The 144,179-nt window shown below is 45.1% G+C and overlaps 2 protein-coding genes across 2 annotated transcripts; both read right to left on the bottom strand.

The window, feature by feature from the left end:
- Positions 1-4,379: 4,379 nt before the first annotated feature.
- LOC138663339 (zinc finger protein 585A-like) lies at positions 4,380-87,674 on the bottom strand. The gene is made up of 9 exons (XM_069749516.1): positions 87,472-87,674; positions 85,823-85,972; positions 85,514-85,693; positions 85,307-85,430; positions 85,130-85,227; positions 75,911-76,001; positions 45,877-47,352; positions 22,922-22,926; positions 4,380-5,554 (listed from the first exon to the last, which is right to left on the bottom strand). The coding sequence occupies exons 2-9, from the start codon at positions 85,898-85,900 to the stop codon at positions 4,505-4,507; spliced, it is 3,102 nt and encodes a 1,033-aa protein (XP_069605617.1). The 5' UTR covers positions 85,901-85,972; positions 87,472-87,674; the 3' UTR covers positions 4,380-4,504.
- Positions 87,675-117,137: 29,463 nt separating this feature from the next.
- On the bottom strand, positions 117,138-129,100 carry LOC138663338 (oocyte zinc finger protein XlCOF22-like; the record flags this gene model as incomplete). The annotated part of the gene is made up of 2 exons (XM_069749515.1): positions 117,138-117,663; positions 128,606-129,100. Coding segments are annotated over 2 exons (1,017 nt in total), but the record flags the coding sequence as incomplete, so codon positions are not given.
- Between the last annotated feature and the right edge of the window lie 15,079 nt (positions 129,101-144,179).

Here is a 144,179-nt window from a genome sequence, read left to right on the forward strand (position 1 = left end):
CTGCCAAGGCTGTCACGCTGGAGAGGATGGAGCGGCCGCCATGAAAATCCGCGGCGCTAGAGCAGTGCGCCACAGGGAGAAGCGGCGCGGCAGCCTGACAGGGCTGTCGCGCTGGAGAAGGAAGTGCGGCCCCCTTAAAACCGCGGCGCCGGAGCAGCGCACCGCAGGAGGCACGACAACCTGTCAGGGCTGTCTCACTGGAGAGTAGTGCGGCGTAGGAAGCGGCGCGGCAGCCTGTAAAGGCCCCGCGCCGGAATAGAAGGCAGAGGGGCCGCAGATGCCGCATGGGAACAGTAATCCCAGGCCGTGCTGCGCAATCTGGGTGCAAGCAACAACCAGGTAATCTGGGAGCCCCTAGCAAGACCCCCCTTGAAAGATTTGGGATGGGCTGGGATGGGAAATGCTCACCTCAACTTCCCACGCCGATACTAACCTGAAGAGGAATGAGACGTCCGAGCTGATGGACGTCCTCGTCTCCTCCAACCGACAGACTCTGGTGGGCAAGTGGGTGGGGGACGGAGCCAGAACCGGACTGGAAGCAACGAAGAGTGGTGGTGGTGGGAGACTCACTACTGAGAGGCACCGAAGCAGCCATCTGCAGACCGGACATAACTGCAAGAGAAGTATGCTGCCTTCCAGGTGCGATGATCAAGGATGTGACCGATAGGATACCAAAGCTCTTCAGCTCCAAGGACGTCCACCCATTTCTTCTGATACATGTTGGCACCAATGACACGGCAAGGAAGGACCTACCGACAATCTGCAAGGACTTTGAAGAGTTGGGGAAGAAAGTAAAGGAACTGGATGCACAGGTAGTTTTTTCTTCTATCCTTCCAGTAGACGGGCATGGCACCAGGAGATGGAACAGGATCCTTGATGCAAACAACTGGCTAAGACGATGGTGCAGACAACAAGGATTTGGATTCCTGGACCACGGTGTGAATTATTGGTATGATGGACTCCTCGCCAGAGACGGACTACACCTCAACAAACCTGGGAAACACACATTCGCCAGAAGACTCGCTACACTCATCAGGAGGGCGTTAAACTAGAAGAAGAGGGGACGGGAAGAAAAACATTAGACTCGAACAAAGACGACCCAGGAAAACATACTCAGAAGGGAGGTAAGAACATTTCTAAAACAATCCACAGTGAGGAGATTGGAACAAAACAAAATCCTCTAAACTGCATGCTCGCAAACGCCAGAAGCCTGACAAACAAGATGGAAGAACTAGAAGCAGAAATATCTAGAGGTAACTTTGACATAGTGGGAATAACCGAGACATGGTTAGATGAAAGCTATGACTGGGCAGTTAACTTACAGGGTTACAGTCTGTTTAGAAAGGATCGTAAAAATCGGAGAGGAGGAGGGGTTTGTCTCTATGTAAAGTCTTGTCTAAAGTCCACTTTAAGGGAGGATATTAGCGAAGGGAATGAGGATGTCGAGTCCATATGGGTTGAAATTCATGGAGGGAAAAATGGTAACAAAATTCTCATTGGGGTCTGTTACAAACCCCCAAATATAACAGAAAGCATGGAAAGTCTACTTCTAAAGCAGATAGATGAAGCTGCAACCCATAATGAGGTCCTGGTTATGGGGGACTTTAACTACCCGGATATTAACTGGGAAACAGAAACCTGTGAAACGCATAAAGGCAACAGGTTTCTGCTAATAACCAAGAAAAATTATCTTTCACAATTGGTGCAGAATCCAACCAGAGGAGCAGCACTTTTAGACCTAATACTATCTAATAGACCTGACAGAATAACAAATCTGCAGGTGGTCGGGCATTTAGGAAATAGCGACCACAATATTGTGCAGTTTCACCTGTCTTTCACTAGGGGGACTTGTCAGGGAGTCACCAAAAACATTGAACTTTAGGAAGGCAAAGTTTGAACAGCTTAGAGATGCCCTTAATCTGGTAGACTGGGACAATATCCTCAGAAATGAGAATACAGATAATAAATGGGAAATGTTTAAGAACATCCTAAATAGGCAGTGTAAGCGGTTTATACCTTGTGGGAATAAAAGGACTAGAAATAGGAAAAACCCAATGTGGCTAAACAAAGAAGACAGGCAATTAACAGTAAAAAGAAAGCATTTGCACTACTAAAGCAGGATGGCACTATTGAAGCTCTAAAAAACTATAGGGAGAAAAATACTTTATCTAAAAAACTAATTAAAGCTGCCAAAAAGGAAACAGAGAAGCACATTGCTAAGGAGAGTAAAACTAATCCCAAACTGTTCTTCAACTATATCAATAGTAAAAGAATAAAAACTGAAAATGTAGGCCCCTTAAAAAATAGTGAGGAAAGAATGGTTGTAGATGACGAGGAAAAAGCTAACATATTAAACACCTTCTTCTCCACGGTATTCACGGTGGAAAATGAAATGCTAGGTGAAATCCCAAGAAACAATGAAAACCCCATATTAAGGGTCACCAATCTAACCCAAGAAGAGGTGCGAAACCGGCTAAATAAGATTAAAATAGATAAATCTCCGGGTCCGGATGGCATACACCCACGAGTACTAAGAGAACTAAGTAATGTAATAGATAAACCATTATTTCTTATTTTTAGTGACTCTATAGCGACAGGGTCTGTTCCGCAGGACTGGCGCATAGCAAATGTGGTGCCAATATTCAAAAAGGGCTCTAAAAGTGAACCTGGAAATTATAGGCCAGTAAGTCTAACCTCTATTGTTGGTAAAATATTTGAAGGGTTTCTGAGGGATGTTATTCTGGATTATCTCAATGAGAATAACTGTTTAACTCCATATCAGCATGGGTTTATGAGAAATCGCTCCTGTCAAACCAATCTAATCAGTTTTTATGAAGAGGTAAGCTATAGACTGGACCACGGTGAGTCATTGGACGTGGTATATCTCGATTTTTCCAAAGCGTTTGATACCGTGCCGCACAAGAGGTTGGTACACAAAATGAGAATGCTTGGTCTGGGGGAAAATGTGTGTAAATGGGTTAGTAACTGGCTTAGTGATAGAAAGCAGAGGGTGGTTATAAATGGTATAGTCTCTAACTGGGTCGCTGTGACCAGTGGGGTACCGCAGGGGTCAGTATTGGGACCTGTTCTCTTCAACATATTCATTAATGATCTGGTAGAAGGTTTACACAGTAAAATATCGATATTTGCAGATGATACAAAACTATGTAAAGCAGTTAATACAAGAGAAGATAGTATTCTGCTACAGATGGATCTGGATAAGTTGGAAACTTGGGCTGAAAGGTGGCAGATGAGGTTTAACAATGATAAATGTAAGGTTATACACATGGGAAGAGGGAATCAATATCACCATTACACACTGAACGGGAAACCACTGGGTAAATCTGACAGGGAGAAGGACTTGGGGATCCTAGTTAATGATAAACTTACCTGGAGCAGCCAGTGCCAGGCAGCAGCTGCCAAGGCAAACAGGATCATGGGGTGCATTAAAAGAGGTCTGGATACACATGATGAGAGCATTATACTGCCTCTGTACAAATCCCTAGTTAGACCGCACATGGAGTACTGTGTCCAGTTTTGGGCACCGGTGCTCAGGAAGGATATAATGGAACTAGAGAGAGTACAAAGGAGGGCAACAAAATTAATAAAGGGGATGGGAGAACTACAATACCCAGATAGATTAGCGAAATTAGGATTATTTAGTCTAGAAAAAAGACGACTGAGGGGCGATCTAATAACCATGTATAAGTATATAAGGGGACAATACAAATATCTCGCTGAGGATCTGTTTATACCAAGGAAGGTGACGGGCACAAGGGGGCATTCTTTGCGTCTGGAGGAGAGAAGGTTTTTCCACCAACATAGAAGAGGATTCTTTACTGTTAGGGCAGTGAGAATCTGGAATTGCTTGCCTGAGGAGGTGGTGATGGCGAACTCAGTCGAGGGGTTCAAGAGAGGCCTGGATGTCTTCCTGGAGCAGAACAATATTGTATCATACAATTATTAGGTTCTGTAGAAGGACGTAGATCTGGGTATTTATTATGATGGAATATAGGCTGAACTGGATGGACAAATGTCTTTTTTCGGCCTTACTAACTATGTTACTATGTATGTTACTTCTGAGTACGCTTGTGTGCTAGGATAATGGTCCTGCTGAGGGATTTATGAGGATACGGGGTGGCAGTACACGCCATACTCATAGTCCGTATTGTGGGACTACAGGTGTGACTGTTCACCCTGTATCCCTCCGGAAACCTGAAAAGAAACGACGCACATTGAGGTAGATAAGGGTCTAATGAAAGACCCGTGTCCACCTCCTACTGACACCAAGCTAAACTGAATATCCTACTTCCTGTCGGTGGGGTGTACACTGCAGAGGAGGAGCTAACTTTTTTATTTGCATAGTGTCAGCCTCCTAGTGGCAGCAGCATACACCCAAGGTTCCTGTGTCCCCCAATGAGAGGCGATAGAGAAAAGGCTTCTACCCTGCTCGACTTCTCTGATGTTTTTCAAGAGTTGAATTCCATTTAAAACATTTCCCACATTAACGACCTGAAAAAGCCTTCTCTGGGTGAGTTCTCTGGTGGTGATCAAGATGCGCTTTTTTGGTAAAACATTTCCCACATTCTGAACAGGAAAAAGGCTTCTCTCCAGTGTGAGTTCTCTGGTGCTTAACCAAATTTGATTTCTGGTTAAAATATTTCCCACATTCTGAACATGAAAAATGCTTGTCCCCTGTGTGAGTTCTTTGATGTGTGATAAGATTTGATTTATTTGTAAAACATTTCCCACATTCTGAACAGGAAAAAGGCTTCTCTCCTGTGTGAATTCTCTGGTGCTTAACCAAATCTGATTTCTGGTTAAAATATTTCCCACATTCTGAACATGAAAAAGGCTTGTCCCCTGTGTGATTTCTCTGATGTGTGATAAGATTTGATTTATTTGAAAAACATTTCCCACATTCTGAACAGGAAAAAGGCTTCTCTCCTGTGTGACTTCTCTGGTGCTTAACCAATTCGAATTTCTGGTTAAAACATTTCCCACATTCTGAACAGGAAAAAGGTTTCTCCCCTGTGTGGGTTCTCTGGTGCCTAACCAAATCTGATTTCTGGATAAAACATTTTCCACATTCTGAACAGGAAAACGGCTTCTCCCCTGAGTGGGTTCTCTGGTGCGTAACCAAATCTGATTTCTGGATAAAACATTTTCCACATTCTGAACAGGAAAATGGCTTCTCTCCTGTGTGAGTTCTTTTGTGTGTAACAAGATTCTCTTTTTGGTTAAAACATTTCCCACATTCGGAACAGGAAAAAGGCTTCTCCTCTGTGTGCGTTTTCTGGTGCCTAACCAAATCTGATTTCTGGTTGAAACATTTCCCACATTCTGAACAGGAAAAAGGCTTATCCCCTGTGTGAGTTCTCTGGTGCCTAACCAAATCTGATTTCTGTGTAAAATATTTCCCACATTCTGAACATGAAAATGGCTTCTCCCCTGTGTGAATTCTCTGGTGCCTAACCAAATCTGATTTCAGGTTGAAACATTTCCCACATTCTGAACAGGAAAAAGGCTTCTCCCCTGTGTGAGTTCTCTGGTGCTTAACAAAAACTGATATCCAGTTAAAACATTTCCCACACTTGGAACAAGAAAATCTATTCTCTGCTGTGTGAATTTTTTTATGTTTAAGAAAAGTCTTTTCGAGGGGAAAACTATTTCCGTATTCTGAACATGATAATGGATTCTTTGATTTATAAGTAATTTGTTTTTTAATGTTTATTTTGCGACTAGGATTTGCTTTAGTAGTTGGTAATGAATCCGAAGACAAGACCTGTTTCAAAGGATCAGATGACAGATCTTTGCTTTGAAGGAATGATGGTATATCTGGAAGAATGGCATTCACTCTAATTGTATCCTGTTGGATCTCAAGATCATCTGTTTTAAAAATTGAAGATGTCCGCTGTCCCTCTGATTTCTTGGTACAGTCATCTATCAAGAAAAAAACAATTATCTTAGAATAAGATATCCTCAAATTTTATATTTTTTTAATATTTCTACTTAAACTGTCAGGAAAAATGGCAAGTTCTGTAAAAAATGTTGAATTATTCACCAAGACAATGACAGTTCACAGTCTAATAGAAAACAGCATGAACAAAAGAAGCATGGTGTTCAACTGTTTGTTCATTCTGACTCACAAATATGGAATACACAATAAACGAAGAAAATAATGGATGGCACGCTGTTATGACCTGGTGGTCAGGACAATAATGGACCTGGTGGTTAAGAGCACACGGGATGACCTGATAGTTACTAATAATAAAGGACGAGGAAACTCTGCTGACCGCAATCCCTAATCCTATCAAACACACTAGAAATAGCCGTGGATTGCGCCTAACGCTCCCTATGCAACTCGGCACAGCCTAAGAAACTAGCTAGCCCTGAAGATAGAAAAATAAAGCCTACCTTGCCTCAGAGAAATTCCCCAAAGGAAAAGGCAGCCCCCCACATATAATGACTGTGAGTAAAGATGAAAATACAAACACAGAGATGAAATAGATTTAGCAAAGTGAGGCCCGACTTACTGAACAGACCGAGGATAGGAAAGGTTACTTTGCGGTCAGCACAAAAACCTACAAAAAGACCACGCAGAGGGCGCAAAAAGACCCTCCGCACCGACTCACGGTGCGGAGGCGCTCCCTCTGCGTCCCAGAACTTCCAGCAAGCAAGACAACAATAGAAATAGCAAGCTGGACAGAAAAATAGCAAACCAAAGAAATACAAGCTGGAACTTAGCTTCTGCTGGGAAGACAGGTCACAAGAACGATCCAGGAGTGAACTAGACCAATACTGGAACATTGACAGGTGGCATGGAGCAAAGATCTAGGTGGAGTTAAATAGAGAAGCCAGCTAACGAATTAACCTCGTCAGCTGTGGAAGGAAACTCAGAAACACCCACCAGAGGAAGTCCATGGACAGAACCAGCCGAAGTACCGTTCATGAGCACAGGAGGGAGCCCGACAACAGAATTCACAACAGTACCCCCCCCTTGAGGAGGGGTCACCGAACCCTCACCAGAGCCCCCAGGCCGACCAGGATGAGCCAAATGAAAGGCACGAACCAGATCGGCAGCATGAACATCAGAGGCAAAAACCCAGGAATTATCTTCCTGACCATAACCCTTCCACTTGGCCAGGTACTGGAGTTTCCGTCTCGAACCACGAGAATCCAAAATCTTGTCCACCACATACTCCAACTCCCCCTCAACCAACACCGGGGCAGGAGGATCAACGGATGGAACCACAGGCGCCACGTATCTCCGCAATAACGACCTATGGAACACATTATGGATGGCAAAAGAAGCAGGAAGGGCCAAACGAAATGACACAGGATTGATAACCTCAGAAATCTTATACGGACCAATGAAACGAGGCTTAAACTCAGGAGAGGAAATCTTCATAGGAACATAACGAGATGACAACCAAACCAAATCCCCAACACGAAGTCGGGGACCCACACAGCGTCGGCGGTTAGCGAAACGTTGAGCCTTCTCCTGGGACAATGTCAAATTGTCCACCACATGAGTCCAAATCTGCTGCAACCTATCCACCACAGTATCTACACCAGGACAGTCCGAAGACTCAACCTGCCCTGAAGAGAAACGAGGATGGAAACCAGAATTGCAGAAAAACGGCGAAACCAAAGTAGCCGAGCTGGCCCGATTATTAAGGGCGAACTCAGCCAACGGCAAAAAGGACACCCAATCATCCTGATCAGCAGAAACAAAGCATCTCAGATATGTTTCCAAAGTTTGATTAGTTCGTTCGGTTTGGCCATTTGTCTGAGGATGGAAAGCCGAGGAAAAAGACAAATCAATGCCCATCCTAGCACAAAAGGATCGCCAAAACCTCGAAACAAACTGGGAACCTCTGTCCGAAACGATGTTCTCCGGAATGCCATGTAAACGAACCACATGCTGGAAAAATAATGGCACCAAATCAGAGGAGGAAGGCAATTTAGACAAAGGTACCAAATGGACCATCTTAGAAAAGCGATCACAAACCACCCAAATGACCGACATCATTTGAGAGACAGGGAGATCCGAAATAAAATCCATAGAAATATGCGTCCAGGGCCTCTTCGGGACCGGCAAGGGCAAAAGCAACCCACTGGCACGAGAACAGCAGGGCTTAGCCCGAGCACAAGTCCCACAGGACTGCACAAAGGAACGCACATCCCGTGACAAAGACGGCCACCAAAAGGATCTAACCACCAAATCTCTGGTACCAAAGATTCCAGGATGCCCAGCTAACACTGAACAATGAATCTCAGAGATAACTCTACTAGTCCATCTATCAGGGACAAACAGTTTCTCCGCTGGGCAACGGTCAGGTCTATCAGCCTGAAATTTTTGCAGCACCCGCCGCAAATCAGGGGAGATGGCAGACAAAATTACCCCCTCTTTGAGAATACCCGCCGGCTCAGGAACACCCGGAGAGTCAGGCACAAAACTCCTTGACAGGGCATCAGCCTTCACATTCTTAGAGCCCGGAAGGTACGAAACCACAAAATCAAAACGGGAGAAAAATAATGACCATCGAGCCTGTCTCGGTTTCAACCGTTTGGCAGACTCAAGATAAGTCAAATTCTTGTGATCTGTCAAGACCACTACACGATGCTTGGCTCCTTCAAGCCAATGACGCCACTCCTCGAATGCCCACTTCATGGCCAACAACTCACGATTACCAACATCATAATTACGCTCAGCAGGCGAAAACTTTCTAGAAAAGAAAGCACATGACTTCATCACCGAGCCATCAGAACTTCTTTGCGACAAAACAGCCCCTGCTCCAATCTCAGAAGCATCAACCTCAACCTGAAACGGGAGCGAAACATCTGGCTGGCACAACACAGGGGCAGAAGAAAAACGACGCTTCAACTCCTGAAAAGCCTCTACAGCTGCAGAAGACCAATTGACCACATCAGCACCCTTCTTGGTCAAATCAGTCAACGGTTTAGCAACAGTAGAAAAATTAGCGATGAAGCGCCGATAAAAATTAGCAAAGCCCAGGAACTTTTGCAGGCTCTTCACAGATGTCGGCTGAGTCCAATCGTAAATGGCCTGGACTTTAACAGGGTCCATCTCGATAGTAGAAGGGGAAAAAAATGAACCCCAAAAATGAAACCTTCTGAACTCCAAAGAGACACTTTGACCCCTTCACAAACAAGGAATTCGCACGAAGGACCTGGAACACCATTCTGACCTGCTTCACATGAGACTCCCAATCATCCGAAAAGACCAAAATATCATCCAAATACACAATCAGGAATTTATCCAGGTACTCTCCGAAGATTTAAAGGACTGAAATACTGATGGAGCATTAGAAAGGCCGAATGGCATAACCAGGTACTCAAAATGGCCCTTGGGCGTATTAAATGCTGTTTTCCATTCATCGCCTTGTTTAATATGCACAAGATTATACGCACCACGAAGATCTATCTTGGTGAACCAACTAGCCCCTTTAATACGAGCAAACAAATCAGGAAGGAACGGCAAAGGATACTGAAATGTGACTGTAATTTTATTAAGAAGGCGGTAATCAATACAAGGTCTCAAAGAACCATCCTTCTTGGCCACAAAAAAGAACCCTGCTCCTAACGGTGATGACGACGGGCGAATATGGCCTTTCTCCAAGGATTCCTTTATATAACTCCGCATAGCGGCGTGTTCTGACACAGATAAATTGAACAATCGGCCCTTAGGAAACTTACTACCAGGAATCAAATTAATTGCACAATCACAATCCCTATGAGGAGGTAGTGCACTGGCTTTGGGCTCATCAAATACATCCCGGTAATTCGACAAAAACTCTGGAACTTCAGAAGGAGTGGAAGACGAAATAGACAAAAATGGAACATCACCATGTACCCCCTGGCAACCCCAGCTGGACACAGACATAGATTTCCAGTCCAATACTGGATTATGAACCTGTAGCCATGGCAACCCCAAAACGACCACATCATGCAGATTATGCAACACCAGAAAGCGGATATCCTCCTGATGTGCAGGAGCCATGCACATGGTCAATTGGGTCCAGTACTGAGGCTTATTCTTGGCCAAAGGCGTAGCATCAATTCCTCTCAATGGAAAAGGATACTGCAAGGGTTCCGAGAAAAAACCACAGCGCCTAGCATACTCCAAGTCCATCAAATTCAGGGCAGCGCCTGAATCCACAAATGCCATAACAGAATAGGATGACAAAGAGCAAATCAGAGTAACGGACAATAGAAATTTAGACTGTACCGTACCAATGGTGGCAGACCTAGCGAACCGCTTAGTGTGCTTAGGACAATCGGAGATAGCATGAGTGGAATCACCACAGTAAAAACATAGCCCATTCCGACGTCTGTGTTCTTGCCGTTCAGCTCTGGTCAAAGTCCTATCACATTGCATAGGCTCAGGCCCATGGTCAGATAGTACCGCCAAATGGTGCACAGCTTTACGCTCACGCAAGCGTCGATCAATCTGAATGGCCAAGGACATAGACTCATTCAGACCAGCAGGCATGGGAAATCCCACCATAACATCCTTAAGGGCTTCAGAGAGACCCTTTCTGAAGATTGCTGCCAGGGCACACTCATTCCACTGAGTGAGCACAGACCACTTTCTAAACTTCTGACAATATATCTCCGCTTCATCCTGACCCTGACAGAGCCAGCAAGATTTTCTCTGACTGATCCACTGAATTAGGTTCGTCATAAAGCAATCCAAGCGCCAGGAAAAACGCATCAACATCACGCAATGCCGGATCTCCTGGCACAAGGGAAAATGCCCAGTCTTGAGGGTCACCACGTAACAAAGAAATAATGATCTTTACTTGTTGAACAGGGTCACCTGAGGAGCAAGGTTTCAAGGCAAGAAACAATTTACAATTATTTTTGAAATTCAAGAACTTAGATCTATCACCAAAAAACAAATCAGGAATTGGAATCCTAGGCTCTGACATCGGATTCTGAACCACAAAATCTTGAATGTTTTGTACCCTTGTAGTGAGATTATCCATCCAAGAGGACAGACCTTGAATGTCCATGTTTACACCTGTGTCCTGAACCACCCAGAGGTAAAGGGGAAAAGAGAGACAAAAAACACTGCAAAGAAAAAAAAATGGTCTCAGAACTTCTCTTATCCCTCTATTGAGATGCATTAGTACTTTGGGCCACCTGTACTGTTATGACCTGGTGGTCAGGACAATAATGGACCTGGTGGTTAAGAGCACACGGGATGACCTGATAGTTACTGATAATAAAGGATGAGCTCTGGGATGTGGAAACTCTGCTGACCGCAATCCCTAATCCTATCAAACACACTAGAAATAGCCGTGGATTGCGCCTAACGCTCCCTATGCAACTCGGCACAGCCTAAGAAACTACCTAGCCCTAAAGATAGAAAAATAAAGCCTACCTTGCCTCAGAGAAATTCCCCAAAGGAAAAGGCAGCCCCCCACATATAATGACTGTGAGTAAAGATGAAAATACAAACACAGAGATGAAATAGATTTAGCAAAGTGAGGCCCGACTTACTGAACAGACTGAGGATAGGAAAGGTAGCTTTGCGGTCAGCACAAAAACCTACAAAAAGACCACGCAGAGGGCGCAAAAAGACCCTCCGCACCGACTCACGGTGCGGAGGCGCTCCCTCTGCGTCCCAGAACTTCCAGCAAGCAAGACAACAATAGAAATAGCAAGCTGGACAGAAAAATAGCAAACCAAAGAAATACAAGCTGGAACTTAGCTTTTGCTGGGAAGACAGGTCACAAGAACGATCCAGGAGTGAACTAGACCAATACTGGAACATTGACAGGTGGCATGGTGCAAAGATCTAAGTGGAGTTAAATAGAGAAGCCAGCTAACGAATTAACCTCGTCAGCTGTGGAAGGAAACTCAGAAACACCCACCAGAGGAAGTCCATGGACAGAACCAGCCGAAGTACCATTCATGACCACAGGAGGGAGCCCGACAACAGAATTCACAACAGCACGCACCAAGTAGTCCGTACCTTGCACATGTCTCCCGTGCGTCAACCGCCCAGCATCTAATACAGCAAGAAATAACCGCATTGGTGAATGCAATCTATTATTTTCTTTGTTTATTGTGGATTCCCTGCATGCTTTTTTTCCCATATGGATTGAGCACCTACAGCAGTGTTTTTGGAGGCTATCTGGCGTTCATGATTTAGTGTAGGTAACCTCACTTCATCTCTTTGAGGTAAGGTGACGCAGTGGTGCCAAACACTTTCCTGCTGTTGTCAAATATGGAATAAAAAGCCACCAAAATGTTATGTAGGTGAAAAACGTACCAAAATAAGTTCCACTCATCTTACAAAAAACAAGTCCCCACTCAGGTCCATCACTTATCAATGAAAAAAAAAAAAAGATTTCCACATTATTTAGTGGCTCAAAGGCTCTTGAAAAGCAACATTGCTTCTATAAACCAATCCAGCAATATCCGCTCTCCCAAGGGCAAATTTCCCCCTCACTTCTGAGCCTTGCAGTGGACACAAACCATATTTAGCATCTATGTATTTGGTATTGCTGCAGTGACAAGAACCCACTTAATTTATGGTGTGTGTCCTGAAGCACAATCTGGGCACTACGTGCTGAGTAATAAAATTGCATATTTGCAATTTTTACTCTCCAACATCCATTGAGTGCTAATCACCTGGAATGGTCTGTGGACCCAAAATAGTTACTACTCCTATAGACCAAATCATTGAGGGTTACACTGTCCAAAATGTAGTCACTTTTGGAGGATTTTTACTACTCTGGCTTTCTGACATTTTGTCATTTTAGAGCAAATAGTGTGTCCTATCTCCTCTGGAACCTGCTATTAAGATGTCTGTTTCTGTCAACAGGCACTGCCTTATTCATTCTGCAGGCGGCGCTGGTAATGGAGGAGATATCAGAACCAGAAGTTATGAGTGCCACCGGTTCTGTCCAGCCACTAAGGTTAGGGTACCTGGGACATGTAGTACCATCCGTTCTGGCACTATGAGTGTGTTTTATTCAGCTGAAGTAATCTTTTCCCTGCTTCACCCAATTGGAAAGTACCAAACTAACTACTAAAGCCCGAAACATATTGCTGGAAACTGCCAGATACAGCCTTGTTCTCCTCTGGTTCAGTCCTCTGTGTTCAGCTTCTGACTTGTTTACACCGTGTTCCAAATTGTTATGCAAATTGGATTTAAGTGTCATAAAGATTTCATTGTTTTATTTTTCATGGATTGTATTATGTCTCAGGGCTCAATGGATCACTGAAATTAATCTTAAACACATGTGATAATTAGTTTTCCAGGTGTAATGTGAATATAAAAATGGCTATTTTGAGTCCATTTTAGGCTACGTTCACATTTGCGTTGTGCGGGGCTGCGTCGGCGACGCACCGCACAAAGCAAACAAAAACGCAACAAAACGCATGCTAAAACGCTGCGTTTGGCGACGCATGCGTCCTTTTTTGCCAAAATTGGGACGCAAAAAAAAAGCAACTTGCTGCGTTTTCTGCGCCCCACGCTTGCGGCCAAAAAAACGCATGCGTCGCAAAATGCAGCACAACGCATGTCCATGCGCCCCCCACGTTAAATATAGGGGCGCATGACGCATGCGTCGCCGCAGCGTTTCCCGACGCTGCATCGGGAAACGCTAATGTGAACGTAGCCTTAAAATATACTGAATGCATTCAGACCATTACAGAGCAGCATTTCTTGTCATACATTTACAGACAGACAATGCTCATTGTGACACAATCTTGAGAGCTGCTTATTTATTGTCTGAAGACCTTTCAGCTTACAAACAGTTCTATTTTTCTGTTTGTTATTGTAAAACAAGGTTTATTTAACCTCTGTCTGTGGTGGGTTTATCTAACCCTTGTGGGCTTTTATGTATATGGGTTTATGGCCCATTGTCTGATGTATGACTGATATCTTGGTCTCATCCTATCTTGAAAGCTGGCCACTTGAAGGGCAGGGTGAAACCAAATGAAACATGGTGCAAATCACTATATAAGGCCAGAGAAACATGACTAAGACAGAAGCATAAACTGGTGTACCTGTACTTACAGTGTTGTGATACCTGCATAAGTGGGGACGCCCGTGCAGCGTTGGGAATTTTCCAGGGGTTCTCTGTCTTGGTGTTGCCTCTCTGATTTTCCAGACAGATGTTTAAAAGCTCCTTGGTGACGGATGATGTGAGTATATGTTCTTAATCATTATATGAATTTAATCCTTATACTGTATGTACTTTGTATCTTAAAATATACAAAGGTGTACACAATCATTAATTTTGTACTTTGAAATAAAATTGCGTTATATCGCAAGTAGTAGCCTTCTTTAAAGCCGTATCCGAACCTTAGTGATAAAAACTTGGCAATACACCAGGTGACTAATTAAAGGAAAACTACTTAAAAATGATGACATTATTAAGCAGGCCACAGTTTTCAAATAACATGGGAAAGAAAAAGGATCTCTCTGCTGCCGAAAAGCATCAAATAGTGCAATGCCTTGGACAAGGTATGAAAACATTAGATATTTCACGAAAACTTAAGAGTGATCATCATACTGTGAAGAGATTTGTGACTGAAACAGAGCACACAGTTCATGCAGATAAAGGTATAATGAGGAAGGTTTCTGCCAGACAAATTCATTGGATTAAAGGTACCTTCACACATAACGATATCGTTAACGATATCGTTGCTTTTTGTGACGTAGCAACGATATCGTTAACTAAATCGTTATGTGTGACAGCGACCAACTATCAGGCCCCTGCTGGGAGATCGTTGGTCGCTGGGGAAAGTCCAGCACTTTATTTTGTCGCTGGATCTCCCGCTGACATCGCTGAATTGGCGTGTGTGACGCCGATTCAGCGATGTCGTCACTGGTAACCAGGGTAAACATCGGGTTACTAAGCGCAGGGCCGTGCTTAGTAACCCGATGTTTACCCTGGTTACCGTTGTAAATGTAAAAAAACAAACACTACATACTTACATTCCCGGTGTCTGGTCATGTCCCTCGCCTTCAGCTTCCCGCACTGACTGGTGAGCGCCGGCCAGCCGTAAAGCAGAGCACAGCGGTGACGTCACCGCTGTACTTTACGGCCGGTGCTCAGTCAGTGCTGGAAGCTGAAGGCGAGGGATATGACCAGACACCGGGAATGTAAGTATGTAGTGTTTGTTTTTTTACATTTACAACGGTAACCAGGGTAAACATCGGGTTACTAAGCGCGATGTTTACCCTGGTTACCGGCATCGTTGGTCACTGGAGAGCTGTCTGTGTGATAGCTCTCCAGCGACGCTGCAGCGATCGACATCGTTGTCGGTATCGCTGCAGCGTCTTTTAGTGTGACGGTACCTTAAGAGAGCAGCTGCCAAAATACCATTACAAAGCAGCAAACAGATATTTGAAGCTGCTGGTGCTTCTGGAGTCCCTCAAACCTCAAGGTGTAGGATCCTTCAAAGGCTTGCTGTGGTGCATAAACCTACGATTCGGCCACCCCTAGTGTTCACAAGCAGAAACGGTTGCAGTGGGCCCAGACATACATGAAGACTAATTTTCAAACAGTCTTGTTTACTGATGAGTGTCGAGCAATCCTGGATGGTCCAGATGGATGGAGTAGTGGATGGTTGGTGGATGGCTACCATGTCCCAACAAGGCTGTGACGTCAGCAAAGAAGTGGAGGAGTCATGTTTTGGGCCGGAATCATGGGGATACAGCTGGTAGGGCCCTTTAAGGTTCCTGAAGGTGTGAAAATGACCTCTGCAAAGTATATAAAGTTTCTGACTGACAACTTTCTTCCATGGTATAAGACGCAGAAACGTGCCTTCAGGAGCAAAATCATCTTCATGTATGACAATGCACCATCTCATGCTGCAAAGAATACCTCTGAGTCATTGGCTGCTATGGGCATAAAAGGAGATAAACTTATGGTGCGGCCAACATCTTCCCCTGACCTCAGCCCTATAGAGAACCTTTGGAGTATCATCAAGCAAAAGATCTATGAAGGTGGGAGGCAGTTCAAATCAAAACAGCAGCTCTGGGAGGCTATTCTGACTTCATGCAAAGAAATACAAACAGAAACTCTCCAAAAACTCACAAGTTCAATGGATGCAAGAATTGTGAAGGTCATGTCAAAGAAGGGGTCCTATGTTAACATGTAACTTGACCTGTTAGGATGTTATGGAGTTAAATAGCTTTTTTGTTCAGTGAATGTGACCTCCTAATGCTGCAAATTCCACAAATGAGAATTTTCAGTTCTTTAAAACATATCAAATGCTTAGAAATTCTACTGTGCCTAATAATTTGGAACAGTGCATTTTGAGTTTTTATTCATTTTGGAGATTTTACTGTTATCATTGGGAGGTTTCTTCAATAAAATTTGATGTATAATCACAAGAGTGATGACTTTTCTTAGACAGACTGTCATTTGCACCGACCATTTAGGAAAATCCGAGAAAAATATAATTTGCGTAATAATTTGGTACACGGTGTATTTGTTTCCTGTTATGATCCCGGCCCTTTTACTGACTATTCTTGTGTCTTTTGATTTTTTGTATTTTCTCTGACTTCATGGTCGTGACCTGACTACCATACTATTCTTCTTACTATCTTACACTACAGAAAAGCAAGTAACAGCATGGTGCAACCAATAGGTCTCTGTGCAAGTCCAGATGTAGAGGGGTTAAAGTAGTTAAAGAGTGATGGGCAAAACTTTTACTATAGACAATAACACATCTACTGAAATAATCAAGCTGAATAGCCTTCTTAGGTATAAAAAAAATTGAGTAACTAATGGTGAAACCTAATTTGGTAATTAGAGTCTGAGGTTCTGTGGCTCTTGGCAATCTAAACTATCGTAAGGGACAATATTTTATATCACAGGATAACTATTTACTAGGGTATGTGCACACGATGCAGATTTGTAGCGTTTCGGAAGCGTTTTTTTCCGTGCTGAAATGCTCCAAAAACTAAATGGATTACTTAAGCAATGTTAATCAATTACATTCCTGAAGTGTTGTGCACATGATCCAGAAATTTCCATCCTTATTTGCAGCCTTTTATTTTCCGCAGCATGTCAATTTTTTTTGCGGATCTGCAGCTTTTCTGCACCCATTGACTTCCATTGAGTCAGTCAAATCGGCAGCAAAAACGCAGGTGTAAAAAGGTTTGTGGATTTGCTGCGGATTTTCTGTGAAAAATGCTGCGAATTGTCAATGGGAAATGATAGTAAGTGATAGATAGTCTTAGTGATAGAAAGCAGAGAGTGGTTATAAATGGTATATTCTCTAACTGGGTCGCTGTGACCAGTGGGGTACCGCATGGGTTGATGTTGGGACCTATTCTCTTCAACATATTTATTAACGATCTGGTAGAAGGTTTACACAGTAAAATATCATTATTTGTGGATGATACAAAACTATGTAAAGCAGTCAATACAAAAGATAGTATTCTGCTACAGATGGATCTGGATAAGTTGGAAACTTGGGCCGAGAGGTGGCAGATGCGGTTTAACAATGATAAATGTAAGGTTATACACATGGGAAGAAGGAATCAATATCACCATTACACACTGAACGGGAAACCACTAGGTAAATCTGACATGGAGAGGGACTTGGGGATCCTAGTTAATGATAAAATTACCTGGAGCAGCCAGTGCCAGGCAGCGGCTGCCAAGACAAACAGGATCATGGGGTGTATTAAAAGACGTCTGATACACATGATGAGAGCATTATACTGCCTCTGTACAAATCCCTGGTTAGACATGAGTACTGTGTCCAGTTTTGGGCACCGATGGTCAGGAAGGATATAATGGAACTAGAGCGAGTACAAAGGAGATTATCAAAATTAGGATTACTTAGTCTAGAAAAAAGAAAGACTGAGGGGAGATCTAATAGCCATGTATAAGGATATACAGTGGGTACGGAAAGTATTCAGAATCCTTTAAATTTTTCACTCTTTGTTTCATTACAGCCATCTGGTAAATTAAAAAAAAAAGTAGTTTTTTTCTCATTAATGTACACTCTGCATGCATGTTGGCTGAAAAAAAAAAACAGAAATGCAGAAATTTTTGAAAATGTATTAAAAAGAAAAACTGAAATATCACATGGTCATAAGTATTCAGAACCTTTGCTCAGTATTGAGTAGAAGCACCTTTTTGAGCTAGTGCAGCCATGAGTCTTCTTGGGAATGATGCAACAAGTTTTTCACACCTGAATTTGGGGATCCTCTGCCATTCTTCCTTGCAGATCCTTCCAGTTCCGTCAGGTTGGATGGTGAGCATTGGTGGACAGCTATTTTCAGGTCTCTCCAGAGATGCTCAATTGGGGTTTAGGTCAGGGCTTTGGCTGGGCCAGTCAAGAATGGTCAAAGAGTTGTTCTGAAGCCACTCCTTTGTTATTTTAGCTGTGTGCTTAGGGTCATTGTCTTGTTGGAAGGTGGACCTTCAGCCACGTCTGAGGTCCAGAGAACCCTGGAAGAGGTTTTCATCCAAGATATCTCTATACTTTGCCGCATTCATGTTTCTTTCAATGGCAGTCATCCTGTCCCTGCAACTGAAAAACACCCCCATAGCATGACGCTCCGCTGTTGGGATTGTATTGGGCAGATGATGAGCAGTGCCTGGTTTTCTCTACAGATACCGCTTAGAATTATCACCAAAAAGGTCTATCTTCATCTCATCAGACCAGAGAATCTTATTTCTCATAGTCTGGGAGTCCTTCATGTGTTTTTTAGCAAACTTTATGCAGGCTTTCATATGTCTTGAACTGAGGAGAGTCTTCCGTCGGGCCACTCTGCCATAAAGGCCCGATTGGTGGAGGGCTGCAGTGATAGTTGACTTTGTGTAACTTTCTCCCATCTCCCTTCTGCATCTCTGAAGCTCAGCCACAGTGATCTTGGGGTTGCTCTTTACCTCTCTCACCAAGGCTCTTCTCCCACAATTGCTCAGTTTGGCTGGACGGCTAGGTCGGGGAAGACTTCTGGTGGTCCCAAACTTTTTCCATTTAAGGACTATGGAAGCCACTGTGCTCTTAGGGACCTTGAGTACTGCAGAAATTCATTTGTAACGTTGGCCAGATCTGTGCCTTGCCACAATTCTGTCTCTGAGCTCCTTGGCCAGTTCCTTTGACCTCATGATTCTCATTTGGTCTGACATGCACTGTGAGCTGTGGGGTCTTACATAGACAGGTGTGTGCCTTTCCAAATCAAGTCCTATCAGCTTAACTAAACGCAGCTGGACTCCAATGAAGGAGTAGAACCATCTCAAGGAGGATCACAAGAAATGGACTGCATCTGACTTAAAGGGAACCTGTCACCTGAATTGGGCGGGACAGGTTTGCGGTCATATGGGCGCGGTTTTTGGGTGTTTGATTCACCCTTCCCTTACCCCCTGGCTGCATGCTGGCTGCAATATTGGGTTGAAGTTCATGCTGTGTCCTCCGAAGTACACGCCTGCGCAAGGCAAGATTGCCTTAATCCCCTAATCCCGACAACCGCGTCTCGTGCAATCAAAAATAATAAACCAACAAATACTCCCTGTCCGCCGTAGTCCATTTAATACCGAGTGTCCCACGGCGATCTCATGTGTAGGACGGTCACATCGGGAGATGTGACCGCTCTATCCGGCCTCCAGCGATATACTGACAGAAGATAATCGCTCCCGCAGTGTATCACTGAGCCCCTGTGAGAGTTCCCTGGAGTTCATCAGCTGATCAGCTCCGGTGCACTATCTTACGGCACCACTACATGGGAAAGTTCTCATACAGCGATAGTACTCAATCTGTACATGCTCTGCCCCCGGCGGCCATTTTCCCACAGGCCTCCACATCGCATTAATGGATGTACGGGGGGGGGGGGAGGGGCGGGCTTCCACAAAATGCCAGCGGAGCCCCCCGCACCAGAGAGCACTGCAGTCATTTTTACCCGCAGTGGCGCACATCGGAAATCTCCCTCACCCCAGCCTGCAGCAACACTCCGCTCTTGCCTCCTCCAGCAGCGATCCTGCTCCACCAGGCCAGTAGGGTAACTAGTGTGTCTTATTATCCGAAAAATATAGTATTCACTTAAATTTGTTTTGTGTTCATAGGAACATTCTAAATTTGAAAATGGTATGTAATGATATTATGGTCTTCAATGGAGAATGAAAAAGAAGAGGTTGAGCAAGGAAATGACATCACTTTGTTTTTAATTTTGTCTTTATATAGCTTACGAAATGCATATAAATCCACATAGAAAACGCGTGGATTATACACAGCGTTTATCTGCCAAGGGATGCAGAAACCTTGCATAAATTTCTGCAAGCAAATCCGCAACGTGCGCACATAACCTTATAGTACAGAGCTGAGGTGCTGTAAAATTAGATCTTGGCATTGGGAAGATGCAATGGAGACCTTTTTAACCTCTTTCTGACATTAGATGTACTATCCCGTTGAGGTGGGCCCGTATGCCCACCGACGGAATAATACGTCACAGCAATCGGCCGCGCTCCCGGCCAGGTGTCAGCTGACTATCGCAGCTGACATCCAGCACTATGTGCCAGGAGCGGTCACGGACCGCCCCGGCACATTAACCCCCGGCACACAGCGATCAAACATGATCGCAGTGTTCCGGCGGTATAGGGAAGCATCGCGCTGGGAAGGGGCTCCCTGCGGGCTTACCTGAGACCCTCGGAGCAACGCGATGTGATCGCGTTGCTCCGAGGGTCTCCTACCTTCTTCTCCCTGCAGGCCCTGAATCCAAAATGGCCGCGGGGCTGCATCCGATCCCTGCAGGGAGGTGGCTTACCAGCGCCTGCTCAGAGAAGGTGTCGGGAAGCCTCCAGGAGTGCACGTCAGATCGCTGATCTGACACAGTGCACAGCAAAGCGATGTTATAGTGTAAGAAAAAAAGAAATATTCAAATGTGTAAAAAATATATATATATATATATATATATATATATATATATATATATATATATATATATATATATATATATATATATATATATATATATATATATTGTTCCCCTAAATACATTTCTTCATTTAAATAAAAATAAAACAATGAAAATACACATATTTAGTATCGCTGCATCCGTAACGACCCGACCTCTAAAACTGTCCCACTAGTTAACCCCTTCAGTGAACATCGTAAAAAAAAGGCAAACAAACAACGCTTTATTATCATACCACCGAACAATAAGTGGAATAAAAAGCGATCAAAATATCTCACGTGCCCGAAAACGTTGCCAATAAAAACGTCAACTCGTCCCGCAAAAAACAAGACCTCACATGACTCTGTGGACCAAAATATGGAAAAATTATAGCTCTCAAAATGTGGTAACGCAAAAATTTTTTTGCAATAAAAAGCGTCTTTTAGTGTGTGACGGCTGCCAATCATAAAAATCTGCTAGAAAACCCGCTATAAAAATAAATCAAACCCCCCTTCATCACCCCCTTAGTTAGGGAAAAAATTGTAAACAATGTATTTATTTCCATTTTCCCATTAGGGTTAGGGCTAGGGTTAGGGTTGGGGCTATGGTTAGGGCTAGGCATAGAGTTGGGGCTAGGGTTTGGATTACATTTACGGTTGGGATTAGGGTTAGGGGTGTGTCAGGGTTAGGGGTGTGGATAGGGTTATGGTTGGGATTAGGGTTAGGGGTGTGGTTAGGGGTGTGGTTGGGATTAGGGTTAGGGGTGTGTTTGGGTTAGGGTTTCAGTTAGAATTGGGGGTTTCCACTGTTTAGGCACATCAGGGGCTCTCCAAACGCAACATGGCGTCCCATCTCAATTCCAGTCAATTTTGCATTGAAAAAGTCAAATGGCGCTCCTTCCCTTCCGAGCTCTGCCATGCGCCCAAACAGTGGTTTACCCCTACATATGGGGCATCGGCGTACTCAGGACAAATTGTACAACAACTTTTGGGGTCTAATTTCTCCTATTACCCTTGATAAAACTAATTGGAGCTGAAGTAAATTTTTTGTGAAATAAAGTTAAATGTTCATTTTTTTTAAAAACTCCATTTTTGGAGGACAAAAATGCGTAGACAGTATTAAAGGAAATTGAAAAGTCAGGATAAAGGGAATCTCTGATGTTATTGTTCAGAAATTCACACTTGGCCCTCACTGCACATTCAATGCTGTCAATCATAAAAGTGAAGTTTGGCCAGAAAGACTGGTCCTGGTCTTGTAGGGATCATATGAGCACATTCAGCAGCACAGAAGGGGGAGAAGGTAGATTCATCCAATAAGATATCAGGGTTCTAGGAAGCCAACAGCATCATTACCCTCAGCTTTCTCTTAGAGGACCATCATAATATTTTTCTTTTAGTGATTTTCTAACTTGTCAGTTCATTCTACATACACTGTCATTTGGCTTTGTAGTTTACCGTGGCAGGAAAGGGTTAGTGTCATCTAATCCCAGGGGGTTGGTGGATCCTCCAGGTTGTAAGTTCTATGGAAAAGGGCTTTCAATGTCCAAAGCCATTTGAACAGTTTTGGGTGGAGGAGAATGTTGTGGTCTACAGGTAAAATGGTGATCACACGATTGCAATACGGCCGGACTACAAGATCGATAAAGCAGCTGTGGCACCCCAGGAGTTCAGGTACCACAGTGGTGCTGCCTTCCTCTCGGGGAGGGTAGTGCCATGCCTGGAGACAAGTGGGATCCCTTTGGCAGGTAAATCTTACACACAACACATTCTAACTCCAGGCCAGATGGTGGAGCTCAAAACCCTGTTTGAGGGGAACTTCCCTGAATTCCATCCTGGTCTGAAGGAGTTAGTCAGTCTGTGCAAGACAAGAGACAGGAAAGGAGCTCAGAGAAGTGATTAGGAGCTCAAAGAAGGCGGCGATTGGGCCTTCTGTGAGCCAGAGCGCAGAAAACGGGCAGCGGGAGCCTGAGAGTGTGGATAACTGCAAGGTTCACAGTAGAACCGGAGGGCATAGGACTATACGTAAATTACCCATACTAAACCTGAGGTACAGCTGCAGTTAGAGCCTGGAGTTACCGTGTCAGAGACCCCAAGGGAACAGCTTAAGTTGCCTACCGTGCAGGTACTGTCCCAGGACAGGAGAGAGAAAGGGGTATCTTGCCAGCAAGCTACAGGTAGCAAAAGACCAGAAAACCAAAGCATAGTGGAAGGCTCCCAACCTGACCTGCCAAGGGGATTTCTACTTGTTTTCAGGCTGCCTGGACTCCTTCTGCACCTGTTGCCGGTAACCTGGACTGAGGCTGAATACTACTTTAGTAAACCACGTAAAGACGGCAATCCTGTGTCCTCAGTTATTTACCGGCAACCCACCATCCTTGCCATACACCTTGGGAGCCCTGGGGACCCCGCTTCACCTGTGGGAAGCGCCACCATCTTTCTGCAACATCACCCCAGAGGACCCCTTTAAGCAACGTCGGTCCCCTCTGACCGAGAACAACAGCTGGCGTCACGAATATACTTAATTCCAAAATACCCCTTAAAGACCTTTCCCCTTTAATTGAGTGCCAAGTGTTGTGAATTCTGTGGCTGAATTCACTCCTGTGGTCACAAGTGGTACTGCAGCTTCTGAGCGTCCTCCCTCAGGTGTTCTGGTGAGCTCGTTGGCTGCTTTGTTATTTAACTCCGCCTGATTCTGTCTTCCTTGCTCCTTGTCAATGTTCCAGTGTTGGATCTGAGCTTCTGGATCTTTCCTGTGGCCTGCTGCTCTGCTTAGATAAGTGCCTCTTTGCTTTTGTTGCTACTTTTTCTGTCCAGCTTGTCAATTCGTTTTGCTGGAAGCTCTGAGACGCAAAGGGTGTACCGCCGTGCCGTTAGTTCGGCACGGTGGGTCTTTTTGCCCCCTTTGCGTGGTTTTTTGCTTTAGGGTTTTTTGTAGACTGCAAAGTTCTCTTTGCTATCCTCGCTCTATCTAGAATATCGGGCCTCACTTTGCTGAATCTATTTCATCCCTACGTTTTGTCTTTTCATCTTGCTAACAGTCATTATATGTGGGGGGCTGCCTTTTCCTTTGGGGTATTTCTCTGAGGCAAGTCAGGCTTGTATTTCTATCTTCAGGCTAGTCAGTTCCTCAGGCTGTGCCGAGTTGCATAGGTAGTGTCAGGCGCAATCCACAGCTGCCTTTAGTTGTGTTTAGGATAGGTTCAGGTATTGCGGTCTACAGAGATTCCACGTCTCAGAGCTCGTTCTATTGTTTTTGGGTTATTGTCAGATCACTGTATGTGCTCTGATTGCTGGCACACTGTGTCACTGGATTGCCTACATAACAGTACAAGGAGCCAAACTAATGATTCTCAATAGAGGGAAAAAAGAAGTTCTGACATTTTTTTTTCTCAGTTCTGTGTTCAGTCTTTTTTTTTCCCCTAGACATTTGGGTGTTTCAGGACACAGGTGTGGACATGGATATTCAGGGTCTGTGCTCTTCAATGGATAATCTCGTTACAAATGTACAAAGGATTCAAGATACTATTGATCAGAAATCTATGTTAGAACCAAGAATTCCTATTCCTGATTTGTTTTTTGGTGATAGAACTAAGTTTCTTAATTTCAAAAATAATTGTAAGCTATTTCTGGCCTTGAAACCTCATTCTTCTGGTAATCCTATTCAACAGGTTTTGATTATTATTTCTTTTTTGCGCGGCGACCCTCAGGACTGGGCATTTTCTCTTGCGCCAGGAGACCCTGCATTGAGTAATGTCAATGCGTTTTTCCTGGCGCTCGGATTACTTTACGATGAGCCTAATTCAGTGGATCAGGCTGAGAAAAATTTGCTGGCTTTGTGCCAGGGTCAGGATGATATAGAAGTATATTGTCAGAAATTTAGGAAGTGGTCAGTACTCACTCTGTGGAATGAATCTGCGCTGGCAGCTTTGTTCAGAAAGGGTCTCTCTGAGGCTCTTAAGGATGTCATGGTGGGTTTTCCTATGCCTGCTGGTTTGAATGAGTCTATGTCTTTGGCCATTCAGATCGGTCGACGCTTGCGCGAGCGTAAATCTGTGCACCATTTGGCGGTATTGTCTAAGATTAAACCTGAGCCTATGCAGTGCGATAGGACTATGACCAGAGTTGAACGGCAAGAACACAGACGTCTGAATGGTCTGTGTTTCTACTGTGGTGATTCCACTCATGCTATTTCTGATTGTCCTAAGCGCACTAAGCGGTTCGATAGGTCTGCCGTCATTGGTACTGTACAATCCAAATTCCTTCTGTCCATTACCTTGATATGCTCTTTGTCATCGTATTCTGTCATGGCGTTTGTGGATTCAGGCGCTGCCCTGAATCTGATGGATTTGGATTATGCTAAACGTTGTGGGTTTTTCTTGGAGCCTTTGCGGTGTCCTATTCCGTTGAGAGGAATTGATGCTACACCTTTGGCCAAGAATAAACCTCAGTACTGGACCCAGCTGACCATGTGCATGGCTCCTGCACATCAGGAAGTTATTCGCTTTCTGGTGCTACATAATCTGCATGATGTGGTCGTGTTGGGGTTGCCATGGCTGCAAACTCATAATCCAGTATTGGATTGGAACTCTATGTCGGTATCCAGCTGGGGTTGTCAGGGGGTACATGGTGATGTTCCATTTTTGTCTATTTCGTCATCCACTCCTTCTGAGGTCCCAGAGTTCTTGTCTGATTATCAGGATGTATTTGAAGAGCCCAAGTCCGATGCCCTACCTCCGCATAGGGATTGTGATTGTGCTATCAATTTGATTCCTGGTAGTAAATTCCCTAAAGGTCGATTATTTAATTTATCCGTGCCTGAACACGCCGCTATGCGCAGTTATGTGAAGGAATCCCTGGAGAAGGGACATATTCGCCCATCGTCATCACCACTGGGAGCAGGGTTCTTTTTTGTAGCCAAGAAGGATGGTTCGCTGAGACCGTGTATTGATTACCGCCTTCTTAATAAGATCACTGTTAAATTTCAGTATCCCTTGCCATTGTTATCTGACTTGTTTGCTCGGATTAAGGGGGCTAGTTGGTTCACTAAGATAGATCTTCGTGGTGCGTATAATCTGGTGAGAATCAGGCAAGGAGATGAATGGAAAACTGCATTTAATACGCCCGAGGGTCATTTTGAGTATCTAGTGATGCCGTTCGGACTTGCCAATGCTCCATCTGTGTTTCAGTCTTTTATGCATGACATCTCCCGTGAGTATCTGGATAAATTCCTGATTGTTTACTTGGATGACATTTTGATCTTCTCAGATGATTGGGACTCTCATGTGAAGCAGGTCAGAATGGTTTTCCAGGTCCTGCGTGCTAATTCTTTGTTTGTGAAGGGATCAAAATGTCTCTTCGGTGTGCAGAAAGTTTCATTTTTGGGGTTCATCTTTTCCGCTTCTACTATCGAAATGGATCCGGTTAAGGTCCAAGCCATCCAGGATTGGACTCAGCCGACATCTCTGAAAAGTCTGCAAAACTTCCTGGGCTTTGCTAATTTTTATCGTCGCTTCATCTGTAATTTTTCTAGCATTGCCAAACCATTGACCGATTTGACCAAGAAGGGTGCTGATTTGGTTAATTGGTCTTCTGCTGCTGTGGAAGCTTTTCAGGAGTTGAAGCATCGTTTTTGTTCTGCCCCTGTGTTGTGTCAACCAGATGTTTCTCTTCCGTTCCAGGTCGAGGTTGATGCTTCTGAGATTGGAGCAGGGGCGGTTTTGTCACAGAGAGGTTCTGGTTGCTCAGTGTTGAAACCATGTGCTTTCTTTTCCAGGAAGTTTTCGGCTGCTGAGCGTAATTATGATGTGGGCAACCGAGAGTTGCTGGCCATGAAGTGGGCATTCGAGGAATGGCGTCATTGGCTTGAAGGAGCTAAGCATCGCGTGGTGGTATTGACTGATCATAAGAACCTTACTTATCTCGAGTCTGCCAAGCGCTTGAATCCTAGACAGGCCCGTTGGTCGTTATTTTTTGCCCGCTTCGATTTTGTGATTTTGTACCTTCCGGGCTCTAAAAATGTGAAGGCGGATGCTCTGTCTAGGAGTTTTGTGCCCGACTCTCCGGGTTCATCTGAGCCGGCGAGTATCCTCAAGGAAGGAGTCATTGTATCTGCCATCTCCCCTGATTTGCGGCGAGTGTTGCAAAAATTTCAGGCGAATAAACCTGATCGTTGTCCGGCGGAGAAACTGTTCGTCCCTGATAGGTGGACTAATAAACTTATCTCTGAACTTCATTGTTCGGTGTTGGCTGGTCATCCTGGAATCTTTGGTACCAGAGAGTTAGTGGCTAGATCCTTCTGGTGGCCATCTCTGTCACGGGATGTACGTACTTTTGTGCAGTCCTGTGGGATTTGTGCTAGGGCTAAGCCCTGCTGTTCACGTGCCAGTGGGTTGCTTTTGCCCTTGCCGGTCCCAAAGAGGCCTTGGACACATATTTCGATGGATTTCATTTCTGACCTTCCCGTTTCTCAAAAGATGTCAGTCATTTGGGTGGTCTGTGATCGCTTTTCTAAAATGGTCCATCTGGTGCCCTTGGTTAAATTGCCTTCCTCCTCTGATTTGGTGCCTTTGTTCTTCCAGCATGTGGTTCGTTTGCATGGCATTCCTGAGAATATTGTTTCTGACAGAGGTTCCCAGTTTGTTTCAAGATTTTGGCGAGCCTTTTGTGGGAGGATGGGCATTGACCTATCTTTTTCCTCGGCTTTCCATCCTCAGACTAATGGCCAGACCGAACGAACCAATCAGACCTTGGAAACATATCTGAGATGTTTTGTTTCTGCAGACCAGGATGATTGGGTGTCCTTTTTGCCGTTGGCTGAGTTCGCCCTTAATAATCGGGCCAGCTCGGCTACCTTGGTCTCTCCATTTTTCTGCAATTCTGGGTTCCATCCTCGTTTCTCTTCAGGACAGGTTGAGTCTTCGGACTGTCCTGGTGTGGATACGGTGGTGGACAGGTTGCAGCAGATCTGGACTCAGGTAGTGGACAATTTGACCTTGTCCCAGGAGAAGGCTCAACTTTTCGCTAATCGCAGACGCAGTGTGGGTCCCCGACTTCGTGTTGGGGATCTGGTTTGGTTATCTTCTCGTCATATTCCTATGAAGGTTTCCTCTCCTAAATTTAAACCTCGTTTTATTGGTCCGTATAGGATTTCTGAGATTCTCAATCCTGTGTCTTTTCGTCTGACCCTCCCAGACTCCTTTTCCATACATAATGTATTCCATAGGTCGTTATTGCGGAGATACGTGGCACCTATGGTTCCATCTGTTGAGCCTCCTGCCCCGGTTTTGGTGGAGGGGGAATTGGAGTATATTGTGGAGAAAATTTTGGATTCTCGTGTTTCTAAACGGAAACTCCAGTATCTGGTTAAATGGAAGGGTTATGCTCAGGAAGATAATTCCTGGGTTTTTGCCTCTGATGTCCATGCTCCAGATCTTGTTCGTGCCTTTCATGTGGCTCATCCTGGTCGGCCTGGGGGCTCTGGTGAGGGTTCGGTGACCCCTCCTCAAGGGGGGGGTACTGTTGTGAATTCTGTGGCTGAATTCACTCCTGTGGTCACAAGTGGTACTGCAGCTTCTGAGCGTCCTCCCTCAGGTGTTCTGGTGAGCTCGTTGGCTGCTTTGTTATTTAACTCCACCTGATTCTGTCTTCCTTGCTCCTTGTCAATGTTCCAGTGTTGGATCTGAGCTTCTGGATCTTTCCTGTGGCCTGCTGCTCTGCTTAGATAAGTGCCTCTTTGCTTTTGTTGCTACTTTTTCTGTCCAGCTTGTCAATTCGTTTTGCTGGAAGCTCTGAGACGCAAAGGGTGTACCGCCGTGCCGTTAGTTCGGCACGGTGGGTCTTTTTGCCCCCTTTGCGTGGTTTTTTGCTTTAGGGTTTTTTGTAGACTGCAAAGTTCTCTTTGCTATCCTCGCTCTATCTAGAATATCGGGCCTCACTTTGCTGAATCTATTTCATCCCTACGTTTTGTCTTTTCATCTTGCTAACAGTCATTATATGTGGGGGGCTGCCTTTTCCTTTGGGGTATTTCTCTGAGGCAAGTCAGGCTTGTATTTCTATCTTCAGGCTAGTCAGTTCCTCAGGCTGTGCAGAGTTGCATAGGTAGTGTCAGGCGCAATCCACAGCTGCCTTTAGTTGTGTTTAGGATAGGTTCAGGTATTGCGGTCTACAGAGATTCCACGTCTCAGAGCTCGTTCTATTGTTTTTGGGTTATTGTCAGATCACTGTATGTGCTCTGATTGCTGGCACACTGTGTCACTGGATTGCCTACATAACAGCCAAGGGCCACGGACCGGGTCACAGCCACTGTGACATCACATTTAAGTGCGACAGTACCCGGTACCGAGTACTCCAGGCCCTGGCGTGCGACTCACAGCCACAGCCGGTGACTGAGAAGAATCTGTGACTTCTCTGCATTTAGTGGTTACTACTCACCTGGGTAGTCACATGTAGGAATCTTCTCTTTACACCACTCATCACCCCTAACATTTGTCTCTGTAGTATTAATATGGGTCAGATCTTCACCCTGAAACAAATATTGTAAAAGTCACAGAGATGGAAAATTCACATCTATGATCAGCTCTAATCCTGCCATTTCCACCGTTCTCATTACACAAGTATAAAACATATAATACTGGGGGATAAAACAAAACTGAGCAGGGTAATTCCATGTCAAGTGACCCCAATCTGAATATTATTTTTACCTCATGTCTTTAGATTTTTATTTTATTTAATTTTTTTAAGTGCCATTTTAGTGAATAACAAAAAAAAAGTTTTACATTTTTATCTCCATTAAATTTTATAGATTTCTAAAGTTTTAAGAAAGTCTGAATTTTGGGCTTCTATGATGTTACATTTTTCATCATATCTTGTATTAGAAATAAGATAAAGATATTGGAGAGGACATTTTGTTTAGAACGGTACAGGATTTAATTTGATATATCATAAGATTAGCCAAATTCAAAATTTTGATGTGCAATTTTGAAAAAAAATAAAATAAAATGATGTGTGGCCCGCAATGGTCTCCCAGCTTGGTGCATTAGCACCAGGTCCAGCAATCAGCTATGAAGAGTGGGTCTCCACATGGAGACTTTTGTGAGTAGCCCCTCATAGTAGTGCAGATCGGAGCGGGGGTAAGGTAGGAACCCCTGCATCTTGTTATACTGCCCCAGTGTGATTTGTGTGGGCAAGCAATGGGGGCTCTGGGTGTCTCTACTGTGAGTGTTGCGAGTGCTGGATGTGGCTCGCAAGCCTTCCCGTTAATGGGGATTGGGGAGATGTGACTGGATTGGTGGAGAGCAGTTTGAGCGGGAAGATTTGCGTGTTTATAAAGCTCATCTCACGGTGCAGTCAGCTGTTCGTCGTGTGAAGGATCAGTAGAACTATCCCTTCTAATGTCTAAAAAACATGAGTTTTATTTGGAAAACCTAGACCCTACACTATTAGATCCCGGGCCAAACAGATCTGAATTCAAGATTTTTGAATGGACGCTGTTCATATAAGGATATTCTTTTTTTTTTTCCTTTATTTAAGTATGGTCCCATTGAGAGCCCAACTTGAATTTTGGTCCAGATGTGGCCAGGAGCATAGGAGGCACATGTGGGTTTTCTGCTCATTTTATTTCATATTGATTATTTGAAAATGTGTTTTGAAAGTTTGCGTTTGATTCCGCAAGCGTAAAATATTAACAAAGATACTCATGACATATCTGTTGGAATCCTCTACTGTTCTAAGTTGAAGGGTGTTTTTCCCAGAAATTCACATTTTTTCCACAACTTTAAAAATTAATTAAAAAAAACTACAATTTATAGATTTTTTTCTTCCTCACATTTTGCATCCCCTAACACAGTATTACCAAAGAACAAATTCTCAAAAGAATTAAAAATCTAGTGGTAATATTCATTGGTTCGTTTGACTTGGAATAATCCAGAACCAGACTTTCACCGCCATCTACACGTCATAGGAGAGATCTCCAGACACCTTCTCTCCATCTACCTGATGATCCTGAGGAGCACTGGGATCTTCTTGCTTACAGTCCTGTGGAAGAAGAGGATGGGGACATCTCTCTGGTGTTGTCCTCTTACTGGATAGATCTGGACGAAACACATACAGGGACTGAATAAATTCTTTACATACAGATAATTATAGGCCGTGTGTATTTAGTGCTGTCTATTACCTGGTGATGTGAGGGACTGGGGAACCTCCATCATGACGTCCTTGTACAGATCTTTGTGTCCTTCTAAATACTCCCACTCCTCCATGGAGAAATAGACAGCGACATCCTGACACCTTATAGGAACCTGACACATACAATGATACCGTCATCCCCCGATCCCTTCATAGCGTTACTGTATAATGTCCCAGCATTCCCAGCAGTGTCACCTCTCCAGTCAGCAGCTCAATCATCTTGTAGGTAAGTTCTAGGATCTTCTGGTCATTGACGCCCTCATGTATCAGGGGGTGAGGTGGAGGCCCCGTGATTGGGCTGAGGGGTCTTCTCCATTCCTCAGACACAGGGTCCTGACAGCGCTCACTAGAGGTCTTCTTCACTACTTTGTAATCCTGGTTATGGAGAGACACATTAATAAATCTCACTACAGACATTTCCAGAGTCCTCACCTCTCCAGTTCTGTCCATCTGTTATTCCCATAGATAAGAATGATGTAATGTGACGTCATCAGAATTTCTCACCTCTCCAGTAAGCCGGAAGAGGATCTCTAGGGTGAGGTGTAATATCCTCTCCACCATCTTGTCTCTACCCATATCCATCTTTGATGGGTAAATAAGGAAAATTCTCTTATATAGAAGATCTTCACTGAGAGGATCCGATATTGTAGAAACCTGAATGAGAAGATGAGCCGATGTAACATCATAAAAATTCTGTGTAATAATACAATTACTGGAGATACTAAGGGAAACAAATGAGATTTATTATTTTACAGTATTTAGTTTTCCTCTTTACATCTACTAATAAAACCTATATATTTAGGCCACAGACAACAAGCAGTTTCTTCCTCGGAGTCGGCAGCTGAATACGTTTCTCATAGACTCATCTTCCATAACGCTAATTCTCGTCTCATTTACCGACACTGGAATCGGCATTAGCAATACTGCAGGAGATATTCATTACACGTGACAGGAGAAATAACTACTTCATGATGAGGACGACATCTTCATCTTCTACTACGGCTCTAGAAACAGATTTGGCCAGAGTTAGTCACTGACTCCATCACCACCGGCCGTCTATATGAAGGTTTCCCGTCTTCCCCGCACTGTAATCTTCTATCACGTTAGATCTCAGGTCTGATTCACACACAGAAGTTTGAGGCTTTTATAAGAGACTAGATGGTGGCCCGATTCTAACGCATCGGGTATTCTAGAATATATATGTAGTTTATTTATGAAGTTTTCAGAATAATGCAATTTATACAAAGGATTTGGCTGGCCACGACCTATTAGCGAAGCATGGTTCAAACTCAGCGTCAATTCGTGGGCGGACTGCGCCTGTCGCTGATTGTTCGCGGCCTGGCGTGAACAATCAGTAAAGCCAGGGCCGGCTCCAGGTTTTTGAGGGCCCCGGGAGAAATAGTCTCAGTGGGCCCCCCTCTTTAACACATACCACGATACATGATGCACAGATACAGCAGAAAAATATAGCACAGCCAAGTAGCGTATAACACAGCCCACGTAGTATATAGCACAGCCACGCATTATATAGCACAGCCCACATAGTATATAACAGCCACGTAGTATATTGCCCAGCCATGTAGTATATAGAACCACATAGTATCTTGCCCAGCCACGTAGTATATTGTCCAGCCACGTAGTATATTGTCCAGCCACGTAGTATATTGCACAGCCCACGTAGTATATTGCACAGCCACGTAGTATATTGCCCAGCCACATAGTATATTGCCCAGCCACGTAGTATATTGTCCAGCCACGTAGTATATTGTCCAGCCACGTAGTATATTGCCCAGCCACGTACTATATAGCACAGCCCACGGAGTATATAGCAAAGCCACGTAGTATATAGCACAGCCCACGCAGTATATAACACAGCCACGTAGTATATTGCCCAGCCATGTAGTATATAGCACAGCCCACGAAGTAAATAGCACAGACACGTAGTATATAGCCCAGCCACGTAGTATATAGAACCACATAGTATCTTGCCCAGCCACGTAGTATATTGTCCAGCCACGTAGTATATTGTCCAGCCACGTAGTATATTGCACAGCCCACGTAGTATATTGCACAGCCCACGTAGTATATTGCACAGCCACGTAGTATATTGCCCAGCCACATAGTATATTGCCCAGCCACATAGTATATTGTCCAGCCACGTAGTATATTGTCCAGCCACGTAGTATATTGCCCAGCCACGTACTATATAGCACAGCCCACGGAGTATATAGCAAAGCCACGTAGTATATAGCACAGCCCACGCAGTATATAACACAGCCACGTAGTATATAACACAGCCCACTGAGTATAAAGCACAGCCCACGGAATAGCACAGGCCACGGATTATATAGCACAGCCACGTAGTATATAGCACAGCCCACGGAGTGCATAACAGCCCACATAGCATATAACACAGCCACGTAGTATATAACAGCCCACGCACGCTGTATATAATACAGGCCACGTAGTGTAATAATGGAGACAACTTTACAGAACAGTTCTTCCACCATGGTGCCACCGTCCCCTCCTACATGTACATGTCCCGCCGGCTCCCGGGCTGGGGTCTCGCACAGACAAGCACCTGTCAGCAGCAGCAGTCAGGCCGTACAGCGCCGGCAGCACTGGGCACCCTGCTCGACGTGGGGACTGAGGCACCTCACCTTGGCCGCTCTGCTCCTCCTCCTCCCACGTTACCTTCCCCTTTCCCAGGCTCACAGCCTCGGCTCCTGTGGGGATTCGCGCTACCTTCCCGCCGCCCTCTTGTTTTTACTTGTCTGACTCTCGCGAGATGATGACATCGCGGTCTCGCGAGACCGCTACGTCATCATCTCACGAGATCGCAATGCATGGAGCGGTCACTGGGGCGTCGTGAGGAACGGGAAAGGCAGGCGGCAGGCGCGAGCGCATCGTCGGACGAAGGAGGGTGAGTAGAATAGCAGGTTTTTTAATTATTTTTCACATTAGATCTTTTTACTATTGATGCCGCATAGGCAGCATCAATAGTAAAAAGTTGGGGACACACAGGGTTAATAGCAGCGGTTACGGAGTGCGTTATCCATGGCATAACGCAGTCCGTTAAAGCCGGCATTAACCCTGTGTGAGTGGTGACTGGAGGGGAGTATGCGGGCGCCGGGCACTGACTGCGGGGAGTAAGGAGCGGCCATTTTCTTCCGAACTGTGCCCGTCGCTGATTGGTCGTGGCTGTTTTGCCGCGACCAATCAGCGACTTGGATTTCCATGACAGACAGAGGCCACGACCAATGAATATCCGTGGCAGAAAGACAGACAGAAAGACGGAAGTGACCCTTAGACAATTATATAGTAGACTAGATAGTGGCCCGATTCTAACGCATCGGGTATTCTAGAGTATGCAGGTCCACGTAGTATATTGCACAGTCCACGTAGTATATTGCACAGCCACGTAGTATATTGCCCAGTGACGTAGCATATTGCCCAGCGACGTAGCATATTGCCCAGCCACGTAGTATATTGCCCAGTCACGTAGTATATTGCCCAGTCACGTAGTATATTGCCCAGTCACGTAGTATATTGCCCAGTCACGTAGTATATTGCCCAGCCACGTAGTATATTGCCCAGCCACGTAGTATATTGCCCAGCCACGTAGTATATTGCCCAGCCACGTATATTGGCCAGTGACGTAGTATATTGCCCAGCCACGTAGTATATTGCGCAGTGACGTAGTATATTGCCCAGTGAAGTAGCATACAGCACAGAGCCACGTAGTATATTGCCCAGCAACATAGTATATTGCCTAGCCACCTAAGGTCACAGGTTAAAAAATAAACATAGTCACCTTCCGATCCGAGGGCCCCTTGTAGTTCTAACATACTCACCATACTTGTAGTTCTGTGGCCTGTGCGAGGTACAGGCGGCAGCCTCCGGCCCCAGCCCGCTCGCGCAGGCGCGCAGGGCCTGTGATGACGTCGACATCGCGGTCACATGTTTTTTATTTTTTTTATTATTTTTAACATGAGATGTTTTTATTATTGGCGCTGCATAGGCCACGTCAATAGTAAAAAAACTTGGTCACACAGGGTTAATAGCAGCGGTAACAGAGGGCATTAACCCTGTGTGAGCGGTGAGCGGGCACTCAGTGCGTGGAGTAATGAGCGGCCATTTTTTCCAGACTGTGGCCGTCGCTGATTGGTAGCGGCAGCCATGACAGGCAGCTGCCGAGACCAATCAGCGAACGAATAACCGGGACAGAAGGACAGACAGACGGAAGTGACCCATAGACAATTATGTATATAGATTGTTGGTAAGAACAAGACAGGAGATATTAGATACCAACGTCTCCATGTAGTTTCTTTTTCTCAGGATATTATGGTTTTCTTTGGTACTTTCCTCCCCCATTAGAAGGGACACCTGTGGATATTGGGGTCTTTACCTGCTACAGTCCTGGTGGGATTTACTCGGTAAAGTTGACTTTGGACAAATATCACCATCAATTACCATCAGACTGAAGGAACATCGCTCCTCTATTCGGATCTATGGATCCAGGATGAAATCCACTGCGGCCCCTGCAAGAAAAGGAGGAGAAAGAGCAGAAGTTGGGGGAGACCATGAGGCCTGAGATTTCTACGGCTGCTCTGTGCACACAGGACCTGTGATGAGGTCACAGGAGGGGAGGAGTCAGGGGTCACATGATCAGGAGCCTCACAGTATGCAGGACTCTGCTGTGCTGGTTGTTATGGTGCTGGATGAGGGGAAGTTTATGTGTGGGGTCAGGAGGGGTTTACGGTGTGGATGTAGCAGAGCTGTGTGTGTACGAGGTGTACAGAGCAGAGCCTTGTGTACGAGGTGTACAGAGCAGAGCCGAGCCGTGTGTACGAGGTGTACGGAGCGGAACCGTGTGTACGAGGTGTACGGAGCGGAACCGTGTGTACGAGGTGTAAGGAGCAGAGCCGTGTGTGTACGAGGTGTACAGAGCGGAGCCACGTGTGTACGAGGTGTACGGAGCAGAGCAGTGTGTACGAGGTGTAAGGGGCAGAGCCGTGTGTGTACGAGGTGTAAGGAGCAGAGCCGTGTGTGTACGAGGTGTACGAAGCAGAGCCGTGTGTACGAGGTGTACGGAGCAGAGCCGTGTGTGTACGAGGTGTAAGGAGCAGAGCCGTGTGTGTACGAGGTGTACGAAGCAGAGCCGTGTGTACGAGGTGTACGGAGCAGAGCCGTGTGTGTACGAGGTGTAAGGAGCAGAGCCGTGTGTGTACGAGGTGTACAGAGCGGAGCCACGTGTGTACGAGGTGTACGGAGCAGAGCAGTGTGTACGAGGTGTAAGGAGCAGAGCCGTGTGTGTACGAGGTGTAAGGAGCAGAGCCGTGTGTGTACGAGGTGTACGAAGCAGAGCCGTGTGTACGAGGTGTACGGAGCAGAGCCGTGTGTACGAGGTGTACGGAGCAGAGCCGTGTGTACGAGGTGTAAGGAGCAGAGCCATGTGTGTACGAGGTGTACGGAGCGGAGCCATATGTGTACGAGGTGTAAGGAGCAGAGCCGTGTGTGTACGGAACGGAGCCGTGTGTGTATGAGGTGTACGGAGCGGAGCCGTGTGTACGAGGTGTAAGGAGCAGAGCCGTGTGTGTACAAGGTGTACAGAGCGGAGCCGTGTGTGTACGAGCTGTACGGAGCAGAGCCTTGTGTACGAGGTGTAAGCAGCAGAGCCGTGTGTGTACGAGGTGTACAGAGCGGAGCCGTGTGTGTACCAGGTGTACAGAGCGGAGCCGTGTGTACGAGGTGTACGGAGCAGACCCGTGTGTACGAGGTGTAAGGAGCAGAGCCGTGTGTGTACGAGGTGTACAGAGCGGAGCCGTGTGTGTACGAGCTGTACGGAGCAGAGCCTTGTGTACGAGGTGTAAGGAGCGGAGCCGTGTGTGTACGAGGTGTACGGAGTGGAGCCGTGTGTGTACAAGGTGTACAGAGCGGAGCTGTGTGTACGAGGTGTACGGAGCAGACCCGTGTGTACGAGGTGTAAGGAGCAGAGCCGTGTGTGTACGAGGTGTACGGAGCAGAGCCGTGTGTACGAGGTGTACGGAGCAGGGCCGTGTGTACGAAGTATACGGAGCAGAGCCATGTGTGTACGAGGTGTACGGAGCGGAGCCATGTGTGTACGAGGTGTACGGAGCGGAGCCATGTGTGTACGAGGTGTACGGAGCAGAGCCTTGTGTACGAGGTGTAAGGAGCAGAGCCGTGTGTGTACGGGGTGTATGGAGCAGAGCCGTGTGTGTACGAGGTGTACGGAGCAGAGCCGTGTGTACGAGGTGTACGGAGCAGAGCCGTGTGTACGAGGTGTAAGGAGCAGAGCCATGTGTGTACGAGGTGTACGAAGCGGAGCCATGTGTGTACGAGGTGTACGGAGCAGACCCACGTGTGTACGAGGTGTACGGAGCAGACCCGTGTGTACGAGGTGTAAGGAGCAGAGCCGTGTGTGTACGAGGTGTACGGAGCAGAGCCGTGTGTACGAGGTGTACGGAGCAGAGCCGTGTGTACGAGGTGTAAGGAGCAGAGCCATGTGTGTACGAGGTGTACGGAGCGGAGCCATGTGTGTACGAGGTGTACGGAGCAGAGCCTTGTGTACGAGGTGTAAGGAGCAGAGCCGTGTGTGTACGGGGTGTACGGAGCGGAGCCGTGTGTACGAGGTGTACGGAGCAGAGCCGCGTGTCTACGAGGTGTACGGAGCAGAGCCGCGTGTCTACGAGGTGTACAGAGCAGAGCCGTATGTACAAGGTGTACGGAGCAGAGCCGTGTGTACGAGGTGTATGGAGCGGAGCAGTGTGTGTACGAGGTGTACGGAGCGGACCCACGTGTGTATGAGGTGTATAGAGCGGAGCCGTGCGTGTACGTGGTGTATGGCGCGGAGCCATGTTTGTACGAGGTGTATGCAGCAGAGCCGTGTGTGTACGAGGTGTATGGAGCAGATCCGTGCGTGTACGAGGTGTATGGAGTAAAGCCGTGTGTGTACGAGGTGTATGGAGCAGAGCCGTGTGTACGAGGTGTATGGAGTAGAGCCGTGTGTGTACGAGGTGTACGGAGCAGAGCCGTGCGTTTGTGCGTAGTGGCTACGGCATTACTGTGTATGGCAGGCAGTCCCGGCATGGTTACTGGCTGTCTAACAGCTGTGAAAGATGCGGGGTGAGGACTCTATTGGGATGTAGACGTTGTTGTGGTATCGGGATCTGTGACGATGCTGTTGAGTTTTCTGTATATGTGTGATAAAGTGATGTTATATTTTATCCCTATGGCCGGCATTTTATGTTCGGTTCTCCTACAGGCTATGCCTATGGCCGTCCCTGGGGATACGGGAGGTCCATCCACTAGGGGACCCATACACCATACAGTAGATGGGGACACAGTTTGCACTACACTGGGTATTATATAGTTAATACTGTTGGGATTAGCCCATTGTTTGGGAGTGGGAGGGGTTAGAAGAGGTTTTATAGAGAATGTTTTCTGTCAGTCAGAGTGTAGCAAGTTAGGCTACTTTCACACTAGCCCGTCGGTACGGGCCGTCGCAAACCATCGTACTGACGGACAGTGTGATTGATTAGCACAACGTGGGCAGCGGATGCAGTTTTACAATGCATCTGCTGCCCATTGTGAGTCCCGAGGAGGAGGGGGCGGAGTTTCAGCCGCGCATGTGTGGTCGAAAATGGTGGACCCGACGCACACAAAAAAGTTACATTGAACGTTTTTTGTGCGTCACGGCCGCCAGAAACACGACGCATCCGTCGCACGACGTGTGGCAATGCGTCGCTAATGCAAGTCTATGGAGAAAAAACGCATCTTGCGGGCAACTTTGCAGGATGCGTTTTTTCTCCAAAACAACGCATTGCGACGTCACATGAAGCTAGTGTGAAAGTAGCCTTATCCAGTAGATCTATGGCAATTTTCAGGATGAAATAACCTTCAGGTCCTGGATAAATAGCTGGACGCTCGGCCGCAACTCCTCCGTCTGCTTGTTCTCACATGCCATCACGGTGGTTGCCGTCTTACTCGGTCTCCAGGCTGGACAGACTACTGCTGCTTTCTGTGTGAGTGGGATAGTTGTGTGCTAGGAGGGTATAAATAATAAGGGACTGCTGGTGCGAACATACAAGCCTTAATATATACATTTATTAGAAAAAATATTTACAACAAACACCTAAAGAAAACCTTAGTTCACAAATTAAGTGATGGACTAACCGATAACTATGGCTGGTCCAAACAACGAAAGCAATTGTTACCCTCCACCTCTCGTGTCTCCCTTTTTCCTCATAGAATGTAAGCTTGCGATCAGGGCCCTCACTCCTCTTGGTATCTGTTGAGCAGGGCCCTCACTCCTCTTGTAACTGGTGAGCAGGGTCCTCACTCCTCTTGTATCTTGTGATCAGGGCCCTCACTCCTCTTGTATCTGGTGAGCAGGGCCCTCACTCCCCTTGTATCTTGCAAGCAGGGTCCTCACTCCTCTTGTATCTGGTGAGCAGGGCCCTCACTCCTCTTGTATCTTGTGAGCAGGGTCCTCACTCCTCTTGTATCTGGTGAGCAGGGCCCTCACTCCTCTTGGTATCTGGCGAGCAGGGACCTCACTCGTCTTGTATCTTGTGAGCAGGGTCCTCACTCCTCTTGTATCTGGCGAGCAGGGCCCTCAATCCTCTTGTATCTGGCGAGCAGGGCCCTCACTCCTTGTATCTGGCGAGCAGGGCCCTCAATCCTCTTGTATCTGGCGAGCAGGGCCTTCACTCCTCTTGTATCTTGTGAGCAGGGCCCTCACTCCTCTTGTATCTGGTGATATAGAAGGGTTAATAGTTTGCCTTTAAGTGCCTTTTGCCTTTAATTGTTAGAATTTCTAGAATCTGTTGTTGTAGTAGTCTGATAGTCTCCTTTCCAAGGAGACTATACTTCTTATCATGTATGTTCTCAATAGTCAGCCACAACATGCTCTGGGTGCGTGGTAAATAAAGTATGACCCTGGGTGATGGTGGGGGCTACATGAATTACATTGAGAGTTACATTTGTTTTAAATGGTATGAAATATTGCCTCTTGCTGCATTACATCAGATAAAAGTGAATTTCACACAGAACGTGTACGATTCTTTTGTCTCCAAGCTCGTCAATTAAGGGCGTAATTTCACGATTTGGCCTCACTGGTGATCTGGCTATCTGACGCTGAGTCAGAGCGAAAACAGCTACAAGCCCTCACTCCCCTTGTATCCGGCGAGCAGGGCCCTCACTCCTCTTGTATCTGGCGAGCAGGGCCCTCACTCCTCTTGTATCTGTTGAGCAGGGCCCGCACTCCTCTTGTATCTGGCGAGCAGGGCCCCACTCCTCTTGGTATCTGGCGAGCAGGGTCCTCACTCCTCTTGTATCTGGCGAGCAGGACCCTCATTTCCCTTGTATCTGGCGAGCAGGGCCCTCACTCCTCTTGTATCTTGCGAGCAGGGCCCTCATTCCCCTTGTATCTGGCGAGCAGGGCCCTCACTCCTCTTGTATCTGGCGAGCAGGGCCCTCACTCCTCTTGTATCTGGCAAGCAGGGCCCTCATTTCCCTTGTATCTGGCGAGCAGGGCCCTCACTCCTCTTGTATCTGGCGAGCAGGGCCCTCATTTCCCTTGTATCTGGCGAGCAGGTCCCTCATTCCCCTTGTATCTGGCGAGCAGGGCCCTCACTCCTCTTGTATCTGGCGAGCAGGGCCCTCACTCCTCTTGTATCTGGCGAGCAGGGCCCTCACTCCTCTTGGATCTGGCGAGCAGGGCCCTCACTCCCCTTGTATCTGGCGAGCAGGGCGCTCACTCCTCCTGTATCTTGTGAGCAGGGCCTTCTCTTGTATCTTGTAAGCAGAGCCGTCACTCCCCTTGTATTTTGCGAGCAGGGTCCTCACTCCTCTTGTATCTGGTGAGCAGGGCCCTCACTCATCTTGGTATCTGGCGGGCAGGGCTCTCACTCCTCTTGTATCTAGCGAGCAGGGCCCTCACTCCTCTTGCATCTGGCAAGATCAACCAGACAAGGCAAGTCTTCATTGTTCAACCAGCACAACCCCTTTGTATACCAGACCAATGCCCAAACCCCATAACCTCCCTATCCAACATCACTGAAGGGGGCTTAATTGTCTCCTCTCCAAATCGCACCTCATCACCTGTGCGCTCGACCCCATCCCATCCCACCTCCTCCACAACCTCACCACCTCACTTATCCCATCCCTAACCCACCTCTTCAACCTATCACTATCTTCTGGCACCTTCCCTTCTGCTTTCAAACATGCCACAATCACGCCTATCCTTAAAAAGCCAACCCTCGATCCAACTGCTATGTCCAGCTATCGCCCAATATCACTGCTCCCATTCGCTTCCAAACTCCTGGAGCAGCACGTCCTCTCTGAACTTTCCTCCCACCTCTCATCTAACTTGCTCTTTGACAATCTACAATCTGGTTTCTGCCCCCATCACTCAACTGAGACCGCCCTGACCAAAATCACTAACGACCTACTTACCGCCAAAGCTAATGGACAATACTCTGTACTCCTCCTTCTAGACCTTTCCTCTGCTTTCAACAGTTGACCACTGCTTCCTATTACAGATCCTCTCCTTCTTTGGCATCAAAGACCTCGCCCTATCCTGGATCTCCTCATACCTTTCCAACCGCACATTCAGCGTCTCCCACTCCCACACTACCTCCTTATCCCACCCTCTCTCTTTTGGAGTCCCCCAAGGCTCTGTTCTAGGAGCCCTACTCTTCTCAATCTATACACTTGGCTTGGAACAACTCATAAAGTCCCATGGATTCCAGTACCACCTCTATGCTGATGACACTCAGATCTACCTCTCTGGCCCAGACGTCACTGCTCTGCTGTCCAGAATCCCAGAGTGCCTATCAGCCATATCCTCCTTCTCTCGCTTCCTCAAACTCAATGTGGACAAATCTGAACTCATCATCTTTCCTCCATCCCATAGATCTTCCTTACCTGACCTATCTATAGCAATCAATGACATCATGCTTTCCCCCATACCGGAAGTCCGCTGCCTTGGAGTAACCTTCGACTCTGCCCTGTCCTTCAAACCGCACATCCAAGCTCTCTCCACCTCCTGTCGCCTCCAGCTCAAAAATATCTCCAGAATCTGTCCTTTCCTCAACCGTCAATCTACTAAAATGCTTGTGCATGCCCTCATCTCCTGCCTTGACTACTGCAACATCCTTTTCTGCGGTCTCCCTGCTAACACCCTTGCACCTCTCCAGTCCATCCTTAACTTTGCTGCCCGACTAATTCATCTCTCTCCTCGCTACTCCTCTGCTTCCTCACTCTGCAAATCTCTTCACTGGCTCCCATTCCCTCAGCTTATCCAGTTCAAATTACTAATACTGACCTACAAAGCCATCCATCACCTGTCTCCTCCATATAACTCTGAACTAATCTCACGATATCTTCCCTCACGTAATCTCCGGTCCTCGCAAGACCACCTTCTCTCCTCCACACTTATTCGCTCCTCACTCAAACGCCTCCAAGACTTCTCCCGAATATCCCCCATCCTCTGGAATTCTTTGCCCCAACACGTCCGACTATCAACCACATTCGGATCCTTCAGATGGAACCTGAAAACCCATCTCTTCAGGAAAGCCTACATCCTGCACTGACCCCGCTGCCTCATCACTACCAAAGCTACCGCGTCACCAGCACTGGAACTCCTGCAACTCTCAACCTACTGTCTCCTTCCCCATAATCCTGTAGAATGTAAGCCCGCAAGGGCAGGGTCCTTGCCCCTCTGCATCAGTCTGTCATTGTTAGTTTGTTTACTGTATGTGATATCTGTAACTTGTATGTAACCCTTCTCATGTACAGCACCATGGAATCAATGGTGCTATATAAATAAATAATAATAATTGCATGCTCTTCAATGTTCAGTAGTAAATACTGCATGTACAGTGGGGCAAAAAAGTATTTAGTCAGTCAGCAATAGTGCAAGTTCCACCACTTAAAAAGATGAGAGGCGTCTGTAATTTACATCATAGGTAGACCTCAACTATGGGAGACAAACTGAGAAAAAAAAATCCAGAAAATCACATTGTCTGTTTTTTTATCATTTTTTTTGCATATTATGGTGGAAAATAAGTATTTGGTCAGAAACAAACAATCAAGATTTCTGGCTCTCACAGACCTGTAACTTCTTCTTTAAGAGTCTCCTCTTTCCTCCACTCATTACCTGTAGTAATGGCACCTGTTTAAACTTGTTATCAGTATAAAAAGACACCTATGCACACCCTCAAACAGTCTGACTCCAAACTCCACTATGGTGGAGACCAAAGAGCTGTCAAAGGACACCAGAAACAAAATTGTAGCCCTGCACCAGGCTGGGAAGACTGAATCTGCAATAGCCAACCAGCTTGGAGTGAAGAAATCAACAGTGGGAGCAATAATTAGAAAATGGAAGACATACAAGACCACTGATAATCTCCCTCGATCTGGGGCTCCACGCAAAATCCCACCCCGTGGGGTCAGAATGATCACAAGAACGGTGAGCAAAAATCCCAGAACCACGTGGGGGGACCGAGTGAATGAACTGCAGAGAGCTGGGACCAATGTAACAAGGCCTACCATAAGTAACACACTACGCCACCATGGACTCAGATCATGCAGTGCCAGACGTGTCCCACTGCTTAAGCCAGTACATGTCCGGGCCCGTCTGAAGTTTGCTAGAGAGCATTTGGATGATCCAGAGGAGTTTTGGGAGAATGTCCTATGGTCTGATGAAACCAAACTGGAACTGTTTGGTAGAAACACAACTTGTCGTGTTTGGAGGAAAAAGAATACTGAGTTGCATCCATCAAACACCATACCTACTGTAAAGCATGGTGGTGGAAACATCATGCTTTGGGGCTGTTTCTCTGCAAAGGGGCCAGGACGACTGATCCGGGTACATGAAAGAATGAATGGGGCCATGTATCGTGAAATTTTGAGTGCAAACCTCCTTCCATCAGCAAGGGCATTGAAGATGAAACGTGGCTGGGTCTTCAACATGACAATGATCCAAAGCACACCGCCAGGGCAACGAAGGAGTGGCTTCGTAAGAAGCATTTCAAGGTCCTGGAGTGGCCTAGCCAGTCTCCAGATCTCAACCCTATAGAAAACCTTTGGAGGGAGTTGAAAGTCCGTGTTGCCAAGCGAAAAGCCAAAAACATCACTGCTCTAGAGGAGATCTGCATGGAGGAATGGGCCAACATACCAACAACAGTGTGTGGCAACCTTGTGAAGACTTACAGAAAACGTTTGACCTCTGTCATTGCCAACAAAGGATATATTACAAAGTATTGAGATGAAATTTTGTTTCTGACCAAATACTTATTTTCCACCATAATATGCAAATAAAATGTTAAAAAATCAGACAATGTGATTTTCTGGATTTTTTTTTTCTCAGTTTGTCTCCCATAGTTGAGGTCTACCTATGATGTAAATTACAGACGCCTCTCATCTTTTTAAGTGGTGGAACTTGCACTATTGCTGACTGACTAAATACTTTTTTGCCCCACTGTATATCTGACTCCGTTTTGCTCTGCGGCATCGGTTATACGGAAGAAATATTTACTAGTCTCTCGCAGATACACCTTGTTCATACAGTATATAGAACACTGAGCTTTCTTTTTAGAATTGGAGTATGTTCAAATGTAGATTGTCCAAGAGGTGGAACTGGAGATGCGCACTTGTTACACATGTTCTGGAGCGCAGGAGATTATCCTACAGGAAAAACACATTAGCTTAAATAAAAAGGTTATTTAGCATGCAAATCTAAGCAAACTCCAAAATATGCACATTGGGATAATTGGGAGAATCCATAGATCTCAAATCCATCCCCGATGACTGTAGGTCTTTTGCAAACATTATATCAAGCTCGCAAACTCATCTAGAGTACTCCTGAGAGATAACATATGGCAATTTCTGGCTTCAGGAACACTTGTGGTATGATCATTACAGGTTAAATGATATAAGTAAGGCCAGTACACATGCAAACTAATATAACTATTGGAGATCTCGGGATCTCCACCGCATAGGAAAGCATGTAATTGCGGGGGCTCCAGGCTTTCACAAAATGTCAGCAGAGCCCCCTGCAGCGCCGATCACCCGCAGCGATGCACCGCACATCTGAACACCCCCTCATCCCAGCCTGCAGCAATACTAAACTCTTGCCTCCTCCAGCAGCGACCCATGGACCCTGCTCCACCATGGCCGGTAAGGTACGTCCGCATTATAAAACACACCCCCATTTCCCCCAGAAATTTTGGGGAAAAAAAGTGCGTCTTATAATCTGAAAAATACGGTAGCTATGTCATATGAACCCTGCGTCCAATTAGCACAGGCGTCACTGTTCTCACCTTTGGACAAATTGAACAACAAGACTTAATCAAAGAGAAGTAGCAGCCCAGGCTTCCTCTTGATGTTCCAACACGTCCGAATGCGGAGAAAGTAAAGCCGGAGCTGATTGGATGCAGGGCTTGTGTAATGCAACAACCTCATGAGCTCGGGGAACGCGAGTGCCGACACCGCTGGAACAGCATCGGCACGGAAGGAGAGTATGAATTTTTTTTATTTTAACAAAGCCATACATGATGAATGACAAAGGATTGCCATAGTAGGGCACAACCCCTTTAAGAAAATACAATCTTCAGTTAAAACATTTCCAACCTTCTGAACATGAAAAAGGCTTCTCCCCTGCTAGACTTCTCTGATGTTTTTTAAGAGTTAAATTCCGTTTAAAACATTTCCCATATTAAGGACCTGAAAAAGCCTTCTCTGGGTGCGTTCTCTGGTGGTGATCAAGATGCCCTTTTCGGGTAAAACATTTCCCACATTCTGAACAGGAAAAAGGCTTCTCTCCTGTGTGAGTTCTTTGGTGCTTAACCAAATCTGATTTCTGGTTAAAATATTTCCCACATTCTGAACATGAAAAAGGCTTCTCCCCTGTGTGAGTTCTTTGGTGCTTAACCAAATCTGATTTCTGGTTAAAATATTTCCCACATTCTGAACATGAAAAAGGCTTGTCCCCTGTGTGAGTTCTTTGATGTGTGATAAGATTTGATTTATTTGTAAAACATTTCCCACATTCTGAACAGGAAAAAGGCTTCTCTCCTGTGTGACTTCTCTGGTGCTTAACCAAATCTGATTTCTGGTTAAAATATTTCCCACATTCTAAACATGAAAAAGGCTTCTCCCCTGTGTGAGTTCTTTGATGTGTGATAAGATTTGATTTATTTGAAAAACATTTCCCACATTCTGAACAGGAAAAAGGCTTCTCTCCTGTGTGACTTCTCTGGTGCTTAACCAATTCGGATTTTTGGTTAAAACATTTCCCACATTCTGAACATGAAAAAGGCTTCTCCCCTGTGTGAGTTCTCTGGTGCTTAACCAAATATGATTTCTGGATAAAATATTTCCCACATTCTAAACAGGAAAAAGATTTCTCCCCTGTGTGGGTTCTCTTGTGCCTAACCAAATCTGATTTCTGGATAAAACATTTTCCACATTCTGAACAGGAAAACGGCTTCTCCCCTGTGTGGGTTCTCTGGTGCGTAACCAAACTTAATTTACAATTAAAACATTTCCCACATTCTGAACAGGGAAATGGCTTCTCTCCTGTGTGAGTTCTCTGGTGTGCAACAAGATTCTCTTTTTGGTTAAAACATTTCCCACATTCGGAACAGGAAAAAGGCTTCTCCCCTGTGTGCGTTCTCTGGTGACAAACAAGTTTTGATTTCTGTGTAAAATATTTCCCACATTCTGAACATGAAAATGGCTTCTCCCCTGTGTGAGTTCTCTGGTGCCTAACCAAATCTGATTTCTGGTTGAAACATTTCCCACATTCTGAACAGGAAAAAGGCTTCTCCCCTGTGTGAGTTCTCTGGTGCTTAACAAAAACTGATATCCAGTTAAAACATTTCCCACACTTGGAACAAGAAAATCTATTCTCTGCTGTGTGAATTTTTTTATGTTTAAGAAAAGTCTTTTCGAGGGGAAAACTATTTCCGTATTCTGAACATGATAATGGATTCTTTGATTTATAAGTAGTTTGTTTCTTAATGTTTATTTTGTGACTATGATTTGCTTTAGTAGCTGGTAATGAATCAGAAGACAAGACCCGTTTCAAAGGATCAGATGACAGATCTTTGCAGTGAAGGGATGATGGTTTATCTGGAAGAATGGCATTCACTCTAATTGTATCCTGTTGGATCTCAAGATCATCTGATTTAAAAATTGAAGATGTCAGCTGTCCCTCTGATTTCTTGATACAGTCATCTACCAAGAAAAAAACAATTATTATTTTAGAATAAAATAACCTCAAATTTTATATTTTTTAACATTTCTACTTAAACTGTCAGGAAAAATGGCAAGTTCTGGAAAAAAGTTTGAATTATTCACCAAGACAATGACAGTTCACATACTAATAGAAAACAGCATGAACAAAAGAAGCATGGTGTTCAACTGTTTCTTCATTCTGACTCACAAATATGGAATACACAATAAACGAAGAAAATAATGGATGGCACGCACCAATGCAGTTATTTCTTGCTTTATTAGACACTGTGTGGCTCAGGCACGGGAGACATGTGCAAGGTACGGACTAGAGAGCAAAACAGCTGTAGTCCGTACCTTGCACATGTCTCCCGTGCCTCAGCCGCCCAGCATCTAATAAAGCAAGCAATAACCGCATTGGTGAGTGCCATCCATTATTTTCTTTGCTTATTGTGGATTCCCTGCATGCTTTTTTCCCCATATGGATTGAGCACCTACAGCGACCTTTTTTGAGACTATCTGGCGTTCATGATTTAGTGTAACCTCATTTCATCTCTTTGAGTTAAAGGTGACGCAGTGGTGCCAAACTCTTTCCTGCTGTTGACAAATATGGAATAAAAAGCCACCAAAATGTTATGTAGGTGAAAAAAGTACCAAAATAAGTTCCACTCATCTTACAAAAAACAAGTCCCCACTCAGGTCCATCACTTATCAATGGAAAAAAAGAGGTTTCCACATTATTTAGTGGCTCAAAGGCTCTTGAAAAGCAACATTGCTTCCATAAACCAATCCAGCAATATCCGCTCTCCCAAAGTCAGATTTCCCCCTCACTCTGAGCCTTGCAGTGGACACAAACCATATTTAGCATCTATGCATTTGGCATTGCTGCAGTGACAAGAACCCACTTAATTTACGGTGTGTGTCCTGAAGCACAATCTGGGCACTACGTGCTGAGTAATAAAATTGCATATTTGCAATTTTTACTCTCTAACATCCATTGAGTGCTAATCACCTGGAAGTGCCTGTGGACTCAAAATAGTTACTACTCCTATAGACCAATTCATTGAGGGTTACACTGTCCAAAATGTAGTCACATTTGGAGGATTTTTACTACTCTGGCTTTCTGACATTTTGTCATTTTAGAGCAAATGGTGTGTCCTATCTCCTCTGGAACCTGCTATTAAGATGTCTATTTCTGTCAACAATACGTACCGTAAGTGAAAACACCGTGTGCACAGTCACTATATGGTGCATAGACTAGGTTCCCAGACCATCAATACAAATAAAAAAGACGTCTAGCACTCATCTTCAGCAAACGTGGAATAGATTTATTTGTAGCACTTGAAACGTTTCAGTCCAAAGGGACTTTCATCAGTTACCTGCTAATGATAGCCAGTAGGGCTGTGTTCATGGGAAAAGAAACAGTACCCAATCAATGTACAAAGACGCCGCCACTCTATGGGGCACAAAGGATAGGAGTAATATAACTTAGGCAGAGTGCTAATATGGTGGATCAGACTTGCGGTGGATTCCGTATCTGGAGGTCGTGCCTCTTTTTCTCCTGTTACCATCATCCTCAGACTGCAGGTGTTTTACTTTATAGGTGGTCATCGCCCCACCATATTAGCACTCTGCCTAAGTTATATTACTCCTATCCTTTGTGCCCTATAGAGTGGCGGCGTCTTTGTACATTGATTGGGTACGGTTTCTTTTCCCATGAACACAGCCCTACTGGCCATCATTAGCACGTGACTGATGAAAGTCCCTTTGGACTGAAACGTTTCAAGTGCTACAAATAAATCTATTCCACGTTTGCTGAAGATGAGTGCTAGACGTCTTTTTTATTTATTTCTGTCAACAGGCGCTGCCTTATTCATTCTGCAGGCGGCGCTGGTAATGGAGGAGATATCAGAACCAGAAGCTATGAGCGGCACCGATTCTGTCCAGCCACTAAGGTTAGGGTACCTGGGACATGTAGTACCATCCGTTCTGGCACTATGAGTGTGTGTGTTATTCAGCTGAAGTAATCTCTTCCCTGCTTCACCCAATTGGAAAGTACCAAACTAACTACTAAAGCCCAGAACATATTGCCGGAAACTGCCAGATACAGCCTTGTTCTCCTCTGGTTCAGTCCTCTGTGTTCAGCTCCTGACTTGTTTACACCGTGTTCCAAATTATTATGCAAATTGGATTTAAGTGTCAAAGATTTAATTGTTTTGTTTTTCATGGATTGTATTATGTCTCAGGGCTCAATGGATCACTGAAATCAATCTTAACCCCTTTCTGACCTCGGACGGGATAGTACGTCCGAGGTCAGATCCCCTGCTTTGATGCAGGGCTCCGCGGTGAGCCCGCATCAAAGCCGGGACATGTCAGCTGTTTTGAACAGCTGACATGTACCCGTAATAGGCACGGGCAGAATCGCGATCTGCCCGCACCTATTAACTAGTTAAATGCCGCTGTCAAACGCAGACATCGCATCGCTGACCCCCGTCACATGATCGGAGGTCGGTGATGCTTCAGAATAGTAACCATAGAGGTCCTTTAGACCTCTATGGTTACTGATCCCCGCCAGCTGTGAGTGCCACCTTGTGGTCGGCGCTCACAGCACACCTGATTTTCAGCTACATAGCAGCGATCAGCAGATCGCTGCTATGTAGCAGATCCGATCGTGCTGTGCCTGCTTCTAGCCTCCCATGGAGGCTATTGAAGCATGGCAAAAGTAAAAAAAAAAAGTTAAAAAAAATGTGAAAAAAATAAAAAAAATATAAGTTATTTCGCCCCAATCAAAATAAATCAATAAAAAAAAAAAATCAAATCTACACATATTTGGTATCGCCGCGCTCAGAATCGCCCGATCAATTAAAAAAAAGCATTAACCTGATCGCAAAACGGCGTAGCGAGAAAAAAATGCGAAACGCCAGAATCACGTTTTTTTGGTCGCCGCGACATTGCATTAAAATACAATAACGGGTGATCAAAAGAACGTATCTGCACCAAAATGCTATCATTAAAAACGTCATTTCGACACGCAAAAAATAAGCCCTCAAACGACCCCAGATCATGAAAAATGGAGACGCTACAAGTATCCGAAAATGGTGCAATTTTTTTTTTTTAGCAAAGTTTAGAATTTTTTTTCACCACTTAGGTAAAAAATAACCTAGTCATGTTAGGTGTCTATGAACTCGTACTGACCTGGAGAATCATCATGGCAGGTCAGTTTTAGCATTTAGTGAACCTAGCAAAAAAGCCAAACAAAAAACAAGTGTGGGATTGCACTTTTTTTGCAATTTCACCGCACTTGGAATTTTTTCCCGTTTTCTAGTACATGAAATGCTAAAACTAATGATGTCGTTCAAAAGAACAACTCGTCCCGCAAAAAATAATCCCTCACATGGCCAAATTGACAGAAAAATAAAAAAGTTATGGCTCTGGGAAGGAGGGGAGTGAAAAACGAATACGGAAAAACGAAAAATCCCAAGGTCATGAAGGAATTAAACACATGTGATAATTAGTTTTCCAGGTGACTCTAATTAAAGGAAAACTACTTAAAAATGATGACATTATTAAGTAGGCCACAGTTTTCAAGTAACATGGAAAAGGATCTCTCTGCTTCCGAAAAGCATCAAATAGTGCAATGCCTTGGACAAGGTATGAAAACAGATATTTCACGAAAACTTAAGAGTGATCATCATACTGTGAAGAGATTTGTGACTGAAACATTGCACACAGTTCATGCAGATAAAGGTATAATGAGGAAGGTTTCTGCCAGACAAATTCATTGGATTAAGAGAGCAGCTGCCAAAATACCATTACAAAGCAGCAAACAGATATTTGAAGCTGCTGGTGCCTCTGGAGTCCCTCAAACCACAAGGTGTAGGATCCTTCAAAGGCTTGCTGTGGTGCATAAACCTACGATTCGGCCACCCCTAGTGTTCACAAGCAGAAACGGTTGCAGTGGGCCCAGACATACATGAAGACTAATTTTCAAACAGTCTTGTTTACTGATGAGTGTCGAGCAATCCTGGATGGTCCAGATGGATGGAGTAGTGGATGGTTGGTGGATGGCTACCATGTCCCAACAAGGCTGTGACGTCAGCAAAGAAGTGGAGGAGTCATGTTTTGGGCCGGAATCATGGGGATACAGCTGGTAGGGCCCTTTAAGGTTCCTGAAGGTGTGAAAATGACCTCTGCAAAGTATATAAAGTTTCTGACTGACAACTTTCTTCCATGGTATAAGACGCAGAAACGTGCCTTCAGGAGCAAAATCATCTTCATGTATGACAATGCACCATCTCATGCTGCAAAGAATACCTCTGAGTCATTGGCTGCTATGGGCATAAAAGGAGTTAAACTTATGGTGCGGCCAACATCTTCCTCTGACCTCAACCCTATAGAGAACCTTTGGAGTATCATCAAGCAAAAGATCTATGAAGGTGGGAGGCAGTTCAAATCAAAACAGCAACTCTGGGAGGCTATTCTAACTTCATGCAAAGAAATACAAGCAGAAACTCTCCAAAAACTCACAAGTTCAATGGATGCAAGAATTGTGAAGGTGATGTCAAACAAGGGGTCCTATGTTAACATGTAACTTGACCTGTTAGGATGTTTTGGAGTTAAATAGCTTTTTTGTTCAGTGAAAGTGACCTCCTAATGCTGAAAATTCCACAAATGAGAATTTTCAGTTCTTTAAAACATATCAAATGCTTAGAAATTCTACTGTGCCTAATAATTTGGAACAGTGCATTTTGAGTTTTTATTCAATTTGGAGATTTTACTGTTATCATTGGGAGGTTTCTTCAATAAAATTCAATGTATAATCTAAAGAGTGATGACTTTTCTTAGACGGACTGTCATTGCACCGACCATTTAAGAAAATCCGAGAAAAATATAATTTGTGTAATAATTTGGTACACGGTGTATTTGTTTCCTGTTATGACACGGCCTGTTTACTGACAATTCTTGTGTCTTTTGATTTTGTATTTTCTCTGACTTCATGGTATGACTACCATGGTATGGTATGGTATGACTACCATACTATTCTTCTTACTATCTTACACTACAGAAAAGCAAGTAACAGCGTGGTGCAACCAAGAGGTCTCTGTGCAAGTCCAGATGTAGAGGGGTTAAAGTAGTTAACCCCTTTACCCCCAAGGGTGGTTTGCACGTTAATGACCAGGCCAATTTTTACAATTCTGACCACTGTCCCTTTATGAGGTTATAACTCCGAAACGCTTCAACGGATCCTGGTGATTCTGACATTGTTTTCTCGTGACATATTGTACTTCATGATAGTGGTAAAATTTCTTTGATAGTACCTGCGTTTATTTGTGAAAAAAACGGAAATTTGGCGAAAATTTTGAAAATTTCGCAATTTTCAAACTTTGAATTTTTATGCAATTAAATCACAGAGATATGTCACACAAAATACTTAATAAGTAACATTTCCCACATGTCTCCTTTACATCAGCATAATTTTGGAACCAATTTTTTTTTTTGTTAGGGAGTTATAAGGGTTAAAAGTTGACCAGCAATTTCTCATTTTTACAACACCATTTTTTTTTAGGGACCACGTCTCATTTGAAGTCATTTTGAGGGGTCTATATGATAGAAAATGCCCAAGTGTGACACCATTCTAAAAACTGCACCCCTCAAGGTGCTCAAAACCACATTCAAGAAGTTTATTAACCCTTCAGGTGTTTAATAGGAATTTTTGGAATGTTTAAATAAAAATGAACATTTAACTTTTTTACACAAAAAATTTACTTCAGCTCCAATTTGTTTTATTTTACCAAGGGTAACAGGAGAAATTGGACCCAAAAAGTTGTTGTCCAATTTGTCCTGAGTACGCTGATACCCCATATGTGGCAGTAAACCACTGTTTGGGCGCATGGGAGAGCTCGGAAGGGAAGGAGCGCTATTTGACTTTTCAATGCAAAATTGACAGGAATTGAGATGGGACGCCATGTTGCGTTTGGAGAGCCACTGATGTGCCTAAACATTGAAACCCCCCACAAGTGACACCATTTTGGAAAGTAGACCCCCTAAGGAACTTATCTGGATGTGTGGTGAGCACTTTGACCCACCAAGTGCTTCACAGAAGTTTATAATGCAGAACCGTAAAAATAAAAAATCATATTTTTTCACAAAAATTATATTTTTGCCCCCAATTTTTTATTTTTCCAAGGGTAAGAGAAGAAATTGGACCTCAAAAGTTGTTGTCCAATTTGTCCTGAGTACGCTGATACCCCATATGTGGCAGTAAACCACTGTTTGGGCGCATGGGAGGGTTCGGAAGGGAAGGAGCGCCATTTGGAATGCAGACTTAGATGGAATGGTCTGCAGGCGTCACATTGCGTTTGCAGAGCCCCTAATGTACCTAAACAGTAGAAACCCCCCACAAGTGACACCATTTTGGAAAGTAGACCCCCTAAGGAACTCATCTTGATGTGTTGTGAGAGCTTTGAACCCCCAAGTATTTCACTACAGTTTATAACGCAGAGCCATGCAAATAATATTTTTTTTTCCACAAAAATTATATTTTAGCCCCCAGTTTTGTATTTTTCCAAGGTTAGCAGGAGAAATTGGACCCTAAATGTTGTTGTCCAATTTGTCCTGAGTACGCTGATACTCGATATGTGGGGGGGAACCACCGTTTGGGCGCATGGGAGGGCTCGGAAGGGAAGGAGCATCATTTGGAATGCAGACTTAGATGGATTGGTCTGCAGGCGTCACATTGCGTTTGCAGAGCCCCTAATGTACCTAAACAGTAGAAACCCCCCACAAGTGACCCCATATTGGAAACTAGACCCCTCAATGAACTTATCTAGATGTGTTGTGAGAACTTTGAACCCCCAAGTGTTTCACTACAGTTTATAACGCAGAGCCGTGAAAATAAAAAATCTTTTTGTTTTCCCACAAAAATTATTTTTTAGCCCCCAGTTTTGTATTTTCCCAAGGGTAACAGGAGAAATTGGTCCACAAAAGTTGTTGTCCAATTTGTCCTGAGTACGCTGATACCCCATATGTTGGGGTAAACCCCTGTTTGGGCACACAGGAGAGCTCGGAAGGGAAGGAGCACTGTTTTACTTTTTCAACGCAGAATTGGCTGGAATTGAGATCGGACGCCATGTCGTGTTTGGAGAGCCCCTGATGTGCCGAAACAGTGGAAACCCCCCAATTATAACTGAAACCCTAATCTAAACACACCCCTAACCCTAATTCCAACAGGAACCCTAACCACACCTCTAACCCTGACACACCCCTAACCCTAATCCCAACCCTATTCCCAACTGTAAATGTAATCTAAACCCTAACCCTAACTTTAGCCCCAACCCTAACTGTAGCCCCAACCCTAACCCTAACCCTAATCCTAGCCCTAACCCTAGCCCTAACCCTAACCCTAGCCCTAACCCTAGCCCTAACCCTAGCCCTAACCCTAGCCCTAGCCCTAACCCTAGCCCTAACCCTAGCCCTAACCCTAGCCCTAGCCCTAGCCCTAACCCTAGCCCTAACCCTAGCCCTAGCCCTAACGGGAAAATGGAAATAAATACATTTTTTTTTATTTTTCCCTAACTAAGGGGGTGATGAAGGGGGGTTTGATTTACTTTTATAGCGAGTTTTTTAGCGGATTTTTATGATTGGCAGCCGTCACACACTGAAAGACCCTTTTTATTGCAAAAAATATTTTTTGCAATACCACATTTTGAGAGCTATAATTTTTCCATATTTTGGTCCACAGAGTCATGTGAGGTCTTGTTTTTTGCGGGACGAGTTGACGTTTTTATTGAAAACATTTTTGGGCACGTGACATTTTTTTATCGCTTTTTATTCCGATTTTTGTGAGGCAGAATGACCAAAAACCAGCTATTCATGAATTTCTATTAGGGGAGGCGTTTATACCGTTCCGCGTTTGGTAAAATTGATAAATCAGTTTTATTCTTCGGGTCAGTACGATTACAGCGATACCTCATTTATATCATTTTTTTATGGTTTGGTGCTTTTATACGATAAAAACTATTTTACAGAAAAAAATTATTTTTGCATCGCTTTATTCTCAGGACTATAACTTTTTTATTTTTTTGCTGATGATGCTGTATGGCGGCTCTTTTTTTGCGGGACAATATGACGCTTTCAGCGGTACCATGGTTATTTATATCTCTCCTTTTGATCGCGTGTTATTCCACTTTTTGTTCGGCGGTATGATAATAAAGCGTTGTTTTTTGCCTCGGTTTTTTTTTTTTTTTCTTACGGTGTTTACTGAAGGGGTTAACTAGTGGGCCAGTTTTATAGGTCGGGCCGTTACGGACGCGGCGATACTAAATATGTGTACTTTTATTGGTTTTTTTTTTTTATTTAGATGAAGAAATGTATTTATGGGAATAATATTTTTTTTTTTTTTTCATTATTTTGGAATATTTTTTTTTATTTTTTTTACACATTTGGAAAATTTTTTTTTTACTTTTTTACTTTGTCCCAGGGGGGGACATCACAGATCAGTGATCTGACAGTTTGCACAGCACTCTGTCAGATCACTGATCTGATAGGAGTGCAGGCTGCTTCACAGTGCCTGCTCTGAGCAGGCTCTGTGAAGCCACCTCCCTCCCTGCAGGACCCGGATCCGCGGCCATCTTGGATCCGGGGATCGAGCAGGGAGGGAGGTGAGGAGACCCTCGCAGCAACGCGATCACATCGCGTTGCTGCGGGGGGCTCAGGGAAGCCCGCAGGGAGCCCCCTCCCTGCGCGGTGCTTCCCTGCACCGCCGGCACATCGCGATCATCTTTGATCGCGGTGTGCCAGGGGTTAATGTGCCGGGGGCGGTCCGTGACCGCTCCTGGCACATAGTGCCGGATGTCAGCTGCGATAAGCAGCTGACACCCGGCCGCGATCGGCCGCGCTCCCCCCGTGAGCGCGGCCGATCGGCTATGACGTACTATCCCGTCCAGGGTCAGATAAGCCCAGGGCACCTCGACGGGATAGTACGTCTAAGGTCACAGAGGGGTTAAAGAGTGATGGGCAAAACTGACTATAGACAATAACACATCTACTGAAATAATCAAGCTGAATAGCCTTCTTAGGTATAAAAAAAATTGAGTAACTAATGGTGAAACCTAATTAGGTAATTAGAGTCTGAGGTTCTGTGGCTCTTGGCAATCTAAACTATCGTAAGGGACTATATTTTATATCACATAATAACTATTTATTAGGCTACGTGCACACGATGCAGATTTGTAGCGTTTCTGCAGCGCTTTTTCCGCGCTGAAATGCTCCAAAAACTAAATGGATTACTTAAGCAATGTTAATCAATTACCGTATATACTCGAGTATAAGCCGACCCGAGTATAAGCAGACCCCCCTAATTTTGCCACAAAAAACTGGGAAAACTTATTGACTCGAGTATAAGCCTAGGGTGGAAATGCAGCATTTACCGGTGAATTTCAAAAATAAAAATAGATCATTATTTCCCCATAGCTGTGCCATATAGTGCTCTGCACCGTTCATTTTGTCCCATAGCTGTGCCCCATATAGTGCTCTGCACCGTTCATTTTGTCCCATAGCTGTGCCCCATACTGTGCTCGGCACCGTTCATTATTGCCCCATATCTGTGCCCCATATACAATGCTCTGCACCGTTCATTTTGTCCCATAGCTGTGCCCCATACTGTGCTCGGCACCGTTCATTATTGTCCCATATCTGTGCCCCATATATGCTCTGCACCGTTCATTTTGTCCCATAGCTCTGCCCCATACAGTGCTCTGCACCGCACCGTTCATTTTGTCCCATAGCTGTGCCCCATATAGTGCTCTGCACTGTTCATTTTGTCCCATAGCTGTGCCCCATATAGTGCTCTGCACCGTTCATTTTGTCCCATAGATGCTCCACATAAATCTGTGCCGCCGCTGCTGGTGCAATAAAAAAAAAAAAAAACACATACTCACCTCTCTTGCTTGCAGCTCCCGGCGTCCGGTCCCGGCGTCTCTCTCTGCTCTGACTGATCAGGCAGAGGGCGCCGGGCACTCTATATGCGTCATCGCGCCCTCTGACCTGGACAGTCAGACGCCGGGAAGATGGAGGCGCCGGGAAGATGGAGCGGCGCCCGGAACGCGGACAGGTGAATATTACATACTTACCTAGTCCCAGCGATCCTGACGCTCACTCTGCCTGTCACAGCTGGTCTTCGGTGCCGCAGCTTCTTTCTCTATCAGCGATCACCGGCACCGCTGATTAGAGAAATGAATACGCGGCTCCACCCCTATGGGAGGTAGAGCCGCCTATTAATTTTTCTAATGAGCGGTCCCACGTGACCGCTGAAGAGGGGAAGAACTGCAGCACCGAAGACCGTGGGACGGCAGGGACAGCGCCAGGATCGCTGGGACTAGGTAAGTATGCCTCAGCGCCCTCACCCGCCGACCCTGCCACCCACCTTGATTCGAGTATAAGCCGAGAGGTGCACTTTCAGCCCAAAAATTTGGGCTCAAAATCTCGGCTTATACTCGAGTATATACGGTACATTCCTGAAGTGTTGTGCACATGATCCAGAAATTTCCATCCTTATTTGCAGCCTTTTATTTTCCGCAGCATGTCAATTCTTTTTGCGGATCTGCAGCTTTTCCGCACCCATTGACTTCCATTGAGTCAGTCAAATAGGCAGGAAAAACGCAGGTGTAAAAAGGTTTGCGGATTTGCTGCGGATTTTCTGTGAAAAATGCTGCGAATTGTCAATGGGAAGTGATAGAAGTGATAGATAGTCTTAGTGATAGAAAGCAGAGAGTGGTTATAAATGGTATATTCTCTAACTGGGTCGATGTGACCAGTGGGGTACCGCATGGGTTGATGTTGGGACCTATTCTCTTCAACATATTTATTAACGATCTGGTAGAAGGTTTACACAGTAAAATATCAATATTTGTGGATGATACAAAACTATGTAAAGCAGTCAATACAAAAGATAGTATTTTGCTACAGATGGATCTGGATAAGTTGGAAACTTGGGCCGAGAGGTGGCAGATGCGGTTTAACAATGATAAATGTAAGGTTATACACATGGGAAGAAGGAATCAATATCACCATTACACACTGAATGGGAAACCACTAGGTAAATCTGACATGGAGAGGGACTTGGGGATCCTAGTTAATGATAAAATTACCTGGAGCAGCCAGTGCCAGGCAGCGGCTGTCAAGGCAAACAGGATCATGGGGTGCATTAAAAGAGGTCTGGATACACATGATGAGAGCATTATACTGCCTCTGTACAAATCCCTAGTTAGACCGCACATGAGTACTGTGTATAGTTTTGGGCACCGATGGTCAGGAAGGATATAATGGAACTAGAGCGAGTACAAAGGAGGGCAACAAAATTAATAAAGAGGATGGGGGAACTACAATACCCAGAGAGATTATCAAAATTAGGATTACTTAGTCTAGAAAAAAGAAAGACTGAGGGGAGATCTAATAGCCAAGGATATACAGTGGGTACGGAAAGTATTCAGACTCCTTTAAATTTTTCACTCTTTGTTTCATTACAGCCATCTGGTAAATTTAAAAAAAAGTTGTTTTTTTTCTCATTACTGTACACTCTGCACCCTATGTTGGCTGGAAAAAAAAGCAAATGTAGAAATTTTTGAAAATTAAAAAGAAAAACTGAAATATCACATGGTCATAAGTATTCAGAACCTTTGCTCAGTATTGAGTAGAAGCACCTTTTGAGCTAGTGCAGCCATGAGTCTTCTTGGGAATGATGCAACGAGTTTTTCACACCTGAATTTGGGGATCCTCTGCCATTCTTCCTTGCAGATCCTTCCAGTTCCGTCAGGTTGGATGGTGAGCATTGGTGGACAGCTATTTTCAGGTCTCTCCAGAGATGCTCAATTGGGGTTTAGGTCAGGGCTCTGGCTGGGCCAGTCAAGAATGGTCACAGAGTTGTTCTACAGCCACTCCTTTGTTATTTTAGCTGTGTGCTTAGGGTCATTGTCTTGTTGGAAGGTGGACCTTCAGCCACGTCTGAGGTCCAGAGATCCCTGGAAGAGGTTTTCATCCAAGATATCTCTATACTTTGCCGCATTCATGTTTCCTTCAATGGCAGTCATCCTGTCCCTGCAACTGAAAAACACCCCCATAGCATGATGCTCCGCTGTTGGGATTGTATTGGGCAGATGATGAGCAGTGCCTGGTTTTCTCCACACATAAACGCTTAGAATTATCACCAAAAAGGTCTATCTTCATCTTATCAGACCAGAGAATCTTATTTCTCAAAGTCTGGGAGTCCTTCATGTGTTTTTTTAGCAAACTCTATGCAGGCTTTCATATGTCTTGAACTAAGGAGAGGCTTCCGTCGGGCCACTCTGCCATAAAGGCCCGATTGGTGGAGGGCTGCAGTGATAGTTGACTTTGTGTAACTTTCTCCCATCTCCCTTCTGCATCTCTGAAGCTCAGCCACATTGATCTTGGGGTTGCTCTTTACCTCTCTCACCAAGGCTCTTCTCCCACGATTGCTCAGTTTGGCTGGACGGCTAAGGTCGGGGAAGACTTCTGGTGGTCCCAAACTTCTTCCATTTAAGGACTATGGAAGCCACAGTGCTCTTAGGAACCTTGAGTACTGCAGAAATTCTTTTGTAACGTTGGCCAGATCTATGCCTTGCCACAATTCTGTCTCTGAGCTCCTTGGCCAGTTCATTTGACCTCATGATTCTCATTTGGTCTGACATGCACTGTGAGCTGTGAGGTCTTAGATAGACTGGTATGCGCCTTTCCAAATCAAGTCCTATCAGTTTAAACTAAACGCAGCTGGACTCCAATGAAGGAGTAGAACCATCTCAAGGAGGATCACAAGAAATGGACTGCATCTGACTTAAAGGGAACCTGTCACCTGAATTTGGCGGGACAGGTTTGCGGTCATATGGGCGGGGTATTTGGGTGTTTGATTCATCCTTTCGCATGCAGCCAGCGGGTAAGGAAAGGGTGAATCAAACACCCGAAAACCCCGCCCATATGACCGCAAACCAGTCCCACCAAATTCAGGTGACAGGTTCCCTTTAAATATGAGTGTCTGAGCAAAGGATTTGAATGTTTATGGCCATGAGATATTTCAGTTTTTCTTGTTTAATATATATGCAAAAATTTCCACATTTCTGTTTTTTTTTCAGTCAAGATGGGGTGCAGAGTGTACATTAATGAGAAAAAAATTAACTTTTTGGAATTTACCAAATGGCTTCTATGAAACAAAGAGTGAAAAATTTAAGGGGGTCTGAATACTTTCCATACCCACTGTAAGGGGACAATACAAATATCTCTCCGAGGATCAGTTTATACCAAGGAGGTGACGGTCACAAGGGGGCATTCTCTGCGTCTGGAGAAGAGAAGGTTTTTCCACCAACATAGAAGAGGATTCTTTACTGTTAGGGCAGTGAGAATCTGGAATTCCTTGCCTGAGGAGGTGGTGATGGCGAACTCAGTCGAGGGGTTCAAGAGAGGCCTGGATGTCTTCCTTGAGTGTAACAATATTGCATCTTACAATTATTAGGTTCTTTAGAAGAACGCAGATCTGGGGATTTATTCTGAAGGAATATAGGCTGAACTGGATGGACAAATGTCTTTTTTCGGCCTTGCTAACTATGTTACTATGTCAGAAGGAGAAAGAGTGTGTGGACGGAGCTTGTGTGCGTGTCTCTGTGTGTGGGTGGAGAATATGTGTGTGTCTGTGTGTGTGTGAACCCAGGCGTCATCTGATGGGACTACTACTCTCATCCGGCTACATCTTTTGTCACATATAACAGAGGCAGCATGAGCCGATGATGGAAGAATAGTCTCATCATCCGACGCCTGTAGATCAAATTGTAGATCAAAACATTTACATATTCACATCCAAAATACATACACCAAACCCCTAATCCCGACACCCGCGTCTCCTGCAATCAAAAATAATAAACCAACAAATACTCCCTGTCCGCCGTAGTCCATTTAATACAGAGTGTCCCACGGCGATCTCATGTGTAGAACAGTCACATCGGGAGATGTGACCGTTCTATCCGGCCTCCAGCGATATACTGACAGAAGATAATCACTCCTGCAGTGTATCACTGAGCCCCCGTGAGAGTTCCCTGGAGTTCATCAGCTGATCAGCTCCGGTGCTCTATCTTACGGCACCGCTGCATGGGAAAGTTCTCACACAGCGGTAGTGCTCAATCTGTGCATGCTCTGCCCCCGACGGCCATTTTTCCACAGGCCACCACATCGCATTAATGGATGTACGGGGGGGCTGGGCTTTCACAAAATGCCAGCGGAGCCCCCGCACCACAGAGCACCGCAGTCATTTTTACCCGCAGCGGCGCACATCGGAAATCTCCCTCATCCCAGCCTGCAGCAATGCTCCACTCTTGCCTCCTCCAGCAGCGATCCTGCTCCACCGGGCCAGTGGGGTATATAGTGTATCTTATATAGTATTCACTTATATTTGTTTTGTGTCTGTGAACATTATAAATTTGAACATGGTATGTAATGATATTATGGTTTTCAATGGAGAATGAAAAAGAAGAGGTTGAACAAGGAAATTACATCACTTTTTTTTTAATGATATATCTTTATATAGCTTACAAAATGCATATAAATCCACATAGAAAATGCGTGGATTTTACACAGCGTTTTTCTGCCAAGAGATGCAGAAACCTTGCATGAATTTCTGCAAGCAAATCCGCAACGTGCTCACCTAACCTTTATAGTAGAGAGCTGAGATGCTGTAAAATTAGATCTTGGCATTTGGAAGATGCAATGGACACCTTGTTTAACCCCTTTCTGACATTAGATGTACTATCACGTCGAGGTGGGGTGGCCCGTATGCCCACCGACGGGATAGTACGTCACAGCTCCCCCCGTGAGCGCGGCCGATCGCGGCCAGGTGTCAGCTGACTATCGCAGCTGACATCCGGCACTATGAGACAGGAGCGGTCATGGACCGCCCCGGCACATTAACCCCCAGCACACAGCGATCAAACATGATCGCAGTGTTCCGGCAGTATAGGGAAGCATCGCGCTGAGAGGGGGCTCCCTGCGGGCTTCCCTGAGACCCTCGGAGCAACGCGATCTCATCTCCTACCTTCTTCTCCCTGCAGGCCCTGGATCCAAAATGGCCGCAGGGCTGCATCCGATCCCTGCTCAGAGAAGGTCCTGGGAAGCCTCCAGGAGTGCACATCAGATCGCTGATCTGACACAGTGCACAGCAAAGTGTTAGATCAGCGATCTTACACTATAACATGATGCCCCTCCCCCGGGGCAATGTTATAGTGTAAGAGAAAAAAAAATATTCAGATTTGTAAAAAAAAAAAAAAATATATATAATATATATATAATATATATATATATATATATATATATATATATATATATATACATACATACATACATACATACACACATATATATATACAGTGGGGCAAAAAAGTATTTAGTCAGTCAGCAATAGTGCAAGTTCCACCACTTAAAAAGATGAGAGGCGTCTGTAATTTACATCATAGGTAGACCTCAACTATGGGAGACAAACTGAGAAAAAAAAATCCAGAAAATCACATTGTCTGTTTTTTTAACATTTTATTTGCATATTATGGTGGAAAATAAGTATTTGGTCAGAAACAAACAATCAAGATTTCTGGCTCTCACAGACCTGTAACTTCTTCTTTAAGAATCTCCTCTTTCCTCCACTCATTACCTGTAGTAATGGCACCTGTTTAAACTTGTTATCAGTATAAAAAGACACATGTGCACACCCTCAAACAGTCTGACTCCAAACTCCACTATGGTGAAGACCAAAGAGCTGTCAAAGGACACCAGAAACAAAATTGTAGCCCTGCACCAGGCTGGGAAGACTGAATCTGCAATAGCCAACCAGCTTGGAGTGAAGAAATCAACAGTGGGAGCAATAATTAGAAAATGGAAGACATACAAGACCACTGATAATCTCCTTCGATCTGGGGCTCCACGCAAAATCCCACCCCGTGGGGTCAGAATGATCACATGACCGGTGAGCAAAAATCCCAGAACCACGTGGGGGGACCTAGTGAATGAACTGCAGAGAGCTGGGACCAATGTAACAAGGCCTGCCATAAGTAACACACTACGCCACCATGGACTCAGATCCTGCAGTGCCAGACGTGTCCCACTGCTTAAGCCAGTACATGTCCGGGCCCGTCTGAAGTTTGCTAGAGAGCATTTGGATGATCCAGAGGAGTTTTGGGAGAATGTGCTATGGTCTGATGAAACCAAACTGTAACTGTTTGGTAGAAACACAACTTGTCGTGTTTGGAGGAAAAAGAATACTGAGTTGCATCCATCAAACACCATACCTACTGTAAAGCATGGTGGTGGAAACATCATGCTTTGGGGCTGTTTCTCTGCAAAGGGGCCAGGACGACTGATCCGGGTACATGAAAGAATGAATGGGGCCATGTATCGTGAGATTTTGAGTGCAAACCTCCTTCCATCAGCAAGGGCATTGAAGATGAAACGTGGCTGGGTCTTTCAACATGACAATGATCCAAAGCACACCGCCAGGGCAACGACGGAGTGGCTTCGTAAGAAGCATTTCAAGGTCCTGGAGTGGCCTAGCCAGTCTCCAGAGCTCAACCCTATAGAAAACCTTTGGAGGGAGTTGAAAGTCCGTGTTGCCAAGCGAAAAGCCAAAAACATCACTGCTCTAGAGAAGATCTGCATGGAGGAATGGGCCAACATAGCAACAACAGTGTGTGGCAACCTTGTGAAGACTTACAGAAAACGTTTGACCTCTGTCATTGCCAACAAAGGATATATTACAAAGTATTGAGATGAAATTTTGTTTCTGACCAAATACTTATTTTCCACCATAATATGCAAATAAAATGTTAAAAAAACAGACAATGTGATTTTCTGGATTTTTTTTTCTCAGTTTGTCTCCCATAGTTGAGGTCTACCTATGATGTAAATTACAGACGCCTCTCATCTTTTTAAGTGGTGGAACTTGCACTATTGCTGACTGACTAAATACTTTTTTGCCCCACTGTATATATATCTATAATATAACGCTGGGAGCGCCACTCTGTCCGAAGCCTTAATAGACTGCGTTACATTATAGAAAATGCCGCCGAGAGCAGGGGGTCGGGAGCACGGGGGCGCCGTCTATTATAGATGCCGCCGAGAGCAGGGGGTCGGGAGCACGGGGGCGCCATATGTCTGTCGGCACAGCAATTTGCTACTTACGGAATTTCCGGCGCCATTGTCTTGCTCCTCCTGGTGTCGGAATCGGCGCCTGCGCAGTCCGCGCTTTCCGGCGCCATTTTCTTGAAGACACACAGCAGTGTGTCTTCAAGAAAATGGCGCCGGAAAGCGCGGACTGCGCAAGCGCCGATTCCGGCACCAGGAGGAGCAAGACAATGGCGCCGGAAATCCCGTAAGTAACAAATTGCTGTGGCATGAAGTGCCACAGCCTCATGGCACAGTAATTTTTTACTTACGGCATTTCCGGCGCCATTGTCTTGCTCCTCCTGGTGCCGGAATTGGCGCCTGCGCAGTCCGCACTTTCCGGCGCCATTTTCTTGAAGACACTCCGGCTCCACTGCAGGTGTTTCTTCAAGAAAATGGCGCCGGAAAGCGCGGACTGCGCAGGCACCGATTCCTGCTGCCGGAATCGGCGCCTGCGCAGTCCGCGCTTTCCGGCGCCATTTTCTTGAAGACACACCTGCAGTGGAGCTGGACGATAGGTGAGTATGGTATTTTTTTTTTTTTTTTATATGGCAGCAGCATACGGGGGCATACACACTGGAGCGTCTTATGGGGGGCATATAATACAATGGTGGCGCAGGATGGGAGCAGCACATGACAGAACGGGGGCAGGATGGCAGCAGCACATGACAGAACGGGCGCAGGATGGCAGCAGCACATGAAAGAACGGGCGCAGGATGGCAGCAGCACATGACAGAACGGGCGCAGGATGGCAGCAGCACATGACAGAACGGGCGCAGGATGGCAGCAGCACATGACAGAACGGGCGCAGGATGGGAGCAGCACATGACAGAACGGGGGCGCAGGATGGGAGCAGCACATGACAGGATGGGGATGCAGGATGGAGCAGCACATGACAGAATGGGGGCGCAAGGTGGGAACAACATATGACAGGATGGGAGCAGCAAATGACAGAATGGAGGCGCAGGATGGGAGCAGCACATGACAGAACGGGGACGCAGGATGGGAGCAGCACATGACAGAACGGGGGCGCAGGATGGGAGCAGCACATGACAGGATGGGGATGCAGGATGGAGCAGCACATGACAGAATGGGGGCGCAGGGTGGAGCAGCACATGACAGGATGGGGACGCAGGATGGAGCAGCACATGACAGGATGGGGACGCAGGATGGAGCAGCACATACCAGGATGGAGACCATAAATCAATATAAATGCTCGCCACCCGGGCGTAGAACGGGTTCAATAGCTAGTATATATATATATATATAGATATATTGTTCCCGTAAATACAGTTCTTTATCTAAATTAAAATAAAACAATGAAAATACACATATTTAGTATTGTTGCGTCCGTAACGACCCGACCTATAAAACTGTCCCACTAGTTAACTCCTTCAGTGAACACCGTAAAAAAAAAAGGCAAAAAAGAACGCTTTATTATCATACCACCGAACAAAAAGTGGAATAAAAAGCGATCAAAATATGGCACGTGCCCGAAAACATTACCAATAAAAACGTCAACTCATCCCGCAAAAAACAAGACCTCACATGACTCTGTGGACCAAAATATGGAAAAATTATAGCTCTCAAAATGTGGTAACGCAAAAAATATTTTTTGCAATAAAAAGCGTCTTTTAGTGTGCGACGGCTGCCAATCAAAAAAATCCGCTAGAAAACCCACTATAAAAGTAAATCAAACCCCCCTTCATCACCTCCTTAGTTAGGGAAAAAAATTAAAAAAATGTATTTATTTCCATTTTCCCATTAGGGCTAGGGTTAGGGCTATGTTTAGGGCTAGGGTTTGGATTACAATTATGGTTGGGATTAGGGTTAGGGGTGTGTCAGGGTTAGGGGTGTGTCAGGGTTAGGGGTGTGGTTAGGGTTATGGTTGGGATTAGGGTTAGGGGTGTGGTTAGGGTTGGGATTAGGGTTAGAGGTGTGTTGGGGTTAGGGGTGTGATTGGGATAGGGTTTCAGTTAGAATTGGGGGTTTCCACTGTTTAGGCACATCAAGGGCTCTCCAAAACGCAACATGGTGTCCCATCTCAATTCCAGTCAATTTTGCATTGAAAAGTCAAACGACGCTCCTTCCCTTCCGAGCTCTGCCATGCGCCCAAACAGTGGTTTACCCCCACATATGGGGGTACTCAGGACAAAGCGTACTCAGGACAAATTGAACAACAACTTTTGGTGTCCAATTTCTTCTCTTACCCTTGGGAAAATAAAAAATTGGGGGGAAAAGATCATTTTTGGGAAAAAATATGATTTTTTATTTTTACGGCTCTGCATGATAAACTTCTGTGAAGCACTTGGTGGGTCAAAGTGCTCACCACACATCTAGATAAGTTCCTTAGGGGGTCTAGTTTCCAAAATGGTGTCACTTGTGGGGGGTTTCAATGTTTAGGCACATCTGGGGCTTTCCAAACGCAACATGGCATCCCATCTCAAATCCAGTCAATTTTGCATTGAAAAAGTCAAATGGCGCTCCTTCCCTTCCGAACTCTGCCATGCGCCCAAACAGTGGTTTACCCCTACATATGGGGTATCGGCAGGCAAATCTTACACACAACACATTCTAACTCCAGGCCAGATGGGGGAGCTCAAAACCCTGTTTGAGGGGAACTTCCCTGAATTCCATCCTGATCTGAAGGAGTTAGTCAGTCTGTGTAAGACAAGAGACAAGAAAGGAGCTCAGAGAAGTGATTAGGAGCTCAAGGAGGTGGCGATTGGGCCTTCTGTGAGCCAGAGCGCAGAAACCGGGCAGCGGGAGCCAGAGAGTGTGGATAACTGCAAGGTCCACAGTAGAAGGGGAGGGCATAGGACTATACGTAAATTGCCCATACTAAACCTGAGGTAGAGCTGCAGTTAGAGCCTGGAGTTACCGTGTCAGAGACCCCAAGGGAACAGCTCAAGTTGCCTACCATGCAGGTACTGTCCCAGGACAGGAGAGAGAAAGGGGTATCTTGCCAGCAAGCTACAGATAGCAAAAGACCAGAAAACCAAAGCATAGTGGAAGGCTCCCAACCTGACCTGCCAAGGGTATTTCTACTTGTTTTCAGGCTGCCTGGACTCCTTCCGCACCTGTTGCCGGTAACCTGGACTGAGGCTGAATACTACTTCAGTAAACCAGGTAAAGACGGCAATCCTGTGTCCTCAGTTATTTACCGGCAACCCACCATCCTTGCCATACACCTTGGGAGCCCTGGGGACCCCGCTTCACCTGTGGGAAGCGCCACCATCTTTCTGCAACATCACCCCAGAGGACCCCTTTAAACAACGTCGGTCCCCTCTGACCGAGAACAACAGCTGGCATCACGAATAGACTTAATTCCAAAATACCCCTTAAAGACCTTTCCCCTTTAATTGAGTGCCAAGGGCCACGGACTGGGTCGCAGCCACTGTGACATCCCATTTAAGTGCGACTGTACCCGGTACCGAGTACTCCAGGCCCTGGCGTGCGACTCACAGCCACAGCGGGTGACTGAGAAGAATCTGTAAAGTAAATTCTATAGGGATTCAGAAGACTACAGACTTGAACGCGTTTACAGATGGAACGAATCAACAAATTATGGATGAGGACAATTCTCTACAAGGCGCCCTGGCTCATTCAGCTCAGACAGCAGTGGTTCCTCCCACAATTACAATCAGAGACATTTTTTAGGCAAGGGACCACCCCTGAGGGGCAACTCACGACAACAAGGAGGAGACCGACCAGGAGATTGTACCGTAAATCCAACAGATCGCATGGTGACGAGGTCGCAGGTAGGGATACCAAATCCGTCATAAACATCTCCTCCTATAGCCTGAGTCCCTCGGAGCTTTCCGCCTTACAATGTGGTCTTTCATTTTGCCCAACTCCCCCATGGGATCGTTTTAAACTTGAGTAGGATCTCCAACATTTTTTTCGCAATATTAGATTGAAAACACACTTTGGCCTACAGAATGATCGCTTCCGGGATAGACCTCCCTTAAACATAGGGAGCCCTATCCCCGAGCTATCCATCTCATCCCTAGGTTTATTTAACAAGAGCTCGTTTCATCCGCCACGTACATACCATGCAGCAGAAACTTGTATTGATTTAATACATAGAGATGTACAAAATATTCTCGTTAAACAACAAAAGGGACTGCTCCCAACTAAAAACAACATCACACCCTTAGAAAAACAAGCCATAGAATCTTTGCGCAATAACAAAAATATAATAATCAAGCCGGCAGACAAGGGTGGGGCCATAGTTATCATGAATAAAAACGACTACCTGAGAGAAATCAACAACCAATTAGCTGACACATCCACTTATCAAAAAATCTCACATGATCCCACCCCCGTGATTAGGTCCAAGATCAACACTATTCTCAGTAAGTACCTCGCTCATGATTGTATCGACCAAAAAACAGCTACTTTTTTGTCTAACCCACACCCCACAATTGCCGTTTTTTATGTTCTCCCCAAAATTCATAAATTCCTCACGAATCCCCCGGGTCGCCCCATAGTCGCATCAACAGACTCCATTCTAGCTCCTCTGTCCATTTTTTTAGAAAAATATCTGACCCCATTGGTTAAAAATATGAAATCTTTAATCTTGGATACAGGCCACTTTATCAGGACAATCAAGCAGTTTTCCACTGCCACATCGCATTGCCTCTTAACCACTCTTGATGTTAAGAGTTTATACACATCTATCAAGCACGAACTAGGCTTGGAGGCGGTTGGTAACCTACTACAGACCCTAGCCCACAATCCCAACAGTTTATTTTAGACCTTCTCTCTATAGTCCTCAAGGATAATTTTTTCTTGTTTGGGGATCAAGTCTACCTTCAAACCTGCGGGACGGCCATGGGCTCAAATGTGGCGCCAGCATATGCGAACTTTTATATGGACACATTTGAGAACAACCACATTTACAATAACACACTGTTCCAGAAACACTCTAAATGTTGGCTCCGATACATTGATGATGTGTTCTGCCTGTGGGACGGAACACCAGATACCTTTTCTTCTTTTGTCTTGCAGATCAACAGCATCAGACCAGAACTGCAGTTCACCCCTAACTGTGACACCCAGAAAATCCCATTTTTGGACACCTTAGTGACCAAAAATGACAAAGTGGGCCTGGATACGGATATTTTTGTAAAACCCACTGACTAACAATTTACTTCTTTTCACAAGTTGTCACCCTAAATCTACCCGAGAGAGCCTCCCACGCTCCCAATTCCAGAGGGTCACTAATATTGTCTTTAACACAAACTTGGTTGATTCACGGTTGGACGACATGGCCCAAAAATTCAGGGTTAGGAAGTATCCAGAGAAAATTCTTACAACAGAAAAACAGAGGGCACTTGAACGCCCTCTGTTATGACCTGGTGGTTAAAAGGCCACACTGATATGACCTGGTGGCTAAAACGTAACATGGAGTGAGCTCTGAGAAGGTGGTATCTCTACTGACCGCAGTCCCTAATCCTAACAACAACACTAGAAATAGCCGTGGGATGTTCCTGACTCTCCCTAGACACCTCTTCAAAGCCTAAGAAGTAACTACCCCTAAAGAAGCGTTATAATAAATGAAATGTGGATTACATCTGCGCTGCTGCGACAAATAATAGATCCAGATATACTGTTAGGGTGTTCGGGTGGTTTATTCAACGCGTTTCGAAGCTCAAAGGCTTCTTCTTCAGGAAGTTTCCACACAAAGATATCTTTGTGTGGAAACTTCCTGAAGAAGCCTTTGAGCTTCGAAACGCGTTGAATAAACCACCCGAACACCCTAACAGTATATCTGGATCTATTATTTGTCGCAGCAGCGCAGATGTAATCCACATTTCATTTATTATAACGGTTCTGAGAGGTCGCAACGCCGACCTGTGGATCTGCAGCAGCTGACAACTACACGCTTGTACTGTGTACTACCAGGTGAGCAGTTCTCTCACAATTGATTAAGAACAATCCTGGGGATAAGACCCTATTTGCGCTTTTTTTGTCTCCTATCTTTCAATACTACCCCTAAAGAAGGAAATAGTAAACTATCTTGCCTTAGAGAAAACCCCCAAAAGGAAAGATAGCCCCCCACAAATATTGACTGTGAATGGAGAGGGACATGACGTACACAAAAATGAAATCAGAATTCAGCAAAGGAGGCCAATACTAAACTAGATAGACAGAGAGAAAAGGATACTGTGCGGTCAGTATAAAAAACTACAAAATCCACACAGAGTTTACAAAAATGAACTCCACACCGACTCACGGTGTGGAGGGGCAAATCTGCTTTCCCAGAGCTTCCAGCTAGCCTGAATAAGACATAGTGACAAGCTGGACAAAAAGAGACATACAGGTCCTTCTCAAAAAATTAGCATATAGTGTTAAATTTCATTATTTACCATAATGTAATGATTACAATTAAACTTTCATATATTATAGATTCATTATCCACCAACTGAAATTTGTCAGGTCTTTTATTGTTTTAATACTGATGATTTTGGCATACAACTCCTGATAACCCAAAAAACCTGTCTCAATAAATTAGCATATCAAGAAAAGGTTCTCTAAACGACCTATTACCCTAATCTTCTGAATCAACTAATTAACTCTAAACACATGCAAAAGATACCTGAGGCTTTTATAAACTCCCTGCCTGGTTCATTACTCAAAACCCCCATCATGGGTAAGACTAGCGACCTGACAGATGTCAAGAAGGCCATCATTGACACCCTCAAGCAAGAGGGTAAGACCCAGAAAGAAATTTCTCAACAAATAGGCTGTTCCCAGAGTGCTGTATCAAGGCACCTCAATGGTAAGTCTGTTGGAAGGAAACAATGTGGCAGAAAACGCTGTACAACGAGAAGAGGAGACCGGACCCTGAGGAAGATTGTGGAGAAGGACCGATTCCAGACCTTGGGGAACCTGAGGAAGCAGTGGACTGAGTCTGGTGTGGAAACATCCAGAGCCACCGTGCACAGGCGTGTGCAGGAAATGGGCTACAGGTGCCGCATTCCCCAGGTAAAGCCACTTTTGAACCATAAACAGCGGCAGAGGCGCCTGACCTGGGCTACAGAGAAGCAGCACTGGACTGTTGCTAAGTGGTCCCAAGTACTTTTTTCTGATGAAAGCAAATTTTGCATGTCATTCGGAAATCAAGGTGCCAGAGTCTGGAGGAAGACTGGGGAGAAGGAAATGCCAAAATGCCTGAAGTCCAGTGTCAAGTACCCACAGTCAGTGATGGTGTGGGGTGCCATGTCAGCTGCTGGTGTTGGTCCACTGTGTTTCATCAAGGGCAGGGTCAATGTAGCTAGCTATCAGGAAATTTTGGAGCACTTCATGCTTCCATCGGCTGAAATGCTTTATGGAGATGAAGATTTCATTTTTCAGCACGACCTGGCACCTGCTCACAGTGCCAAAACCACTGGTAAATGGTTTACGGACCATGGTATTACTGTGCTCAATTGGCCTGCCAACTCTCCTGACCTGAACCCCATAGAGAATCTGTGGGATATTGTGAAGAGAAAGTTGAGAGACGCAAGACCCAACACTCTGGATGAGCTTAAGGCCGCTATTGAAGCATCCTGGGCCTCCATAACATCTCAGCAGTGTCACAGGCTGATTGCCTCCATGCCACGCCGCATTGAAGCAGTTATTTCTGCCAAAGGATTCCCGACCAAGTATTGAGTGCATAACTGAACATTATTATTTGATGGTTTTTTTGTTTGTTATTAAAAAACACTTTTATTTGATTGGATGGGTGAAATATGCTAATTTATTGAGACAGGTTTTTTGGGTTATCAGGAGTTGTATGCCAAAATCATCAGTATTAAAACAATAAAAGACCTGACAAATTTCAGTTGGTGGATAATGAATCTATAATATATGAAAGTTTAATTGTAATCATTACATTATGGTAAATAATGAAATTTAACACTATATGCTAATTTTTTGAGAAGGACCTGTATTTGCAGGGCAATAGAGTCCAAACAAATGGACAAACAAAAACTAGCAAAAACTTATCTTTTGCAGACAAGGACTGGCCATATGAGAATTCCAAGGAGAGAACCAAATCCAACCAAGAACATTGACAGCAGGCATGGACTAAAGCCCAGAGCAGGTTTAAATAACAAACCCAGGCAAGGCGATTAGTGAAGGCAGCTGCTACAGCTACCTAAAGGAGCAGCAGTTCCACTTGAAACCACCAGAGGGAGCCCAAGGGAAGAACTCACAAAAATACCATTAGCAACCACAGGAGGGAGCTCCAGAACGGAATTCACAACAGCCCTCCTTGTATATCCCGCATTTCTAAACCCGAACGGATTCCTTTCGTACATACACATCACCCCATCATGCCACTGATCTACAAAACCATCAACAAGCACTGGCCTCTCCTTTCAGAAGCCTACCCACAAATAGTATCCTTTCAAACACCCGCACTGATGTGCAAACGCAGACCTAGGGACTACAAAGACTCCCTGGTCAGGACCGACATTGGCAGTCTCACTAAACAACAATTCTTAGGCTCACAGAGAATGGGCACATTCCCATGCTTGAGTTGCGCCTGTTGTGCCAATGTTATCAAATCAAGTGAGTTCTTACATCCACACACAGGCAGGAGATTTAAAATTAATGGCTTTTACACTTGTGAAACCAACTTTGTGGTGTATCTTATTAAATGCCCATGTGGCCTCCTTTATATAGGTGAGACCACACAGCATGTGCGGGACAGAATTTCAAGCCACAAATCTACAATTAGGCTGAAAAAAAACTTGGCTCCCACTTCCACACCACTTTTCTCTGGCCAACCATTCCGTTTCCCAACTCCGTTACTAGGTGATAGAAAGGGTAGAAAAACCCAGACGTGGGGGTGATCACGTTAAACTGCTGAAAGAAAGGGAATCCTTTTGGATCTATACGCTACAGACTATGGCCCCCAAAGGCCTCAACAGGGAATTAGATTTGACCTTTTAGTTGAGTAGATTGTTCTATACGTAACTTTGATATGTTGTAACTATATCCGCCTCAGGTTCTCCAGGTTCTCCGATCAAGGTCACTTTTTTAACCTATGTCATTCTTTTTGTCTCCACCCTTCCTCCTCTCATCAGAGCTCATGAGCAAGCATTATACGAATTTTTTTGGTTTTCTTGTCTTCAATTCGGCTTATCTGGGTAAGTCCCTTTAATATTTTTAAGTACAAAGAAAGAAAAAAGCCAGCTCACCGATATGTGCAAGGAGCACGGAACTTCGTCCTGACTCGACGTAGTGCAAATCCAAGTAAAAGAGAAAAATGTTCCAGCTTCTTGATAAAATGTAAAACTTTAATCCATCATATGAGATAGTAGAAGACACACTCCTGGGACAGCTGTGACAAAGACCGTATGGTCGAAACGCGTAGCTTTCTTCACTTGTGATATGGCATTGTCCCAGGAGTGTGTCTTCTACTATCTCATATGATGGATTAAAGTTTTACATTTTATCAAGAAGCTGGAACATTTTTCTCTTTTCCTTTAATATTTTCTTTTTTAGAGAATTTTTTATTTTAATTTTTTTTCTTTTTGTTCGTTTTTTCCTTTTATTTTGTTTTTATTCTTTATTTTTAGTTTTTTCCCCCTTTTTATCCCCGTTTTTTTGCCTAATTTTATTTTTCTAAATTTTCTTGTTGTTTATCTTTTGCTATTTTTTCCGTTTTTTTTCACCATTTATGCGTTTGCTTTTTTTCTTTTTCTTTTTGTTTTTTTTTTCTTTTTTTTGCCTTTTAGTTCTTTCTTTCCTCGTTTGGTCTTTTTCTTTAGTGCATTATTTTCATATATGGCTTTAATTTTTATTTTTATTTATTACTTTTTTACATTTATGTACAACTCCTTATTCTTCATCTCTCATTCCTACTGGAGTGAGTATATACCCTCAGTCTTTCTTGGAACAGGCATAACTCCCCTTACTTAAAGAGTACACAACTTCCTCTCTCCTCATTCTTTCATTATTATATATTTTTCTCTTATTTTTTTCTGATTTATTTTTCCTTTTCTTTTTCCATTTCTCCTTTTCTTTTTCTGATCTGTACTTTCTCTCATTTCTCTTTTCTCATCTTTCGCTACAACTTTGTGACACTCCTGCTTACCCACCTACATCTGCACCATTATCAGACACACATACACCTGGTTCCCAGCTTCCCTTTCCCGTCTTCCCTTTTCCTGCATCTACATTGTACACGCTCCCTTACATTCCCTTGCTAGCATCAACATACACGCTCCCTTGGCGCACTACGCATGCGCTGTACCTCCACGCTAGTTACGCAGACTCCGATCTAGCCTGCTGTTGTCCCAGTCATAGCGTAGGCTCCCTCAGGACCCATCCCATACCCAGCCTCCCTTCCACCAATAGCCACTGCGCAGATCTACGTATCACCGTACTAGCTCCCCGAGCGCACTGCGCATGCGCCGTATCACTACGCTGTTGGCGCATACCTCTATCTACTCTATGGCCCTCAGCAGCCACAGCGCAGACTCTGTCAGGATGCACAGCGTTCCTAGCCTCGTTTCCACCTATAGCCACTGCGCACTGTACTGCGCACACCCGGATATTGCCATACGGGCCCTTCGGATAAATACCCGCTGTCCTGCACATTTGCTCCTACATCACCCACCAGGCGGACACGCTTTCACACAACTTCACCGGAGCTGGTAAATACAAAGTCTCTCTCCTCTTCCTTCCAGTGGTCTACATGTTTTACTATTTGTTTTCTCATTCCTTTTTTTTTTTTTCTCTCCCTTCCTTCTGCTTTCCCTTAGCCCTATGGGAACTCGGCTCTCTCTTCTTCCCCCTACCTCTTTGGCATAAGGTCAGTATGTTACATCAGCGACTTGATCGCTACACCTGGTTATCCTGCTTTAGACATGTACATGTGCTCTATATGATTGTTTCTCCGTAATAGCCCTACTCCTACCTGCAAATTTGGGACTTTCCATCCCAATAATATGGTCTTCACAGTGTGTTTTTGTAATTGTCTGGGACAGATTACTGATGTTACAGCTGTCAATAAGTACCATTGTAAATCTTGGACCGGAAGTTATTGTTGTTTTTGTTGTTGTTTTCCTTTCTTTCGGTTCTTTTTAATATATTACATGTATATATGTACAGTTCACTTATATGTTTACATCTGTTTTACAGTGAGGTTTTGATAAAGACCCGGTTGGGTCGAAACGTTACCTGATTTGAATAGTCCGCCACCTATTTACCTTCAAAAAAAAGCACCTGGTGATGTTTATTGTTCATGTTAATAAAGAAACTACACAGTTTGCAGAACTTTCAACCATTTGAGTGCGGCTGATTTTTCCTATACTGAGAAGAATCTGTGACGTCTCTGCATTTAGTGGTCACTACTCACCTGGGTAGTCATATGTAGGAGTCTCCTCTTTACACCACTCATCACCCATCACATATGTCTCTGTAGTATTAATATGGGTCAGATCTTCACCCTGAAACAAATATTGTAAAAGTCACAGACAGATGGAGAAGTCTATGATCAGCTCTAATCCTGCCATCTCCACCATTCTCATTACACAAGTACAAAACATATAATACTGGTGGATAAAACAAGACTGAGCAGGGTAATTCCATGTCAAGTAACCCCAATCTGAATATTATTTTTACCTCATGTCTTTAGATTTTTATTTTATTTATTTTTTTAGGGCCATTTCAGTGAATTTACATTTTTATCTCCATTAAATTTTATAGATTTCTAAAGTTTTAAGAAAGTCTGAATTTTGGGCTTGTATAATGTTACATTTTTCATCATATCTTGTATTACAAATAAGATAAAGATATTGGACAGGACATTTTGTTTAGAACGGTACAGGGTTTAATTTGATAGATCATAAGATTAGCCAAAATCAAAATTTTGATGCGCAATTTAAAAAAAATAAATAAATAATTAAAAATGATGTGTGGCCCGCAATGGTCTCCCAGCTTGGTGCATTAGCACCAGGTCTAGCAATCAGCTATGAAGAGTAACTTTTGTGAGTAGCCCCTCATAGTAGTGCAGATCGGAGCGGGGGTAAGGTAGGAACCCCGGCATCTTGTTATAGTGCCCCAGTGTGATTTGTGTGGGCAAGCAATGGGGGCTCTGGGTGTCTCTACTGTGAGTGTTGCGAGTGCTGGATGTGGCTCGCAAGCCTTCCCGTTACTGGGGATTGGGGAGATGTGACTGGATTGGTGGAGAGCAGTTTGAGCGGGAAGATTTGCGCGTTTATAAAGCTCATCTCACGGTGCAGTCAGCTGTTGGCCGTGTGAAGGATCAGTAGAACTATCCCTTCTAATGTCTAAAAAACATGAGTTTTATTTGGAAAACCTAGACCCTACACTATTAGATCCCGGGCCAAACAGATCTGAATTCAAGATTTTTGAATGGACGCTGTTCATATTATAAGGGTATTCTTTGTTTTTTTTCTTTATTTAAGTATGGTCCCATTGAGAGCCCAACTTGAATTTTGGTCCAGATGTGGCCAGGAGCATAGGAGGCACATGTGGGTTTTCTGCTCATTTTATTTCATATTGATTTTTTGAAAATGCGTTTTGAAAGTTTGCGTTTGACTCCGCAAGGGTAAAATATTAACAAAGATACTCATGACATATCTGTTGGAATCCTCTACTGTTCTAAGTTGAAGTGTGTTTTTCCCAGAAATTCACATTTTTTCAACAACATTAAAAATTAATTTAAAAAAAGAGGGATTTTTGGTTCTTACCTTAAAATCTCTTTCTTGGAGCCTTCAGTGGGGGACACAGGTAACCATGGGTGTATGCTGCTGTCACTAGGAGGCTGACACTATGCAAATAAAGAAAAAGTAACTCCTCCCCGGCAGTATACACCCTCCGTGTTGTGATAGGCAATTCAGTATCACAATGGACATAGCGGTCAGAGCACATACAGTGATCTGACAATAACCCAAAATAATAGAACGAGCTCTGAGACGTGGGAACTCTGCAGACCGCAATCCCTAATCCTCTCCAAACAACACTAGAGGCAGCCGTGGATTGCGCCTAACTCTGCCTATGCAACTCGACACAGCCTGAGAAACTAACTAGCCTGAAGATAGAAAATAAGCCTACCTTGCCTCAGAGAAATACCCCAAAGGAAAAGGCAGCCCCCCACATAAAATGACTGTGAGTTAAGATGAAAAGACAAACGTAGGGATGAAATAGATTCAGCAAAGTGAGGCCCGACTATCTAAACAGAGCGAGGATAGGAAAGATAACTTTGCGGTCTACACAAAACCCTAAAGAAAACCACGCAAAGGGGGCAAAAAGACCCTCCGTACCGAACTAACGGCACGGAGGTACACCCTTTGCGTCCCAGAGCTTCCAGCAAAACAATTAGACAAGCTGGACAGAAAAAATAGCAAACAAATAGCAAAGAAGAACTTAGCTATGCAGAGCAGCAGGCCACAGGAATGATCCAGGGAAAAACAAGTCCAACACTGGAACATTGACAGGAAGCATGGATCAAAGCATTAGGTGGAGTTAAGTAGAGAAGCACCTAACGACCTCACCAGATCACCTGAGGGAGGAAACTCAGAAGCCGCAGTACCACTTTCCTCCACAAACGGAAGCTCCCAGAGAGAATCAGCCGAAGTACCACTTGTGACCACAGGAGGGAGCTCTGCCACAGAATTCACAACACCTCCGACAGGCACCAGGCAACTCAGTTGGTGCAAAAGCAGTAGTAGGAACAGGTAATATAAACTCAACCTATGTACCAACCCACAACAACGGCACGTTGGCCAACACGGTACAACTTCAAGGGAGGGTGCTGTGTCCCCCAATGAAGGCTCCAAGAAAGATTTTACGGTAAGAACCAAAAATCCCTCTTTCTCTCTCGCCTCATTGGGGGACACAGGTAACCATGGGACGTCCAAAAGCAGTCCCTAGGGCTGGATATTCTGCAGAAAAAGAGGAGTTAGGTCGGCCGGTCAGAAACCGGCGCCTGCAGTATCCTCCTACCCAGGCTCGCGTCCGCAGAAGCCTGAGTATGCACCTTGTAGATTTTGACAAAGGTGTGAATGGATGACCACGTTGCGGCCTTGCAAACCTGCGAGGCTGAAGCTTGGTGACTAACTGCCCAGGAAGCTCCCACGGCCCGGGTAGAGTGAGCCTTTACCCCCGACGGAGGCCGTTTGTCTTGAACACGGTATGCCTCCAGAACCGCCAAACGGATCCAACGAGCAATTGTGGACTTGGAGGCGGGGAGCCCCTTTCGCCGCCCTTCCGAGACGATGAACAGAGAATCGGCCTGACGAAAAAAGGCAGTTCTGGCGAGATAAATTCGGATAGCCCTGACCACATCCAACTTGTGAAGAGATTTCTCCAAGGGATGAACTGGGGAAGGGCACAAGGAAGGGAGGACAATGTCCTCATTGATGTGAAAAGCCGAAACCACCTTTGGTAGAAAGGAAGGAACCGGACGAAGAACCACTTTGTCCTGATGCAGGATTAGAAAGGGAGAACGACAGGATAATGCCGCCAGCTCCGACACTCTTCTAATGGAGGTGAAAAAAGGCCACCTTCCAGGATAGAAGCGGGAAGGAAATGTCCTGAATCGGTTCAAAGGGTGCACGCTGGAGGGCGTCCAAAACGAGGTTGAGGTCCCAAGGCTCGACAGGAGGACGATAAGGGGGAGCTATATGAGCGACCCCCTGGATGAAGGTCCTCACCTGAGGCAGGAAGGCCAGGTCTCTTTGAAAAAGAATGGACAGAGCGGAAATCTGACCCTTCAAGGTGCTAAGGGAAAGACCCGAATCTAGACCCGCTTGAAGGAAACTGAGAAGGGATGGAAGGGAAAAGGTCATAGGAAACAGATTGTTGTCCTGACACCACCGGAAAAAAGCCTTCCAACACCTGTGGTAAATACGCGAGGAAGCCGGTTTTCTCGCCCTTATAGTCTGGATTACACTATGAGAAAAACCCGCGTCCTTCAGGACCGCGGCCTCAAAGGCCATACCGTTAAATTCAGAGACCGAGAATTCGGGTGGAAGAGGGGTCCTGCGAAAGAAGGTCCGGACGATCCGGAAGCCTCCACGGAACGTCAGATAGCATATTCACCAGTTCTGCATACCAGGCCCTGCGAGGCCAATCTGGAGCTAATAAGAGTACGGGGACCCCTTCTGTCTTGATCTTCTTTACGACCCTTGGGATCAAGGGGAGAGGTGGGAACAGATAGGGTATCTGGAACTGGGTCCACGGGATCACGAGAGCGTCGCATCCGATTGCCATCGGACCCCGAGATCTGGAGACATACTGGGGAACCTTGTGGTTTGCCCGGGAGGCCATCAGGTCGACGTCTGGGACACCCCACCGCTGAAAAATCTGGCTGAAGATTGCGGGGAGAAGAGACCACTCGCCAGCCACGATGCCCTGGCGACTTAGAAAGTCGGCTTCCAAATTGTCCACCCCTGGGATGTGGATGGCTGACAGAGAGGGAACGTGACCTGTTGTGAATTCTGTTGTCGGGCTCCCTCCTGTGGTAATGAATGGTACTTCGGCTGGTTCTGTCCATGGAATTCCTCTGGTGGGTGTTTCTGAGTTTCCTTCCACAGGTGACGAGGTTAATTCGTTAGCTGCCGCTCTATTTAACTCCACTTAGATTTTTGCTCCACGCCACCTGTCAATGTTCCAGTATTGGTCTAGTTCTCTCCTGGATCGTTCTTGTGACCTGTCTTCCCAGCTCAAGCTAAGTTCCAGCTTGTATTTCTTGGGTTTGCTATTTTTCTGTCCAGCTTGCTATTTTATTGTCGTCTTGCGTGCTGGTAGCTCTGGGACGCAGAGGGAGCGACTCTGCACCGTGAGTCGGTGCGGAGGGTCTTTTTGCGCCCTCTGCGTGGTCTTTTTGAAGGTTTTTGTGCTACCGCAAAGTAACCTTTCCTATCCTCGGTCTGTTCAGTAAGTCGGGCCTCACTTTGCTAAATCTATTTCATCTCTATGTTTGTATTTTCATCTTTACTCACAGTCATTATATGTGGGGGGCTGCCTTTTCCTTTGGGGAATTTCTCTGAGGCAAGGTAGGCTTTATTTTTCTATCTTCAGGGCTAGCTAGTTTCTTAGGCTGTGCCGAGTTGCATAGGGAGCGTTAGGCGCAATCCACGGCTATTTCTAGTGTGTTTGATAGGATTAGGGATTGCGGTCAGCAGAGTTCCCACGTCCCAGAGCTCGTCCTTATTATCAGAAACTATCAGGTCATTCCGTGTGCTCTTAACCACTAGGTCCATTGTGTCCTGACCACTAGGTCATAACAGTGACCCTCCGCCCAACGCAGGATTTTTGCCACTTCCGCCATGACTTCTGTGCTGCGAGTCCCTCCCTGATGGTTTATGTAAGCCACGGCCGTGGCGTTGTCCGACTGAATGCGGACCGGTTTCCCTGAAAGGAGAGACTCCCAGCTGATGAGGGCTAGAAAGATGGCTCTGATTTCCAAGAGATTGATAGGGAGGCATGCCTCCTGAGCAGTCCAGCGGCCCTGGGCCATAAGGTGGAGAAAAACTGCTCCCCAACCTTGGAGGCTGGCGTCAGTGGTGATCACCTGCCAGCGGGGAGGGAGAAATGACCTCCCGCACAGCATGGAGTTGGACAGTGTCCACCAAGAGAGGGACTGTTTCACTCTGGGAGAAAGGCGGAACGGGCGATCCAGAGAAAGTGGATTCTTGTCCCAGGCTAACAGAAGGGCCAGCTGGAGGGGACGAGAGTTGAACTGGGCATAGGGGACCGCTTCCATGGAGGCGACCATCTTTCCCAGAACCCTCATGGCGAAGCGGAGAGACGGGGGATTCGGGCTCTTTAGTGCTCTGACCCTCCGACGAAGAGAAAGGAACTTCTCCTTGGGAAGAAAGACCTGAGACTGAGAGGTGTCGAATTCCATGCCCAGGAATTCCAACCGCTGAGTTGGAATCAGGGAAGACTTCTGGTAATTGATTATCCAGCCGGGGCGAAGAAGCGTGTCCAGAGTAAGCTGCCATGACCTTCGTAAAGACCCTGGGCGCAGACGCCAGACCGAAAGGGAGGGCCGTGAACTGATAGTGATGACCTTGGATCACGAACCGGAGGAATCTCTGATGTCGTACGCAAATAGGGACGTGAACGTACGCATCTCGGATATCCACGGAACACAGAAACTCTCCCGGTTCCATGGACGCGATCACTGAGCGTAAAGATTCCATCCTAAAACGCCGAATCCGGAGATGGCGGTTCAGCTGCTTGAGATCCAAAATTGGACGGAGAGAGCGGTCCTTTTTCGGAACCATGAACAGGTTTGAGTAAAAACCCAAAAACCACTTGCGATGAGGCACCGGAACTACGACTCCCGAGGCGAGGAGCGAATCGACAACCTAGAGAAGTCCTGAGAGGTGGGACGGCTATTTGGGAGGACGAGAGAGCAGGAAACGTCTTCCTGGGGGCGAAGAAAATTCTATCTCCCTGACCCAGGCGTCGTTGACTACTGATAGCCAAACCTCTGAGAACAGGAGAAGTCAGCCTCCCACCTTGGAGAGGTTTCCAGGTGGGGGCGACCCATCATTTATTAGAGAACCTGTGGCCCCGAGATCCAGATGGTCTTGCGGGGTGGCTCTTAGCCCTCCAGCGCAGTGGAGGCCTGAAAGAAGGTTTTCTTCGGTCTCCTTGCGAGGAAGAACGGTCCTGGTTGGGGTTTCCTGATGAGGCGAAAGACCGAAAGGGACGAAAGGACTGGGGGCCCCTCCGGTTGAAGGGACGTTTCGGCTTGGACTGGGGTAAGGAGGTACTCTTACCACCTGTAGCGTCCGAGATCATTTGATCCAGCTGCGTGCCGAAGAGTCTAGAACCCTGGAAGGGCAGACCAGTGAGAGATTTTTTAGAAGCGGGGTCAGCGTTCCACGCCTTTAGCCATAGAATCCGGCGAATGGCCACAATGTTGCTGTTAGCCCTGGTGGAGCAGGCCGCTGCATCAAGGGAGGCATTCATGAGGTATTTTCCTGCAAGAGAAATCTGATCCGCCAAATCAGACAGTTCCTCAGCAGGAGTAGAGACCAAAATGCTCCTGCGCAGGGTTCTGGCCCAGGCTGACACAGCCTTGGCTACCCAGGACGAAGCGAAACTAGGGCAGAGGGAGGCTCTGGAAGTCTCAAATGCTGATTTTGCTAATGCCTTGATTTGCCTGTCCGTGGGGTTCTTAAAGGGACACTGTCACCTGAATTTGGAGGGAACAATCTTCAGCCATGGAGGCGGGGTTTTGGGGTTTTTGATTCACCCTTTCCTTACACGCTGGCTGCATGCTGTCTGCAATATTGGATTGAAGTTCATTCTCTGTCCTCCATAGTACACGCCTGTGCAAGGCAAGATTACCTTGCGCAGGCGTGTACTATGGAGGACAGAGAATGAACTTCAATCCAATATTGCAGCCAGCATGCAGCTAGCGGGTAAGGAAAGGGTGAATCAAAAACTCCGCCTCCATGGCTGAAGATTGTTCCCTCCAAATTCAGGTGACAGTGTCCCTTTAAGGGAAGCCGAGTCCGGGATAGACAGAACCGTCTGCGAGGATAGCCTGGAGACGGGCGGGTCGACCTTAGGAGACTCAGACCATTTGGAGACAAGGTCGGAGTGAAAAGGGTATAACACGTCAAGCTGTTTCCTGCCAGGGAAACGTTTGCCAGGGTTTTCCCAGTGTGTGGAGGTAGTGTTGTCAAACTCCCTGTGATTAGGAAAAAACCTAGAGGGACGTATAATCCGTTTAAACGCAACGGAGACGTCCTGAGAGCTCGCTTCATCCTCCTTAAGATCAAGCGTCTGAATGATAGCTGAAATAAGGCTATCAACCATCTCCTGTGTTCTGGAAGTCTGATCTGCATCAGAGTCAGATTCCGACAGAGAGGATAGGTCAGACCTGACGTCCGCCTGCGAGGAGGGGGAACTGGCAGATAGGGGAACTGGCACTGGTGGCATTAGAGAGAAGCGGGATACGTTCAAGTGCCTGGACCAGGGACTGAGAAACCTTAGTCAGGTCAGACACTGATTGAGACATAGCAACAGCCCACTCCGGGGGAGGGGGGTGCACTCATCCCGAGACCTAGGAGCTTCCTGAGGGACTGACATGGTGGAAGGAACGCAGGACGGGCAGAAAGGTGAAGACTGACCTGAGGCCCACTTTTTCTTACAGTGAGCGCAGGCGTAATGGATGGCCGTAGTGGCAAAGGACGGGGTGGGGTCGGACATAGGTGGATATTACCTTGTCCAGGTGCGGAGAAGTACTGCTGGGAGGAGTTGAGCCCGAGGGAGAGGTAGCGCTGAGCCTGCTGAAAAACAGCGACAGCGGTAGCCGCAGGTGCCTGTGTTCCCCCGAGAATCCTGTGTCCCACGCGGTGAGCAGACGCTGACAGGGAGCAGGAAGCAACAGAAAAAGCGGGGAGACCGTGCGATGCTGTGGGCGTGGACAGGCGCCAAAGGGGGGATAGAAGAAACGCCCCCAGACCGCTGAAAAATTCCCAGTCGCAATAATGCCGGCCGCCACAAGAGGGCGAGCAAGCGACAAATGAAGGAGAAAAGCCGGGAGAGATAGAAAAACATGGCGGGTTCGCGCGCCTGCAAGTTTAAATAAAAGGAAGGAAAAATGCCAGCGTTATGTGATCCCTTTCCCTGTGTTAGCGCATCCCGGCACCTGAAAATGCGGCCCTCTCCCCTATCAAAAGGAAGCCTGGTAAGATCTATGGAGATCGCTGTCGGGCAGGGTGGGGGAAGGAAGGGTGAGTGGGGGGCTGGGGGTTTGTTGATTGAAGACTCCCTACCTGGAGATGAGGAACCATCAGGATCCCTGGTTGAAGGGGGTCCTGGAAGAAGTCCTCCTTCCCATGCCACGAACTCTCCGGCGCAGAAGACGGCGTCGACCCATAACCAGGGGGAGAGGGTCACTGGAAGTGACCGCTGTCTTCCTCACAGTCCACTCCGAGGAGAGGGATGAGGAGGGGAAACGAGCAGGACTGGCCACCGAGAAGAGGTCAACCTGAACACCCGAAAGGGTGACAGGGGACAAGTCCTGCCCAGCGGGTCCGAGAGGGTGCGATGTGGGTGATACCACACTGCTCTCTCGGTCGCTCAAAGTGGGGAAAACAGGGTGAGAAAAACTGCACCCTGTTACCCTGAAGAAAAAAAGTCTGAAAAAGAAAGGGAAAAAGTTAATAAACGAAACGAATCCCTGTAAAAGAAATGCAGATCTGGGGTTAGATCCAGGTCCGACTCCTACAGACACTAAGCAAAAACTGAGTTGCCTGGTGCCTGTCGGAGGGTGTATACTGCCAGTGAGGAGTTACTTCTTCTCTATTTGCATAGTGTCAGCCTCAAAGTGACAACAGCATACACCCATGGTTACCTGTGTCCCCCAATGAGGCGAGAAAGAAACTAAAATGTATAGAATTTTTCTTCCTCACATTTTGCATCCCCTAACACAGTATTACCAAAGAACAAATTCTCAAAAGAATTAAAAATCTAGTGGTAATATTCATTGGTTCATTTGACTTGGAATAACCCAGAACCAGACCTTCTCCGCCATCTACACATCATAGGAGAGATATCCTGAAACCTTCTCTCCATCTACCTGATGATCCTGAGGAGCATTGGGATCTTCTTGCTTACAGTCCTGTGGAAGAAGAGGACGGGGACATCTCTCTGGTGTTGTCCTCTTACTGGATAGATCTGGAGGAAACACATACAGGGACTGAATTCATTCTTTACATACAGATAATTATAGGCCGTGTGTATTTAGTCCTATTACCTGGTGATGTGAGGGGCTGAGGAATCTCCATCATGACGTTCTTGTACAGATCTTTGTGTCCTTCTAAATACTCCCACTCCTCCATGGAAAAATAGACGGAGACATCCTGACACCTTATAGGAATCTGACACATACAATGATACCGTCATCCCCCCGATCCCTTCATAGCATAACTGTATAATGTCCCAGTATTCCCAGCAGTGTCACCTCTCCAGTCAGCAGCTCAATCATCTTGTAGATGAGTTCTAGGATCTTCTGGTCATTGATGTCCTCATGTATCAGGGGGTGAGGTGGAGGCCCTGTGATTGGGCTCAGGGGTCTTCCCCATCCCTCAGACACAGGGTCCTGACAGCGCTCACTAGAGGTCTTCTTCACTACTGTGTAATTCTGGTTATGGAGAGACACATTAATAAATCTCACTACAGACATTTCCTGAGTCCTCACCTCTCCAGTTCTGTCCATCTGTTATTCCCATAGATAAGAATGATGTAATGTGACGTCATCAGAATCTCTCACCTCTCCAGTAAGCCGGAAGAGGATCTCTAGGGTGAGGTGTAATATCCTCTCCGCCATCTTGTCTCTGTCCATATCCATCTTTGATGGGTAAATCAGGAAAATTCTCTTATAAAGAAGATCTTCACTGAGAGGATCCGATATTGTAGAGACCTGAACGAGAAGATGAGCCGATGTAACATCATAAAGAATTCTGTGTAATAATACAATTACTGGAAATAATAAGGGAAACATATGAGGAGATTTATTATTTTACAGTATTTAGTTTTCTTCTTTACATCTACTAATAAATCCTATATATTTAGGCCACAGACAACAAGCAGTTTATTCCTCGGAGTCGGCAGCTGAATACGTTCCTCATAGACTCATCTTCCATAACGCTAATTCTCGTCTCATTTACCGACACTGGAATCGGCATTAGCAATACTGCAGGAGATATTCATTACACGTGACAGGAGAAATAACTACTTCATGATGAGGACGACATCTTCATCTTCTACTACGGCTCTAGAAACAGATTTGTCCAGAGTCCATCACTGACTCCATCACCACCGGCCGTCTATATGAAGGTTTCCCGTCTTCCCCGCACTGGAATCTTCTATCACGTTAGATCTCAGGTCTGATTCACACACAGAAGTTTGAGGCTTTTATAAGAGACTAGATGGTGGCCCGATTCTAACGCATCGGGTATTCTAGAATATGTATGTAGTTTATTTATGAAGTTTTCAGAATAATGCAATTTATACAAAGGATTTGGCAGGCCGTGACCAATTAGCGAAGCGTGGTTCAAACTCAGCGCCAATTTGTGGGCAGACTGCGCCTGTCGCTGATTGTTCGCGGCCGGGCATGAACAATCAGTGAAGCCAGGGCCGGCTCCAGGTTTTTGAGGGCCCTGGGAGAAAGAGTCTCAGTGGGCCCTCCTCTTTAATACATACCACGATACATGATGCACAGATACAGCAGAGAAATATAGCACAGCCAATTAGAGTATAACACAGCGGTCTCGCGAGACAGCTACGTCATCATCTCGCGAGATCGCAATGCATGGAGCGGTCACCGGGGCGTCGCGAGGAACGGTAAAGGCAGGCGGCAGGCACGAGCGCATCGTCGGACGAAGGAGGGTGAGAATAGCAGGTTTTTAAATTATTTTTAACATTAGATCTTTTTACTATTGATGCCACATAGGCAACATCAATAGTAAAAAGTTGGGGACACACAGGGTTAATAGTAGCGTTTACGGAGTGCGTTACCCACGGCATAACGCGGTCCGTTACCGCCGGCATTAACACTGTGTGAGTGGTGACTGGAGGGGGGTATGCGGGCGCCGGGCACTGACTGCGGGGAGTAAGGAGCGGCCATTTTCTTCCGAACTGTGCCAGTCGCTGATTGGTCGTGGCTGTTTTGCCGCGACCAATCAGCGACTTGGATTTCCATGACAGAGGCCGCGACCAATGAATATCCGTGACAGAAAGACAGACAGAAAGACGGAAGTGACCCGTAGACAATTATGTAGATTTTTTTTGTAAGAACCAAGACAGGAGATATTAGATACCAACGTCTCCATGTAGTTTCTTTTTCTCAGGATATGATGGGTTTTCTTTGGTACTTTCCCCCCCATTAGAAGGGACACCTGTGGATATTGGGGTCTTTACCTGCTACAGTCCTGGTGGGATTTACTTGGTAAAGTGGAGGTTGTACAAATATCACCATCAATTACCATCAGACTGAAGGAACATCGCTCCTCTATTCGGATCTATGGATCTAGGATGAAATCCACTGCGGCCCCTGCAAGAAAAGGAGGAGAAAGAGCAGAAGTTGGGGGAGACCACCAAGGCCTGAGATTTCCACGGCTGCTCTGTGCACACAGGACCTGTGATGAGGTCACAGGAGGGGAGGAGTCAGGGGTCACATGATCAGGGCCTCAGTGTATGCAGGACTCTGCTGTGCTGGTTGTCATGGTGCTGGATGAGGGGAAGTTTATGTGTGGGGTCAGGAGGGGTTTACAGTGTGGATGTGGCAGAGCTGTGTGTGTACGAGGTGTACGGAGCAGAGCCGTGTGTGTACGAGGTGTACAGAGCGGAGCCGTGTGTGTATGAGGTGTGTGGAGCGGAGCCGGTGTGTACGAGGTGTACGGAGCGGAGCCGTGTGTGTACGAGGTGTATGGAGCAGAGCCGTGTGTGTACGAGGTGTACGGAGCGGAGCTGTGTGTGTACGAGGTGTATGGAGCAGAGCCGTGTGTGTATGAGGTGTGTGGAGCGGAGCCGTGTGTGTACGAGGTGTATGGAGCAGAGCCGTGTGTGTACGAGGTGTACGGAGCGGAGCCGTGTGTGTACGAGGTGTATGGAGCAGAGCCGTGTGTGTACGAGGTGTACGGAGCGGAGCTGTGTGTGTAAGAGGTGTATGGAGCAGAGCCGTGTGTGTACGGAGCGGAGCCGTGTGTGTACGAGGTGTATGGAGCAGAGCCGTGTGTGTACGGAGCGGAGCCGTGTGTGTACGAGGTGTATGGAGCAGAGCCATGTGTGTACAAGGTGTACGGAGCAGAGCCGTGTGTACGAGGTGTACGGAGCGGAGCCATGTGTGTACGAGGTGTACGGAGCGGAGCCGTGTGTGTAAGAGGTGTATGGAGCAGAGCCGTGTGTGTACGGAGCGGAGCCGTGTGTGTACGAGGTGTATGGAGCAGAGCCATGTGTGTACAAGGTGTACGGAGCAGAACCTTGTGTACGAGGTGTACGGAGCGGAGCCATGTGTGTACAAGGTGTACGGAGCGGAGCCATGTGTGTACGAGGTGTACGGAGCGGAGCCGTGTGTGTAAGAGGTGTATGGAGCAGAGCCGTGTGTGTACGGAGCGGAGCCGTGTGTGTACGAGGTGTATGGAGCAGAGCCATGTGTGTACAAGGTGTACGGAGCAGAACCTTGTGTACGAGGTGTACAGAGCGGAGCCATGTGTGTACGAGGTGTACGGAGCGGAGCCGTGGGTACGCGGTGTACGGAGCGGAATTATGTGTGTACGATGTGTATGAAGCAGAGCCATGTGTGTACGAGGTGTACGGAGCAGAGCAGAGTGTGCAATGTGTATGGAGCGCAGTCGTGTGTCTGTACGGAGCAGAGCCACGTGTGTACGAGGTGTACGGAGCAGAGCCGCGTGTGTACGAGGTGTACGGAGCAGAGCCGCATGTATGAGGCGTACGGAGCAGAGCTGTGTGTGTACGAGGTGTACAGGGCAGAGCCGTGTGTGTATGAGGTGTATGGAGCGGAGCCGTGTGTGTACAAGGTGTACGGAGCGGACCCACGTGTGTATGAGGTGTATGGAGCGGAGCCGTGCGTGTACGTGGTGTATGGCGCGGAGCCATGTGTACGATGTGTATGGAAAAAGATAACCTTCGGCACTCAAAGTCAAATAATCATTTAATTCTTTGAAAAGGAAAAAATTCTTTAATTCATTTATCTTCAACACTCAGCCGATATACAGGAAAATAGACATCAAATATTCAATCCAACGTTTCGGCAATTTCTTGCCTTTCTCAAGGAAGTCTATAATATCAGAAAAAACAATATAAATAACATATAGAATATCCAACAACGTAGGCTGAGGGAAAAAAAAGAAGAAGAAAAAAGGTCCACCCAGGACGTGAAATAAATAGAAAAGGGGAACAACGTGATCCATACAGTGGACAAAGAATCCTAACAAACTATGTAGAAGGGACTAATGTAATAATCTACATTGTATTAGAGTATAACCCCAACTCCCTGATCTCCACGGGGTGAACAGAACCGCATAGTGTGACTGAGAAGGAATCCAGTATACTTTCCATAAGATAAACAGTACCACTGAATAGAGAAACAAGGGAAAGGAGACATATCTACCTTTGTATCGGGAATAATAGTCAAGGAATATACAGAGCCGTCCGGCTCACACTAATAATAACACTACAAAGGAAGGCACAAAACATAACAAGACCGTAAGTAAAAGATAAGACTACATCTGAATCTACTACGCAATACCGCCAATAAAGATCTACCTTTAGCTGTATCCGCCGTCGGCGTGTTGTCTAATGGAGGCAGGAGGTAGTGTGCGGCTAGCGGCCAGAAAGCCGAGACTAAATGCTGCAAAATCTACACATCATTTCCGGTAAACGCTCGCTCCTAGAGCCGAAGTAAATCCGAGAACTAACGAAAGTGCACGCATGCGCACACCGCCGCCGGAATAGTAAATTGCTAGAAGGTGACCAGCCACAATCGCAAACTACAAGAAAATCACCAGACGCATGCGCAGTACGTTATAAGACCCATACGGTCCTAAAGAAAAACCATGCAACATAATTATACATACCTCAAAAATAAAAAATATATAATAATAGAAAAAATAATGATCAACTTCAAAAAAACGCAAATCAGCGTATATATGCATTCTGTCAGTAACATTGAGAAGCAAAAGCCACATAGGCGTACTACAAACTGTATAACTCCACAAACTCCATATAACAAATCCCAACAGAAAAACCTCAAAACCATACATGTACATGTCTACACATAATCACAACCACCCTGTAGGCTATGGGAAAGGTAGTAAATCTCTAACATACCTACACTGAAAAAAGGATAGATATACTACGAAAAAACTTGTGAAAAAACAAAAGATACAATAATAATAATGGAGATAGAGAGGAAAAGGGTGTCGCCCAGTAGAAGAACAGCCTTCACAAAAGACGTCAATATCATGAAGGAATCTATAAAAGAAGAAACCAGACATATATAAAGTTAGTATAATCCATATAACATACATTATATAATATATATCTTTCAATAGTAAAAGTCTAGGATGGAACTACACAATAACACTCTACCTCTGCAATGCATCATACTCCTTATTCATCCCATACGGGTAGAGTGTCTGCAATGTATATATCCAAAATGCCTCTCTCTCCTTCAATTTTTGGACCCTATTACCACCACGTCTAGACGCAGAGACACATTCAAGTACCTGAAATCTCAACTGGGCAACCGTATGCCCAGCCGAGACAAAATGAGCAGGAACCGGTAATAACGTGCGTTGACACCTGATCGTGGACTTGTGTTGAGATATGCGGTCTCGGATATGCTGAGTAGTTTCCCCAACATATCCGAGACCGCATGGACACTTAATTAAATAGACCACAAATGACGAATCGCACGTAAAGAAACCCCTGATCTGGAAAAGTTTTCCAGATCTAGGGTGAGAAAAGGTATTCCCTTTGGTGATATTCGAACACTGTGGACAATGCAGACAGGGAAATGTACCACATCTCTGCGTGGCCAATAAGGACTGTCGTTGCGCCATCTTAGTTGAGCCGACGTCGGCTCTTACCAGCATATCTTTAATATTTTGAGGTCTCTTATAGCACCATAACGGAGGGAGAGAAAATTCAGGAACCGAAGGATATGCTTTTCCCAACATAGGCCAATAATCAAGAATACATTTCTTAAAAAAATTGGTATAGGGATGGTACGTGGTAACAAACGCCATCCTCTTAGTACTCTCCATATTCCGAGTGGTATGCTGTGAAGCTTTACGTAACACTGATAGTGGGTAACCGCGATCAGAGAATTTATTATTCATTTCCATGATACGATGATGTTTCAGCTCAGGGTCTGTAACAATCCGTTGGACCCGTTGTACCTGGGACTTGGGTAATGAGTGTTTAACGTGAGTGGGGTGACAACTAGAAAAAAGCAATAGGTTATTCCTATCCGTTGGTTTAGTGTACAAATCAATATCTAGGAGACCCCCATTTTTGACTGTTACTAGTGTGTCTAAAAAGTTCACACTTTGTTGACTTTTGGAAATCGTGAATGTCAAGTTAGGTATCTGGACATTCATGTCCTGAAAAAAATGATTCAAGGAGACCTCATCTCCCCCCCATATCAGAAACACATCATCGATAAATCTTTTCCAGTACAGTGAGTATTTTTGGAACAAATCATGAGTATATACATACTTCTCTTCGAAAAACGCCATAAAAATATTCGCGTATGGAGGTGCCATATTCGACCCCATAGCGGTCCCAATTCTCTGAATAAAAAATTGATCAGAAAACATAAAAAAATTTTTTGTAAGAATAAGTTGTAACAATGTCAAACAAAAAATCCAAGAATATCACCAAAGGGAATACCTTTTCTCACCCTAGATCTGGAAAACTTTTCCAGATCAGGGGTTTCTTTACGTGCGATTCGTCATTTGTGGTCTATTTAATTAAGTGTCCATGCGGTCTCGGATATGTTGGGGAAACTACTCAGCATATCCGAGACCGCATATCTCAACACAAGTCCACGATCAGGTGTCAACGCACGTTATTACCGGTTCCTGCTCATTTTGTCTCGGCTGGGCATACGGTTGCCCAGTTGAGATTTCAGGTACTTGAATGTGTCTCTGCGTCTAGACGTGGTGGTAATAGGGTCCAAAAATTGAAGGAGAGAGAGGCATTTTGGATATATACATTGCAGACACTCTACCCGTATGGGATGAATAAGGAGTATGATGCATTGCAGAGGTAGAGTGTTATTGTGTAGTTCCATCCTAGACTTTTACTATTGAAAGATATATATTATATAATGTATGTTATATGGATTATACTAACTTTATATATGTCTGGTTTCTTCTTTTATAGATTCCTTCATGATATTGACGTCTTTTGTGAAGGCTGTTCTTCTACTGGGCGACACCCTTTTCCTCTCTATCTCCATTATTATTATTGTATCTTTTGTTTTTTCACAAGTTTTTTCGTAGTATATCTATCCTTTTTTCAGTGTAGGTATGTTAGAGATTTACTACCTTTCCCATAGCCTACAGGGTGGTTGTGATTATGTGTAGACATGTACATGTATGGTTTTGAGGTTTTTCTGTTGGGATTTGTTATATGGAGTTTGTGGAGTTATACAGTTTGTAGTACGCCTATGTGGCTTTTGCTTCTCAATGTTACTGACAGAATGCATATATACGCTGATTTGCGTTTTTTTGAAGTTGATCATTATTTTTTCTATTATTATATATTTTTTATTTTTGAGGTATGTATAATTATGTTGCATGGTTTTTCTTTAGGACCGTATGGGTCTTATAACGTACTGCGCATGCGTCTGGTGATTTTCTTGTAGTTTGCGATTGTGGCTGGTCACCTTCTAGCAATTTACTATTCCGGCGGCGGTGTGCGCATGCGTGCACTTTCGTTAGTTCTCGGATTTACTTCGGCTCTAGGAGCGAGCGTTTACCGGAAATGATGTGTAGATTTTGCAGCATTTAGTCTCGGCTTTCTGGCCGCTAGCCGCACACTACCTCCTGCCTCCATTAGACAACACGCCGACGGCGGATACAGCTAAAGGTAGATCTTTATTGGCGGTATTGCGTAGTAGATTCAGATGTAGTCTTATCTTTTACTTACGGTCTTGTTATGTTTTGTGCCTTCCTTTGTAGTGTTATTATTAGTGTGAGCCGGACGGCTCTGTATATTCCTTGACTATTATTCCCGATACAAAGGTAGATATGTCTCCTTTCCCTTGTTTCTCTATTCAGTGATACTGTTTATCTTATGGAAAGTATACTGGATTCCTTCTCAGTCACACTATGCGGTTCTGTTCACCCCGTGGAGATCAGGGAGTTGGGGTTATACTCTAATACAATGTAGATTATTACATTAGTCCCTTCTACATAGTTTGTTAGGATTCTTTGTCCACTGTATGGATCACGTTGTTCCCCTTTTCTATTTATTTCACGTCCTGGGTGGACCTTTTTTCTTCTTCTTTTTTTTCCCTCAGCCTACGTTGTTGGATATTCTATATGTTATTTATATTGTTTTTTCTGATATTATAGACTTCCTTGAGAAAGGCAAGAAATTGCCGAAACGTTGGATTGAATATTTGATGTCTATTTTCCTGTATATCGGCTGAGTGTTGAAGATAAATGAATTAAAGAATTTTTTCCTTTTCAAAGAATTAAATGATTATTTGACTTTGAGTGCCGAAGGTTATCTTTTTTCATAATAGACTATTTTTTCCTTGTGGCACCAATAGTATTATAGTGAGTGCGCCACCATTGACGGTTTGGATACGATGTGTATGGAGCAGAGCCGTGTTTGTACGAGGTGTATGGCGCAGAGCCGTGCGTGTACGAGGTGTATGGAGCAGAGCCGTGTGTGTACAAGGTGTATGGAGCAGAGCCGTGCGTTTGTGCGTAGTGGCTACGGCATTACTGTGTATGGCAGGCAGTCCCGGCATGGTTACTGGCTGTCTAACAGCTGTGAAACATGCGGGGTGAGGACTCTATTGAAGGGGGAGCCTGGGATGTAGAAGTTGTTGTGGTAACGGGGGCTGTGACGATGCTGTTGAGTTTTCTGTATATGTGTGATAAAGTGATGTTATATTTTATCCCTATGGCTGGCATTTTATGTTCGGTTCTCCTACAGGCTATGCCTATGGCCGTCCCTGGGAATACGGGAGGTCCGTCCACTAGGGGACCCATACACCATACAGTAGATGGGGACACAGTTTGCACTACACTGGGTATTATATAGTTAATACTGTTGGGATTAGCCCATTGCTTGGGAGTGGGAGGGGTTAGAAGAGGTTTTATAGAGAATGTTTTCCGTCAGTCAGAGTGTAGCAAGTTAGGCTACTTTCACACTAGTCCGTCGGTAGGGGCCGTCGCAAACCATCGGCCCAACGTACCGATGGACAGTGTGATTGATTAGCACAACGTGGGCAGCGGAAGCAGTTTTACAACGCATCCGCTGCCCATTGTGAGTCCTGGAGAGGAGGGGGCGGAGTTTCGGCCGCGCATGCGTGGTCAAAAATGGCAGACCCGACGCACAAAAAAATGTTACATTGAACTTTTTTGTGCGTCGCGGCCGCCAAAAACACGACGCATCCGTCGCACGACGGATGCGACGTGTGGCAATGCGTCGCTAATGCAAGTCTATGGAGAAAAAAACGCATCTTGCGGGCAACTTTGCAGGATGCGTTTTTTCTCCAAAACGACGCATTGCGACGTCCGTCACACGAAGCTAGTGTGAAAGTAGCCTTATCCAGTAGATGTATGGCGATTTTCAGGATAACCTTCAGGTCCTGGATAAATAGCTGGACGCTCGGCCGGAACTCCTCCGTCTGCTTGTTCTCACATGCCATCATGGTGGTTGCCGTCTTACTCGGTCTCCAGGCTGGAGAGACAACTGCTGCTTTCTGTGTGAGTGGGATAATTGTGTGCTAGGAGGGTATAAATAATAAGGGACTGCTGGTGTTAATATACAAGCCTTAATTTATACATTTATTAGAAAAAAATATTTACAACAAACACCTAAAGAAAACCTTAGTTCACAAATTAAGTGATGGACTAACCGATAACTATGGCTGGTCCAAACAACGAAAGCAATTGTTACCCTCCACCTCTCGTGTCTCCCATTTTCCTCATAGTTTGTAAGCTTGCGATCAGGACCCTCACTCCTCTTGGTATCTGTTGAGCAGGGCCCTCACTCCTCTTGTATCTGGTGAGCAGAGCCCTCACTCCCCTTGTATCTTGCGAGCAGGGTCCTCACTCCTCTTGTATCTGGTGAGCAGGGCCCTCACTCCTCTTGTATCTGGCGATCAGGGCCCTTACTCCCCTTGTATCTGGCGAGCAGGGCCCTTACTCCCCTTGTATCTGGCGAGCAGGGCCCTCACTCCTCTTGTATCTGGCGAGCAGGGCCCTCACTCTTCTTGCATCTGGCAAGATCGACCAGACAAGGCAAGTCTTCATTGTTCAACCACCACAACCCCTTTGTATACCAGATCAATGCCCAAACCCCATAACCTCCTTATCCAACATCACTGAAGGAGGCTTAATTGTCTCCTCTCCAAATCGCACCTCACCACCTGTGCGCTCGACCCCATCCCACCTCCTCCCCAACCTCACCACCACACTTATCCCATCCCTAACCCACCTCTTCAACCTATCACTATCTTCTGGCACTTTCCCTTCTGCTTTCAAACATGCCACAATCACGCCTATCCTTAAAAAGCCAACCCTCGATCCAACTGCTATGTCCAGCTATCGCCCAATATCACTGCTCCCATTCGCTTCCAAACTCCTGGAGCAGCACGTCCACTCTGAACTTTCCTCCCACCTCTCATCTAACTTGCTCTTTGACAATCTACAATCTGGTTTCCGCCCCCATCACTCAACTGAGACCACCCTGACCAAAATCACTAACGACCTACTTACCGCCAAAGCTAATGGACAATACTCTGTACTCCTCCTTCTAGACCTGTCCTCTGCTTTTGACACAGTTGACCACTGCCTCTTATTACAGATCTTCTCCTCCTTTGGCATCAAAGACAGTCCTCGCCCTATCCTGGATCTCCTCGTATCTTTCCAACCGCACATTCAGCGTCTCCCACTCCCACACTACCTCCTTATCCCACCCTCTCTCTGTTGGAGTCCCCCAAGGCTCTGTTCTAGGACCCCTACTCTTCTCAATCTATACACTTGGCTTGGGACAACTCAAAGTCCCATGGTTTGCAGTACCACTTCTATGCTGATGACACTCAGATCTACCTCTCTGCCCCAGACGTCACTGCTCTGCTGTCCAGAATCCCAGAGTGCCTATCAGCCATATCCTCCTTCTTCTCCTCTCGCTTCCTCAAACTCAATGTGGACAAATCTGAACTCATCATCTTTCCTCCATCCCATAGATCTTCCTTACCTGACCTATCTATCGCAATCAATGACATCATGCTTTCCCCCATACCGGAAGTCCGCTGCCTCGGAGTAACCTTTGACTCTGCCCTGTCCTTCAAACCGCACATCCAAGCTCTCTCCACCTCCTGTCGCCTCCAGCTCAAAAATACCTCCAGAATCCGTCCTTTCCTCAACCGTCAATCTACTAAAATGCTTGTGCAGAATCTCCCGCCTTGACTACTGCAACATCCTTTTCTGCGGTCTCCCTGCTAACACCCTTGCAGCTCTCCAGTCCATCCTTAACTCTGCTGCCTGACTAATTCATCTCTCTCCTCGCTACTCCTCTGCTTCCCCCCCTCTGCAAATCTCTTCACTGGCTCCCACTCCCTCAGCGTATCCAGTTCAAATTACTAATACTGACCTACAAAGCCATCCATAACCTGTCTCCTCCACATTTCTCTGAAGTAATCTCACGATATCTTCCTTCACGTAATCTTCGGTCCTCCAAAGACCTCCACACTCATTCGCTCCTCACCCAACCGCCTCCAAGACTTCTCCCGAATATCCCCCATCCTCTGGAATTCTTTGCCCCAACACGTCCGACTATCAACCACATTCAGATCCTTCACACGGAACCTGAAAACCCATCTCTTCAGGAAAGCCTACAGCCTGCACTGACCCCGCTGCCTCCTCATCACTACCAAAGCTACCGCCTCACCAACACCGGAGCTCCTGCAACCCTCAACCTACTGTCTCCTTCCCCATAATCCTGTAGAATGTAAGCCCGCAAGGGCAGGGTCCTCGCCCCTCTGCATCAGTCTGTCATGTTAGTTTGTTTACTGTATGTGATATCTGTAACTTGTATGTAACCCCTTCTCATGTACAGCACCATGGAATCAATGGTGCTATATAAATAATAATAATTGCATGCTCTTCAATGTTCAGTAGTAAATACTGCATGTATGTGCTAACAGCAAGAAATTAATGAGCTGGTTGTAATCAAAATACATCTCCCTGCCCAAGAATGCGGTCCCTGAGAATCTGCTTGGGGCCTGATAAAAGGTCATCGAGGGCCGTAAATGGCCTGGGGCCTGAGGTTCCCCACCCGAGTTAGTAGGAAATCAAACACTTAAAAGCTTTAACAAACTATAAGAGTTTGGATTGCCTCACAGCCTCTTCTTTCGATACCTACAACTTAGGCATGTATATCTGACTCCGTTTTGCTCTGCGGCATCGGTTATACGGAAGAAATATTTACTAGTCTCTCGCAGATACACCTTGTTCATACAGTATATAGAACACTGAGTTTTCTTTTTAGAATTGGAGTATGTTCAAATGTAGATTGTCCAAGAGGTGGAACTGGAGATGCGCACTTGTTACACATGTTCTGGAGCGCAGGAGATTAGGCTCCTACAGGAAAAACACATTAGCTTAAATAAAAAGGTTATTTAGCATGCAAATCCAAGCAAACTCCAAAATATGCATATTGGGATAATTGGGAGAATCCATAGATCTCAAATCCATCCCCGATGACTGTAGGTCTTTTGCAAAAATAGTATCAAGCTTGCAAACTCATCTAGAGCACTCCTGAGAGATAACATATGGCAATTTCTGGCTTCAGGAACACTTGTGGTATGATCATTACGGGTTAAATGATATAAATAGGGCCAGTACACATGCAAACTAATATAACTATTGGAGATCTTGGGATCTCCACCGCATAGGAAAGCATGTAATTGCGGGGGCTCCAGGCTTTCACAAAATGTCAGCAGAGCTCCCCGCAGCACCGAACACCTGCAGCGATGCACCGCACATTTGAACTGTTGTGAATTCTGCTCTTGGGTTCCCTCCAGTGGTTGTAGCTGGGAATGCAGTTGTCTCTGAGTCACAGTCCTGGCCAGGTGTATCTGCTAATTGCTGTTCTGACTGGGATATTTAAGTGTGCAGGATTCATTAGCCCTTGCCAGTTGTCAATGTTTCTCTGGAAGTGTTGGATCTCAGCCTGGCCTATCCTGCTTATCTGCCAGTTCAGCAAAGATAAGTGTTTGTTTCTTTTCCTGTGGCACACATGCAGTGTGCTTATTTTCAGTACCATTCGTTTGTTTTTTCTTTTGTCCAGATTAGACTGTGTTTTCTCAGTCTGATTGGTTTCACTGGAGTTGCAGATATACGCTCCTACATCTTTAGTTAGATGTAGGATGTTTTTTTGTATATTCCGCTGTGGTTTTTTGAAGGGTTTTAATACTGACCGCACAGAACTCTGTCCTATCCTGTCCTATCTAGCTAGAGTTACCTCCTGTGCCAAATCCTGCTTTTTCTACCTGTGTATGTTTTTTCCTCTCCGACTCACCGCCAATATTTGTGGGGGGCTGCCTATCCTTTGGGCATTTTCTCTGAGGCAAGACAGTATTCCGATTTCCATCTTTAGGGATATTTAGTCCTCTGGCTGTGTCGAGGTGCCTAGGTGTGTTAGGTACACTCCACGCCTACTTCTAGTTGCGATGTTAAGTTTAGGTTTGCGGTCAGTATAGTGGCCACTTTCTCCAGTGAAAGTTCTCATGCAGCTCCAAGGTCACCAGATCATAACAGTACAACTGGCCAATAATGAGTTAAATGCATCCCAGAAGAAGGGAAGAAAGGTATTTTTGTTTCTGCAGTCTACTTTGTCTACTCCTCCCTCTTAATCCCTGGGTGACTGAAGAGCCTTGTGCTAGCATGAATGTTCAGGAATTAGCTTCTCGTGTAGACCAGCTTGCTGCTAGAGTACAGGGTATTTCTGATTACATTGTTCAGACTCCTGTTTTAGAACTAAAGATTCCTACTCCTGATTTGTTTTTTGGTGACAGGTCCAAATTTTTGAGTTTTAAAAACAACTGTAAACTGTTTTTTGCTTTGAGACCTCGATCCTCTGGCGATTCCATTCAACGGGTTAAAATCATCATCTCCCTGCTGCGTGGTGATCCACAGGATTGGGCATTTTCCCTGGAATCTGGGGATCCTGATTTGCTTAATGTAGACTCCTTCTTTCAGGCATTAGGATTACTGTATGATGAACCTAATTCGGTGGATCAAGCTGAGAAGACCTTGTTGGCCCTGTCTCAGGGGCAAGAGGCGGCTGAATTGTATTGTCAGAAATTCAGAAAATGGTCTGTGTTGACTAAATGGAATAATGATGCCTTGGTGGCAATTTTCAGAAAGGGTCTTTCTGAATCCGTTAAAGATGTTATGGTGGGGTTTCCCACACCCTCCAATCTGAGTGATTCTATGTCTCTGGCCATTCAGATTGACCGGCGCTTGCGGGAGCGCAGAACAGTGCGCGCTATGGCGTTATCCTCAGAAAATTCCTGAGCCTATGCAGTGTGATAGGATTCTGTCTAAAACAGAACGACAAGGTTTCAGACGTCTCAATAGGTTGTGTTATTATTTTGGCGACGCTTCTCATGTCATTTCTGTCTGCCCTAAGCGGACAAAGAGGATCGCCAGTTCATTTACCATCAGTACTGTACAACCTAAATTTCTGTTATCTGTGTCCTTGATCTGTTCATTGTCATCATTTTCTGTCATGGCGTTTGTGGATTCAGGCGCTGCCTTGAATTTAATGGACTTTGACTTTGCTAGGCGTTGTGGTTTTCCCTTGCAGCCTTTGCAGAACCCTATTCCTTTAAGGGGCATTGATGCTACACCCTTGGCTAAAAATAAACCCCAGTTTTGGACACAGGTGACCATGCGCATGGCGCCAGCCCATCAGGAAGATTGTCGATTTCTGGTGTTGCATAATTTGCATGATGCTATCGTGCTGGGTTTTCCCTGGTTACAAGTACATAATCCTGTTTTGGATTGGAAGTCCATGTCTGTGACTAGTTGGGGTTGTCAGGGGGTTCATAATGATGTTCCTCTGATGTCTATCGCCCCTTCTCCCTCTTCGGAAATTCCGGAGTTTTTGTCTGATTTTCAGGATGTATTCGATGAGCCCAAGTCCAGTTTCCTTCCACCGCACCGGGACTGCGATTGTGCTATTGACTTGATTCCAGGCTGTAAGTTTCCTTAGGGCCGACTTTTCAACCTGTCTGTACCTGAACATGCCGCCATGCGGAGCTATATTAAGGAGTCTTTGGAGAAAGGGCATATTCGGCCATCTTCTTCACCGTTGGGAGCGGGGTTCTTTTTTGTTGCTAAAAAAGATGGTTCCTTAAGACCCTGTATTGATTATCGCCTCTTGAATAAGATCACGGTCAAGTTTCAATACCCTTTACCTTTGCTTTCCGATTTGTTTGCTAGGATTAAGGGATCTAGTTAGTTTACTAAGATTGACCTTCGGGGGGCTTATAATCTTGTTCGTATTAAGCAGGGTGATGAATGGAAAACTGCATTTTACATGCCCGAAGGCCATTTTGAATACCTTGTGATGCCATTCGGACTTTCTAATGCTCCATCTGTTTTTCAGTCCTTCATGCATGATATCTTCCGGGATTATCTTGATAAATGCTTGATTGTATATTTGGACGATATTTTGATTTTTTTCGCTGATTGGGAGTCTCATGTGCAGCAGGTCAGGATGGTATTTCAGATCCTTCGTGACAATGCCTTGTTTGTGAAAGGGTCTAAGTGTCTTTTTGGGGTGCAGAAGGTTTCCTTTTTGGGCTTTATTTTTTCTCCCTCATCTATAGAGATGGATCCTGTTAAGGTTCAGGCCATTCATGATTGGATTCAGCCCACATCCGTGAAGAGCCTTCAGAAATTTTGGGGTTTTGCTAATTTTTATCGCCGTTTCATTGCTAATTTTTCCAGCGTGGTTAAACCCTTGACTGATTTGACGAAGAAGGGCGCTGATGTGGCGAATTGGTCCCCTGCGGCTGTCTCTGCCTTTCAGGAACTTAAACGTCATTTTACTTCTGCTCCAGTGTTCCGTCAACCGGATGTTTCTCTTCCGTTTCAGGTTGAGGTTGACGCTTCTGAGATTGGGGCAGGGGCTGTTTTGTCTCAGAGGGATCCTGTTAGTTCCTTAATGAAACCGTGTGCCTTCTTTTCCCGTAAGTTTTCGCCTGCTGAACGCAATTATGATGTCGGCAATCGGGAGTTGTTGGCTATGAAGTGGGCGTTTGAGGAGTGGCGACATTGGCTTGAGGGAGCTAAGCACCGTATTGTGGTCTTGACCGATCATAAGAATTTGATTTACCTTGAGTCTGCCAAACTGTTGAATCCTAGACAGGCTCGATGGTCCTTGATTTTTTCTCGTTTTGATTTCGTGGTCTCGTACCTTCCGGGTTCTAAAAATATTAAGGCTGATGCCCTCTCTAGGAGTTTTTTGCCTGATTCTCCTGAGGTCTTGGAACCGGTCGGTATTCTGAAAGAAGGGGTGATCCTTTCTGGCATTTCTCCTGATTTACGACGGGTTCTTCAGGAATTTCAGGCTGACAAACCTGACCGTTGTCCTGTGGGGAAACTGTTTGTTCCTGACAGATGGACTAGTAGAGTGATTTCTGAGGTTCACTGTTCCGTGTTGGCTGGTCATCCTGGCATTTTTGGTACCAGAGACTTGGTTGGTAGGTCCTTTTGGTGGCCTTCTTTGTCGCGTGATGTGCGTTCTTTTGTGCAGTCCTGTGGGACTTGTGCGTGGGCCAAGCCTTGTTGCTCCCATGCTAGTGGGTTGCTTTTGCCATTGCCGGTCCCTGAGAGGCCCTGGACACATATTTCTATGGATTTTATTTCCGATCTTCCTGTTTCCCAGAAGATGTCGGTTATCTGGGTTGTTTGTGACCGATTCTCTAAGATGGTTCATTTGGTGCCTTTGCCTAAGTTGCCTTCTTCTTCCGATTTGGTTCCGTTGTTTTTTCAGCATGTGGTCCGTTTGCATGGTATTCCGGAGAATATTTTGTCCGACAGAGGCTCCCAGTTTGTTTCTAGGTTTTGGCGGGCCTTTTGTGCCAAGCTGGGCATTGATTTGTCTTTTTCTTCTGCATTTCATCCTCAGACAAACGGCCAGACCGAGCGAACTAATCAGACTTTGGAGACTTATTTGAGATGCTTTGTGTCTGCTGATCAGGATGATTGGGTGGCTTTTTTGCCATTGGCCGAGTTTGCCCTTAATAATCGGGCTAGTTTGGCTACTTTGGTTTCGCCTTTCTTTTGTAATTTTGGTTTCCATCTTCGTTTTTCTTCTGGGCAGATTGAGCCTTCTGACTGTCCTGGTGTGGATTCTGTGGTTGACAGGTTGCAACAGATTTGGGCTCATGTGGTGGACAATTTGGTGTTGTCCCAGGAGGAGGCTCAGCGTTTTGCTAACCGTCGTCGGTGTGTTGGTTCCCGGCTTCGGGTTGGGGATCTGGTCTGGTTGTCTTCCCGTCATGTTCCTATGAAGGTTTCTTCTCCTAAGTTTAAGCCTCGGTTTATTGGTCCTTATAGGATTTCTGAATTAATCCGGTGTCTTTTCGATTGGCGCTTCCGGCCTCTTTTGCTATCCATAATGTCTTCCATAGATCTTTGTTGCGGAAATATGTGGAACCCGTTGTTCCCTCTGTTGATCCTCCGGCCCCTGTGTTGGTTGATGGGGAGTTGGAATATGTTGTTGAGAAGATTTTGGATTCCCGTTTTTCGAGGCGGAAGCTTCAGTACCTTGTCAAATGGAAGGGTTACGGCCAGGAGGATAATTCTTGGGTTTTTGCCTCTGATGTCCATGCTGCTGATTTGGTCCGTGCCTTTCATCTGGCTCATCCTGATCGTCCTGGAGATCTTGGTGAGGGTTCGGTGACCCCTCCTCAAGGGGGGGGGGGAACTGTTGTGAATTCTGCTCTTCGGTTCCCTCCAGTGGTTGTAGCTGGGAATGCAGTTGTCTCTGAGTCACAGTCCTGGCCAGGTGTATCTGCTAAATTGCTGTTCTGACTGGGATATTTATTTATATGTGCAGGATTCATTAGCCCTTGCCAGTTGTCAATATTTCTCTGGAAGTGTTGGATCTCAGCCTGGCCTCTCCTGCTTATCTGCCAGTTCAGCAAAGATAAGTGTTTGTTTCTTTTCCTGTGGCACACATGCAGTGTGCTTATTTTCAGTACCATTCGTTTGTTTTTTCTTTTGTCCAGATTAGACTGTGTTTGTGTTTTCTCAGTCTGATTGGTTTCACTGGAGTTGCAGATATACGCTCCTACATCTTTAGTTAGATGTAGGAGGTTTTTTGTATATTCCGCTGTGGTTTTTTGAAGGGTTTTAATACTGACCGCACAGAACTCTGTCCTATCCTGTCCTATCTAGCTAGAGTGGCCTCCTGTGCTAAATCCTGCTTTTTCTACCTGTGTATGTTTTTTCCTCTCCGACTCACCGCCAATATTTGTGGGGGGCTGCCTATCCTTTGGGCATTTTCTCTGAGGCAAGACAGTATTCCGATTTCCATCTTTAGGGATATTTAGTCCTCCGGCTGTGTCGAGGTGTCTAGGTGTGTTAGGTACACTCCACGGCTACTTCTAGTTGCGGTGTTAAGTTTAGGTTTGCGGTCAGTATAGTGGCCACTTTCTCCAGTGAAAGTTCTCATGCAGCTCCAAGGTCACGGATCATAACACTGAACAACCCCTCATCCCAGCCTGCGACCTGCAGCAACGCTCTACTCTTGCCTCCTCCAGCAGCGACCCAGGGACCCTGCTCCACCGTTGCCGGTAAGGTACGTTCGCATTATAAAACACACCCCCATTTTCCCCACAAATTTTTGGGGAAAAAAGTGCGTCTTATTATCTGAAAAATACGGTAGTTATGTCATATGAACCCTGCGTCCAATTAGCACAGGCGTCACTGTTCTCACCTTTGGACAAATTGAACAACAAGACTTAATCAAAGAGAAGTCACAGCCCAGGCTTCCTGTTGATGTTCCTACACGTCCGAAGGCGGAGAAAGTAAAGCCGAAGCTGATTGGGCGCAGGGCTTGTGTAATGCAACAACCTCATATGAGCCCCGGGAACGCAAGTGCTGACACCGCTGGAACAGCATCGTCACGGAAGGAGTATGAATTTTTTTTTATTTTAACAAAGCCATACATAATGAATGACAAAGGATTGCCATAGTAGGGCACAACCCCTTTAAGAAAATACAGTCTTCAGTTAAAACATTTCCAACATTCCGAACATGAAAAACAGGATTTTTGGTTGCTTACCGTAAAATCTGTTTCTCGGAGCCTTCATTGGGGGACACAGGAACCATGGGTGTATGTTGCTGCCACTAGGAGGCTGACACTATGCAAATAAAAAAGTTAGCTCCTCCTCTGCAGTGTACACCCCACCGACAGGAAGTAGGATATTCAGTTAGTGAGAAAGCAGTAGAAGAAGCAACGTGTAAATGAGAAAGAATAATAATATAATAATAATAATAATCTTCATTTATACAGCGCCAACAAACCTAAGCAGCGCTTTACAGTTTAACAGTTTCAAACACTCAAAGAGCGTTCAAAGAACACAAACGTTAACAGAACAGTCTAACACAATAAACAAAGCTGTTCAACTTGGGAGGGTGCTGTGTCCCCCAATGAAGGCTCCGAGAAACAGATTTTACGGTAAGCAACCAAAAATCCTGTTTTCTCTATCGCCTCTCATTGGGAGACACAGGAACCATGGGACGTCCCAAAGCAGTCCCTGGGGTGGGAACAGCAGAAAAACTCCTTTCAGGTCGGAAGAATCACCACTGCCACCTGCAAGATCCTTCTGCCTAGGCTGGCAACTGCCTAAGCGCAGGTATGGAGCTTATAACCCTTGGCAAAAGAGTGAACGGAACACCAGGTTGCCGCCTAGCAAAGTTGTAGGGCAGATGCCCCATGGTGTACCGCCCAGGAGGCGCCCACTGCCCGGGACAGAGTGAGTCTTAATACCAGGAGGAGTCACTCTGTTCTTGAACCGGTGAGCCTCCAGAATGGCAGGTCTGATCCAGAGAACAATCGTAACCTTGGAGGCCGGCAGGCCTCTTGGCGTACCGTCTGGAGTGACAAAAAGACAGTCCATCTTCCTAAAGAAGGCGGTCCTAGACAAATAGATCCTCACCACCCTGACCAGGTCTCTGCTGTGCAGCGAACGCCCCAGAGAATCGATCGGAGCAGGACAAAGGTCGGAAGGACGATCTTATTCAAGTAAAAGGAGGACACCACCCTGGGAAGAAAAGGCGATGAAGGCCGTAAAACTACCCTATCCTGGTGAAAAACCAAGAAATGGGGCGACAGGAGAGAGCCACCAACTCCGAGACGCGTGGAGATGGCCACCAGAAATGCCACCTTGCAGGACAGAACAGACAGTGATTCTCATGGGGAGGCTCAAGGGGGAAACTCCACTGAGCCTCCAGAACAAGATTGAGGTCCCAGGGATCCACGGGAGTGTGGTACGGGAGAGCCGCATGCGCCACTTGAAGAAAAGTTCTGATCTGAGAACAGGACGGATATAAATCTTCGTACTGTGATAGCCAGTAGCTAAGGACCTCTGAAAGGGACTTCAGAAAAAGGATGGAAAGGGTTGCTATCTGACCCTTCAGAGAACTAAGGGCAAGGCCAGCATCAAGTCCCGCCTAGAGAAAACGGCCAAAATGGAAGGTTTCAACAGCAATGCTGTTAACTTGAGCCACCAAGAACTCTGCGGCAGATGGGTCCCTGGTACAGAAGATCTGACCTGACTGGGGGCCTCCAGTGGGAGTCCGCGAGGAGATGGACGATCTCAGCGAACCAGAACCTTCTGGGCCAATCTGGTGCAGTCAGAATGAACGGCACCCCCTCCGCATTGATCTTCAACAGCCTAGGAAGAAAGGGAAGGGAGGAACAGAAACGGAAGTACAAATTGCGACCCAGGAATGGTCAAAGTATCGGTATCCACAACAAGAGGATCGCGGACTTGGAAACAAACGGTGGAACCTTCCTAAGCAGTTGGGCCGCCAGGAGATCCGTGTCCGGAGTTCCTCATCAAAGGCAAATTTGAAGGAAGACCTCCTGAAGCAGGGACCCCTGTCCTGCCGCAAGGCCCTCGCGGCAGAGAAAAAACTGCGGCCTAGTTGTCCACGCCGGGGATATGCACTGCGGAAAGTGCCGAAACCGTCGCCTCTGCCCAGAGGAGGATCCTGGATACCTCCGCCATTGCCAAGAGACTGATTCCCTCCCTGGCGATTGATATAAGCCACAGCCGAGGCATTGGACGTCTGGATTCTGACTGGCTGACCCCTGAGAAGCCTTTCCCAGTGACTCAGGGATAGAAGAAAGGCCCCTATCTCAAGGGTGTCGATCAGCGGAGAGGACTCTTGCTCCGACCAACGCCCCCTTCAATGACGGATGGCGAGAAAATGCACCCGTCGTCACCACCTGCCTTGGGGAGGACCGGACATGGGGAATGAGAGGGGATGACAGCCACCAGTTGAGAGGCTATTAGAATCGGATGGAAAGTCGGATTGGAGGATCCAGAGTCAGCACAGACGTGTCCCACTGAGGAATGATGGCCTGCTGAAGTGGTATCAAGTGGAACAGTGCAAAAGACAACGCTTACGGAGCTGTCACCATGCATCACAGGAACGTCGTAGCTGAACGGAAGGAAGGCAGCCGGGGGCCCTGCAGAGAGCGAACTCCGTAAGGAGAATTGCCCGCTTCTCGAGAAGAAAACCCCCCGGCAGTGTTGAACAACATGCCAAAGAGGACGAGACGCTGACTCGGAACAAGAAGAGACTTTGTTCTGTTGGCCAGCCACCAGAAACGGGACAGGGAGTAGAGGACGATGGTCAGACTCTCCTGGGCCTGAGAGAGGGGCAGAGGCTTGATGAGGATGACTTCAAGGTATGGAATGAGCACTAGGGCCCTGATCCTCAAGGAAAATCAGGACATGGAGCAAGGCATCTTGGATATCCATGGAGCACAGGAATTCCTGTGGATCCACGTAAGTCAGGACTGAACAGAGGAACTTCATCCTGAAATGCCGCATGCGGAACCTTCTGTTCACTAACTTCAGAGACAGAATGGGTCGAACTGCGCCGTTCTTCTTCGGCACTGCAAGCAGGTTTGAATAGAAACCTGTGAAGCGTACCTGCTGTGGGACAGATACAATAACCTCCGAACAAAGAAGGAAGGTAATGGACGCAAAGAAACCTGAGATCAGAGGAGGATTTTTAGAGGGCGGGATTCAAAGAAGCGATTCCGGGCTGCGAAGCGAACCCTATCTTGTATCCAGAGGATACCACCTCCCTGATCTAAGCGTCCTCCACCGAAGCCAGCCAAACATCGTTGAAAAAGGCAGGAGATGCCCGCCCAAACTGGAAGAAACGCTGGGCCGTTAGCACGAGTTATGCCGAGGAAGATCTGCCAGGTCTAGGCCTGGTGGACCAATCATGGGAGTTGCGGGAACGCCGGGAAGGGATAGGCTTAAAGGAAGCCTTTTCTCTAGCCAGACGAGATCGCAGTCTGTGTTAGCTAGAGGAATCTTCCGACGCCGCAAAACAGCGAAAGGACAAAGGGAACTCGTGCCTCCCGTGGCATCATTAATAATTTGTTCCAGCATGTAGCCAAAGAGACAGGCCCCCTGGAAGGGGAGGCCGGTAAGTGACTTCTTGAAGACAAGTAAGTCTGTTGTGTGTAGAGCCGAATATTCAGTCGGATGGCCACCATATTGCTGGATGCGTGAGCTGCACAAGCCGCGCATTTAGGGAGGCAGATACCAAATATTTCCCTGCATAGGAAATCTGGTCTGTCAGGTCGGCTAGCTCCCCCGGAGGAGCTCCAGCCGGGGTGCTCTTACAAGGCTATTTGGTCCATCCATCTATGGTCCTTGAGACCCAGGTAGAGGCAATGGCCGAGTCACAAAGTAGAAGCAGCCGTTTCAACGGCTGATTTATCCAGCGGTTCTATAATTGTATCCTTGGAACCCATGCCAAGTTGGTAGACAGTCTGGGAACTGATGAGTCCAGAATTGCCCGCTTCCTGCCGAGGAATCAGTCTAGTTAGCGATGAGCTCAGAAGAGAAGGAATATAGGATGTCGAGACTCTTCCCTGTCTGAAAGCATCTGGTATGGCTCGCATTTTCCCCTGGTAAGTACCACCACAAATTCATTGTGTGGGGCAAAGACCTTGGAAGGTGGTTTGACCGTCTAAACGAAAACCGCCTATTCTGCGGGTTCCGTAGAGGTATCCATGATGCTTAGGGATAAGGTTATCTATGTCTGAAACTTCCTCTGCAAACATGACCGAGGAAACCCGTCTCTCTCTCTCTCTCTCTCGAGAGAGAGAGAGAGAGAGAGAGAGGGAGGAGGATCAGGAAGAGGGATCTCACCGGTCCAGACCGGAGGGCAAGATGGAGTGGGAAAGAAAGGTGTCAGACGTCCATGGGGCTGATGGTGGATGTCCTGGTCTCCTCCAACTGCCAGGCTCTGGAGGGCGAGTGGGTGGGGAATGGAGCTGGGACCGCACCTCTAAGCACGCTTTTGTGCTAGGATCATGGTCCTGCTGTCGGATCTATAAGGATACGGGGTGGCAGTACATGTCGTACTCATAGTCCATAATGTGGGATTTCAGGTGTGACTGTTCACCCTGTATCCCTCCGAAAAAAAGGAACCTAGAATTTTTCTCTGTATCTCTTGTGGCCTGAGTTGAACAAGGCTGGACGGAGAATCCTGTGACCCACTAGCAATTGCGGTCAGGCACGGACACCTAGGATGTGACATCCTGTTGAGGTCCGCCCCAGACTGAGACAGAAGGAAAGCCCACCCAGGGATAGGGGTCTCGGTCTCACCCGGGGTAGGGACTCCTGGGCAGAGAGTTGCTGCATCTGACAAGAGGAAGCAAGAGGATGGGAACGCTCTCCTTATAGGATTAGGCCTGGGAGCAGACCCACTAAATGATGCCCAAAGGTTAGGGGAACAGGAGAGGGGAGTAATAGACTGCATAGCAGAGCTACTCACAGTAATAGTAGAGTCCTGTAGACTGCTCCCGGCTGTAGCTGCGACCGGCATCATGGCACAGGTCCAGGGCACAAGCGATGAGACGGCAACCTAAGGAGGATGCAGGGGACCCCGCCGGAGAAATCGTTTGCTGGGGAAAAAAGGACCTGGCTGGAGTCTGGATGAACCGCAGATGGTGACCACTAAAAGGGCGCTGGAACGTGCGCCCTGCTGCGATGTGGCGCCAAGCAGCGGCGTAGAAGTCATGGGCCCAGGAGCACCAAGATGGCGCCGGTGAGCGGGGAGTAAGGAGATTGTCGGGCGGGAGAGAGCCCACCCGATGAAAGCGGAAGTGGACAGAGCGCGGAACCGGAAGTAGGCCCGGGCAGAAGCCGGGGCCTAAATTACAGGCCAGCGACCGCCGGAGGAGAGAGCCGCGGTGCCAGAGCAGTGCGCCGCAGATAGAAAAACGGCGCGGCAGCCTGCCAAGGCTGTCACGCTGGAGAGGATGGAGCGGCCGCCATGAAAATCCGTGGTGCTAGAGCAGTGCGCCGCAGGGAGAAGCGGAGCAGCAGCCTGACAGGGCTGTCGCGCTGGAGAAGGAAATGCGGACCCCTTAAAACCGCGGCGCCGGAGCAGCGCGCCGCAGGAGGCACGACAGCCTGTCATGGCTGTCTCATTGGAGAGAGTGGTGCGGCGTAGGAAGCGGCGCGGCAACCTGAAAAGGCCCCGCGCCGGAATAGAAGGCAGAGGGGCTGCAGATACCGCATGGGAACAGTAATCCCGGGTGGTGCTGCGCAATCTGGGTGCAAGCGACAACCAGGTAATCTGGGAGCCCCTAGCAAGACCCCCCTTGAAAGATTTGGGATGGGCTGGGATGGGAAATACCTCAACTTCCCACGCCGATACTAACCTGAAGAGGAATGAGACGTCTGAGCTGATGGACGTCCTCGTCTCCTCCAACTGACAGGCTCTGGTGGGCGAGTGGGTGGGGGACGGAGCCAGAACCGGACTTCTGAGCACGCTTGTGTGCTAGGATCATGGTCCTGCTGAGGGATCTCTGAGGATACGGGGTGGCAGTACACGCCGTACTCATTGTCCGTATTGTGGGACTACAGGTGTGACTGTTCACCCTGTATCCCTCCGGAAACCTGAAAAGAAACGAAACGACGCACATTGAGGTAGATAAGGGTCTAATGAAAGACCCGTGTCCACCTCCTACTGACACTAAGCTAACCTGAATATCCTACTTCCTGTTGGTGGAGTGTACACTGCAGAGGAGGAGCTAACTTTTTTATTTGCATAGCGTCAGCCTCCTAGTGGCAGCAGCATACACCCATGGTTCCCGTGTCCCCCAATGAGAGGTGATAGAGAAAAGGCTTCTCCCCTGCTCGACTGCTCTGATGTTTTTCAAGAGTTGAATTCCGTTTAACCCCTTCGTGACATGCGCCGTACTAGTACTGCGCTACCGGCACTGCATTTGTGCCAGCAGCAGTACTAGTACGGCACACCGATCACCGCGGTCTCGCGTTGAGCGCCGCGGTGATCGGGTGCGGGTGTCAGCTGTATATGACAGCTGACACCCCGCAGCAATGCCCACGATCGGCGCTATCGCCGATCGTGGGCATTTAACCCCTCTGATGCCTCTGTCAGTAGTGACAGCGGCAAAGAGGGGGATCGCGCAGGGACGGGGGCTCCCTGCGCTCTCCCACCGGAGCAACGCAATGAGATCGCGTTGCTCCGGTGACCCGGAAGGAGTCCCCGGATCCAAGATGGCCACCGGACTCCTTCCGGGTCATGCAATGACCTGGCTAGCCGGCGCCTGCTGAGAGTTGCTGAGAGCAGGCGCCGGAAAGCCAGCTAAACTGCCTGTCAGATCGTTGATCTGACAGAGTGCTATGCACACTGCCAGATCAACGATCTGATCTAATACAGTGATGTCCCACCCTGGGACAATGGTAGAAAGTTAAAAAAAAAAAAAAAATAGAATGTATAAAAAAAAAATAAAAAAATGCCCAAATGAAAAAAAAAAAAAACATTTCCCAGTAAATCCATTTATTTATGTAAATTAAAAAAAACAATAAAAGTACACATATTTGGTATCGCCGCGTCCGTAATGACCCGCTCTATAAAACTATCCCACTAGTTAACCCCTTCAGTGAACACCGCAAAAAAAAAAAAAAACAAGGCAAAAAACATTGCTTTATTATCATACAGGCGAACAAAAAGTGGAATAACACGCGATCAAAACGACGGATATAAATAACCATGGCACCGCTGAAAGCGTCATCTTGTCCCGCAAAAAAAAGCCGCCATACAGCATCATCAGCAGAAAAATAAAAAAGTTATAGCTCTCAGAATAAAGCGATGCAAAAACAATTATTTTTTTATATAAAATAGTTTTTATTGTGTAAAAGCGCCAAAACATAAAAAAAGATATAAATGAGGTATCTCTGTAATCGTACTGACCTGAAGAATAAAGCTGCTTTATCCATTTTACCACACGTGGAACGGTATAAACGCCCCCCCCCTAAAAGAATTTCAGGAATTGCTGGTTTTTATTCATTCCGCCTCCCAAAAATCGGAATAAAAAGCGATCAAAAAATGTCATCTGCCCGAAAATGATACCAATAAAAACGTCAACTCGTCCCGCAAAAAACAAGATCTCGCATGACTCTGTGGGCCAAAATATGGATAAATTATAGCTCTCAAAATGTGGTGATGCAAAAACTATTTTTTGCAATAAAAAGCGTCTTTTAGTGTGTGACAGCTGCCAACCCTAAAAATCCGCCAAAAAAACGCTATAAAAGTAGATCAAACCCCCCTTCATCACCCCGTTAGTTAGGGAAAAATAATAAAATGTGAAAAAATGTATTCATTTCCATTTTCCCATTAGGGCTAGGGTTAGGGCTAGGGTTGGGGTTGGGGCTAGGGTTAGGGTTGGGGTTAGGGTTTCAGTTAGAATTGGGGGTTTCCACATCAGGGGCTCTCCAAACGCGACATGGCGTCCGATCTCAATTCCAGCCAATTCTGCTTTGAAAAAGTAAAACAGTGCTCCTTCCCTTCCGAGCTCTCCCGTACGTCCAAACAGGAGTTTACCCCAATATATGTGGTATCAGCGTTCTCAGGACAAGTTGGACAACAACTTTTGGGGTCCAATTTGTCCTGTTACCCTTGGGAAAATAAAAACATAGGGGATAAAATATCATTTTCATGGAAAAAAAATATTTTTTTATTTTCACGGCTCTGCGTTATAAACTGTAGTGAAACACTTGTTGGTTCAAAGCTCTCACAACACATCTAGATAAGTTCCGTGGGGGGTCTAGTTTCCAATATGGGGTCACTTGTGGTGGGTTTCTACTGTTTAGGTACATTAGGGGCTCTGCAAATGCAACTTGACACCTGCAGACCATTCCATCTAAGTCTGCATTTCATACGGTGCTCCTTCCCTTCCGAGCTCTGCCATGCACTCACACGGTGGTTCCCCCCCACATATGGGGTATCAGCTTACTCAGGACAAATTGGACAATAACATTTGTGGTCCAATTTCTCCTGTTACCCTTGGGGAAAAAAAAATTGCGGGCTAAAACATCATTTTGTGGAAAGAAAAAATGTTTTTTTAATTTTCACAATGCTACATTCTACGAATCAAAGGATCACAGGTGCACTGCCTATATATAAATCATATATCTAAAGAAAAAAAATATATATATACAGTGGGGCAAAAAAGTATTTAGTCAGTCAGCAATAGTGCAAGTTCCACCACTTAAAAAGATGAGAGGCGTCTGTAATTTACATCATAGGTAGACCTCAACTATGAGAGACAAACTGAGAAAAAAAATCCAGAAAATCACATTGTCTGTTTTTTTAACAATTTATTTGCATATTATGGTGGAAAATAAGTATTTGGTCAGAAACAAACAATCAAGATTTCTGGCTCTCACAGACCTGTAACTTCTTCTTTAAGAGTCTCCTCTTTCCTCCACTCATTACCTGTAGTAATGGCATCTGTTTAAACTTGTTATCAGTATAAAAAGACACCTGTGCACACCCTCAAACAGTCTGACTCCAAACTCCACTATGGTGAAGACCAAAGAGCTGTCAAAGGACACCAGAAACAAAATTGTAGCCCTGAACCAGGCTGGGAAGACTGAATCTGCAATAGCCAACCAGCTTGGAGTGAAGAAATCAACAGTGGGAGCAATAATTAGAAAATGGAAGACATACAAGACCACTGATAATCTCCCTCGATCTGGGGCTCCACGCAAAATCCCACCCCGTGGGGTCAGAATGATCACAAGAACGGTGAGCAAAAATCCCAGAACCACGCGGGGGGACCTAGTGAATGAACTGCAGAGAGCTGGGACCAATGTAACAAGGCCTACCATAAGTAACACACTACGCCACCATGGACTCAGATCCTGCAGTGCCAGACGTGTCCCACTGCTTAAGCCAGTACATGTCCGGGTCCGTCTGAAGTTTGCTAGAGGGCATTTGGATGATCCAGAGGAGTTTTGGGAGAATGTCCTATGGTCTGATGAAACCAAACTGGAACTGTTTGGTAGAAACACAACTTGTCGTGTTTGGAGGAAAAAGAATACTGAGTTGCATCCATCAAACACCATACCTACTGTAAAGCATGGTGATGGAAACATCATGCTTTGGGGCTGTTTCTCTGCAAAGGGGCCAGGACGACTGATCCGGGTACATGAAAGAATGAATGGAGCCATGTATCGTGAGATTTTGAGTGCAAACCTCCTTCCATCAGCAAGGGCATTGAAGATGAAACGTGGCTGGGTCTTTCAACATGACAATGATCCAAAGCACACTGCCAGGGCAACGAAGGAGTGGCTTCGTAAGAAGCATTTCAAGGTCCTGGAGTGGCCTAGCCAGTCTCCAGATCTCAACCCTATAGAAAACCTTTGGAGGGAGTTGAAAGTCCGTGTTGCCAAGCGAAAAGCCAAAAACATCACTGCTCTAGAGGAGATCTGCATGGAGGAATGGGCCAACATACCAACAACAGTGTGTGGCAACCTTGTGAAGACTTACAGAAAACGTTTGACCTCTGTCATTGCCAACAAAGGATATATTACAAAGTATTGAGATGAAATTTTGTTTCTGACCAAATACTTATTTTCCACCATATTATGCAAATAAATTGTTAAAAAAACAGACAATGTGATTTTCTGGATTTTTTTTTCTCAGTTTGTCTCACATAGTTGAGGTCTACCTATGATGTAAATTACAGACGCCTCTCATCTTTTTAAGTGGTGGAACTTGCACTATTGCTGACTGACTAAATACTTTTTTGCCCCACTGTATATATACATAACTAAATAAATCCTATAGGGTGCTGCAAAAACGCATAGAAATAGCATAGCCACAAGAAGAAAAATAGCCTATGCATAAATAAGCGCACACCTAAATATATGAGAAACACAATCTTTATTATAACCATAAACAAGGACAAAGACACATCAATCCATTAAAATCAATTAAAACCATGTGGAAAAAACCACCCTTCCCCCTGAGAGAATGATATGACCAAAATAAGGTCTAATCCCGCATACAAAAGTATACACAAGAATCACAAACTGTGGCATATGGATGTAGACAAGTGCAATATAATAACATATAACTGATACCTATCAGGCAATACAGCAAGAATTGGGCGTCCCCAATATAATAATCAATCATAAACCATAAGGAAATAAGTAATATCAATTGATAAAGAAGATATAAGCCTGAAGGACCCTAAATACAGGGATATTTGTTGCTAAAAATAGCAGCAGCAAAAAATATATAGCTGAACATGAGAGTACATCCACAAGGAGAGAGGATATGGGGTTACAAAGTATAGTAAATAAATAGTGCTACGCAAAAGGGCGCTATAGGATCCCCAAATCCGTCTGAGAGATAATCCGGTCAATATGCTAATATCGGGAATGCCTGGAGCTCAAAGACATACCCTAAAAGCCATAAAGAATGCGGGAAGCCTCCAACAAGTCAGGGAGCAAATTTTTTTTTTAATTTTCACAATGCTACATTTTAAACTTTAGTGAAACAATTGGGGGTTAAAAGTGCTCCCCACACATCTAGATAAGTTCCTTAGGGGGTCTTCTTTCCAAAATGGGGTCACTTGTGGAGGGTTTCCACTGTTAAGGCATGTCAGGGGCTCTCCAAATGCGACATGGCGTCCGATCTCAATTCCAGCCAATTTTGCATTGAAAAGTCAAATGGCGCTCCTGCCCTTCCAAGCTCTGCCATGCGCTCAAACAGTGGTTTATCCCCATATATGAAGTATCAGCGTACTCAGGACAAATTGCACAACAACTTTTGGGGTCCAATTTATCCTGTTACCCTTGGGAAAATAAAAAATTTGGGGCAAAAAGATCATTTTTTGTGAAAATTAATATGAATTTTTTTTTACGGCTCTACATTATAAACTTCTGTGAAGCACTTGGAGGTTCAAAGTGCTCACCACACATCTAGATTAGTTCCTTAGAGGGTCTACTTTCCAAAATGGTGTCACTTGTGGGGGTTTCCACTGTTTAGGCACGTCAGGGGCTCTCCAATCGTGACATGGGCTCCGATCTCAATTCCAGCAAATCTTGCATTGAAAAGTCAAATGGCGCTCCTTCCCTTCCGAGCTCTGCCATGTGCCCAAACAGTGGTTTACCCCCACATATCGGGTATCGGGGTACTCAGGACAAACTGTACAACAACTTTTGTGGTCCAATTTCTCCTGTTACCCTTGGTAAAATGAAACAAATTGGACCTGAAGTAAAAATTTTGTGAAAAAAAAGTTAAATGTTCAATTTTTTTAAACATTCAAAAAATTCCTGTGAAACACCTGAAGGGTTAATAAACTTTTTGAATGTGGTTTTGAGTACCTTGAGGGGTGCAGTTTTTAGAATGGTGTCACTTTTGGGCATTTTCTGTCATATAGACCCCTCAAAGTCACTTCAAGTGTGAGGTGGTCCGTAAAAAAAATGGTTTTGCAAATTTTGTTGCAAAAATGAGAAATTGCTGGTCAACTTTTAACTCTTATAACTCCCTAACAAAAAAAAATTATGTTTCCAAAATTGTGCTGATGTAAAGCAGACATGTGGGAAATGTTGTTTATTAACTATATTATGTGATATAACTCTCTAATTTAAAGGGACACTGTCACTTGAATTTGGAGGGAACAATCTTCAGCCATGGAGGCGGGGTTTTCGGGTGTTTGATTCACCCTTTCCTTACCCACTGGCTGCATGCTGGCTGCAATATTGGATTGAAGTTCATTCTCTGTCCTCCATAGTACACGCCTGCGCTGTGCAAGATTGCCTTGTGCAGGCGTGTACTACGGAGGACAGAGAATGAACTTCAATCCAATATTGCAGCCAGCATGCAGCCAGCAAGCAGCCAGTGGGTAAGGAAAGGGTGAATCAAACACCCGAAAACCCCGCCTCCATGGCTGAAGATTGTTCCCTCCAAATTCAGGTGACAGTGTCCCTTTAAGGGCATAAAAACCAAGAGTTTGAAAATTGCTAAATTTTCATAATTTCCGACAAATTTTTGTTTTTTTCACAAATAAATGCAAGTCATATCGAAGAAGTTTTACCACTATCATGAAGTACAATATGTCACGAGAAAACAATGTCAGAATCACCAGGATCCGTTGAAGCGTTTCAGAGTTATGACATCATAAAGTGACAGTGGTCAGAATTGTAAAAATTAGCCCTGTCACTTAGGTGAAAACAGGCTTTGGGGTGAAGGGGTTAAAACATTTCCCACATTAAGGACCTGAAAAAGCCTTCTCTGGGTGAGTTCTCTGGTGGTGATCAAGATGCGCTTTTCGGGTAAAACATTTCCCACATTCTGAACAGGAAAAAGGCTTCTCTCCTGTGTGAGTTCTTTGATGTGTGATGAGATTTGATTTATTTGTAAAACATTTCCCACATTCTGAACAGGAAAAAGGCTTTTCCCCTGTGTGAGTTCTCTGGTGCTTAACCAAATATGATTTCTGGATAAAATATTTCCCACACTCTAAACAGGAAAAAGGTTTCTCCCCTGTGTGGGTTCTCTGGTGCCTAACCAAATCTAATTTCTGGATAAAACATTTTCCACATTCTGAACAGGAAAACGGCTTCTCCCCTGTGTGGGTTCTCTGGTGCTTAACCAAACTTAATTTACAATTAAAACATTTCCCACATTCTGAACAGGAAAATGGCTTCTCTCCTGTGTGAGTTCTTTGGTGTGTAACAAGATTCCCCTTTTGGTTAAAACATTTTCCACATTCTGAACAGGAAAACGGCTTCTCCACAGAGAGAGAGAATTTTAGTCTAGGTTTTCACATGTACCCATTCAGATGGAGACGTTTATTCTCAGCGAGGTAAGGCAAGTTTAGGACCTGGTATAAGAGAGATGCCGTAAAGGGGCTACCAGGTACACATAAAATTGGCCTTTTTTATGCGCTAAAAGCTCTCATTTTTCATATTTCTAGTGCAGTAATGCAGTTCAAATTTCGTGTTTTCAAGTTTACATGTTTTAGCGCTGCAGTGTGCTGCCTTATTTACTTATCCACATTATTTAGTGGCTCAAAGGCTCTTGAAAAGCAACATTGCTTCTATAAACCAATCCAGCAATATCCACTCTCCCAAAGTCAAAATTCCCCCTCAATTCTGAGCCTTGAAGTGGACACAGACCATATTTAGCATCTATGTATTTGGTATTGATGCAGTGACAAGAACCCACTTAATTTATGGTGTGTGTCCTGAAGCACAATCTGGGCACTACGTGCTGAGTAAAAAAATTGCATATTTGCAATTTTTACTCTCCAACATCCATTGAGTGCTAATCACCTGGAAGGGTCTGTGGACTCAAAATAGTTACTACGCCTATAGACCAAATCATTGAGGGTTACACTGTCCAAAATGTAGTCACTTTTGGAGGATTTTTACTACTCTGGCTTTCTGACATTTTGTCATTTTAGAGCAAATAGTGTGTCCTATCTCCTCTGGAACCTGCTATTAAGATGTCTGTTTCTGTCAACAGGCACTGCCTTATTCATTCTGCCGGCGGCGCTGATAATGGAGGAGATATCAGAACCAGAAGTTATGAGTGCCACCGGTTCTGTCCAGCCACTAAGGTTAGGGTACTTGGGACATGTAGTACCATCCGTTCTGGAACTATGAGTGTGTGTGTTATTCAGCTGAAGTAATCTCTTTCCTGCTTCACCCAATTGGAATGTACCAAACCAACTACTAAAGCCCGAAACATATTGCCGGAAACTGCCAGGTATAGCCTTGTTCTACTCTGGTTCAGTCCTCTGTGTTCAGCTCCTGACTTGTTTACACCGTGTTCCAAATTATTATGCAAATTGGATTTAAGTGTCAAAGATTTGTTTTATTTTTCATGGATTATATTATGTCTCAGGGCTCAATGGATCACTGAAATTAATTTTAAACACATGTGATAATTAGTTTTCCAGGTGACTCTAATTAAAGGAAAACTACTTAAAAATGATGACATTATTAAGCAGGCCACAGTTTTCAAGTAACATAGGAAAGAAAAAGGATCTCTCTGCTGCCGAAAAGCATCAAATAGTGCAATGCCTTGGACAAGGTATGAAAACATTAGATATTTCACAAAAACTTAAGAGTGATCATCATACTGTGAAGAGATTTGTGACTGAAACAGAGCACACAGTTCATGCAGATAAAGGTATAATGAGGAAGGTTTCTGCAGACAAATTCATTGGATTAAGAGAGCAGCTGCCAAAATACCATTACAAAGCAGCAAACAGATATTTGAAGCTGCTGGTGCCTCTGGAGTCCCTCAAACCTCAAGGTGTAGGATCCTTCAAAGGCTTGCTTTGGTGCATAAAACTACGATTCGGACACCCCTAAAGAGTGTTCACAAGCAGAAACAGTTGCAGTGGGCCCAGACATACATGAAGACTTATTTTCAAACAGTCTTGTTTACTGATGAGTGTCGAGCAATCCTGGATGGTCCAGATGGATGGAGTAGTGGATGGCTACCATGTCCCAACAAGGCTGTGACATCAGCAAGGAAGTGGAGGAGTCATGTTTTGGGCCCGAATCATGGGGAAACAGCTGGTAGGGCCCTTTAAGGTTCCTGAAGGTGTGAAAATGACCTCTGCAAAGTATATAGAGTTTCTGACTGACAACTTTCTTCCATGGTATAAGAAGCAGAAACGTGCCTTCTGGAGCAAAATCATCTTCATGTATGACAATGCACCATCTCATGCTGCAAAGAATAGCTCTGAGTCATTGGCTGCTATGGGCATAAAAGGAAATAAACTCATGGTGCGGCCAACATCTTCCCCTGACCTCAACCCTATAGAGAACCTTTGGAGTATCATCAAGCAAAAGATCTATGAAGGTGAGAGACAGTTCAAATCAAAACAGCAGCTCTGGGAGGCTATTCTAACTTCATGCAAAGACGTACAAGCAGAAACTCTCCAAAAACTCACACGTTCAATGGATGCAAGAATTGTGAAGGTGATGTCAAAGAAGGGTTCCTGTGTTAACATGTAACTTGACCTTTTAGGATGGTTTGGAGTTAAATAGCTTTTTTGCTCAGTGAATGTGACCTCCTAATGCTGCAAACTCCACAAATGAGAATTTTCAGTTCTTTAAAACATATCAAATGTATACAAATTCTACTGTGCCTAATAATTTGGAACAGTGCATTTTGAGCTTTTATTCATTTTGGAGATTATACTGTTATCAGTGGGAGGTTTCTTCAATAAAATTTGATGTATAATCTAAAAAGAGTAATGACTTTTCTTAGACTGACTGTCATTTGCACCGACCATTTAGGAAAATCCGAGAGAAAAAAACGGTGTATTTGTTTCCTGTTATGACCCCGGCCCGTTTACTGACTATTCTTGTGTCTTTTGATTTTGTATTTTCTCTGACTTCATGGTTGTGACCTGACTACCATACTATTCTTCTTACTATCTTACACTACAGAAAAGCAAGTAACAGCGTGGTGCAACCAAGAGGTCTCTGTGCAAGTCCAGATGTAGAGGGGTTAAAGTAGTTAAAGAGTGATGGGCAAAACTTTGACTATAGACAATAACACATCTACTGAAATAATCAATCTGAATAGCCTTCTTAGGTAAAAAAAAATAGAGTAACTAATGGTGAAACCTAATTAGGTAAATAGAGTCTGAGGTTCTGTGGCTCTTGGCAATCTAACCTATCGTAAGGGACAATATTTTATATCACATGATAACTATTTATTAGGCTATGTGCACACGATGCAGATTTGTAGCATTTCTGCAGCGTTTTTTTCCGCGCTGAAATGCTCCAAAAACTAAATGGATTACTTAAGCAATGTTAATCAATTACATTCCTGAAGTGTTGTGCACATGATCCAGAAATTTCCATCCTTATTTGCAGCCTTTTATTTTCCGCAGCATGTCAATTCTTTTTGAGGATCTGCAGCTTTTCTGCACCCATTGACTTCCACTGAGTCAGTCAAATCGGCAGCAAAAACGCAGGTGTAAAAAGGTTTGCGGATTGGCTGCGGATTTTCTGTGAAAAATGATGCGAATTGTCAATGGGAAATGGTAGAAAGTGATAGATAGTCTTAGTGATAGAAAGCAGAGAGTGGTTATAAATGGTATATTCTCTAACTGGATCGCTGTGACCAGTGGGGCACCGCAGGGGTCGGTATTGGGACCTGTTCTCTTCAACATATTTATTAAATGATCTGGTAGAAGGTTTACACAGTAAAATATAATTATTTGTGGATGATACAAAACTATGCAAAGCAGTCAATACAAAAGATAGTATTTTGCTACAGATGGATCTTGATAAGTTGGAAACTTGGGCTGAGAGGTGGCAGATGCGGTTTAACAATGATAAATGTAAGGTTATACACATGGAAAGAAGGAATCAATATCACCATTACACACTGAATCGGAAACCACTGGGTAAATCTGACATGGAGAGGGACTTGGGGATCCTAGTTAATGATAAAATTACCTGGAGCAGCCAGTGCCAGGCAGCGGCTGCCAAGGCAAACAGGATCATGGGGTATATTAAAAGACGTCTGATACACATGATGAGAGCATTATACTGCCTCTGTACAAATCCCTAGTTAGACCGCACATGAGTACTGTGTACAGTTTTGGGCACCGATGGTCAGGAAGGATATAATGGAACTAGAGCGAGTACAAAGGAGGGCAGCAAAATTAATAAAGGGGATGAGGGAACTACAATACCCAGAGAGATTATCAAAATTAGGATTACTTAGTCTAGAAAAAAGAAGACTGAGGGGCGATTTAATAGCCATGTATAAGGATATACAGTGGGTACGGAAAGTATTCAGACTCCTTTAAATTTTTAACTCTCATTACAGCCATCTGGTAAATTAAAAAAAAAGTTATTTTTTTTCTCAATAATGTACACTCTGCACCCCATGTTGGCTGAAAAAAAAAACAAATGTAGAAATTTTTGAAAATGTATTAAAAAGAAAAACTGAAATATCACATGGTCATAAGTATTCAGAACCTTTGCTCAGTACTGAGTAGAAGCACCTTTTTGAGCTAGCGCAGCCATGAGTCTCCTTGGGAATGATGCAACAAGTTTTTCACACCTGAATTTGGGGATCCTCTGCCATTCTTCCTTGCAGATCCTTCCAGTTCCGTCAGGTTGGATGGTGAGCATTGGTGGTCAGCTATTTTCAGGTCTCTCCAGAGATGCTCAATTGGGGTTTAGGTCAGGGCTCTGGCTGGGCCAGTCAAGAATGGTCAAAGAGTTGTTCTGAAGCCACTCCTTTGTTATTTTAGCTGTGTGCTTAGGGTCATTGTCTTGTTGGAAGGTGGACCTTCAGCCATGTCTGAGGTCCAGAGAACTCTGGAAGAGGTTTTCATCAAAGATATCTCTATAGTTTGCCGCATTCATGTTTCCTTCAATGGCAGTCATCCTGTCCTTGCAACTGAAAAACACCCCCATAGCATGATGCTCCACTGTTGGGATTGTATTGGGCAGATGATGAGCAGTGCCTGGTTTTCTCCACACATACTGCTTAGAATAATCACCAAAAAGGTCTATTTTCATCTCATCATACCAGAGAATCTTATTTCTCATAGTCTGGGAGTCCTTCATGTGTTTTTTAGCAAACTCTATGCAGGCTTTCATATGTCTTGAACTGAGGAGAGGCTTCCGTCGGGCCACGCTGCCATAAAGGACCGATTGGTGGAGGGCTTCAGTGATAGTTGACTTTGTGTAACTTTCTCCCATCTCCCTTCCGCATCTCTGAAGCTCAGCCACAGGGATCTTGGGGTTCCTCTTTACCTCTCTCACCAAGGCTCTTCTCCCACGATTGCTCAGTTTGGCTGGACGGCTAGGTCAGGGAAGACTTCTGCTGGTCCCAAACCTCTTCCATTTAAGGACTATGGAAGCCACTGTGCTCTTAGGAACCTTGAGTACTGCAGAAATTCTTATGTAACGTTGGCCAGATCTGTGCCTTGCCACAATTCTGTCTCTGAGCTCCTTGGCCAGTTCCTTTGACCTCATGATTCTCACTTGGTCTGACATGCACTGTGAGCTGTGAGGTCTTACATAGACAGGTGTGTGCCTTTCCAAATCAAGTCCTATCAGTTTAACTAAACGCAGCTGGACTCCAATGAAGGAGTAGAACCATCTCAGGGAGGATCACAAGAAATGGACAGCATCTGACTTAAATATGAGTGTCTGAGCAAAGGGTCTGAATGTTTATGACCATGAGATATTTCAGTTTTTCTTGTTTAATAAATATGCAAAAATTTCCACATTTCTGTTTTTTTCAGTCAAGATGAGGTGCAGAGTATAGATTAATGAGAAAAAAAAATAACTTTTTGGAATTTACCAAACGGCTTCTATGAAGCAAAGAGTGAAAAATTTAAAGGGGTCTGAATACTTTCCATACCCACTGTAAGGGGACAATACAAATATCTCTCCGAGGATCTGTTTATACCAAGGAAGGTGACGGTCACAAGGGGGCATTCTCTGCATCTGGAGAAGAGAAGGTTTTTCCACCAACATAGAAGAGGATTCTTTATTGTTAGGGCAGTGAGAATCTGGAATTCCTCGCCTGAGGAGGTGGTGATGGCGAACTCAGTCGAGGGGTTTAAGAGAGGCCTGGATGTCTTCTTGGAGCGTAACAATATTGTATCTTACAGTTATTAGGTTCTTTAGAAGGGCGTAGATCTGGGAATTTATTCTGACGGAATAAAGGCTGAACTGGATGGACAAATGTCTTTTTTCGGCCTTGCTAACTATGTTACTATGTCAGAAGGACAAAGTGTGTGGACGGAGCTGGTGTGCGTGTCTCTGTGTGTGGGTGGAGAATATGTGTGTGTCTGTGTGTGTGTGTACCCATGTGACGTGTGAACCCAGGTGTCATCTGATGGGACTACTACTCTCATCAACCTACATCTTTTGTCACATATAACAGAGGCAGCATGAGCCGATGATGGAAGAATAGTCCCATCATCCGACGCATGTAGATCAAATTGTAGATCAAAACATTTACATATTCACATTCAAAATACATACACCGAACCCCTAATCCCGACACCCGCGTCTCCTGAAATCAAAAATAATAAACCAACAAATACTCCCTGTCCGCCGTAGTCCATTTAATACAGAGTGTCCCACGGCGATCTCACATGTAGAACAGTCACATCGGGAGATGTGACCGTTCTATCCAGCCTCCAGCGATAAACTGACAGGAGATAATTGCTCCCGCAGTGTATCACTGAGCCCCCGTGAGAGTTCCCTGGAGTTCATCAGCTGATCAGCTCTAGTGCTCTATCTTATGGCACTGCTGCATGGGAAAGTTCTCACACAGCGGTAGTGCTCAATCTGTGCATGCTCTGCCCCCAGCGGCCATTTTCCCACAGGCCACCACATCGCATTAATGGATGTACGGGGGGGAAGGGGGGGTGGGCCCAGGCTTTCACAAAATGCCAACGGTGCCCCCCGCACCACAGAGCACCGCAGTCATTTTTACCCGCAGAGGCGCACATAGGAAATCTCCCTCACCCCAGCCTGCAGCAACGCTCCACTCTTCCCTCCTCCAGCAGCGATCCTGCTCCACCGGCCAGTAGGGTATATAGTGTGTCTTATAATCCGAAAAATATAGTTTTCACTTATACAGTGGGGCAAAAAAGTATTTATTCAGTCAGCAATAGTGCAAGTTCCACCACTTAAAAAGATGAGAGGCGTCTGTAATTTACATCATAGGTAGACCTCAACTATGGGAGACAAACTGAGAAAAAAAAATCCAGAAAATCACATTGTCTGTTTTTTTAACATTTTATTTGCATATTATGGTGGAAAATAAGTATTTGGTCAGAAACAAACAATCAAGATTTCTGGCTCTCACAGACCTGTAACTTCTTCTTTAAGAGTCTCCTCTTTCCTCCACTCATTACCTGTAGTAATGGCACCTGTTTAAACTTGTTATCAGTATAAAAAGACACCTGTGCACACCCTCAAACAGTCTGACTCCAAACTCCACTATGGTGAAGACCAAAGAGCTGTCAAAGGACACCAGAAACAAAATTGTAGCCCTGCACCAGGCTGGGAAGACTGAATCTGCAATAGCCAACCAGCTTGGAGTGAAGAAATCAACAGTGGGAGCAATAATTAGAAAATGGAAGACATACAAGACCACTGATAATCTCCCTCGATCTGGGGCTCCACGCAAAATCCCACCCCGTGGGGTCAGAATGATCACAAGAACGGTGAGCAAAAATCGAAGAACCACGCGGGGGGACCTAGTGAATGAACTGCAGAGAGCTGGGACCAATGTAACAAGGCCTACCATAAGTAACACACTATGCCACCATGGACTCAGATTCTGTAGTGCCAGACGTGTCCCACTGCTTAAGCCAGTACATGTCCGGGTCCGTCTGAAGTTTGCTAGAGGGCATTTGGATGATCCAGAGGAGTTTTGGGAGAATGTCCTATGGTCTGATGAAACCAAACTGGAACTGTTTGGTAGAAACACAACTTGTCGTGTTTGGAGGAAAAAGAATACTGAGTTGCAACAATCAAACACCATACCTACTGTAAAGCATGGTGATGGAAACATCATGCTTTGGGGCTGTTTCTCTGCAAAGGGGCCAGGACGACTGATCCGGGTACATGAAAGAATGAATGGAGCCATGTATCGTGAGATTTTGAGTGCAAACCTCCTTCCATCAGCAAGGGCATTGAAGATGAAACGTGGCTGGGTCTTTCAACATGACAATGATCCAAAGCACACTGCCAGGGCAACGAAGGAGTGGCTTCGTAAGAAGCATTTCAAGGTCCTGGAGTGGCCTAGCCAGTCTCCAGATCTCAACCCTATAGAAAACCTTTGGAGGGAGTTGAAAGTCCGTGTTGCCAAGCGAAAAGCCAAAAACATCACTGCTCTAGAGGAGATCTGCATGGAGGAATGGGCCAACATACCAACAACAGTGTGTGGCAACCTTGTGAAGACTTACAGAAAACGTTTGACCTCTGTCATTGCCAACAAAGGATATATTACAAAGTATTGAGATGAAATTTTGTTTCTGACCAAATACTTACTTTCCACCATATTATGCAAATAAATTGTTAAAAAAACAGACAATGTGATTTTCTGGATTTTTTTTTCTCAGTTTGTCTCACATAGTTGAGGTCTACCTATGATGTAAATTACAGACGCCTCTCATCTTTTTAAGTGGTGGAACTTGCACTATTGCTGACTGACTAAATACTTTTTTGCCCCACTGTATATATACATAACTAAATAAATCCTATAGGGTGCTGCAAAAACGCATAGAAATAGCATAGCCACAAGAAGAAAAATAGCCTATGCATAAATAAGCGCACACCTAAATATATGAGAAACACAATCTTTATTATAACCATAAACAAGGACAAAGACACATCAATCCATTAAAATCAATTAAAACCATGTGGAAAAAACCACCCTTCCCCCTGAGAGAATGATATGACCAAAATAAGGTCTAATCCCGCATACAAAAGTATACACAAGAATCACAAACTGTGGCATATGGATGTAGACAAGTGCAATATAATAACATATAACTGATACCTATCAGGCAATACAGCAAGAATTGGGCGTCCCCAATATAATAATCAATCATAAACCATAAGGAAATAAGTAATATCAATTGATAAAGAAGATATAAGCCTGAAGGACCCTAAATACAGGGATATTTGTTGCTAAAAATAGCAGCAGCAAAAAATATATAGCTGAACATGAGAGTACATCCACAAGGAGAGAGGATATGGGGTTACAAAGTATAGTAAATAAATAGTGCTACGCAAAAGGGCGCTATAGGATCCCCAAATCCGTCTGAGAGATAATCCGGTCAATATGCCAATATCGGGAATGCCTGGAGCTCAAAGACATACCCTAAAAGCCATAAAGAATGCGGGAAGCCTCCAACAAGTCAGGGAGCAAATTTTTTTTTTAATTTTCACAATGCTACATTTTAAACTTTAGTGAAACAATTGGGGGTTAAAAGTGCTCCCCACACATCTAGATAAGTTCCTTAGGGGGTCTTCTTTCCAAAATGGGGTCACTTGTGGAGGGTTTCCACTGTTAAGGCATGTCAGGGGCTCTCCAAATGCGACATGGCGTCCGATCTCAATTCCAGCCAATTTTGCATTGAAAAGTCAAATGGCGCTCCTGCCCTTCCAAGCTCTGCCATGCGCTCAAACAGTGGTTTATCCCCATATATGAAGTATCAGCGTACTCAGGACAAATTGCACAACAACTTTTGGGGTCCAATTTATCCTGTTACCCTTGGGAAAATAAAAAATTTGGGGCAAAAAGATCATTTTTTGTGAAAATTAATATGAATTTTTTTTTACGGCTCTACATTATAAACTTCTGTGAAGCACTTGGAGGTTCAAAGTGCTCACCACACATCTAGATTAGTTCCTTAGAGGGTCTACTTTCCAAAATGGTGTCACTTGTGGGGGTTTCCACTGTTTAGGCACGTCAGGGGCTCTCCAATCGTGACATGGGCTCCGATCTCAATTCCAGCAAATCTTGCATTGAAAAGTCAAATGGCGCTCCTTCCCTTCCGAGCTCTGCCATGTGCCCAAACAGTGGTTTACCCCCACATATCGGGTATCGGGGTACTCAGGACAAACTGTACAACAACTTTTGTGGTCCAATTTCTCCTGTTACCCTTGGTAAAATGAAACAAATTGGACCTGAAGTAAAAATTTTGTGAAAAAAAAGTTAAATGTTCAATTTTTTTAAACATTCAAAAAATTCCTGTGAAACACCTGAAGGGTTAATAAACTTTTTGAATGTGGTTTTGAGTACCTTGAGGGGTGCAGTTTTTAGAATGGTGTCACTTTTGGGCATTTTCTGTCATATAGACCCCTCAAAGTCACTTCAAGTGTGAGGTGGTCCGTAAAAAAAATGGTTTTGCAAATTTTGTTGCAAAAATGAGAAATTGCTGGTCAACTTTTAACTCTTATAACTCCCTAACAAAAAAAAATTATGTTTCCAAAATTGTGCTGATGTAAAGCAGACATGTGGGAAATGTTGTTTATTAACTATATTATGTGATATAACTCTCTAATTTAAAGGGACACTGTCACTTGAATTTGGAGGGAACAATCTTCAGCCATGGAGGCGGGGTTTTCGGGTGTTTGATTCACCCTTTCCTTACCCACTGGCTGCATGCTGGCTGCAATATTGGATTGAAGTTCATTCTCTGTCCTCCATAGTACACGCCTGCGCTGTGCAAGATTGCCTTGTGCAGGCGTGTACTACGGAGGACAGAGAATGAACTTCAATCCAATATTGCAGCCAGCATGCAGCCAGCAAGCAGCCAGTGGGTAAGGAAAGGGTGAATCAAACACCCGAAAACCCCGCCTCCATGGCTGAAGATTGTTCCCTCCAAATTCAGGTGACAGTGTCCCTTTAAGGGCATAAAAACCAAGAGTTTGAAAATTGCTAAATTTTCATAATTTCCGACAAATTTTTGTTTTTTTCACAAATAAATGCAAGTCATATCGAAGAAGTTTTACCACTATCATGAAGTACAATATGTCACGAGAAAACAATGTCAGAATCACCAGGATCCGTTGAAGCGTTTCAGAGTTATGACATCATAAAGTGACAGTGGTCAGAATTGTAAAAATTAGCCCTGTCACTTAGGTGAAAACAGGCTTTGGGGTGAAGGGGTTAAAACATTTCCCACATTAAGGACCTGAAAAAGCCTTCTCTGGGTGAGTTCTCTGGTGGTGATCAAGATGCGCTTTTCGGGTAAAACATTTCCCACATTCTGAACAGGAAAAAGGCTTCTCTCCTGTGTGAGTTCTTTGATGTGTGATGAGATTTGATTTATTTGTAAAACATTTCCCACATTCTGAACAGGAAAAAGGCTTTTCCCCTGTGTGAGTTCTCTGGTGCTTAACCAAATATGATTTCTGGATAAAATATTTCCCACACTCTAAACAGGAAAAAGGTTTCTCCCCTGTGTGGGTTCTCTGGTGCCTAACCAAATCTAATTTCTGGATAAAACATTTTCCACATTCTGAACAGGAAAACGGCTTCTCCCCTGTGTGGGTTCTCTGGTGCTTAACCAAACTTAATTTACAATTAAAACATTTCCCACATTCTGAACAGGAAAATGGCTTCTCTCCTGTGTGAGTTCTTTGGTGTGTAACAAGATTCCCCTTTTGGTTAAAACATTTTCCACATTCTGAACAGGAAAACGGCTTCTCCACAGAGAGAGAGAATTTTAGTCTAGGAAGAGGTTTTCACATGTACCCATTCAGATGGAGACGTTTATTCTCAGCGAGGTAAGGCAAGTTTAGGACCTGGTATAAGAGAGATGCCGTAAAGGGGCTACAGGTACACATAAAATTGGCCTTTTTTATGCGCTAAAAGCTCTCATTTTTCATATTTCTAGTGCAGTAATGCAGTTCAAATTTCGTGTTTTCAAGTTTACATGTTTTAGCGCTGCAGTGTGCTGCCTTATTTCTTATCCACATTATTTAGTGGCTCAAAGGCTCTTGAAAAGCAACATTGCTTCTATAAACCAATCCAGCAATATCCACTCTCCCAAAGTCAAAATTCCCCCTCAATTCTGAGCCTTGAAGTGGACACAGACCATATTTAGCATCTATGTATTTGGTATTGATGCAGTGACAAGAACCCACTTAATTTATGGTGTGTGTCCTGAAGCACAATCTGGGCACTACGTGCTGAGTAAAAAAATTGCATATTTGCAATTTTTACTCTCCAACATCCATTGAGTGCTAATCACCTGGAAGGGTCTGTGGACTCAAAATAGTTACTACGCCTATAGACCAAATCATTGAGGGTTACACTGTCCAAAATGTAGTCACTTTTGGAGGATTTTTACTACTCTGGCTTTCTGACATTTTGTCATTTTAGAGCAAATAGTGTGTCCTATCTCCTCTGGAACCTGCTATTAAGATGTCTGTTTCTGTCAACAGGCACTGCCTTATTCATTCTGCCGGCGGCGCTGATAATGGAGGAGATATCAGAACCAGAAGTTATGAGTGCCACCGGTTCTGTCCAGCCACTAAGGTTAGGGTACTTGGGACATGTAGTACCATCCGTTCTGGAACTATGAGTGTGTGTGTTATTCAGCTGAAGTAATCTCTTTCCTGCTTCACCCAATTGGAAAGTACCAAACCAACTACTAAAGCCCGAAACATATTGCCGGAAACTGCCAGGTATAGCCTTGTTCTACTCTGGTTCAGTCCTCTGTGTTCAGCTCCTGACTTGTTTACACCGTGTTCCAAATTATTATGCAAATTGGATTTAAGTGTCAAAGATTTGTTTTATTTTTCATGGATTATATTATGTCTCAGGGCTCAATGGATCACTGAAATTAATTTTAAACACATGTGATAATTAGTTTTCCAGGTGACTCTAATTAAAGGAAAACTACTTAAAAATGATGACATTATTAAGCAGGCCACAGTTTTCAAGTAACATAGGAAAGAAAAAGGATCTCTCTGCTGCCGAAAAGCATCAAATAGTGCAATGCCTTGGACAAGGTATGAAAACATTAGATATTTCACAAAAACTTAAGAGTGATCATCATACTGTGAAGAGATTTGTGACTGAAACAGAGCACACAGTTCATGCAGATAAAGGTATAATGAGGAAGGTTTCTGCAGACAAATTCATTGGATTAAGAGAGCAGCTGCCAAAATACCATTACAAAGCAGCAAACAGATATTTGAAGCTGCTGGTGCCTCTGGAGTCCCTCAAATCTCAAGGTGTAGGATCCTTCAAAGGCTTGCTTTGGTGCATAAAACTACGATTCGGACACCCCTAAAGAGTGTTCACAAGCAGAAACGGTTGCAGTGGGCCCAGACATACATGAAGACTTATTTTCAAACAGTCTTGTTTACTGATGAGTGTCGAGCAATCCTGGATGGTCCAGATGGATGGAGTAGTGGATGGCTACCATGTCCCAACAAGGCTGTGACATCAGCAAGGAAGTGGAGGAGTCATGTTTTGGGCCCGAATCATGGGGAAACAGCTGGTAGGGCCCTTTAAGGTTCCTGAAGGTGTGAAAATGACCTCTGCAAAGTATATAGAGTTTCTGACTGACAACTTTCTTCCATGGTATAAGAAGCAGAAACGTGCCTTCTGGAGCAAAATCATCTTCATGTATGACAATGCACCATCTCATGCTGCAAAGAATAGCTCTGAGTCATTGGCTGCTATGGGCATAAAAGGAAATAAACTCATGGTGCGGCCAACATCTTCCCCTGACCTCAACCCTATAGAGAACCTTTGGAGTATCATCAAGCAAAAGATCTATGAAGGTGAGAGACAGTTCAAATCAAAACAGCAGCTCTGGGAGGCTATTCTAACTTCATGCAAAGACGTACAAGCAGAAACTCTCCAAAAACTCACACGTTCAATGGATGCAAGAATTGTGAAGGTGATGTCAAAGAAGGGTTCCTGTGTTAACATGTAACTTGACCTTTTAGGATGGTTTGGAGTTAAATAGCTTTTTTGCTCAGTGAATGTGACCTCCTAATGCTGCAAACTCCACAAATGAGAATTTTCAGTTCTTTAAAACATATCAAATGTATACAAATTCTACTGTGCCTAATAATTTGGAACAGTGCATTTTGAGCTTTTATTCATTTTGGAGATTATACTGTTATCAGTGGGAGGTTTCTTCAATAAAATTTGATGTATAATCTAAAAAGAGTAATGACTTTTCTTAGACTGACTGTCATTTGCACCGACCATTTAGGAAAATCCGAGAGAAAAAAACGGTGTATTTGTTTCCTGTTATGACCCCGGCCCGTTTACTGACTATTCTTGTGTCTTTTGATTTTGTATTTTCTCTGACTTCATGGTTGTGACCTGACTACCATACTATTCTTCTTACTATCTTACACTACAGAAAAGCAAGTAACAGCGTGGTGCAACCAAGAGGTCTCTGTGCAAGTCCAGATGTAGAGGGGTTAAAGTAGTTAAAGAGTGATGGGCAAAACTTTGACTATAGACAATAACACATCTACTGAAATAATCAATCTGAATAGCCTTCTTAGGTAAAAAAAAATAGAGTAACTAATGGTGAAACCTAATTAGGTAAATAGAGTCTGAGGTTCTGTGGCTCTTGGCAATCTAAACTATCGTAAGGGACAATATTTTATATCACATGATAACTATTTATTAGGCTATGTGCACACGATGCAGATTTGTAGCATTTCTGCAGCGTTTTTTTCCGCGCTGAAATGCTCCAAAAACTAAATGGATTACTTAAGCAATGTTAATCAATTACATTCCTGAAGTGTTGTGCACATGATCCAGAAATTTCCATCCTTATTTGCAGCCTTTTATTTTCCGCAGCATGTCAATTCTTTTTGAGGATCTGCAGCTTTTCTGCACCCATTGACTTCCACTGAGTCAGTCAAATCGGCAGCAAAAACGCAGGTGTAAAAAGGTTTGCGGATTGGCTGCGGATTTTCTGTGAAAAATGATGCGAATTGTCAATGGGAAATGGTAGAAAGTGATAGATAGTCTTAGTGATAGAAAGCAGAGAGTGGTTATAAATGGTATATTCTCTAACTGGATCGCTGTGACCAGTGGGGCACCGCAGGGGTCGGTATTGGGACCTGTTCTCTTCAACATATTTATTAAATGATCTGGTAGAAGGTTTACACAGTAAAATATCATTATTTGTGGATGATACAAAACTATGCAAAGCAGTCAATACAAAAGATAGTATTTTGCTACAGATGGATCTTGATAAGTTGGAAACTTGGGCTGAGAGGTGGCAGATGCGGTTTAACAATGATAAATGTAAGGTTATACACATGGAAAGAAGGAATCAATATCACCATTACACACTGAATGGGAAACCACTGGGTAAATCTGACATGGAGAGGGACTTGGGGATCCTAGTTAATGATAAAATTACCTGGAGCAGCCAGTGCCAGGCAGCGGCTGCCAAGGCAAACAGGATCATGGGGTATATTAAAAGACGTCTGATACACATGATGAGAGCATTATACTGCCTCTGTACAAATCCCTAGTTAGACCGCACATGAGTACTGTGTACAGTTTTGGGCACCGATGGTCAGGAAGGATATAATGGAACTAGAGCGAGTACAAAGGAGGGCAGCAAAATTAATAAAGGGGATGAGGGAACTACAATACCCAGAGAGATTATCAAAATTAGGATTACTTAGTCTAGAAAAAAGAAGACTGAGGGGCGATTTAATAGCCATGTATAAGGATATACAGTGGGTACGGAAAGTATTCAGACTCCTTTAAATTTTTAACTCTCATTACAGCCATCTGGTAAATTAAAAAAAAAGTTATTTTTTTTCTCAATAATGTACACTCTGCACCCCATGTTGGCTGAAAAAAAAAACAAATGTAGAAATTTTTGAAAATGTATTAAAAAGAAAAACTGAAATATCACATGGTCATAAGTATTCAGAACCTTTGCTCAGTACTGAGTAGAAGCACCTTTTTGAGCTAGCGCAGCCATGAGTCTCCTTGGGAATGATGCAACAAGTTTTTCACACCTGAATTTGGGGATCCTCTGCCATTCTTCCTTGCAGATCCTTCCAGTTCCGTCAGGTTGGATGGTGAGCATTGGTGGTCAGCTATTTTCAGGTCTCTCCAGAGATGCTCAATTGGGGTTTAGGTCAGGGCTCTGGCTGGGCCAGTCAAGAATGGTCAAAGAGTTGTTCTGAAGCCACTCCTTTGTTATTTTAGCTGTGTGCTTAGGGTCATTGTCTTGTTGGAAGGTGGACCTTCAGCCATGTCTGAGGTCCAGAGAACTCTGGAAGAGGTTTTCATCAAAGATATCTCTATAGTTTGCCGCATTCATGTTTCCTTCAATGGCAGTCATCCTGTCCTTGCAACTGAAAAACACCCCCATAGCATGATGCTCCACTGTTGGGATTGTATTGGGCAGATGATGAGCAGTGCCTGGTTTTCTCCACACATACTGCTTAGAATAATCACCAAAAAGGTCTATTTTCATCTCATCATACCAGAGAATCTTATTTCTCATAGTCTGGGAGTCCTTCATGTGTTTTTTAGCAAACTCTATGCAGGCTTTCATATGTCTTGAACTGAGGAGAGGCTTCCGTCGGGCCACGCTGCCATAAAGGACCGATTGGTGGAGGGCTTCAGTGATAGTTGACTTTGTGTAACTTTCTCCCATCTCCCTTCCGCATCTCTGAAGCTCAGCCACAGGGATCTTGGGGTTCCTCTTTACCTCTCTCACCAAGGCTCTTCTCCCACGATTGCTCAGTTTGGCTGGACGGCTAGGTCAGGGAAGACTTCTGCTGGTCCCAAACCTCTTCCATTTAAGGACTATGGAAGCCACTGTGCTCTTAGGAACCTTGAGTACTGCAGAAATTCTTATGTAACGTTGGCCAGATCTGTGCCTTGCCACAATTCTGTCTCTGAGCTCCTTGGCCAGTTCCTTTGACCTCATGATTCTCACTTGGTCTGACATGCACTGTGAGCTGTGAGGTCTTACATAGACAGGTGTGTGCCTTTCCAAATCAAGTCCTATCAGTTTAACTAAACGCAGCTGGACTCCAATGAAGGAGTAGAACCATCTCAGGGAGGATCACAAGAAATGGACAGCATCTGACTTAAATATGAGTGTCTGAGCAAAGGGTCTGAATGTTTATGACCATGAGATATTTCAGTTTTTCTTGTTTAATAAATATGCAAAAATTTCCACATTTCTGTTTTTTTCAGTCAAGATGAGGTGCAGAGTATAGATTAATGAGAAAAAAAAATAACTTTTTGGAATTTACCAAACGGCTTCTATGAAGCAAAGAGTGAAAAATTTAAAGGGGTCTGAATACTTTCCATACCCACTGTAAGGGGACAATACAAATATCTCTCCGAGGATCTGTTTATACCAAGGAAGGTGACGGTCACAAGGGGGCATTCTCTGCATCTGGAGAAGAGAAGGTTTTTCCACCAACATAGAAGAGGATTCTTTATTGTTAGGGCAGTGAGAATCTGGAATTCCTCGCCTGAGGAGGTGGTGATGGCGAACTCAGTCGAGGGGTTTAAGAGAGGCCTGGATGTCTTCTTGGAGCGTAACAATATTGTATCTTACAGTTATTAGGTTCTTTAGAAGGGCGTAGATCTGGGAATTTATTCTGACGGAATAAAGGCTGAACTGGATGGACAAATGTCTTTTTTCGGCCTTGCTAACTATGTTACTATGTCAGAAGGACAAAGTGTGTGGACGGAGCTGGTGTGCGTGTCTCTGTGTGTGGGTGGAGAATATGTGTGTGTCTGTGTGTGTGTGTACCCATGTGACGTGTGAACCCAGGTGTCATCTGATGGGACTACTACTCTCATCAACCTACATCTTTTGTCACATATAACAGAGGCAGCATGAGCCGATGATGGAAGAATAGTCCCATCATCCGACGCATGTAGATCAAATTGTAGATCAAAACATTTACATATTCACATTCAAAATACATACACCGAACCCCTAATCCCGACACCCGCGTCTCCTGAAATCAAAAATAATAAACCAACAAATACTCCCTGTCCGCCGTAGTCCATTTAATACAGAGTGTCCCACGGCGATCTCACATGTAGAACAGTCACATCGGGAGATGTGACCGTTCTATCCAGCCTCCAGCGATAAACTGACAGGAGATAATTGCTCCCGCAGTGTATCACTGAGCCCCCGTGAGAGTTCCCTGGAGTTCATCAGCTGATCAGCTCTAGTGCTCTATCTTATGGCACTGCTGCATGGGAAAGTTCTCACACAGCGGTAGTGCTCAATCTGTGCATGCTCTGCCCCCAGCGGCCATTTTCCCACAGGCCACCACATCGCATTAATGGATGTACGGGGGGGAAGGGGGGGGTGGGCCCAGGCTTTCACAAAATGCCAACGGTGCCCCCCGCACCACAGAGCACCGCAGTCATTTTTACCCGCAGAGGCGCACATAGGAAATCTCCCTCACCCCAGCCTGCAGCAACGCTCCACTCTTCCCTCCTCCAGCAGCGATCCTGCTCCACCGGCCAGTAGGGTATATAGTGTGTCTTATAATCCGAAAAATATAGTTTTCACTTATACAGTGGGGCAAAAAAGTATTTATTCAGTCAGCAATAGTGCAAGTTCCACCACTTAAAAAGATGAGAGGCGTCTGTAATTTACATCATAGGTAGACCTCAACTATGGGAGACAAACTGAGAAAAAAAAATCCAGAAAATCACATTGTCTGTTTTTTTAACATTTTATTTGCATATTATGGTGGAAAATAAGTATTTGGTCAGAAACAAACAATCAAGATTTCTGGCTCTCACAGACCTGTAACTTCTTCTTTAAGAGTCTCCTCTTTCCTCCACTCATTACCTGTAGTAATGGCACCTGTTTAAACTTGTTATCAGTATAAAAAGACACCTGTGCACACCCTCAAACAGTCTGACTCCAAACTCCACTATGGTGAAGACCAAAGAGCTGTCAAAGGACACCAGAAACAAAATTGTAGCCCTGCACCAGGCTGGGAAGACTGAATCTGCAATAGCCAACCAGCTTGGAGTGAAGAAATCAACAGTGGGAGCAATAATTAGAAAATGGAAGACATACAAGACCACTGATAATCTCCCTCGATCTGGGGCTCCACGCAAAATCCCACCCCGTGGGGTCAGAATGATCACAAGAACGGTGAGCAAAAATCGAAGAACCACGCGGGGGGACCTAGTGAATGAACTGCAGAGAGCTGGGACCAATGTAACAAGGCCTACCATAAGTAACACACTATGCCACCATGGACTCAGATTCTGTAGTGCCAGACGTGTCCCACTGCTTAAGCCAGTACATGTCCGGGCCCATCTGAAGTTTGCTAGAGAGCATTTGGATGATCCAGACGAGTTTTGGGAGAATGTCCTATGGTCTGATGAAACCAAACTGGAACTGTTTGGTAGAAACACAACTTGTCGTGTTTGGAGGAAAAAGAATACTGAGTTGCATCCATCAAACACCATACCTACTGTAAAGCATGGTGGTGGAAACATCATGCTTTGGGGCTCTTTCTCTGCAAAGGGGCCAGGACGACTGATCCGGGTACATGAAAGAATGAATGGGGCCATGTATCGTGAGATTTTGAGTGCAAACCTCCTTCCATCAGCAAGGGCATTGAAGATGAAACGTGGCTGGGTCTTTCAACATGACAATGATCCAAAGCACACCGCCAGGGCAACGAAGGAGTGGCTTCGCAAGAAGCATTTCAAGGTCCTGGAGTGGCCTAGCCAGTCTCCAGATCTCAACCCTATAGAAAACCTTTGGAGGGAGTTGAAAGTCTGTGTTGCCAAGCGAAAAGCCAAAAACATCACTGCTCTAGAGGAGATCTGCATGGAGGAATGGGCCAACATACCAACAACAGTGTGTGGCAACCTTGTGAAGACTTACAGAAAACGTTTGACCTCTGTCATTGCCCACAAAGGATATATTACAAAGTATTGAGATGAAATTTTTTTTCTGACCAAATACTTATTTTCCACCATAATATGCAAATAAAATGTTAAAAAAACAGACAATGTGATTTTCTGGATTTTTTTTTCTCAGTTTGTCTCCCATAGTTGAGGTCTACCTATGATGTAAATTACAGACGTCTCTCATCTTTTTAAGTGGTGGAACTTGCACTATTGCTGACTGACTAAATACTTTTTTGCCCCACTGTATTTGTTTTGTGTCTATGAACATTATAAATTTGAACATGGTATGTAATGATATTATGGTTTTCAATGGAGAATGAAAAAGAAGAGGTTGAACAAGGAAATGACATCACTTTTTTTTAATAATATATCTTTATATAGCTTATAAAAAGCATATAAATCCACATAGAAAACACATGGATTATACACAGAGATGCAGAAACCATGCATAAATTTCTGCAAGCAAATCCGCACAGAGTACAGAGCTGAGGTGCTGTAAAATTAGATCTTGGCATTTGGAAGATGCAATGGAGACCTTTTTTAACCCCTTTCTGACATTAGATGTACTATCCCGTCGAGGTGGGGTGGGCCCGTATGCCCACCGATGGGATAGTACGTCATAGCGATCGGCCGCGCTCTCGGGGGGAGCGCGGCCGATCGCGGACAGGTGTCAGCTGACTATCGCAGCTGACATCTGGCACTATGTGCCAGGAGCGGTCATGGACCGCCCCCGGCACATTAACCCCCGGCACACAGCGATCAAATATGATCGCAGTGTTCCAGTGGTATAGGGAAGCATCACGCAGGGAGGACGCTCCCTGCGGGCTTCCCAGAGACCCCCGATGTGATCTCGTTGCTCTGAGGGTCTCCTACCCTCTTCTCCCTGCAAGCCCCGGATCCAAAATGGCTGCGGGGCTGCATCCGATCCCTGCAGGGAGGTGGCTTACCAGCGCCTGCTCAGAGCATGGCAAAGTGTTAGATCAGCAATCTTACGCTATAACATGAAGCCCCTCCCCCGGGGCAATGTTATAGTGTAAGAAAAAAAAAATTAAGATGTGTAAAAAATAAAATAAAAATATATATATTGTTCCCATAAAACATTTCTTTATCTAAATAAAAATAAAACAATGGAAATACACATATTTTGTATCTCTGCGTCCGTAACGACCCGACCTATAAAACTGTCCCACTAGTTAACCCCATCAGTGAACACCGTAAAAAAAAAGAGGCAAAAAAATGCTTTATTTTCATACCGCAGAACAAAAAGTGGAATAAAAAGCGATCAAAAAATGTCACGTGCCCGAAAACGTTACCAATAAAAACGTCAACTCGTCCCGCAAAAAACAAGACCTCAAATGACTCTATGGACCAAAATATGGAAAAATTATAGCTCTCAAAATGTGGTAATGCAAAAAATATTTTTTGCAATAAAAAGCGTGTTTTAGTGTGTGACGGCTGCCAATCAAAAAATCCGCTAGAAAACCCGCTATAAAAGTAAATCATACCCCCCTTCATCACCCCCTTAGTTAAGGAAAAATTTTGAAAAATGTATTTATTTCCATTTTCCCATTAGGGTTAGGGTTAGGGCTAGGGTTTGGATTACATTTACGGTTGGGATTAGGGTTAGGGGTGTGGTTAGGGTTATGGTTGGGATTAGGGTTAGGGGTGTGGATAGGGTTGGGATTAGGGTTAGAGGTGTGTTGGGTTTAGGGGTGTAGTTGGGATTAGGGGTGTGGTTGGGATTAGGGTTAGGGGGTGTGTTTGGGTTAGGGTTTCAGTTAGAATTGGGGGGTTTCACTGTTTAGGCACATCAGTGGCTCTCCAAACGCAACATGGTGTCCCATCTCAATTCCAGTCAATATTGCATTGAAAAGTCAAACGGCGCTCCTTCCCTTCCGAGCTCTGCCACGCGCCCAAACAGTGGTTTACCCCCACATATGGGGTATCAGCGTACTCAGGACAAATTTCAATGCTGTTAATCATAAAAGTGAAGTTTGGCCAGAAAGACTGGATCTGGTCTTGTAGGGACCATATGAGCACATTCAGCAGCACAGAAGGGGGAGAAGGGAGATTCATCCAATAAGATATCAGGGTTCTAGGAAGCCAACAGCATCATTACCCTCCGCTTTCTCTTAGAGGACCATCATAATATTTTTCTTTTAGTGATTTTCTAACTTGTCAGTTCATTCTACGTACGCTATCATTTGGCTTTGTAGTTTACAGATCTCGGCAGGAAAGAGTTAGTGTCATCTAATCCCAGGGGGTTGGTGGATCCTCCAGGTTGTAAGTTCTATAGAAAAGGGCTTTCAATGTCCAAAGCCATTTGAACAGTTTTGGGTGGAGAATGTTGTGGTTTACAGGTAAAATGGTGATCACATGATTGCAATACGGCCAGACTACAAGATCGATAAAGCAGCTGTGGCACCCCAGGAGTTCAGGTACCACAGTGGTGCTGCCTTTCTCTCGGGGAGGGTAGTGCCATGCTTGGAGACAAGTGGGATCCCTTTGGCAGGTAAATCTTACACACAACACATTCTAACTCCAGGCCAGATGGGGGAGCTCAAAACCCTGTTTGAGGGGAACTTCCCTGAATTCCATCCTGGTCTGAAGGAGTTAGTCAGTCTGTGTAAGACAAGAGACAGGAAAGGAGCTCAGAGAAGTGATTAGGAGCTCAAGGAGGCAGCAATTGGGCCTTCTGTGAGCCAGAGCGCAGAAATCCGGGCAGCGGGAGCCAGAGATTGTGGATAACTGCAAGGTCCACAGTAAAACTGGAGGGCATAGGACTATATGTAAATTCCCCATACTAAACCTGAGGTACAGCTGCAGTTAGAGCCTGGAGTTACCGTGTCAGAGACCCCAAGACAACAGCTCAAGTTGCCTACCGTGCAGGTACTGTCCCAGGACAGGAGAGAGAAAGGGGTATCTTGCCAGCAAGCTACAGGTAGCAAGAGACCAAAAAAACAAAGCATAGTGGAAGGTTCCCAACCTGACCTGCCAAGGGGATTTCTACTTGTTTTCAGGCTGCCTGGACTCCTCCTGCACCTGTTGCCGGTAACCTGGACTGAGGCTGAATACTACTTCAGTAAACCAGGTAAAGACGGCAATCCTGTGTCCTCAGTTATTTACCGGCAACCCACCATCCTTGCCATACACCTTGGGAGCCCTGGGGACCCCGCTTCATCTGTGGGAAGCACCATCATCTTTGTGCAACATCACCCCAGAGGACCCCTTTAAGCAACGTCGGTCCCCTCTGACCGAGAACAACAGGTGGCATCACGAATAGACAATTCCAAAATACCCCTTAAAGACCTTTCCCCTTTAATTGAGTGCCAAGGGCCACGGACCGGGTCGCAGCCACTATGACATACCATCAGGGCCGGACTGGGACTAAAATTCAGCCCTGGCATTTGAAGGTACATAGGCTCACTTGTCACATGGTGACTGTATAATATCTTTGTACACTTGTAGGTTACAAGAAGTGAGGGGAGTGTAACACGACTATGTAACATATAATCACAGCTGTATCCAGCATTACAACTCGGTCCTATTTATTGCTTTTAGTTGCAATACCAAGAAAAGCCACTACTTTACCTACATAACTGGATCTCGTAGATAATGAAGGGATGAGACACCCATAGGATATGGAACCTCATTCTCATGCTCCATAAACTTTGCCTACAGCCACTTTTGGTTCTGCTGCGCAGCACGAGACCCGGTGACTCTGAAGAGCGGTGACATCAGTAACGTCACCGCTCTTCAGATATTCCGGGTCTTGCGCTGAGCTCGGCGACTGTGAAGAGCAGTATTGTTACTACCGTCACCGCTCTTCAGAGTCGCTGGGTCTCGCCAGGTCTGGACTAGTAGTGGGGGTGTATTTATGACAGCTCGGAAATTTAGTTTTCTTCGCCGCAACTAGATGATTTGCGGCTACTAGCCAGCTTGATTACATGTGGGGATTCTGTTGTGAATTCCGCTCTTGGGCTCCCTCCGGTGGTTGTAAGTGGCACTTTTGTGAGTTCTGCTCTTGGGCTCCCTCCGGTGGTTTTAAGTGGTGTGGCTGCTCCTTGGATTTAGCAGTCTGCAGCTGCTTCCACTGATTGTCTTTCTGCTCGGCTATTTTTGCCTGGCTCTTCCCTTCAGCCAGTGCCACTTGTCTATGGTTCCTGGTTGGATTCACATCTCTTTTGGATTTCCCTGTTATCCTGACCAGTTCAGCAAAGTTAAGTCCTTGCTTGCTCTTTTCTGTCCACAGGTTGTGGACTTATCCGTTCTGTGCTTTCTATGTTTTGTCCAGCTTGTCAGTATGAATTAATTCAGTGAAGCTGGAAGCTCTGGGAAGCAGATTTACCCTCCATACCTTTAGTCTGGTGTGGAGATTTTTGTAAACTGTGTGTGGATTTTTGTAGTGTTTTATACTGACCGCACAGTATTCCATCCTGTCCTATCTATCTAGCTAGACTGGCCTCCTGTGCTACATCCTGGTTTCATTCTGTGTATGTCTTTTCCCTCTCCACTCTCAGTCATTACTTGTGGGGGCTATCTATCCTTTGGGGATTTTCTCTGAGGCAAGATAGTTTTCCTGTTTCTATCTTTAGGGGTAGTTAGTTCTCAGGCTGTGACGAGGTGCCTAGAGAGTGTCAGGAGTATCCCACGGCTACTTCTAGTGTTGTGTTGAGCTTAGGGACTGCGGTCAGTACAGGTACCACTTCCTTCAGAGCTCGTCCCATGTTGCTCCTAAACCACCAGCTCATAACAGTACAAGTGGCCAAAAATGAATTAAATGCATCTCAAAAGAAGGAAAAAAAAATTCTGAGCCATTTTTTTTTCTGTGCTCTGTTTTGTCTTTTTTTTCCTCTTGATCTCTGGGTGGTTCAGGATTTATGCTCTGGCATGGATGTTCAGGGTTTGTTTTCTCGTGTGGATCAACTTGCTGCAAGAGTACAGAGTATCCAAGATTATGTTGTCCAGACTCCGGCTTTAGAGCCTAGAATTCCTACTCCTGATTTGTTTTTTGGGGACAGATCCAAGTTTTTGAACTTTAAAAATAACTGCAAATTGTTTTTTGCTTTGAAACCCCGTTCTTCTGGTGATCCCATTCAGCAAGTTAAAATCATCATATCCTTGCTGCGTGGTGACCCTCAGGACTGGGCATTCTCCTTTGAATCAGGGGATCCGGCATTGCTGAATGTAGACGCATTTTTTCAAGCGCTCGGATTATTGTATGACGAACCTAATTCTGTGGATCATGCAGAAAAAACCCTGTTGGCCCTGTGTCAAGGTCAGGAAGCGGCAGAATTATACTGCCAGAAATTTAGGAAATGGTCTGTGCTCACTAAATGGAATGAGGATGCTCTGGCTGCTATTTTCAGAAAAGGTCTTTCTGAAGCCCTTAAAGATGTTATGGTGGGCTTCCCTACGCCTACTGGTTTGAGCGAATCTATGTCTCTAGCAATTCAGATTGATCGGCGTCTGCGCGAGCGCAAAGCTATGCACCATATGGCAGTGTCCTCTGAGCAGAGTCCTGAGCCTATGCAATGTGATAGGATTTTGACTAGAATAGAACGGCAGGAATTCAGATGTCAGAATAGGCTGTGTTTTTACTGTGGTGATTCTGCTCATGTTATTTCTGATTGCCCTAAACGTACTAGGAGGGTCGCTAGGTCTGTTACCATCAGTACTGTACAGCCTAAATTTCTTTTATCTGTGACCCTGATTTGCTCATTGTCGTCCTTTTCTGTCATGGCATTTGTGGATTCAGGCGCTGCCCTGAACTTAATGGACTTAGAATTCGCCAGGCGCTGTGGTTTTTCCTTGCAGCCTTTGCAGAGCCCTATTTCTTTGAGGGGCATTGATGCTACACCATTGGCCAAGGATAAACCTCAGTACTGGACGCAGATGACCATGTAAATGGGTCCAGCACATCAGGAAAATTGCCGTTTTCTGGTGTTGCATAACCTGCATGATGTTGTTTGTTGTGAATTCCGCTCTTGGGCTCCCTCCGGTGGTTGTGGGTGGCACTTTTGTGGGTTCTGCTCTTGTGCTCTCTCTTGTGGTTTCTAGTGGTATGGCTGCTCCTTGGAGTTAGCTGTAATAAGCTGCCTCCACTTATCGTCCGCTATTTAAGTCTGGCTCTTTCTTCGGCCTGTGCCGCTTGTCAATGTTTCCTGGCTGGATTCACATCTCTGCTTGGATTCTCCTTTTTCCTGACCAGTTCTTCAAAGATAAGTTCTGGCTTTGCTCATTTCAGTCCACATGTTGTGGACTTATTGTTCTGTGCATTCTATATTTGTCCAGCTTGTCAGTATGGATTTTTTCTGTTAGCTGGAAGCTCTGGGAAGCAGATTTACCCTCCACACCTTTAGTCAGGTGTGGAGATTTTGTAAACTCTGTGTGGATTGTTTTGTAGTTTTTATACTGACCGCACAGTATCCTTTCCTGTCCTATCTATCAAGCTAGACTGGCCTCCTATGCTAAAATCTGATTTCATTTCTGCGTATGTTATTTTCCCCTCCTCTCACCGTCAATATTTGTGGGGGGCTATCTTTCCTTTGGGGATTTTCTCTGAGGCAAGATAGGTTTCCTGTTTCCATCTTTAGGGGAAGTTAGATCTTAGGCTGTGCCGAGGGGTCTAGGGAGCGTCAGGTACCCCCCACGGCTATTTTTAGTTGTGCTGCTAGGTTCAGGGTTTCAGTCAGCACAGATACCACCTCCTTCAGAGCTTGTCTCATGTTGTTCCTAAACCACCAGATCATAACAGTTGTTGTACTGGGTTTTCCATGGTTACAGGAACATAATCCAGTGCTGGATTGGAAAACTATATCTGTAACTAGTTGGGGTTGTCAAGGG

This window comes from Ranitomeya imitator, chromosome 2 (assembly GCF_032444005.1).
Source record: "Ranitomeya imitator isolate aRanImi1 chromosome 2, aRanImi1.pri, whole genome shotgun sequence".
Classification (NCBI taxonomy): Eukaryota; Metazoa; Chordata; class Amphibia; order Anura; family Dendrobatidae; genus Ranitomeya; species Ranitomeya imitator.

Coding starts and splice junctions, on each gene's coding strand:
- LOC138663339 (XM_069749516.1), bottom strand. CDS start 85,900: ATGGATATGGACAGAGACAAGATGGCGGAGAGGATATTACACCTCACC. Junction 85,228..85,306: donor TCAGCCCCTCACATCACCAG/GTAATAGGACTA, acceptor TGTTTCCTCCAG/ATCTATCCAGTAAGAGGACA. Junction 47,353..75,910: donor TCCTACATATGACTACCCAG/GTGAGTAGTGAC, acceptor TTTTCTTGGTAG/ATGACTGTATCAAGAAATCA.